Consider the following 144179-nt stretch of genomic DNA (forward strand, 5'->3'; position numbering starts at 1 on the left):
GTTTCGGATTCACAAATCAATGACTTAATCATATATTTTTTTAAATCTTTAGAATTCTCAATATAGTGTCAACTATGTCAGTCTATTTCTTTGTATAGTTGTTAAATTGTATCCTTAAAAATAACACATAACAGTAACATTTGGTGAAAGCATTCTTTTATTGGAAAAATGAAATAAATATGAAATTATGGACTAAGGCTAATACATTTCATTGCTTCATAATGAATTTATTCTCATAGCATTTAGCACAGTTCCAAAATACATTTAACGCTTATAAATATAATATGTTGTTCTCAATCACGTACCTATTTTAAATACCAAATTTCAGAAGTTTCTCTTGTCTTTTTACAAAAGCCTGTTCCAAGTGTTAAAAGTATCACTTCCAGTGTATTAATATTAAAAAAAATCTAGTTGTTCCCATTGATATGAAAGTCTTAAATGCCAAAACTGGAAAGTAAGAAGATGCAGATTTGATATAGTATGGAGAAAAACTGTAAAATTAAAAAAGATATGAATGGGTGCATTAAATACAAAGTGGTGGTTTTTGCTTATTATTAAAGCAAAAAGCATTACTTTGTATTTAATGCACCCATTCATATCTTTTTTTATACTAAGTTCCAATACAGCTTGCAAAAGAATTTTTTTCCATTAAAAGAAAAGAAGATAAGACCGGATTTTAACTATATTTAGGCATGAAACTCTTGAAGCAGTTCTAATTGAAAAGTTAAATATAATGGGAAAAGAAACTTTATTTAAAAAATTCCATAATTTAGAGCTTAATCTTACTAAGCATGCTACCTATAAATATTTATATTCATTATTTGTAAAGAAATTATAAGTAATTTTATTATCATTATATGTACTATTCTTCTGTATCTAAAATTCAATTTTTTTTAACTTTATTTTTCTATAGAAATCAGAATTCAGAAACCTAAATATATACGATTTATGGATTCTAATTTTCTCTATGATTATTTGTGATTTAAAATATTTGCATCAATAATGTTTTAGTAAATTTTGATATTTCTGCTTTAATAAAAAGGAAAATTTCTAATAAAATATGCATATAATTTATAAGATTTTTATTTATTCAATTTTATATAGAGAGATATTTTAAGCTAATCTAATTAAATGGATTACAATTAATGATTTAATTAAAAATTAATAAATGGGTAATAAAAATATGCTTTATATGCACATTTTCAAATTTGTAAAAATGTCATTCACACATTGACTGCTGACAAGTTTTGCTCTAGGTTGGAGTATAAGTAGTGTAAACAGGCCTTATGAGCTTCAAGCAAAGTACCACTTCTAGTTGTCCAATTTTGCCCAAAATCTAATCAACTCTTTATGTACGAATGTAGAAAGCTTAAATATGGAAAATGGGAATTTTTGGAAGTTCCAGCAAGTGTTATTGTGGATGAAAAAATTTTCACACACAAACAGACATCATTCTAAAAACAGCTGAAACATGTTGTTGAGTTCCCTAATTCGCGCTTTTTCGCGGAAAACATCCTTTAGAACAGCGAAAAAAAGGTTGTAAAGCCCTTTAGAAAGGCACGATCCAAATCACTTTTCTGCCCTCCTTTATTACTGTTCCCTAATGAGAAGAGTCATTATAGAGGCTCACCAGCGACCGAGCGGTAACGCCGCTGAACACTGGTAGTTCGGTTCGAGGTTCGAATCCCGCGAACAGGCTGGCTGCATGAGCGTTTTCGTGGTTTGCCCCATGTGTAACGTGTATACGAGCTAGTTTTCCATAAAAAGTACTCCATGAAGGCATCCCTCCCTTAAGGCAGATAACGCTCGAGTGCTTTGCCGTAATCTAATAAACCAAACCATTATAGTGGTTATTTGTGCCCTCCCCATGAAAGTAGTAAAATTTACAGAATGAAAAATATTCTAAAATTTCGTAACATCAGTTTGACAACTGAAGAGATATGTAGCTATCCACTGCTCAGAAAAATGAAATGTAAGTGAAATATAAACGCATAAGCATAGGGCCCGTACGCACTTGGGGCTGAGGAACACATGCGTTAAGACGGCCTTGGCATAACTACACTGAAGTGCAAAATTAAGAAAATTTGCAAATTATGTCTATTTTTACAAAAAGTATTGAACCAAAGATACTAATTATGGCTCTAAAGAATTATGATGAAACATGTCGAATATAAAGCGTACGCATATCTGCGGAGGGGATCTAGGCCGCACGAAGGGTTTTCGGCGATTTGTGTACTTGTACTTCTTCACATTTGCTGTGTTTCTCGCAAGAGTGGGGTAAATTTTATGACGTATCAAGTAAAATTAGTAGCCAAGAATGTATAGATGATGGAATAAGGGGGGGATTGTCAGTAGATTGGAGATAGGACAGTCAAAAGCGCAGATGGCTGCAATGTAAAGTCCAGTGTCATTTGCAATTTCCGGAAGTAGTTTCAGTACAATGGATCTATAGCGTTCCTATTTTATATGCACTTCCGAGAAGTACACAATGGATCTATATCAAGAAGACCTGGACAAGGTCCACAAACATTTAAAACGATGAACGAATCATAATTTAGCACATTCAGGGCGGCGACACAGGACCGCTACAGCTGTTACGTGAGATGTGTGCTGTCAATGTAACTCGAGTTTTACGGTTTACAGTTGCCTCAAAGCTTCGTGAGATAGGGCTGTATGCCAGGAAAATCTCTGGTTGTGTTCTGCTCACTGCAGCACGGAAGAGAGCTTGTTTAGCATAGTATAAATGACACATGCCTTGAGCCAGATTTCAGCGGAACAGCGTGCTTTTTCACAGGTGAGCCGCGATTCATCCTGGGGCACTGATTCTTAGCGTATCTTTATCTGGCAGTGGCGTAGCTAGGGTGGGGCAAGGGGGGACATCTGTCCCCGGGCGCAGCATTCAAGGGGCGCCAAATTGATGTTACGAAATTTTAGAATGAAATGTTTCAGTTCTTGGCACAGAGAAAGGGGCACAAAATCTTCAGTTGCCCCCGGGCGCTGGAAACCTAGCTACGCCTCTGTTATCTGGAGAGAGTATGCAACAAGATACCACCCCCTCTTCATCAGAAAAAAGATCATTATGGTTGTGGAAGTGTAATGGTTTGAACAGGCATTATGTTGAATAGCCACACACCCTGCATGTGTTTGACAAATGCTTCCAGACTATTACAAGGTATAGAGAGATCTTAGAGCTCTCTTTTCGACTTTCCAGGAGCGCAGTTGGTGGTGGGTTCCTGTTAATAAACGATAACGGTCGTCTATAAAGGGCTCAGCTAGTCAACCATTACTTGTAAAGTAAAGTAAGTATATTTGTCAACATGGACTGGCCAGCTAGATGTCCTCACCTTAATCCTATACAACATGTCTTTGATGACGCTTTTGGTAGTCCAGTTTAATCTCGCCATTTTCCCCTCCAAGAACTAAAGCGAAGTTGAAAACTGCCTTGCCTGACACAGTGGGATCGCCTGACACAGGGATTCCTTAACTGCCTCATGTCCAGTATGGCGTCACCTTGCGCGACCTGTCTGGCTGTGAGAGGAACACATAGCTCATATTGCACTTATTTTTAGTTCGATATCACAACGTGGATTTTCGACATCCTTGCATCGTGAACTTTATTGATAATCGCGCATATATGAAATTATTTTTGAATAATACATCTCTTTCTCTGTTATAAATGTATATTCATAGCAAATTTCGTTAAAATCTGCTCATTAGATTTCAGAAGTTCATTGCTAGTTGCCTAAAATATGGATACTTTTGTGGAGGAACCCACCAGCGAAAGAGTGGTAAGATCGCTGAACACTGGTAGGTCAACCGGGGTTAAAATTCAGGCGAACATGAAAGGTTTCATGGCTTTCCTCATATAAAACGTGAATGTGTGCCTGCTTTCCTTAGGAAGTCTTCTACGACGGCATCTCTTCCCACACAAATAGTCCTCGAATTTCTTTAATTAATTAATTTAACTTTTAAGTTCGTCGAAGACTTCGAGAGAAAGCGGCTTATAAATCACGTTAGACACGAGGGAATAGCAACAAGCTGCAATTTCGAGTTTTGACTTCCCAGCAGCTACACTGACTACCAATAAGTATTTGGACACCTGTGATAGAAAAGAAAAAATAATTTTATTCAAAATCAATAATTGGTAGAGCCTCCACGAGAGGTAATTACAGCGTGGACCCTCCAGGGCATACTTTTCACACAGGGGCGTAGCTAGAGGGGGGCAAGGGGGCATCTGTCCCCGGGAGCAGAATCCAACGGGCGCCAAACTGATGTTACGACATTTTAAAATTAAATGTTTTTCATACTTGGCAAGCGGTAGGGGGCGCGAAATCTTCAGTTGTCCCTGGGCGCTGAAAACCCTACCTACGACTCTGTTTTCACAAGTCTTTGTATGACAGCTAGTGGTATATTCTTCCACTCGGCTTGGAGAAGACATAGAAGTTCCTTCGCCAATTTTGCACGGGTATTGCACCCCTGAATTCGGCGATGCAACTCGTCCCAGAGGTTTTCGATAGGGTTCAGGTCTGGACTCTTGGCAGGCCAGTCCATTCGATGAACTCCATTGGCACCATACCAAGCCTTGGTTAACGTCGAAACTTCCTACCGTAGGAAGTAAGATGGAATCGCCCTAAACAAGTTTCTCCCGTACCCTGCTCTGAAGCACCGGCGATCCCTACGTGGTGACCAAAACATTGGGTCATTTACCATTGAGTTCAATGGGATTTGACGCGTTCGGATGTAAATATTTTGTAATTACGTCGTAAATATACATATAAATGTATATATTTTCTTTTTCTACAACACTTCAGAGTCCTAAGTATGTGAAAACAACATATTTTTAAACAACATTTCATTCTGAACGGAATTAAATACTATACTTTTCACAGGACAGTTTTCTCAGAATGGTTTAATTTGAATGAAACATTTTCACAAGTTTTCGTTAATTACATTAGGAAAAAAAATTAAGGTAATTGGATTTTATTCGGTTAAGGTACAAAAATTAAGATCAAAGTTTATTGTATTATTAATATTAAAATTATGCATTATTTCTTTTCTCTTTATAGAGCTTCTTCCTAAAATACTTTCTTAAATATGACATGATTTTTTGGCTTCTGATGCATCTTTTAAATCGAAAAATGTAAGTCAATTTATAATTAATGCTCTATTCGGTTCATTTTAAATTAGAGAATTATTAAGAATTAGCGAAATACTTTAAATAGTACTTGACTTCCTTTGAACATTTCTGAAAGGGAATAAAATAAGTTTTTTTTTTAAAGTATTATTTAAAACTTGTAACTGAGTTATTATAAAATGTAAGGGGAATAATTCTTTTAATTATACTTATCAGATTTTTTTTTTACCTTTCATTTCAACAATACATATTCCAAAACTCTTGATTACGTTCTTAAGTGCGCATCTCATAGCATTTGCTTTACAATACCTTTTATCAGATTGCTTAAAACTAACTCTATTAATCACTGACCATGAAATAAGATAAGTTTTGTGTACAACTGACGCATAGATACTGAGTTATTTACAACATTTTTGCAAAAATAAGAGTATCTTATTTGCAAATATTGTTTAATAATTGCTCTCATTAAATGTAAAATGTGGTTATGCACTGGATCAGTTTCAAGCAAATGTTCATTTAAAGATGTGAATAGGCTTTGTCCTTCTAGTTTACTTAATACTAGTATTTCTACTCTTAAAATGCTGTGTTTGTGCTTAATAATTTTTCCACCATTCAAGTTCAAAAAATACCTAAATCCTTCTTCACAAGGATTTGCAAATTTTAAAAACATCATTTGATGGATAAACTAAGTATCCTTTACTTTTATAACAAATAAGCGATTTGTAGCAGATGGTAGACTGCTGCCCATATAATGCCCTTACACAAGAAGCACATTTAATTTTTGCAGAAATTACAACGTAACCAGCTATAATCAAAATCACTGTTGTTAGTTACCGAAAAATAACCAAGATGTTATTTTTGCGTAAATGTCACTAAACTATACAAATTGCTATTATCCATCACACTATGAATGTTTCTTTCATGCGAAAGTGTCCCTTTTTCGATTTCTATGGAACTGTCGTGTGTCGAAATACTATCAGAATCTTGTCAAGCGAGCTTCTGAATGTAAACAAAGAACACCCCATCTGGTGACCCAAGCTTCAAAGCACTGCTTCACTTCTAGCGCGGGTTGGCCCCTCCTTCCTTTTCTACCTCCATGCAGTAAAGGAGGGGGAAACAGTTTTCTGGATCGCGCCGTCCTAAAGGTTATATTATGAGAATTTAAGGCCGGTTTTAGAAGGTTAAACGATGCGATCTGGTCTTCCTTCCCCTATTTTTCTGCAGGCGGCTGTCAGTTGACACAAAGGTCTTAATAGGGTGCGAAGTCTGTTTGAAAAGAACACTTTACGGATGGGTCCTGAGAATGAAGAATCATTGTCAGACAGCAGGTGTGCATTATCTTTCCAACGACTGCAAGCTTGTGAATGAAGATAAATCGTTTTACAATAGTTTGCCTTGCGGTTAGCTATTCAAGAATTTTCTTTTTTCAATTACATTTTGTTCATTTATTTTTCCAAATCTCGTCCTCACACTCTCGGTCAGTTTACATTCTTCCATAAAATGAGCTGCATTTCCGTACTTCCCACAAGCCAAGCATTGATCATTGCCCTGGAGATTGAATGGTTTTAAATAGGCTGGGAATCTACCATGATCCGTGATAACTTGAATAGTATCTGTATTATTAAATAGATCCATTTTTCTTTTTATGGTCAAAATCCTCAAGTAACCCTTATTTTTATTTGAACCATTCCATTCCCGAGCCCATTTCTCAATTATACTTGCTTTCATTTTTCTCAAGGTAATTCTTCTGGAATCATTAATAGCCTCATAAATATCACCCTCTCCCAGGGCAGCCTCTTTAGCTAGCATATCCGCCCTTTCATTCCCGATAACACCAATATGTGCCTTGACCCAATGAAAATATATAGCATTTTTCTCTCTTATTTTGTTATAAATGTTTTTTATATCCAAAAGAAGTCTATTGCTTGGTTCCGGATTAGCCAAGCCTTGTAGGGCCGAGAGAGCATCAGAATAAATATGTATTGTAAAGTACTGTTTTAAGTTTTTATAACTCCACCGCAGAGCCTCTCTAATTGCAACCACTTCAGCTTGATACACTGATTTATTTCCTTCTAATCGTATTTTTCTAGTATAGATTTCGACTCCGTAATAAAAAATAACAAAAGCGCAACCAGTTCCACCTTCATATCCGGAGCCATCAGTGTATATATCAATCATGCCAGTATTCATATAATCTTTATCGTACGGTATGCCCTTGAAATCTTTTGGATGTATATTAATAAAATCTTTTCTTGTCTAGGCGTTACCATTGAAAACATCACCATTTTCACATGTTAAAATCTTTTTAAAACCATAGCTGAGTAAAAATTTTTCATAATAAAATTTATAAAAAATTGAGAGTGGCGGAATGCCAGCAAGTAAGCAAATAACTTCTGTAGAAACAGTACGGAAAGCTCTTGTGATTGCAAGCAGCCAGCTCCTTTGCAATGAATCCAGTTTAGTTCTCAGTCTAATCAATTCCCCTGCTCGGCAGCCCCACATGCCAATACCATATAAAATTTTTGGCCTAATAACATTTAAATAAATATCTCTAAGGGTAGTGCTTTTTAACTTTAAAGTTTGTGAATCAAAGGCACTTCTATAATATTTTAAAATTTTCTCTATATCTCTGTGAATCGCCTTAAAATGTTCAATGAAAGTTAGCTTTTCATCAATAATCACTCCAAGATATTTAAAGTGACTTTTAAAATTAATCTTTATACCATTAAATTTCAACTTTGGTTTTCTAGTAGCCTTACCACCCCTAGAAAAGAAAATGGCATTTATTTTTTCATTGTTGAACTCTATATTTTCTTCTCTACTCCAGTTCATAAAATTTTCCTCTAAACTCTTAAAAGTTTTTTCAAGTTTCTCTAAAGAGTCATCATAGAGAATAGCCAAAATATCATCTGCAAAGCAGAATAATTCAACACCAGTCATGTTAATAAAAATTTTATTGACAATGAGAACTAAGTGAGTCAGAAAACGTTTTCATCTTTGTCTTTTCATCCTTGTAGTTTATATATCAGGGGTGGGCAACCTGCGGCTTGCGAGCCATATGTGGCTCTTTGAAGGATTATTTGTGGCGCTCGATAAATGTACCAGAGTTCCCTTTTAATTTTTGTGTTATTATATTTTAAAAAATTATTATCGTTCCGTATGTGTTTCAAAATGTCTTTTAAATTACTGACAACAAATATGAAAGACTAAGTACAACGTTGTAACAAATTTCATTTCCGTCCAAGTTAACTCTTTCGCATCGAGAGAGGGCAAAATGTCTTTTCCTCAAACATGGAAATCGCCCGTGTCTACGAATTTCTCCTGGATTGCTTTTCCTTCCCCCCCCCTATGACAAATTGTATATTCTACAGCACTAACAATAACAATAACCTACTAAGTAAAACGAGAACTTCTTTATTGGATGCTTTCACATGAGACATATCTTGAATATAATTTCACCCTGTGTGAAGTTTCCCCTTGGGACGGGATTGCAACTTCGGGCATCAAAAGCTAAACATTGACAGTAAACAAAGAAAAGAGAAGGGGCATTAAAATGACAGAACTACTTTTAGTTGCTTCTAAAGAATGATTGACATGTCATTTAACAACAGCTGAAAGCAATGAGCAATGCAGTAACGTGATGGGGGAAAGCACTAGGTAGGAAATATTCAGGCGATTGGGGGCGTCCAAAGTCCAGTGTCTGAATGCGACTCCAGACCGATTTTAATTTGTAAACTTTCATTGCAACGGACAGTTCATATGGTGCTCTGGAGGAAACAGTTTGTATCACTCTTGCTACGGATATGATTTGTAATCTGGGATTTTTGTTAAGTTAACTATAATTTGCTTCGTAGTATGTAACACATGTTGTTATTGTTTTAATAACACAAAACTTGTATTTTCTAAATTTCTTTATTTATTTCCAGTTCTTTAAAAAATATGTCGGAGAGAACGAAAATAAAAAAAGAAAATAGGAGTTTTAATTATGAGTGGGAGGAGAATTTCTTTTTTATTGACAATAACGGAAAAGTATTATGTGTTATTTGTAATTCTACGGTCAAAAATTATAAAGCTAGCAATTTACGTCTACATTATGAAACCAATCATCCAAACTTTTCTAATCAGTATCCACCAAATTCCAAATTAAGATCAGATAAACTTGCTTCTTTAAAATCAAATTTAAATACACAACAGTCAATTTTGATGACCTTCAGCAATCAAGCTAATAATGTGGCTGAAGCCAGTTTTGTTATTGCTTGGAATATTGTTCGTGCAAAACGCCTGTATGGAGAGGGAGAGTTTATTAAAAAAATCTTGGGAGATGTACTTAAAGTTTTAGATCCAAATAATGAAGCATTGCACAAAGTTGTTTCGCAAATTCCCATTTCGAGACACACAACCGAACGACGCATAACTGCAATTAATTAACTGCAATTCTCTTGAATATAATTTAAAAAATGATTTGAAGAACTGTATTGCACTTAGCTTAGCCCTTGACGAATCTACAGATATCACAGATCTTCCGCAATTGGCAGTTTTCATACGTTTTGTTTCACCCGACTTCGTTGAGTAAACCGCGGTGTCGATATTAAAAAATGCATTAGATTTCATAATGAAAACTTTTGATGTGCCTCTTAATAAACTTGTCAGCATTGCATATGATGGAGCTTCGGCAATGCTGGGTAAACAATCGATCTTATATTGGGCTTTTAAGAGATGATTCTCAGATTCCACAATTCATACCGATTCACTGTTTAATTCATCGAGAACATCTCGTTACAAAATATCTAAAATATCCTTACGATATGAAAACAGTGTTACACATTATAAATTACATTCGCATCAATGTAAAAAAATCATCGACATTTCAAAAATTTCCTTGAAGAATTAAAGGACGAAGAACTTCCAAATGACATTAATTTATTTTGTATTGTTAGATGGTTATCTAGCTACAACGTATTAAATCGATTTTTATATTTGTTTGATCCGATAGCTGCATTTCTAAAAGAAAAGGAAATACAGAATTAGACGATGACGAATGGTTACAAGACTTTTACGACGAATGGTTACAAGACGAATGTTTTTGACTGATGTCATGGAACATTTGCAAACACTGAATTTACAATTGCAGGGAAAAGATAAAAATAATATCTGACCTCTCCCAGTGTATATTTAGTTTTCAAACTAAATTACGACTTGTTCAAAAGGACATTAGAAATAAAACATTTTGTCATTTTCCTCGAACGAAAAAAAAAAATTGTTCCAATATTAAACAAGAAAAACTCAACGAGCATATAAAAAAGCTAGAAGGAATATTGACGGATTTCCAAAATAGATTTCAAGACTTGAAATATTTTAAATCGTCTCTTGATTTTTTCTGAATCCATTTGAAATTAACATAATTCAAGGCGATTTTTCCATTTCCAATATAATTATGACTCAAAAAGCATCTGGAGAATTAGAATTAACAGAGATGCAAGAAGATCAAGCTCTACAATTAAAATATAAGTCGACGCCGATTACTGAATTTTGGAAATTTGTACCAGGATCTTAAAAAAGGCTGCTTGTCGAATTATTTCAATATTCGGAACGACGTACTTACGTGAATCATTTTATTCCAGTTTTAAATTCGTGAAATCCAAACCCGATCAGTATTAACTAACCAGCATTTTTAAAGAATTATCAAGAGAAATAAAATAAATGTGTTTAATTTTTAATATTTAAATTAAATACACATATTTTGTACTTTTATTTATATGCTTTCAATAAATATAATTTTTTGTAAAAAAAAATTTAATACCTTTTAAATACGTATTTAATTTTGGCTCGCGAATAATTTCAAATTTTGAAAAATGGTTCGGACTATCAAGGAGCTTGGCCACCCCTGGTATATATAAACACACAGCATTTAATTAGGAAGTGAGTTTAGGACAAACATCATACAAGTCTTTCGTCCATGTGATTTTCAATTATAAATCATACTTCAGATGCTTTCGATCTATCCGTATATGTGGGAATGTAACTGCTGTATTTCCCTCTATACATTACAAAAGCATGCCGACATGATTATTCATGATAGTATTTCTCATGTACAACAGCAAAGTTAATTTGAGCACTCTGCCAAGGTGGAATTTCAAAATCTTTAATTGCCTGGAATATAAACCAGACATGCTGCATGTTTCTATCAAATGGAATACAGTCATCGATTCCGGTTAATCGGACCACATTGGGAAGCGATCGTTTTGGTCCTAATAACCGGCTGGTCCGATTACACGAACATGTCCTATGTTGTAAGACGTGACCTGTTGTATGTAACAAATAGTAAATGTACATGTAAATCATGTACTAAAATGTAATTATGAACTTTATGGTGCGGTACACACGTATGGCGAACATACATGTACAAACAAGAAATACAGTCGAACTTTATTTCATTGAGAAAATTAATTTAGAAACAAATTCTAAAAAACAATTTCCACGATACTCAACATGCGAAGCACAATAAAAACAATTTCTTACCAAGTTCCAGTCAACATTTGAAGAACTTATCCAATGTGATGTGTCGCGTTCTCTTGACGGATTGCACGTGAACGAAATCGCCACAAACATCTAACGCAGCAATGGACTGCTGCGTTAGCTCTACAATTTCCATTGAAATATTGACGCAAAGCTTCAATGTATTTCCTCTCATCCTGTCTTGTCACTAGCACCAACATATTAGCGGCATGATCATCATCACTTTCTTGCTGTCGTATGTTTTTCTGCAACTCGAGCAACGATTGCAGCGTCGTAATCTTCATTTTCATCGTAACATTGAAGCTCGTTTTCAATGGATAACAGAATTTCACAAAGAGATAAAATTGTTAAATAATATAGATAAAAATTTTTTAATTTTATATTTAAATTAATAAATTCCAATAAATCGCTTAAATGAAGATTGCTAAGTTAAAAATTGTCGATCCCCCAGGATATTGACTAGATCATAAGAAACGCGAAATCGCGTTCTATAGCTTAACAGTCGGTACCTATGTCTTTCACATAAAATATTGCCTAAAATCCCGTTTTATATGAATTCAAATTATTGCTTTAATTAAAAAAACATTATTATTTATATCGAGATAAAAAATGTGAAGCGAATCTATTATATGATAAGTTTTAAATAATGTATTCAGTATTTTTTATGTTGTTATGAATTTATTTGCTCTTTTGTGAAACAAAAACATTATTAAATAGCTTAACTTTTTATTGCTAGATTCAAATATAAGTCTGTTTGTACCTTACTGTGTTTTACATTCTGGTGGCTCACAAATTTTCAGTTTTGCTTAAATTAGCCCATATGATCGAGTTTCCCTCCAAACCAAGACGTTTTATTTTTGAGATAACATTTATTTTTAACTGGAAAATGCAAAGAACTTTGCATATATTGCTCTGGAAAGCACTTATTTCATTATGCGTCATACTTTATAAATAAAATAATTATTTACAATAATTTAAAATATTAAGACTAATAATAATAATAATACAAGCCTTCAAAATTTGGGTTATGTCATATTTTTTAACTTTAATTGATTCCTATGTATTAGAGTTACTAGAGATATCTTTTATAGTAGCCTTACTATGTATTTTTTAGCTCTGAATCCGGAAATGACGTTCATTTTTTTTTTTCATCACGTCAGAGTTTCTCGGAAATTGTAACTTTCGAATTTTATAAAAAATCTAAAAATAACGAAAATCTGAGACTTAAATAAACTTAAAAAGTTTTTTCTTAGTCTTTTTTTTAGCTAAGATAATGCATGTAAAATACACAACTTTATTTCATACGTCGAAGTTTCCATGGACCACTCATGCTCTGCTTCTTGCTTTTCCTTTTATGTTCTTGATAGAGTTCATCTCGGTGTAACATCCAACAATAGTCAGACATGAATGAAGCAGTCCATTTTTCTTGATACCTCCATACCACTTCTTTGATGTCTTAATGAAATTTCTGACTCATCTCTTTGCTAATGGCATCCACGTTTTCAGGAAAATAGTCAATATGTGAATTCAGGAAGTGAAGCTTTAAGCTCATGGAACAGCCTATTATACTTCTGAAGCATGTTCTGAACGATTGATTCGGATCCTTCTTACTGCTTGGTTGCCGGTTTACTAGAAGCTTCGTTACTACGTCCTTAAAGGCTGTTCCCACTGGGATTTATCTGAGCTAAAGGGTCGTTCACACTGGGGTTTATCTGAGCTAACGGAGACAACTGACACATCCGACTCATCTCCAAAACCAGTTTTTTCCCATACGGCAGCAAGTTGAAAAATTTGAAGTACAAGTATAGCGGAACTAGTCGACACATGGAACCGACTCCATTAGCTCATATAAAACCCAGTGGGAACGGTCATTCCCATTGATCTGAGCTAACGGAGACATCTAGTGTAGCCGATGCAGTTCAAAAACTAGTTTTTCCTCATAGCGGAGCGAGATGAAGAATCTGAACTTCTCGTATAGCGGAGCTAATTGACACACGGAACTAATTCCGTTAGCTCTGATAAACCCTCGTGTGAATGACCTTTTAAAGGCTTCTCGGGCTTTTTTTCCGCAACTTCGATTTGTTTCTCAAAATTACTATATTTTTTAGAAGTTTTTTAATGTCAGGATCCGTAAAGACAGCGTTTTTTATTTGGCGGTGATAAGGCTGGAAATTTGTCACAGATATATTTTAAAGATTGAACTTCTTTTGGCAAGGCTCTGAGATTTTGCTTCATCAAGCCTAACTTGATATTCATGAGTAGAAGAAGACCTTTATTCGGATTTATAAGAGCTTTCGGAGCCCATTTTGGGTTCCAGGTTCAAGCCCTTTTTGGCCAACCTTTCTTTATCTAACGATTTTCTCTATCTCTGCTATCCCATTCACACACACACACACACACAAAAAAAAAAAAAGGAAACTTTTGTATAGTATCCTTGCTGTCCTAGGAACATCGATGTTATTTTTAGATCATATCACGTAATCCACTTATCTTAGTATTTAATTTTATCGAAAACAGCCATATCTTTGTAACACTGTTTTTAGACGGACAGAATGTCCGACGGATATAGATACATACGTATTTTCATTGCAAAGAGGGAATAATTTGAGGCTTCTTTTGGACGAAATCTATGAACAGTCTCCAGACGGTACTTTTGTCGATTAAATTGATTAAAAAATCATGTACATCAAAGCAGAAAACACAGTTTCCTTCTCCTGAAAAGTGTGGAAGAAATTCTTTTCTCAGTACCTGAACTGAATAAATGAAATGGCAGCTGCGAGCAGATTCTTCTCTTTAAGCCTCGAACCAAGATATTCTGATTTTTTTTTTTTTTTTTTTTTTGGTTATATGCAAGTCTCGAACCAAATAGTTTAGTTCAGAGAGTGAGAAAACTTTGCATAGGTATCGCCAGATTCGTACTCCTCGACTTTAATTTCATTTGAATCACATACGGAACCGTCTTTTTCGAATAAATTTTCTTGGAGAACTGACACTGTTACGTCTGGACCATAAAGAACTGAGTGTAAGGCGGATGGCACATTTGGAGACATGATTCTTTTTTTTAATCTTTATATTAAAAAACGGTGAATATTAATCGAACATAAACAACATTGCTGTAATTTCGTGCCTCTCGGCACACCATTGGAATTCGAAATCTGAACGCTTCTAGTTCTCCTTTTGACCACTGTTCGTGTCCTTCAATACATGTGTAGCAAACGTGGTAGAGTGTCCAAATTTTGTCTTGGCCAGAGCTTAAATTGCGCCTGAGCCAACCGAAGCCCGGCTCCGGTACTTTTTAGTTTTGGAGATAAATCATAATTCGAGGCGGAGCGTTTCGAAGCCCTAAATAAGAAGTCTGCGCCCCTTTTTTTATCTAACTGAACAATAATTTCAGATAAAATTTTATTTTTAGCAATAAAATTGTATTAAAAATCGATTGTACCTTCTGAATGCAAGCTTCTCTTTCCTTGGGAAACAAGCCCTTGAATGGAGGTCGAAATTCCCCCTTCCCCCCAAAATAACCACCCATATGTCAGAAGCATATTCTCTATAAAGTATAATGATTTTATGACAATGGATAAATTCTTCCTTCCAACACTAGTGTCTTTCAGCGGAAAAGAGTACCTACAGACGTCTTGGAAAGGTGTAATCAAAGACGGAAGATGAAAACTTTCACTTGTTACTTTGTCCGTTCGGTAGCATTTTGTTTTCATACCTCTATATCATCCTTAAATTTATCTATATTCTATTACTCTCTCTAGTGTCATTAGTGACGCTTTAATCATTTTAACGTTGTTCATTGACGTGCTGAAAAAAGAATAGTCTTTATTTCTATCATTCCCCCCAATCAAAGTTTAAATTCAAACGGAGACCGGTTGAGCTATTTTTTAGATTTCGTGCTGAATTTTAATTCTACCTGGAACCCAAAATAAGGCAAGATTCAGTATTTTATTATTTACCTCGTTTACTTATTAAATTTTTATTGATCTCTTTACACGTTATGAAATTTTAATTTTCGTTATTTAATTATTCTAATCATTAATTATTTCATTTTTTCAGTGATTTAAGGTTTTACTATACTAGTCTTTTTATTTATTTGTTTTTTCTTGTTCCTCTTTATTGATAGTCCTCCATAGGCTCCAGCACTTCTAATTTTAGAAATTAAGCTCTGGTCTTTATCTCCTATCTTCGCTCTGAAATATGCGTAGTATACTTGTAGAACGTAACTTCTATTATTTCTTTTCTTTTTTTTTTTTTTTTCCTTTCCACCATTAACTCACTTCAAATGTAACAAAAAGATCCTTTAAATATCCTCTTAAAGCCATTTAGAAAACGGAAAATTTGCTTTTTGGCATGAAAATAAATTTTCCATCAACAAAAACGCGTTAGATCACCGGGGAGAGGGGGAGGAAACTCAATATACGCATGAAAAATAAATGGTTAAAACAGCACTAACGCTGTGAGTCAACACGATGCATGAAGAGTGCGGACACTGTCAATAAACATATAAGAAGTTATTCAGCCTGTCAAATAATCTCAGTTACCTCTACTTTCGGCCAAGCTGCCGACTCCACGCATGCACTCAGCAATGGAGAGCTAACTCTCCCACCGTCTCTTATTATTCGACTCAAAAATTTTAGATTCTCTAAGAAACATTTATAAGGGAGGGGAAGGAGGGGCAGAGTTTCAGGGTTCAATATACCTCTAATAACAAATGAAAAATGCAATAAAATAGAAAATTAGGCTCATTTATAGCAACTTTCATTAGAAAATTGAAAGGGTCAATAGACTCCCTCTTCCATCAGAAATATTTTCCCCTAGTACCACAGCCAAGAAACAAAATTACAATTTAAAAAAATACAATTTAAATATTTGAAAAAAGTCTGCAAAACTTTTGGTAAGGTTGTTATTTTTAGTTTCCTTATATATTAATCTTACATAAGTGTGAATTATTTTCTGTAATCTACATTTCTATGTACTTTTACATTTTCATGTTCCTAATTTCTTTTGTAAGTATATTAATAAATAACTGCAGCTTTATAGATGACTGAAGTTTAATCTACGCCATTTTACAGTAAATTTTAAAACTGTAGTCAGAATTATTTCAAGTTTTGTGTATAAAAACTGTTTTCATTTTTTTCTCTCCTATTTGTATAAGTATGTTTAAAATATTTGTATAAGTATGTATAAGTATGTTTAAAAACAACTTTATATTTGAAAGGCATTTTAATGCTTAATATATGTAATTCTGCAATAAATTAAAATTTTTAGTCAGAACTGTTTAAAATTAGCCAAGTTTTATTCCGATCCCTCATCCCCGTACGTGTAGGTTGCTCGTGATGAGGGAGCCCTCGGCGATGGATAAGTCTAACCATGAGGATGATGGAAACGACGTTGCCATGCAGGAAAGTAGGCCTAATAACTGCTACCCCGCGTGAAAGCTGTGTTGGACTGCCGCTACCAAATATTCATATGGATAATGGGTTAAATACGGACGATGACAATGTGAATTCGGAATTGGAAATAATGCGTGAAAGACTACGGAATTTAGACATCGAAATTGATCAGATGAAAGCTTCAGTAAGGACGTACCAGGCGAGACGTGCCGTTACAGACAACGATGTGGTTACTGCTCCTATGATCAAGATAATTCAGCAGATGAAAGCTAAAGCAGATGAAATCAGGGGTAAGTACGATTTTTCTACCATTTCAGGCATTAACCCCCCCCCCAGTAAATAGTAATAGCCAGGCTGATAATTCTGAATCTAGTTAAACTCTAATGCTAGTAATGTAGATAATGAAGGTTTTAAACTGGCCACAAAAACTGCTAAGCAGCAGAAAATTGAGAAATGTAATGTTAAGATTACTACTTCTAATAAATTTAAGGCTTTGGAAAACAATGTAAATGGTGACCCCCCAGATAATCAGGCTGTGCAGCAGCAGACGACTGTTAGCCAACCGGCTGTCCTCCCGATTATGGTTAACCCCGGCCAGGATACACACAAAGAATTTTTACAAAAATTATCGAAAAGTACAAAAGCTAAATTCCTAGGCAAAATCAGCGGGGAACTGTTGAAAATCTTGCCCCACAGTCCAGAAGGCCACCGAACGTTGAGTGCATTATTCCAAAGTAAAAAAAATAGAACATTATGTAATCAATGCAAAATACGAACGACCTATTAAGGTGGTAATAAGAGGTCTTAGTATTACGACTAACAAACAAAATATTGTTAATGTTTCGACCGAAAAAGGTTTCTCTATTGCCAAAATCTCACAGCTTACGAGACGAAAGACCAGAGCACCTATGCCGCTGTTTATCATTGAAGTGGTTAAAAATGAAAATGCCGATCATATATTCAATGTTAAAGACTTAATGCTTTTCTCTGTGGAGGTAGAAAAATATGTTGTCAAAAACCATGTGCCTCAGTGTTACAATTGTCAACGCTGGCACCATTCGTCAGAAAATTGTTTTTTCACACCTCGATGTGTGAAGTGTTCGGAACCGCACAAAACCATGGATTGCCCCATAAAAGGACGAATTGAGGAGCCAAAGTTCAGTAACTGCAATGAAAATCTTACAGCCTCATATCGAGGTTGCAGTAAATTTCCAAAAAACAAACTTCCTATGAGCAGAAAAGATAATATAGTCAAAAATGGAATTTCTTACGCCCAAATGGCTAAAAGACAGAATGGACACCCGAATTTTAGACCGTTTGAAAGAACCCCTTTGTCGCCCTTATTTTCAGTTTTGTAAACGAAACTGAAAACATGGCTGATATCAGTACGCATAATAATATAATGTCTAATTCTCAGACCAATATTAATAGTACTTCTAATAGAAATGTAAACAGAAAAAGTATTATGCAAAATCCTACTGATAAAAGCCAGGTATCTGAATTTGTTAATTTTATCAATCATGTATCTAATTTGAGTAATATCTTTGGTATGCAAAATATATCTGTTATGAATAGCGTTTTTAAAAAATATATGCCTAAGCTTAATGCTCTCACGGATACCATGGACAAAATGTTCTTATTTTTTTAAATCATGAGTGAAATATCCGATAATGTATCAGAGTAATAATAGCCAAACTTTAACAATTGTTACATGGAACGCAAACGAATTGCTCCCTAAAGCGTACGAGTTCAAGGAGTTCATACACGAATACTGCCCCGACATTTCACTTATACAGGAACACATGCTTAGCCCAACAAATACTTTCAGAGCCTGCAATTATGTTATCCATAGATGGGATCGACCGACGGCAGGGAGGTATGCTCCCCGTGGAAATGCACGTGGAGGTTTGCTTATTTTAATAAAGCGCTCCAATTCTCATCATATCACGCCATTACCACAGCTTTTAGCCATAGAAGCCTTAGCTATTACACTCACTCCAAACGCATCACGACCACTCACTATTATCTCCACCTACTTCCCTGTACACACACCAGCAAATTCTGTAAAGACAGATCTGCAAACTCTATTAAATACTTTCAATCGAGTCATCGTAGGTGGAGATTTCAATGCACACCACCGCGAGTGGAATTGCTGGAATATTAATCAACACGGACGAATTATTCATAAATTTGCCGAGGCGGCTAACGTTAACTTAGCATTCCTAGTTAAACAAACACACTGTGGTATTCGTACATCATCTGTAATTGATATCTTTATCTTAAAAAATATTAATAACCCTGACTATATTGAAAGTTTGTCAGAGTTATCGTCAGATCATAACCCTATTATGATGGAAATCAAAACCAACACCTACAGTACACCACACAGAAGAGCCCTTATTACGAACTGGGCAGGTTATGCCAAAGCTCTAAACAACACTCAGTACACGCTCAAAGCAATACAGACGAGAGATGAGTTAGACGCTTTTACAAATAGTTTCACAGAGGAACTGCACAGTGCATTAATGAAAAATAGTCAGGAGATAAGTGAGGAAAAAATATATTAAAATAGTGCCATCAGAGAGCCTATTAGAAAAAGAAACCATGCAAGGAAACAATGGCAAAGATTCAGATGCCCTGCAGATAAATCTCTGATGAACAAACTGAACCAAGAAGTCAGGACTCTTATCAAAAAACATGCGTAACTCGACTGGGCCAAATACTTAGAATCGCTTTCAACAGATGATAACTCTGTTTGGAACGCGGTTTCTAATTTTAAGAGACGCAACACAAACATTCCGCCCATTAATGGCCATTCTGGGATTGCTTACACTGATTTTGAGAAAGCGGAATATCTTGCAGATAATTATGCTTCTCAATTTCGCACACACAACATCCATCACCATGAAACAGAAAACCTAGTTTCTTCCCTCATTACCCAATTCAATTCAAGAACAAACACTAACAACACACCCTTAATCATGCCCTAAGAAGTTAGTAGCTATATCGAGAAGAGGAAAAACAGAAAATGCCCGGGATTTGATAATGTCAGCAACAAGATGATTAAGGAGATGGGCCCCAAGATGCTCTGCAAATTTACGAAGCTAATCAACGCGATGATGAAAATCCAATATTTTCCGACCAACTGGAAAACTGCTATGATCGCGCCAATATTAAAGCCGGGAAAAGATCCATCCTGTGCCACCTCCTGCAGGCCGATTAGCCAGGCTAAGCAAGATTGCGGAGGCGGTTATTTTAAAACGCATACAAGACTTCATCGGAGATAATAACATCTTAATCCCTCAACAGTATGGTTTTCGACAAAAGCACTTGTAACGGCATAAAATATAAATAATTAGTTTGAAAGTAACTCACAATATTTTAATACTCATAATACTTTAATAATTATAAGTGTTTTGTGAAGTGTGCTCCTTCAAAATTGCTCCACATTTTAAATAAATACATTTAATTACATTATATTACATAGTAAAGTTACATAGCAAATACGCGTTACACAGCTCTTCACACTACATTCTCAAAGCCCACGCCAACTCTCACTCAAATCGAAACTTTTTCTCACACAGTTGAGATGTGCTACAACGCCCTCTATGAGAGATCTCAACATACTCCCTACGGATGACCGTTCAGGACATCAAACTACCTCTTACATGAAATTATTACTTAACATTATTCTTAGTAAACATATAATTTCTAGATTAAATAGTTCTTGCTTATAAATGAGTAACTAAGCCTAAACAACCTATAAATGTAAACAATCAATTACACGAAATTAATAACATAAATATGTACAATAACATTAAAACTTGGAGAATTCAAATGAATATCGATGAATATCAAGTTAAAGTTCAAAATGTTTCACGATACTTAACTGTCTATTGGTAACACACACAGTTTGTGAATGGGTCTCTTGAATTTACCATCAGCAGTTTTTACTTTTACAACACGAACTCTATAATCATTACCTGGGTAAATTTCGGTGATACGTCCCAGTTTCCATTTTAAGGAAGGTGTGTTATCTTCCTTAATGATTACTAAGTCATTTACTTTAATATTTGCTGAAACACGATGCCGTTTTGTACGAATTTGCAGTTGAGTCAAATAGTCCTTAGACCATTTCCTCCAGAAGGACTGCGACATTTGCTGAACTAGTTTCCAACGATTGCGAAGTGTTAGTGTCTCGTCGCACACATTTGGTTCCGGAATAGCCTTTAATGATGTTTCTATTAAAAAATGACCCGGTGTAATCACAGAAAAATCATCTGGATCACTTGAAATCGCTACTAATGGTCTTGAGTTCAGACATGCCTCGACTTCTGCTAGATAAGTAGCAAATTCTTCAAAAGTTAGAACTTGAGAACCAATTGCTCTTCTCATATGATATTTCATAGCCTTTACCTCGGCTTCCCATAGTCCACCAAAGTGCGGAGCAAAAGGCGGATTGAAGTTCCACTTAATTTCTTCTTCTGTTAAGTATCTAGCTACCCTTTGGTTCGAACGATATGATTTCAGTTGTCTGTTGGCACCTGTAAAATTAGTGCCGCAATCACTATACATTTCCTCCGGTCTTCCACGTCTAGCAATGAATCGTTTTAGAGCTGCTATGAAGGAATCTGTCGTTATGTCTCCAACTTGTTCTAAATGCACTGCCTTAAGTACTAAAACATACGAAACAACAAACGTAGATCTTCACTGTCCGAACACTGCGCCCTTTCCTCGGTTTAACTCGGAAAGGACTCGAAACATCCACACCACATTTCGAAAAAGCTCTTGCGGGATTCACTCTGGATGCTGGAAGATCGCCCATTGCTTGATATGACAGCTCACTTCTGTGTCGACAGCATGTTACATATTTACGAATGATCTTTCGAATAGTTGCTCGTGCATTAATAATCCAGTATCTCTGCTGATTTCTGAATGGAGCATTTGTGCTCCTCCGTGAAGATATTTATAGTGATAATGTCGTACTATCAGTTCTGTAATATAGTGTGATTTAGGCAGAATGACTGGATATTTTACATTCTGTGCGATGCTAGCGTTTCTTAGTCGTCCTCCCACTCTTAGAATACCCTCTTTGTCTAAGAATGGCTTCAACATATTGAGTTTACTGCGAAGACTCACCAGTTTTCTCTTTTTCAAATGACCGATTTCTTCACTAAATTCTTGCATTTGCACAGACTTGATTACCCAAGAATGTGCTACGGCTAGCTCTCCAGTCTGGAGTAAACTTGATTTTGTCCTTGTTACTGATGATCGTTTCACATTGGCAATAAATCTGAGACACCAAGCTATAACTCGTAAAAGTTTTGTCCAAGAAGAATATTTATGAAGCAGTTCATCAATCACAAAATCCTTAATCACAGAAGTATGCACAACGCATGCCTTTCTCTCAGTTTCTACTACTTCCAGTGGGATATCCTTCAGTGGATGCTTGGGAAAAAAATTATCTTTTTCTTTTAGCCAATATGGACCACACCACCAACGATCACCTTCCAACAAGCATTTAGCTTGCACACCCCTACTAACTAAATCAGCAGGATTTTCCCTTCCACTGCAATGATTCCAAGACCTGGGATCTGATTTTTCCTGCACTTCAACCACTCTATTACCGACAAACTGTTTCCATTGCTTCGCAGAACCCTTTATCCAAAACAAGACAATTAAGAAATCAGTCCAATACACAAATTTATCAATAAGATCCATAAAAACCTCTTCCAGATACTTTCCTATTCTAGCTCCTATGACTGCTGCCATTAGTTCCAATCGTGGCAACGTCAATTTCTTCAAAGGAGCTACTCTGCTTTTCGACATGACAAACGACACGGAAATGTCACCCTTATCATTTACGTAACGACAATACGCTACAGTACCATAAGCTATAGGAGACGCATCGCAAAATACGTGTATTTCCAATTTTTGAATTTAAGTTATCACAACAGACAAATAAATTTCTCAGAACTGAAATATCCTTCAGATATTTAACCTCAGAACACCAGCTAGTCCACTTGATTTTAAGGTCATCTGGTAATTTCTCATCCCAACCAATACCACGTTCCCAAATTTTCTGTAGCAAACACTTAATCCTAACTACAAATGGAGCTGCAAAACCAATTGGATCAAAAATCATTGCTGCAACATGCAAGACATAACGCTTTGTGCTCTTCAAACTCTTTAAACTATCCATTAGTCTTGCTATATCTAAAGAACATTTATCATTTACTGGGTTTCAGTTCAAGCCTAAAACCTTCAACTGACAATCAGAAGTACAAGTATCATCGCTAAGTTCATTCTGCATCCACAATGACCTCAGTTTCTCAGAATTAGTTTTTAATTTTCGCAAAATCATACTTGCATCCTTTAAAATCGAAACAGCTTCAGAAGACAGCTTAAATGCCTCGTCAACACTATTTCCCCCAAAATATAAACCATCGACATACAGTGAGGAGTTCAACATTTCAACACATTCGGGTTTATTATTCCTGTACTGCTGTAAGTGCTTTTTTATTGTTGCGCTTAAAATAAATGGCGATGACTTACAACCAAACGGCAAACGTGTCATACGCATTATTTTGTAGTGTTCATTTGTATTTTCTGATAACCACAAGAATTTTAAAAATTTACTATCCTCTTCTGAAATTCCAATCATCGAAAATGCTTTCTCTACATCAGCACAAAATGCAATTTTGAATTTCCTAAAATTTAAAATAACATCCAGTACATTGGGATTCAAATTCGGCCCAGTCTCTGAATAATCATTCAAAGAGAGATTTAGTTTCGCTTTCGAACTACAATTGAAAACCACGCGAACTTTAGTAGTATCCTTATCGGTTCTCACAACTCTCTATGTGGCATGAAATATTCCTTCGCATCCCTAGAACATTCTTCAATTATTCCTTTACTCTGTTGATCTTTAATTATGTCCTTGTATTCATTCGCCAACCATTCATTATTTTCGAAATTGCCTTTTAAGTCCTCAAGTCTTTTTTTAGCAAGACAAAAGTTATTTTTAAATCCATTGGCTTTATTCCCCATAACAAACAAGTTTCGTATCTTCCATCTACAAACCTCAAATTATCTTCAAATTGTTTTATCAAATTCTCATCTGCAATTGATAACTTATAAGAATCTATAATTCCTAACGATTCTAAATTCCATAGCATCTGCATATCTGTGCCAACGCAAAAATTTGTTGATACTATGTTTCCCCAAATTTTATCCTCAGAATTATTTTGTATGCCCTGGAGTGTAAGGCCAAAAAAAAGTTTGTATGCAGTTTAGCGTTTTGGTTATTTTTTTTATTTTCGACTCTTTAATGACGTCCCAAAAATAATCTGCTCCTATTAAAATGTGAATACCTTCATCTGAATCCATGCATGCCTCAGCTAAATTTAAACGCTTTTGCTTAAAATTATTTTGAATATTTATATTGGGAAATGCAATGGGTGCGGCAGTAATCATTTCAGTAACTAATGCTTCTATCTCAATATATTTCTTAGGATCGTTCCTATTCCTCAGTGTTAATTTTACTACACTGTAAGTTTTATTTATGGCTTTCGTAGACCCAAATACATAAACTGACAATCTTTCCTTTCGAATGGTTTTAAGGCTAAGGGCATCTGCCGAAGATTTTGTTATCCAAGATCTTTCACTCCCGTTATCCATTAACACCCGACATAGTTTAAAGTTTCCTTTCGAACAAGCCAAGACAGTACAAGTTTGGAGTAAAGCACTGCCATTTGACCCTCGCTGAGAGGAGCTGCACTGAGTCATCGCGTTTGAATTCTCTTTTTTCCCTTCGACTTCAGCTGATTTTTTCGCATAGCAAGGAGTGGTGAGCTAAGCTGTTGCAGTTCTTGCATGGGTCGAGTTTAGTTTTGCAGAATCGCGCTAAATGGAATTTTGAGAAAAAGCGAAAACATCGATTATCTCTTTTTAATCTATTTTTTCTTTCCGCGACACTTTCAAATTCGCAAAATTCATGTTCTTTGCTATTACAAAATATGCAGTTTTTTTTTTAACATTTGTAGTATAACTAGCAGTTGATCTATTCCTATTAGTATTAAGCTTTTTATTGTCAAATTTCCTAGAATTACTTTTGTATTCATTACCCAAATTATAATAATTTTCAGTTTTGCTACTAAATAAATATTTCCTTTCCCTAGACCGTATCTCTTTGTCTAGAAAGGTAAATAAATCTTTAAAATTTCAATCACTATCTGGATACGTTCTATTAAACTCTAAAACGAGTTCTTTTGGAATTCTCTCTAACAAAATGGGAATCAATAAAGTGCTGGAAGATTTTGTTTCAACTCCTAACGACTCTAAACTTCTAATTTGAGTATCGCAGCTTTGTCAAACAACCTTCTCAATCCAGCTAAATCATTTATACTTCTAATAATAGGAATTTTAAATAACTCATTCAGATGTGTCTGTATAAGAGTATTCTTATTACCAAATCTATCTTTTAATATATCCAAAGCAGCATCATAATTTTCTTCTGTTAACGCAAAACCACTTATACTATTAGATGCCTTACCCCCTAAATATGACCTTAAATAATTAAATTTATCTATCTTTGTAAGATTACTGTTATTATGAATAGCGCTTGGTTGTAAAATTCTAACCAAGAAGCAGGATCACCATAATATTTACTGATTATCAATTTAGGAAGTTTAACTGTTTTACTTTGGTTTTCTAGTGTACCTTGAGCAGTTGCGGGAATAGAAAAGGATACGTTACTAATATTCATTTCATCTTTCATTAATCTATCAATTACATTAGTTATCTTTTGTTTCCAGAGGATAATTTTTTCTGAATATCCCTCTGACACAGTAATTTCCTCTTCTATATAATCACAATTATAAAGGCTTTTCACTTCATCGTTTAATCGTGTTAAATTAGTTTCCTTATCTATTATTTGGGCTCGAAATTCCTTTAAAGTATCTACCTTATTCGTAACATCTATCTCGGTAGAATCTTCCTTAATAAGTCTCAACTTTGTTAATTAACTTAGTTAACATAGACCTAACTGCCTCCTTTCTCAACTTGGGTGATTCCGAGATTTTGAAACTATTCAAATTTCAAACAAAACATCAAAACAAAGCCTACCTTCACTTCCTGCAAAATTCCACAAATTCCCAAACAAAGCTTGCAACTAAACCACTAGAATCCACAACTTCCAAGACCGACTCTGTTCTCACTGGTGGCTCAAAAAAAATGTGAAGTGTGCTCCTTCAAAATTGCTCCACATTTTAAATAAATACATTTAATTACATTATATTACATAGTAAAGTTACATAGCAAATACGCGTTACACAGCTCCTCACACTACATTCTCAAAACCCACGCCAACTCTCACTCAAATCGAAACTTTTTCTCACACAGTTGAGATGGGCTACAACGCCCTCTATGAGAGATCTCAACATGTTTACTTTGCATATTATTGTATTATCGTGTTTGGCAACAGTTTTTATCTTTAGAATTCGATTTGTTTATTAAAATATAGAAGCTGAGATTTTTTACTACTGAGCTGGTGAATAAAAAATTATATTTGATGTTGATATGGTAATCTTTTTATTTTATAGTAAGAATTTATTTGCATTGTATTATATTGTACCAACTGAAGATCCATAAAGGCGTACTGTTTATATTTGTTATATTTGGTGACTCAGGAGCGTTCAACTTGTTTATTTAACATTACTACAGAAAAAGTAACAGAAACAACTACGTTAATGGATGCCGAAGCGAATAAAGTATGCATTAAAATTCCACCGTTTTGGCGTGAAAAACCCGACATTTGGTTCTTTCCAAGTGGAAGCCCAATTTGAAATAAATAAAATCACGACTGAAGAGACTAAATTCAACTATTTGATATCCCAGCTTGAACCGAAGTATGTTGAAAATATATGGGACATTATTCAAGACGCTAAGTCTAATAAATATTCTATGGCGAAAGAAAGACTTTTAAATGTTTTCAAAGAAAGTGAAAATAAGAGAGGCACAGCTTCAGTATAGCCCACACGGAATTTAAAAAAAAAAAAAAAAAATATCGCCAAGAGCGGTGATAAATGATATGATCTGGTAATCCTAAGTCTCCTATATACCAGGCTGAATCATCAGGCATTCGCTCTCCCAAGTGGGAGATTTAATGACGGCTGAGTGGTTACGGTGCAACAATTTTTTGTGTTTTTTTTGTGTAAAATGGGCGGATGTACAGCTATTAATTGTTCAAATCATTCACGGAAAGGTCATACATTGGTAAAATTTCCTAAAAATGAAGAAAGAAGAAAAATATGGGTAAATAATTGCCGAAGAGACAATTGGAAACCTGGTCCAGGCGCTGAACTTTGCTTAGTAAGTATAATGTTAATTACGCCTTCATTTAGAGTTTATATCTTCTCTGATGTTTATAATGTGCAAGTAAAGTGAAATTCTTGTGTACAATAACCTGAGTATCTGCTAATTTCTGTAATAATAGCTATAATTAAATTAGTCTAGGGTTAATGTACCCGTCGCCAAACATCGCCAATGTAGATGTTTTGAATATGGAAAAGAAATTTCTCTTCTAATATAAAGCGCGGATTTTGTTTTCCTGTGCTAATTGTGGAATTTATACTAATGTAACATGAAAATCATTAGCATATTGAAATTTATTAAAAAATAAATAATAATTTGGAAAGTCAAGATAAAATCTGAATGTTTGCTAAAGATATATGTAACATTATACTATAGTTGCAATATCGTTGGAATGATATATAATTTTTTCTTTATTTTATAATCACTATTGTTAAAAAGTTAGATGAGTTGTTTATGCACGGTGCCCACTACTGTTTCTTGGTTAAAATAACTTCCAGAATTTTGACATTGACATCTGAAGTCAATAGAATAAATTGAATAGTGTGAGACAAAATATATATAATCTGACTTCAATAATTGCAAGGATTGTGCAAGTTTATTTATAATCACAGTGTTATACAATTTGGCAATGGAGTAAAGATTTAGAAATGAATGCAGAACATTCAAATTAGTATTTTCTTGTTTCTAATATATAGAAATATAGTCTATTTTCCAGTATAAAAGTTTTACTTAAAAGTATGGGAAACCAGATTTGTTTCATGCATGATCTTTATAATACTGGTATGAAGTGAATGAATTTTAATCTGTAAACAATTTTTTTGTTAATATTGAAATGCGTTTCTTTGGGTACATTTTTAGGCACTTGTGGATCATGTCAGACAACATGCAATAGAAAAAAGATGTCTGTGTGCATAAATTTTCCCATTGTGTTACTTCATTTTATATAAATTTCAAGGATAATTCTTTTCATTTTTATATGGCATGTTATCAGTATAAAGGCTAGTGAAAATAAATTGGTATGTGTATCTGTTTTTGAAGTGTAATGCTTAAATAAAAAGATGGTGTGTGTTTCTTCATTTAAACAAAATTTCAAGGATAGTATTTTTCAGTGTTGTACGGTTTGTTATTTCTCAATGTAAAGTGTAACAAGGGGGAAAAAAAAACTGGTATGGTATATCTGTTTTTTAAGCATGATAATTTTATTTATTTCTTTAGTGATGCATATATATAGAGAGAAGGTGTTTGGTCCAACTGAAGTTATAATAAATCTAATTTTACTAGATCTCTCCTTCCCCTCAGGTGTAGAAAATTTTCAAGTGCAGAAAGTTTATTTGCAGAATTAATTCATTTCTGATAAACTTATTATCATTAATTTTTTATATAACATGTTATTAAGTTACACATTTGACTACTGTGTAATAAAATTGTATTTAGGGCAAAAAATTAACTATAATTTTGCATCTGGTGACTAATATCATATGCTTCTAAGAATATTACTTTAACTTTTTCCATAATTTTTGTATTTCAGGAACATGAAACTGTTATTTTGATATACTTAAATAATAAAAGTGTGTATCTGAATCAATTAATGGATACAAATATTTTACAGTTATTTTTAGGAGATATTTGCCATATCGCTTCTAATAATTCATAAAGTATGTTAAAATATAGGTAAATAATTTGGTTCAGAATTCAAATTTGGGGTTTAAAATATAGTCAATCATAAGACTAAATGATTTTTATTGTCATGATTTGCCTGGGCTTAAGAATGTACTTTTCGCCCGGTGGAAATTGTCATCAAACTGTCCTGAACAGGCTTTTTGTTGATAATAACTTCCAGGCTTATCAGTACCTCCTTTTGAGTGGAGGGTATGCAAATATAGTACCCAATTTAAATTACATTGTGATTGTAATAATATTGTGTAATGAAATAAGTGATTATAATTACAATTTAGGTAATTGCATTGTAATTATATTACATTGTATCTGTGAACTCTTAATTTCATTACTTTATGCAATTATGTTGTAAGTGCATAATCTAATTGCAATAATATAATCTATTCGCAATTACAAAATAATTATAAATGCAGTTACATCTTAAATAGAGGCCATTTTAATACTTTTAAATTTTCGCAAGATAACTTCCCATTAAGGTTCATTTGGAGGAAACTATGCAAATATTAAAAAAGAAGTTATGCTAAATTTACATATTTTGTACAGTACTTTCTTGTTATAATGCTGTTCAATATATCTTCAATACTTTTGTAAATTTAACGACATTCTTTGCAATCACTGTGGTGCTTTAAAAAGAAGTTTCTTAGTTATGCTTTCTAATAAGAATGGGTTTAAAATTAAGTATTATGTATAATAACTAGCAGTTAAAAAAACTTGACTGCATGAAAATGCTGTTGCTGTGTAAAATAAAAAATAAGCTTTCTTTTATGCTTTGAAATGAATTACATGTGGTTAAGTCGTCCTTTTACAATTTAAGAATGCGGTTAACACACATTCTTAAATTGGACAGGTTTTATCTAAATTATTAGTATAAAATATATAAACTATGAATTATTTTGTAACATAACTCAAATTACAAAATTCATTCTATATACGTTCAAAGTTATTATCTTTTATGGAATAACTGTTTTTTTTAATTTAGGTAAAAATTGCATTTTTAGAAGTATTACAAATACAATGCAACACAAAGGTGATCTGATTGAAGAGGAAGAACTTTTTATTACGGTTTCTAGTTCGTATTTATATTACATTTGATGAAAAGCATCCAAAACACAGAATGCTGTACTTTCTTCTTCCATATATGTTATGAAATATTTCACACATTTAAAAGAAAGTGTTTCTTCAGAATCTTGCACAATTATTTCCATGTACCTCAGACTTAAATGACAACATATTCTTAAGTTATTTTTTTAGTATGAATTTACAGTGTTTTTATGGAAATTTTTGTTAAAATGTCATTAAGATAAATTTATTTGCACACTCTACGCTTTAACTATTTCCCCATTTGACACTATTGAAAGTTTTTATTCATATCTTATTTATTATAGTCTGCTAACGAAACTGAAACATCTAAAGAATAAGTTATTTTGAATATGTTTACAAAATATACGCGAAATTTTTATTTAAGTGAAAACGTCTATATACTATTCGAGAATTAATAAATTATCCGAAAAGTTTATATGCGCTGAATACCGCGCGTCAGGGGGGGCCCACGAGCGATGCGTAGTGCAGGGAGAAAATTTTGCCACCTGCGCATGACGTCATGTGGGTGACAGTTGTTAGTTCTCGGCGTTTGTTTACATTCGTTGCATTTGATCTGTGATACATTTGATTTGTGTTGCTAATTTGCTTTTATAAGTAGTCGGAAATGGCAAGTTGTGCTATAGCATTGTGTCAGAATTATAGAAGGAAAACTAAAAGTCAAGGCATCACATACCATCGTTTTCCAAGTGATCCAGAACTTCGTAAGTTATGGACTAATCGCTGCAAAAGAGCAGATAATTTCAACATCGAAAATGCCAGAGTATGTGCTCTTCATTTTACACCTGATGACTACGTACGAGATCTAAAGGCAGAATTGCTTGGTTCAACTCCTAAAAGGGTGCTGAAAGCCAATGCTGTTCCCACTTTACATCTTCCGTCATCATCATGTGAAAATAACTCATCAATAAAGTATATATGTTGTGCTTCAAAAACTGAACCTAATCTGGAGAGAACGTTTTCTAACAGGAATGAGTCATCTAAATTTATGCTAAAAAGGGATAGAGCAAGCAGGTGTCAGGCTCGGGGAACAAGGAAACGAGCATTGGAAAATTTAGCTTCCCTTTCCCCCAAAAAGAAAAAACTACAAGCTGATAAGATAGACTGTGCAACTCAGTTTACATCCAGTGACACATCTCATTTAGTTGAGCGTGTGCAAATCTTAGAAAAGGAAAATAAGAGATTAAATGTGTTGTGCAGTCAATTGAAAATGCAAAAGAAAATTATTTTTACTGAACTTACTGCTTCTCGTAGAAAATTGCGTAGCTATCAGAAAATGAGCAGGAAAGTAACAAGCAAACAAGTACATAGTGCAGTTAAAAAAATTTTAGGGACAATTTTTACGGACAATCAAATTCGCTTTCTCATGTCAAATAAAAAATATGTTAAGTGGAATGCAGATGACATTTGCAAATCTGCAACACTTAGGGCAGTATCCAAAAGATGCTATAACTATCTCAGACAAAAAATGGGATTTCCATTTCCTAGCATTTCGACTTTGAAGAGATGGGTATCTTGTTCATTTCGCTGTTCTCCTGGTTTGCTACACGATGTAATTCATGTTATGCGTGCTGGGGCATTACAGATGACAGACAAAGAATGTATGTGTGTTCTTTCATTCGATGAAATGAACGTGGATAGTAGAATCTGTTATGACCAAGCAGAAGATAAGATTGTTGGCCCACATAGAAATGTTCAAGTAGTAATGGTGCGAGGACTTCTTGCAAGCTGGAAGCAGCCAATATATTTCGACTTTGATACGCAAATGACGGCAGAAATATTGAAAGATATAATAATAACATTAGCAGAAATTGGATATTATGTAGTTGCAGCTGTAGCTGACTTGGGTGGTAGAAATCGTGCTGTGTGGACAAAACTTCAGATTACTCATCTGAACAGCAGCTTTTCACATCCCCAGGACTCTAGTAAACGTGTGTGGGTGTTTGCTGATGTGCCACACCTTTTGAAACTTCTTCGTAATCACTTTTTGGATGACGGATTAATGCTTCCGGGAAATAAATTAATTACAAAAGAACCTATCGAAAGATTGATATCGATGGATTGCTAAGAAGTGAAAATTTGCCCAAAGTTGTCCGTAAGTCACATTTCTGTTAAAGGTAATGAACGCCAGCGTGTGCATTTAGCTGCGCAGTTATTTTCAAACCATACTGCACAAGGTATCCGCTATCTTATACCAGAAGAAGAGGAAACTGCAATTTTTTTTGAATTAGTGAATAATTCATTTGATATTCTTAACTCCAGGAAACCTGTCTCTGATACAGTGTTATCTTGTGCGTATGGGATACATGAAGAAATTCAGGAGAGAACCTTAAAGAAATTTTATGCTTTTTGTGAAGACATGAGAGTGGGCAAGGCAAAGCACCTATTACCATTTCAGAAAGGATTTATGATGTCGATTACATCACTGCTGGGGTTATTTTCTGATTTGAAACAATTAGGAGTTAAATACCTTTTAACTTCCAGACTAAATCAAGATTGCCTGGAAAATTTTTTTTCCCGAATCCGCGGTCTTGGCCATTTCTATGATCATCCACTGCCCGTAGACGTGAAGTATCGAATGCGTCTTTTATTGTTAACTAATAATTCCTACCAGATTTCACTTTCTAACACATCTTCTGTTGCTCCTGATGAGGAGGAAGATGCATACATTACTTCCAACTTTTTTGGTAATATTTTACCTGACATGACTGAAGCTCTGAAGATGTTAGACGGTGAAACCGAGATGAGGGATATTGTTTTTGATAATTCTAGATTGACCCTTGCAAGTGAACCTGCAGCTGACTGCTCTGTAGAGGGTTTTCGGTACCTTGCAGGCTACATAAGCCTACCGTGGAAGAAAATATGACCATTCTTTGGGAACACCTACAGAACAATTGCTCCATCTGCCTTCAGATGAACACGTTGGTTGGATAGAAACGCTTTCTCGTGGTGGTTTACTTGTTCCATCTGAGGAATGGTTAAAAAAAATAAGTCAATTTGAAGTAGTGTTTGTAAGTGAACATGGGAAAGATGGTCTTTCAAGAAATAATAACATTATGCAAACTATGTGTAAAAAAATTGCACAAAAGTTTTCTGATGTGCATAATGAAATCATTAAAATATATGTTAAGACACGAACATTTATACGCTTGAGGTATTTGAATACAGAAATGAAAAAGAAGAAAAGAAATAAGGCTGATATGAAAAAGGCACAGAAGTGGATTGCATCATCTTTATAACTCCTCCTCATATTACATCCTACTCATATATGAAGATACTTTTCAATAGCAGCCAGGACAGTGATTGATGATGATGAAGAAGTTCAAAATGTTAATGAAAATGAGTGTAAAAAATCATTGCCAGTTAAGTCAAATGCATATGATTCTTTACTACACAGTGTCGAGTTTGAAGATAGTGTACCAGAAAACATTTCCCATGCATTTACAAAGATGTGAGGCTTCTTATGACATGATCCCAACAATCAAAACAAGCTTTCGTGTTTTAGAGAAAGTATTCTGCCACTGCAAATATCCTCTTCGCAAACATTTCACATTGGCAAATTTAATAATATTTTGTCAAACAATTTTTGGCATTTTAAAAAAAGAAACTTGCTTTAGAAGACTGTGTTGTAAAATTTATAAGTGAATACCATTAACATTAAGTACAAGATGTCTGAAATGGAACTGTAATGCTACCAGATTAGAACCATCATTTACTTCCAGATATGTTACAAAAAGGGAGCTACAGAATGTCAACAAAACATGCATACAACTTTAGGTACTAATGTTGCATCATATGAGACTGTGAATGTTTGATATTGAAAGTTCAAAAACAAGGGCTATGGCTCAAACAAGGATTATTAATATTTTCTCAAACAATTTTTGGCAAAGAAAGAGATTTGCTTTAGAACAGTGTGTTGTGAATTGTATTAAAATATCATTGTGTACAAGGTATCAGAAAGAGAACTATCACACTACCGGATTAGAACCACCACTTACTTCCAGATATGTAGCAAAAAGTAAGCTACAGAATGTCAACAAATCATATGTACAGCTTTAGGTACTAATGTTATATCATATGACACTGTGAAGGTTTGGTACCGAAAATTCAAAAATAAGGACTATTACACTCAAGAAGCATAGTACTAGAAAATAGTGTACCAAAAAACATTTTCTATGCATTACAAAGATGTGAGACTTCTTACGACATGAAATGTCTTTCCCAACAACCAAAACAAGCTTTCATGTTTTAATGAAAGTATCCTACCACTGCAAAAATCTTCTTCGCAAACATGTCACATTGACATATTTAATCATATTTTGTCAAACAATTTTGGTGTTTGAAAGAAACTTGCTTTAAAACACTGTGTTGTGAAATGTGTAAAAGAAATATAATTTATCATTGAGTACAAGGTGTCTGAAATGAAACTATTTCTACTATAGTTGTGTTACAAAAAGTCAGCTACAGTATGTCACCAAATCATGTGTACAACTTTAGGTACTACTGTTATGTCATATGAAACTGTGAGAGTTTTGTATTGTGAAATGTATAAAACAAATATGTTATCGAATACAAGGTGTCTGAAATGAAACTATTTCTACTACAGATTAGAATCATCTACTTAACTACTCCAAAATAGAATCATTTACTTAACTACTACATCTATTTTAACTACTACAGAATAGAATCATCATTTACTTCCATTTGTGTTGCAAAAAGTCAGTTACAGAATGTCACCAAATCGCGTGTAAAACTTTAGGTATTAATGTAATGTCATATGAAACTGTGAAGGTTTAGTACCGAAAATGCAAAAACAAGGATTATGACATTCAAGGAGCAGAGAACCAGAAAATATTTTTCATGCATTAAAAAGATGTGTGTTTTCTTATGACATGAAATGTCTTTCCCAACAATTAAAGTAAGCTTTTGAGTTTTAATGAAAGTATCCTGCCACTTCAAATATCCTCTTCGCGAAATTTCACATTGGCATATTTAATCATATTCCGTATATAGGATTAAAGAAAGATTTGAAATTCGAATCATATTTTGTATATATGATTAAAGATTATGCATTTTAAAGAAAGAAACGTGCTTTAGAACACTGTATTGCAAAATGTATTTGAAAAAGAGAGACTTGCTTTAGAACGGTGTGCTCTTAAATTTATAAAAAAATACCATTAAGTACAAGGTGTGTGAAATGGAACTATCACACTACCAGATTAGAACTATAATTTTCTTCCAGTTCTTTTGCAAAAAGTCAGCTACAAAATTTCGCCAAATCATGTGTACAACTTTATGTGCTAATGTTATATCAAATGACACTGAAGGTTTGGTACCTAAAGTTCAAAAACAAGGCTTATGATACTGAAGAAGCAGATCACTCTGGCCAACCTACTGATGTTGATGAGGCCCACCTACGAGAACTTGTTGAATATCAATATGTAACCACTCAAGGGTTTGCGTATGGTCTCGAGAGAGTGAAAGCTGAAGAGTTAGACATTAGTGCCATGTCCATTAGTTGCGCTGAGTATCTCGTAGATTTGACGCACAAGTTCAATTACTGGGTACTGCATGAGATTACTTAATCACACCTGCAGCCACATCTTGCTGGTGCTATCTTCCATTCTGCGCAGGATGTCCAAAATGTAGTTGATCTGCTTTTGAACTCGTGGCCACCAAGTTTATGTGTCGATGATTTTGAAAAACTACCAAAATGTTGACAGAAAATCATAGATTTGTCTGGTGATTTGTACCCGTGCTATATATACTACCTTCATGTTGTTGTTTTTTTCTAGTTTTATGAAGAACGTTTTTGGTGGAAAACTTTCTTTACAACCAGATAAAATAACTGACTATTTTTTAAATGAATTTATGTAGTTTTCATACATAACTTTTATGTAATTTTACATTTATTTTTCATTTTACTTCTATTTTAATTTTTTATCATAATTTTCCTTTTATGAAGTAGACTTATAGCGAGATATTTAATCTCAATGTCGTGTTTACCAATAGTGACTACCTGAATGATTAGTTGATAAATTTGCTTATCTAAGTTAATTCACATGCTTTGGTTACTTTCTTTACATCCCAAAAGTAATTCTATGTATTGAAGCAATGTCTGGGTTAAGCATTGAGACATAGTAAACTGATACATGCTTCAGAAGAAAGAACAATTTATCGGCCACACTATGATGCAAACATCGATGAGCGAGCGACATATTTCCTTCAATGTTGTTTAACTGATGCATATGCCTGATGTAATTTAATTGATATAACTAAGTGAACTTACACATACCTGACCCTGAAGGAAAACAAATCTGTGTATAATGCTGGAATACAAATAGCGAAAGAGTAAGTAAGATATTCTGTTCAGTGTTATTTAACTGCTGCATATGTTTTAATTTTGATTCCATATAACTAGTTTTTAATTATAAGAGAAAGAAAAATAATTCAATATTGAACACATATTTTGAGTATAACAAAAGTATTTTAAGAAACAACCTGTTAAAAATACATTAGTCATTAAAAATATTTAATTTGTGTACAGGCTGAATTAAAACTAACATGTGGTGGTGTATTTAATTATGGCAAAGCACACTAGGGCTATCTGCGTAATAGGTGTGATGCCTTCGTGGAGGACTTTCCAGGGAAACTGGCTCGTATACACACTAAGGTGTAGGGCAAGTTTATTATTGTGCGTATATGTGTAAGAAAATGTATTTTAATTGTTCCATTTTTATTGTATGGAAGGAAGAATAGGATGCCAATATCGAAGATTATTTACCATAGCAAATAATCACGGTCAGGATAAATGTTATATAGAAATCTTGGGAGTGTAAGGGATTATAAGAGTACTTTTAGATTATACTGAAAATATATGCACTTCTGCTAAAATCTGAAGTGAATCAGTATGAAGTGACTTTAAAAATAATGTGATAAGTATACTATTTAAAAGTATAAATGACGAATATTAAGAAATTTGTAGAATTTTATGGTATTTAAATATGAATTTGTTATGTCAAATCTTTTTATATATATTTTTGCTTGAGATATGTAAATTAAACTGAAAATCCCGATCATATATTTCTCATGGAATGTCAAAGTTCATTTGTATTTAAAAAAAAATGCATGAGCAATGAAATTAAATAGAATAATACTTTTTGATTATGTTTTTACCATGGTCTTAGGAATTATGCCATCATGTGTTCTGTTCAACAAAATTTCTTTAGTGCAAACAATACTACGAAAAATAGCTTGTTTTACAATATTTATTTCCCTCAATTAACTTAAATATCGTTTTTCATTTCCTAATGCTTTCCTTTATGATAAGAATTTAATGTTTACAATTATTTTCAGCATTCGTACGAATTCTGTGCATAAAATAAACATTGCTTTAACAAAATACTTTATCGGAAAGTATATACCCGGTATTTCCGGTGTATATACCACATTTAAAATGATTATTTTGCTTTAGTTTACATTACTTCCATTACGAAAATCATGTAGCAGACGCGTCGGCCGATGCGTCTGTCTCCCGGGTGACGTCACTACCAGCAACCAATGGCACGCTTTTTCCGTTCCTGGCCTAACCTTAGTATATTAAAGAACCTTGACCGCGCGTCTATAAAATAAATCTTTAAAAAAACAGCAGACATTCAGCCAGCGTGTGCGATAAACGCGCCAAAATTGGCAGCGCGTTGACTCCCTGGCCAAGAGAGAAACGTTGGTGATTCAGCCTGGTTTAGAGGAACAAGCGCCTGGCCCCAGCCACCACCCCTGTTCTTATTGGTTGCCTTTTATGACGTCCGGCTGAAAAGATTCCATTGTCTGTTTCGTTTGAGTTATGTCAAGGGGAACTTATAACTACTTTGGATTTGGTTCTCTCCTGTGTTAATGTGAATTTGTGCAATGTAACAGAATATTTGCAGTTAAAACGAACCTAACAGTATAAGAAAATATATCGGCACTTTTTATATAAATTGTTTAATCATGTTAATGGAATAGATAAAACTTTATAATGCGTAAATAGTGTTTGGCTAAGCAATCTGTATTCAATGCAATTCATAGCGCTATACTGATATTTAAGAAATGTATTTTATAATTTCATATAAAAGGAGACCATTAACAAGATTTGCTTCGTCAGCAATGTCAAGAAATAGCACTTAACTCTTACTGTGTAAATAATGTCTGCCGCAGTTTTCATGAATTAGCGGTTTATTTTACAGAAAAGTGTTTTTAAAAGTGATATAAATGTAAAATTTAGTTCTTTCTTTATAAAAATGAACTGTTTGATAATTAAATAATCTTCCTTTCATTTATTGCTTGTTATATAGAGATTGTTTGGTATCAAAATTGTTCGTTAGTCAGATTAATTTTTTACTTTCAAATCCTAGGCATTAATTTCTCCTCATTTATGGTTAAAAATAAGGTAAAGTGATAAGATACTTTTAAATCGAAAAATACTTATAATATCGTTTATTTGACTTTATCAATTGGAGTTATCATTCTTTTTTTTATGTATTATTGTTTTGTTTCTTAACTTTTATATCTTATAAAAAGTGTTTATTGTCAAATGACTTCGATATTCGTCTAATGACCAATCTAATGACCAAAATACTGCTAAACGGTTATCGACTGCACATCGAATTGCACCTTTTTTCTAATATTATGTACATTAACAATATATTTCTGAAGCTGCTTTTTATTTTTGTAATTTTTTCGCAAATATGGCAAATTATTCCATTGCTTCGCCTGTTTCAGCGCTAAAATGATCTCGAGCTCAAGCTTTTGGCGCACAAAAATGCTGCAGAGAATTCTTTTCGTCACTGTATGACATCAGAAGTCGTGTCCAATAAGAGCTTGGGGTGGTGGCTGGGGCCAGGCGCTTGTTTTAGAGGAGCCTTAGGTAATCCATACTATTCGCCAGACAGACAAAGTAGATAGATGTCTTGTTTTGCACTCGCTAAGTCTTTCTGCACCGATGGCCGAAAAATCAAGCATAGGTGCAAAGGAAAGGTATATAGAAAGAGGGGCTATTTCGTATTTGAGGAGAGTAAAAAGGAACTTCGTACATCTTGTACGAGTTCAAACGGCCAGGATAAAAAGATGGGACAAAATAAAATTTAAAATAAATGGTCCAAAAATAATAGAGGGGGGGAAAAAGGGCCTATAGAAAGAAAAGGAAAAGAAGTAGAAAATATCCTAAAATACGATTGTGTCCATGAGTGTAGTTAAAAGGAAAAGAATTTGTCTTCATTTACAATAAATAGTGTCTCACAGGTGTGTGTGTGTGTCGTGAGTGTGTTTGGTAATGGTGAATAGATGTGTTACTGAGGGGGTGGAATTGACGGTGTTAAAATGCTTTGTATCAAGGTATTTAGCATGGTATACAAAGTAATATGTATGCTTGCATTCTGAGATATCAACAAAAGTCATCAAACAAAAGCATATATTAATTTAACTAAAGTAACTTATGCTATTTTCGTTCCCAACATTTTTCAAAAAACAGCAGCAGACAAACAATCTAGAACCATATACAATACACACACACACACAAGGAAAAAATATATATATATATACTGTGTGTGTGTGTAAATTACTGAGTATATGTATTAAAAACACAAATTAAACATAGTATTTATTAATTTAACTATCATAATTTATTACAAGATTAATTATTTTACTATCATAATTTATTACTAGTTAATTAATACTAGTATAGCACAATGAGGCGCACTGTTATTTATATAAGCTCATAGTTCTAAAAATTTATTAAAGGCAGTGAAGAATAAACCATCCCTTACATAGGGACATTTAACGGATAGCAAGGAACAGTATCAGAAAAAATTGGTGAGATATAATATTATTTAAAGGCGAAAATATATTAAAGAGATCTAAAAAAAGGAGAATCCAGAAGATCCGAGAGGGAAATAGCGCGATGCTTTGAGTCCCCAAATTTCCCTCTCACGAGAATCCTCAAACAAGGTGCTTTGTAAGTGGTGACAGACGTGAACTGATAACGTTGGCTTCTGTTTGGAATTGATTCACAAAGGAAGCCACAAGCAATTAGCAATTTCAAGTATTTTTAATGCTGAAAACTGATAAAAAGTTAAAATTTATTGATTTAAAGGCACTTATTTATAGAAATTTGATTTAGTTTAGATGAAAAAAAAGTACTTATCTTAAAATTCCAGGCTTTCGTCCTCACATTGTCCGCTGTTTTATTCTCGTCAACATCAGAGCGGAAATACGTTGGAAACATATAGGTTTTGAAGAAAAAACACTATTTCAAAGTAATTTAACTGATAATCACCAAGAGGAAAGGAATTTTTTTCACTTTTTTTACGGAGCGCTGTGAACGTGCAGCCGCTTGCCTCGGTGATCGCAGCGCCCTCCTACTATTCGCCAAACGCAATGTAAACAAGAAGATGGAATTACGGTTACAGCTAATTTAGTAGTCAGTTACATTTATTCAATTTCAATACAAATTACCGACATATCCGTTTACTCAAAGTTTTAATGCACGTGTCCTGTATTCTTACTTTTCCGGTATAGATTTCTCTTAAAATTTGTCTCACGCTGCGTTGCAGGGGGAAATACAACATTTTAAATTAGAATTCTACTAAAATTAATATCTAAATACACAATTCGTAACATTGTTATTGGCGATTGTTTAACAGTCAGATACCGTGAATACTATTTTGTATATATTTTTTGGTTACTTGAGGTGATATTTTTGCGTTTAGTTTTGCTTGCTCTAAAACTGCTGTTAGTGATGTTGTAATTAAATATCAGGAGATTATAAAGGAAAATTTAAGGTGTTAGTTTTCAGACATGCGTAAAATTTTGGGAACAGATATTTTATGTATGAATTAACAAGAGAGTATGAACTTTTTACAGGATTTTTGATGGATTGTCGATTATTGAAGGATAACGTTTTCTGTGAAAAATGTAAGATACCATGCTGGTTAGTTAGTCAGAAAAAGTCATCGAATGGTAGTATTTGCAAGAAATGTAGGGCTGAGAAATCAATTAGGCTAGGATCTTGGTTCCCTTGTAGTAAACTCAATTTTTCTAGAAACACTTTTTTTTACAACGCGAATCAATGGAGTTGCCAATAAAGCCAATGTAGTGCGGAATGCCGAGGTTGTGCGCGGTGCCTAGTTTGTGCAATTCTAGGATGTTTTTTTAAGTGGAAATAGATCGATGTGTACATGGGCAGAGCACTACAGACCAGGCTTCCGGCCTCAGGTATAACCAATCGGAATAGTGCCTGACTTGTAGAAATTATCTACTACCTACTTTCGCTACTGCCAGGGCGAGCCCCGCAAACCAGCGGCATTTATTGAGTCTAAGTCAGAAGTTACCGATTCACAGTAATGGTTGTTACAATGGCACCTTTGCAGACGTTGTCTGCTACATGAAAAGATGTAAGTGCTGTACTGAGCTGAGTATTATTCATACGTGCGTGTAATTACAATTGCTCTGATTGTGTAATGTTCCATCGGCAGTAATGGGTTAAGAGCACTGCATGAAATTTAGTACATTGAGTTAGTAAGGTGTCCGGACTTCACTACAAATACAAATCATTATTGGTGAACTTGGCTTAATCTATGCTGCGTATCTGTCCGTGTCACATACTAAAGACATACTGTACATACATATATAGCATGATGATATACATAGCATGAAGATTACATACATAGCATGCAGAGCCAATGTAGTGCGCATTGCGGAGGTTGTGCGCGGTGTCTAGTTTGTGCAATTCTAGGATTTTTTTAAAGTGAAAATAGATCGATGTGTACATGGGCAAAGCCAATGTATTGCGCAATGCCGAGGTTGTGCGCGGTGCCTAGTTTGTGCAATTCTAGGATTTTTTAAATGAAAATAGATCGATGTGTACATAGGCAGAGCGAATGTAATGCGCAATGCCAAGGTTGTGCGCGGTGCCTAGTTTTTGCAATTCTAGGATATTTTTAACCTTTTCCCGTGGGCTATAGGGTCCAATTTCGAATGTATTTTGGCCATTTAGTCACTTATTTTAACTGAAAGGAACAGAAAAACAAATCGACAGGGTCTTGCACTTCCTAATCCATATTAAGGAGTAAATTTTAAATCTTCATAGTTTACTGAAATTTCTTGAGACACATTTAAAGTAGTGAACGTGCGGGACATATATGTCCCAGCCCCCGGGAAAAGGTTAAGTGAAAATAGAGCGATGTGTACATGGGCAGAGCCAACGTAGTGCTCAATGCTGAGGTTGTGCGCGGTGCCTAGTTTGTGCAACTCTAGGATGTTTTTTTAAGTGGAAATAGATCGATGTGTACATGGGCAGAGCACTACAGACCAGGCTTCCGGCCTCAGGTATAACCAATCGGAATAGTGCCTGACTTGTAGAAATTATCTACTACCTACTTTCGCTACTGCCAGGGCGAGCCCCGCAAACCAGCGGCATTTATTGAGTCTAAGTCAGAAGTTACCGATTCACAGTAATGGTTGTTACAATGGCACCTTTGCAGACGTTGTCTGCTACATGAAAAGATGTAAGTGCTGTACTGAGCTGAGTATTATTCATACGTGCGTGTAATTACAATTGCTCTGATTGTGTAATGTTCCATCGGCAGTAATGGGTTAAGAGCACTGCATGAAATTTAGTACATTGAGTTAGTAAGGTGTCCGGACTTCACTACAAATACAAATCATTATTGGTGAACTTGGCTTAATCTATGCTGCGTATCTGTCCGTGTCACATACTAAAGACATACTGTACATACATATATAGCATGATGATATACATAGCATGAAGATTACATACATAGCATGCAGAGCCAATGTAGTGCGCATTGCGGAGGTTGTGCGCGGTGTCTAGTTTGTGCAATTCTAGGATTTTTTTAAAGTGAAAATAGATCGATGTGTACATGGGCAAAGCCAATGTATTGCGCAATGCCGAGGTTGTGCGCGGTGCCTAGTTTGTGCAATTCTAGGATTTTTTAAATGAAAATAGATCGATGTGTACATAGGCAGAGCGAATGTAATGCGCAATGCCAAGGTTGTGCGCGGTGCCTAGTTTTTGCAATTCTAGGATATTTTTAACCTTTTCCCGTGGGCTATAGGGTCCAATTTCGAATGTATTTTGGCCATTTAGTCACTTATTTTAACTGAAAGGAACAGAAAAACAAATCGACAGGGTCTTGCACTTCCTAATCCATATTAAGGAGTAAATTTTAAATCTTCATAGTTTACTGAAATTTCTTGAGACACATTTAAAGTAGTGAACGTGCGGGACATATATGTCCCAGCCCCCGGGAAAAGGTTAAGTGAAAATAGAGCGATGTGTACATGGGCAGAGCCAACGTAGTGCTCAATGCTGAGGTTGTGCGCGGTGCCTAGTTTGTGCAACTCTAGGATGTTTTTTTAAGTGAAAATAGATCGATGTGTACATGGGCAGAGCCAATGTAGTGCTCAATGCCGAGGTTGTGCAATTCTCTGATATTTTTAAGGTGGAAATAGATGGATGTGTACATGGACACCAAGCTTTGATGTTTTTCGAGCGAATACCGATCGTTGTGTACAAAGGAAAACGAGATAATGTGTGATGACGAGCTGTAATGTAACGTATTTTATATGCAATGTTTAACATATCGTTTGTGTATTTTAAATTTGTATTGTTGTTTTAATTGTGAATTATATTTAAGACATCATTTTTCATTTAAATTGTATTTTTAATTTTTTGGTTTTGATATGTTTATAATGCTTTACGGTATATATCGATAGCCCGACGATCTACTCAACAGTAGCAAAACTGTAAACTTTGACCCTATAAGTAACTTTTACCTCATTATTATAATACGTAGTGTTTGTAATCGTAATCGCACTTGATAATATGAGTTCTTTGATTATACAGTGTCTCACAAAAGTGATGGGACACTTGTGCTTTACAAAAGGAAACTGGGATAACAGCCTTGGTTGCGCTCACTTCAACTAATGGTGTTTTTCAACTAATGTATATATCAATGTACTTAATTTCATGTTTGGATGAGTAATTTATAAATTTTGAAATTTTATGTTTTAAATTATAATGTATATCCCTCTACTTTTATTTTAATTTGTAGTGTATAAAAATTTAATACATTAACGATATGCAGTATATAATTCAAATTATTCAAATCCTAAATTCAACATTTATATTAAATTGCTTTGGGTTAAAAAAATTGAGTAGTTTTAACTGTACTGATATGAATGTCAGTTTCCAAAATCTCCTCTATATAACAAGTTAAATTCCTGTATAATTTTCGGTTAAATTCTTGTAAATATTATAATGCAAGATTTATAATTAGTTATCAGATTTTTTAATGTGGTCTGCTTTTAGATATTACATCAGTTTTGTATTTTTATTCAGATCTTAAAGTGCTTGGTTTTGGTTTTATGTAATTACGGCAAAGCCTCGAGGGCTATCTGCCTAAAGTGAGGGTTGCCTTCGTGGAGGACTTTCTAAGGGAAACTAGGTCGTATACGCGTAACACATGGGGAAAACCACAAAAACGCCATGCAACCAGCCCGTTCGCGGGATTCCAACCTTGCACCGAACTTCCAATGTTCAGGGACTTTACCGCTCGGCCACTTGTAGAATCGATTTAAAAAGGGTATAAATAAGAATATGTACTGCAATTTCCTTCACTGCATCTGATAATATATTTATCATACAGTTATATATATATACATATATACATTTATTTATTTAAAACAGATTTTGCGTGCCTTAACCTTCTATGCTTATGGAAGTTACCAATGATATGCTGGTAATGAGGCCCATGCAGCCAGTCCGTTCGCTGGATTCGAACCTCGGACCGAACTACCAGTGTTTAGAGATTTTACTGCTTGACCACTGGTGGGATCGATTTAAAAAGGGCATAAATAGGAATGTGTACTGCAATTTCCTTTCACTGCATATTTTAATATATTTATAATACATTTAGTTACTTATTTATTTAAAACAGGTTTTGTATGTCTTAAATTTTAATGCTTTTGGAATTTACGAGAAATATGTTTGTAATGTAGCCCATGCTGCAAGCCCGATCGCAGGATTCGAACTTCCGTCCGAACTATCAGTGTTCAGAGATTTTACCGCTCGGCCGCTATTGGGATCAATTTAAAAAGGGTATAAATAAAAACATGTACTGCAATTTCTTTCACTGCATATGCTGATATATTTATAATACAGTTATATATGTATATAGTTATTTATTAAAAAAGATTTTGTGCGCCTTAAATTTTTATGCTTTTGGAAGTTACCAGAAATATGTTTGTAATGAGAAATATATTAGTAATGACAGATATATTGATATATTGGTTATTAGAGATATGTTGGTAATGCAGCCAACCCGTTCGCGATATTCGGACCTCAGACTGAACTACCAGTGTTCAGCGATTTTACCTCACGGTCGCTGGTGAGATCGATTTAAAAAGGGTATAAATAGGAATATGTACTACAATTTCCTTTCCCTGCATATGTTGATATATTTATAATACAGTTATATATATATATATATATACATATATTATATTATATAGTTATTTATTTATTCAAAACAAGTTTTGTTTGCCTTAAATTGTTTTGCTTTTGGAAGTTACCAGAGATATATTGTTAATGACAGATATATTGGGCTGAGAAGTAAATATCAAGTTGGTGCATTTGAGAGGTTACATATGCTATTTGTCCTGGTATTTTCACCAAATAGATAAATTTACATAGTTTTCAACAAAACAAAATCAAATTACGATTCAATCGAAATTTTGGATTTTCTGGTGTCATCAGTGCTGTAGGATGGTACCCACGTATCTATAATTGCACCTACTGACACGGAAGAATGCCAGAGTTCATTTATATAAACAGAAAAATCTTTCCATTATCTTAATATGCAGCTGTTATGCAATTTTCCCTTCCATTTTATATAATATATATATATATATATATATGTTTATGTGTGTGCATTTATATGCAAGATGATATGTTTTCGGATTTAACCTATAGTTATTTAATTCTTTTTATTTTCCTTCCCATTACTTTTGTTAAAAATTTCTTATATTTTTACTCACTAGTAAATCGTCTTTTAATACATCAATTCAAAGTTTTCTGCTTATTGGTATTTTCGATACATGGTATAATTGTAGCTACGTGATAAGTATAATTCCTGAATAAATAAAATTATTGATATAATCATGGGCTGCTAAAAATTAAAAAAAATTTTGATTCAAATTCAATAGGAATATTAAACACGCGTACGCGATGCTATATTTTAATGATTTGATTTAGGACACTTGTTACATAACCTTTTAAGACAAAAAATATTTTAACCACAAAACTGTTAACAAATAGTTTACAAACATGTAACCTTTTAGAAAATTTCCATTTTGCAAAAGATCATACGTAAAATTATGCTTACGCTTATCACATATCTGCAGTTTTGTGTAAAATATCCATTGACTCTTCCCATTTCTTTTTTCTGTGCTCTTTACTAAATGTTCTATCAAGTTTATCACTTAACAGCTGCAGAGTTTTTCGAAAAATTTCACCATTTACTCCAACTGATTGGTAATTATTATTATTATTTATTTATTTATTTATTTATTTTTTGATACCGCCATCCTCATTGAAAAGCACGTGCGAAGCAGCACTTTTGACAACAAACTACCCCCCTTTCCCTGAGCCTCGAGCAATGTAGAGGTGAGACAGACTGGTTGCTATGCAATAAACGTCACTTCCGCACGGAATCTCCACTTCATTTTCCGCCGACGGAATTTGAAGGGGTCAGACCAACACCTCCTAGAACTAACTCAAGGCCACGGCGCGTTTCCCAGGAGGAGGTGTGACGTCAGTTTCAGTAGGGATTGCATTTCATTTAACTCTCCCCACCCAGGATTGTGGTAGGTGGATTTCCGGAGTTTTGACGGTCACTCGGTCAGAAGTCGTCCATAAGAACAGTGGACATTTTCTTTCTTTTTTCAGATATTTCCATATTATAACTATTCCACTTTATTATTTGTTTTTCAAATTTCTAATATGGTTTACACATGCTGTGTACCTAACTGTAAAGGGAACTATCCAAATAGTCCTAAAGTACAGGTTTTCTCTTTTCCGAAAGAGAAAGAATTCTTAAATAAATGGATAAAGGCGATTCATAGAAGCAATTTCAAGCCAAAAAAATTTTCGAAGGTAAGTTGCGTTTTTTTTTTTTTTTTTTTTTTTTTTTTTTTAAAGAATAAGTTTATACTTATCTGTGCTTTAAACAGTGCTTCTGTGTTAAGTATGTTACAATTATCATAAACCAAAGCGAGTACATACATTTATAGAAAGTCAACATATTTAATCTTATTGTAAGTCTAATAGTGATTATATAAATATGATGATTTAATCATACTATTAATTTAATTTATAGCAGACAGTACTGTTTATCATCATGCTAATCGTTCAATCTATAGCAGATGGCTCAAAATTGTAAATACATTTTGTATGTTGCAAAATGCTTGCCTTTAAATATCTCGATACATTTGTCACAGGAACAGCGTATTTATTAAAATCTGAAGACCTTGAAAAATCTTGATAATATCTTTGTAACTAATACCAATTGTGTTTCTGGTATCAATGCGAAAAAAAACGCTATTTAAATTTTTGTGAGTTCATGCCTGATATTCTTAAAATTCACTTAATATAAAGTAAATAATTAAATATAAAGTTTTACAAAATCTTGTATTTAATTCTAGTTTAGATAATTAAATCCGATTATAACAATCTTTGCATGCAAGTGTTTTGTATTTTTTGTAATTAAATAATTAAATTTTGGCAACTCTTTATTTGACAAAAGATTTTTCTATCTAATTAGACATAATTCTTCAAAACTAGTTACCTGTTTCACTTTATACAATTAATAGATAAGTATGATTTTCTTTCTATTAGTCGTGAAGAAACATTAACTTATATTATTTTAGCGGCCGAGCGGTTAAGTCGCTGAACATTGGCAGTTCGGTCCGAGGTTCGAATCCCGCGAACGGGCTGGCTGCATGGGTGTTTTCGGGGTTTTCCCCCATGTGTAACGTGTATACGAGCCAGTTTCCCTTAGAAAGTCCTCCACGAAGGCATCCCTCCCCTTAGGCAGATAGCCCTCGAGGCTTTGCCGTAATTAAAATAACTTAACCTAACCTATATTATTTTATGCTACAAATTTTAATGAAATTGAATAATGTATGCTCAGTTTAAAGCCGAAAACTTAATGTGTAAAAATACAGACAGTTTTGAATAATTCTGGATTGACTGCAAAGACAATTTCGATGATTTTCTTCTTTGTCTTCTTTTCCTCTATTGGAACAATCCTTCCTCTTTTTAGTTGACTGATTGAAAATAAGCATATACATATTATCTAAAGTATTTCGAATTGTATAAATTATTTCGAATTGTAATGTATAATTTAGTGCATCTTAAGGGCATTATATTTTAGTCATTTTATTCGGCAGTAATAATGCAATGATAATTGTGTTTTTCATTTGTTGTGTTCAATATCCCAGTTTAGGATTTGTTACATTTGCCTTCCACATAATACTGCTAAACCATGTTATAAAATTTTCCTGTAAAGATCAGAGGTTAGCTATTTATATCTATATCAGACCTCTATCAGAGGTTTGATATTTGCCATTTAAAATGCAAAATAATATTTAATTCTCTCTGTGCACCTAATGTCTCAAATAATTATGAAAACTTATTTAAATCGTTGCAAGCTTAGCGTTATTTTTTTCAAACGTGAGTATTTATTATTATTCGGCAACATATGTTAAAAATAAGATATATTACTTATACTTATCAAAGATGTTTATTAGTCAAGGCATAAATTGTTGTAAGTATAATTAATACGATGCTTGACCAATAAACATCTCTGATTAATTATATTTGTTTTCAACTAATGATTTTATGTTTTCTACATGATTCCAGGTAAAATAGCTTCATAATTTAAATCAGTTAGAATTTATCTCAATTTTTTAGGATCTATATCCTGCCTTCATGTCTTAAATTGTCTTTCTGTTTAATTATTGCGTACAAATAAAATTCCGATTCATTAAGTGTGAAGTTTCTTTCGTTAACAAGAGTTACTCAGCGATTAAATTTGGTAAAATCAGTTATAACTTTTAATGGAATTAAAAATTCTAGTTATTCGTATCAAAAACATTCTAAAAATAAAAATCTCGGTTCTTCACATTCTAATGAAACAAGGTATTTTCCAGATTTATAAATGATGAGAATTAAAGATAAAAATTTCAGTTTAATTATAAGCCTGCCAAACGGACATTTAAGAAGGCGCCCTTAAAGTTGGCGAGGACGAAAGTATCCCTACTGCAGTGACGTCATGTACTGCGCGCCGTGGCCTTGAGTTAGTTCTAGGAGGTGTTGGTCAGACTCGCTCTCCCGTTTGCTGTCGAGTGGAAAGAGAATCCCGACTGGTTTTCCGATATCGATCTCGACAGGTGTCCAGACTAGACCCCTTAGTATGGAGCACACCATATCCGAACGAAATAATGAGTTGATCTTGCAAGAAATCTACGATGATAACATGCAGTTAATGAGTTTTCACCATAAATTGAAAACTATGGATGAAACTCGTAAAGCAAAAGTTAAGCTCAGGATTATGCACGCTGTGTATGATCCTGTAGATGATCGATCCCATCTATTATTTTTCATTTTATTATGAAAATTCTTTACAGCTGACAACACAGCAAAATTTATTTAATGATTGAGCATAAAATACATTGTTTGGTGAACGTTTCATAGTATTGTACTAGTTGTGGTTGCTGGTTATGTTGACCAATTGTGGGATACTAGTACTAGTGATAATTAATACTGGTAGTGCAGATAATTGATATTGATACTGTAGTGATCGACAGTGACAATGAATAAGGAGTTTAGTACTCCTTATTTACTGTCGTGTCACAGAAACATGTTCCTTTTGATTGAAAATTAAAAAAAAAAAAAAAATGTATGGTAAGTACTATTTTCCGCTTAACTGTTTTCACACCTGCAAAATGGAAAAATATTATATACAGGCCACTTATCCTCCAGTTTTTTTTTTAATTAGGCATATTTAGAATATTGTACTTCTACTAACAGAAATTACATATAAAAATTGAAGAAGGTTTTATATTTATAAATATGCGTGTGCATGTTTATAGTATAGAGAGTACTACAGTACAATGCAGAAATATTCCATACTGCTTTGCATAGAAATATGTGCCAACCAAGTATTGGTCTTTCCAAAAAAATATATCTAGACCATTTCATTCTTTTTCTTTTTTTACCTTCTTCCATTGCCTCTTGGCTAATAAGAAGGGCAGATAAAAGAGCATTCTGTTGAGCCAGTAAAATTTTGTGGTGAGCTGAAAAAGCCATGAAACAAAATAACGAAAACAAGCAGAGCGAACACGGGAAAACAGCGCACAAAAGATGTAGACACACTCACGCATGCACAAATTTAGCTTCTCTCATTGGCCACAGCTTAGATCCCGTCTCACAGTTGTGACGAAACTCCCACATTTTATGCCCTTATGATTATGCCTTTATGCCTCCGTCTGAACGCAGCCTAAAAGATCAAAAGTCTGAAGGTGTAATTTTCATATACGAGGGTTGGAACTTTAATAGTGGCAACACAGCTGAAAAATTGCTATGCAACAAAACCAAAGAATATCGCGTATACCACATACATACATACCTACCTTACTTCTCAGCAAAAAGACTCGTCTTGCCTACGTCATGCGCATGCGGAGTGACGCGAAGAACTTGTATTAGCTCCCGGTTTAAAGTAAGTGTTGTCAGGATGTTTTCAAAACAAGAACAACGATGTTGGATAAAAATTGAATGTGCCAGAGGTCGTACAGCACGACAGTGTCATCAAGGGCTTCAAGAGGCTTGCGGGGAATCTGCATTGCCTTACAGAACCGTAGCAAGATGGGTGAAAACATTCAATGAAGGATGCCAAAGCGTGGCAGACATGCTGCGGCCAGGTCGTCCGAGTGTCAGCGATGCAGACATGCAAGCTGCTGCCGCACTAATGGACAGTGATCGCCGCCAAACGATTCGTCAGCTGGCTGGACAAACAGGTTTAGCACATACGGCTGTGCTGCACATTCTGAAGGAACGCCTGTCCATGAGAAAAATTGCTTCCCGATGGGTTCCACATCAATTGACGGAAATGCAGAAATGGCTACGATACGATGCTGCCCGAACCCACCTGGAGCGCTATGAGCATGAAGGAGATGCTTTTTTACGCCGTATCATTACATTGGATGAGACTTGGGCCCGATCGTACCAGCCAGAACTGAAAAGCCGATCAAACGAATGTCGTCATCATGGGTCACCACGACGTTCGAAATTTCGTCAGAACCCCAGCAATGTGAAAGTTATGGTGATTCTCGTGTACGACTGTGATGGTGTCATCCTAACGCATACCGTTCCCCCACAGCAAACCATCACTGCGCAGTATTACTGCTCATTTTTGGAGCACAATCTCCGACCAGCTTTGAGAAAAAAACGGCAACACTTTCTGTAGAACACTCCTCTCATTTTGCATGACAATGCTCGGCCGCATGCAGCGCAAGCTGTGACTGATTTGTTCAAGCGATGGGTCTGGGAAGTGCTTTATCATCCACCATACTCGCCAGATCTAAGCCCTTGTGACTATGACTAGAGGCCTCATTCAATTAAAACATTTAGTGATCGTTAGTCGTCATACATCATCAGTTGCAATTGATTTTGCTGTTTTGGTATTCAATTGAAACGCAACGATTACTCTGAGTTCACGATCGCTCGTTCTCATAGCAATCACTTGGAACCCATCATTCCGCGGCGAAAAACGATCGAATCAATATGGCGGCTGTGTTGTTTGTGTTTTCACGAGGACAGAAATCAAGTGTGCTAAAGAAAATGCTTTAGATTGCTGAGTGAGCAGCAACTTATATCAAAGTATAGGGTGTATAAGGATCCTAGCAAGGGCAGCCAACACATCATCTGTGTTGTATCCAAATTAAGTGAACTTGTTGCTAGTGGACATTGATTTAGCGTTGTGTTGTTTACATTTGTGTTGATGGATTGCTACCTAATTCAGAGAAATATACGTGGATGCACTGCATCAAATTATTCATATCGTTCTAGAAATAACTTTAGTATGTTCTATTTCCCGAGAAATGAAGAAATACGAAGAAAATGGGTAATTAATTCTTGTCCATTGAAATAGATTCCGATCGCAAGACCGTGCGCTTTTGAAGCAAGTTCAGCTTCGTATGTTTTCATAATTGTTAAAAAAATAAGTGTTCATGTTTCAGCGAAATGTGTATTATCATTTAAGTATTGCTAATTAATGACAAACTGATTTATATGTACAAAATGAATATCAGAATGTGTATAGTCAATACACAGATACCAACAGCGATAAGTAGATGCTGATGTGATTTTCTTTATCGTTATTATCGCAAAAGCACAAAGTTTAAATAATTATATTATACATTTAATTTCAATTTTGTGCATGATTATAACTATGAAGTGCACTTTTTATTTAAATTTTAATGTGGGATTCATGTTTTAAAATCGTATGTTATTTTTTGACCTTATTATATTGTCACCAAATCTGTAAGTCGGCCTCCAATGTAAAAAAAAAAAAAATGTAAACATTGGATAATATGATTGAAATTATGCATTATATAATGTTTCCCTTAAAGTAACATTAATATATCATATTTATATTCATTTTGAAGAAGGTAAGCATCAATTTAGGTATTTAACGAATAATTTTGACTGTATTTATACATCGTGTAAACTGTATTTCCAGCTCTTTCATTTAACTGTGATTGCTGTCAATTTATTTCCAATGTATCAACATAAAATATGTTTTAAAATGCTGTACAAGCTTAGTCAGTGATTCTTAATTTAATTCAGACAATTTTTTATGTGTAATTAAAATAATTTAATAATATATGTTACTGTAATTTACTATTTTTGATTTTAATGTTTTAGAAATTTGCTAAATCAAGTTTATTTTTGTGTGACCTTGCATCAGAGGCGCCAATAATAAATTTGTTTTGGATTTCACTGCGAAAGTTTTTAATGAAAAAAGTATTACTGATGTAAAAGAATGAAAAAATGATATTTGCTTCCTAATCAGTGCCTTATGATATTGCAATAACTTAAAAGGCTTCGTACTGTTTCTTAAGTTGCATAACGTGTTTTCATAACTTCTTGTCATCTTTATATTTTATTCGTCTATGTTATCAAATAAATATAAAAGGTATGTTTCTAATTAAAAATTCTTCCTTTCATAGCAGTGTTATGTACCATGATGTGATATGTGTTGGCGTTTATTATATAGTTATGAACATTAGAGTCATTATAGAGTTTTATGTATTTATTAAATATATGTAATCTACACCATTGTGTATTGTATAATTTTCCTTTTAGAATATATTACATTGTATTTTTTGAGTTGTTAATAGAACTAGGTACATTTTTCTTTTCTTTTGCTTTAAAAGGTCTTTTGAATCACTTTTTTTTTTTCAGTATGCAAAACTTACTTGACCTATATTTTTCACATGTATATGATTTATGTGAATGGAATGTGTCTTTTAGGTTAGCTGTTTTCATAAAGGAATTAAAATAAAGTAATACCTTTGAAGAATTTTCATAGATAAAACTTTGAAACAATAGCGCTGAAAAGCCAAAGATGCCACATCAAACGTGAACTGCAACCCTAAAGAACGGTTACGAGGAGTCAACCTGCACATCTGGTAGCTCTTTCATTGGTTATTTCAAAGCAAACGCAACTTCCGACCACGTGACAAACAGCATCGCGCATCAAGTAACCTCTGGCAACCCCTACGAGTTCGACTGGTAGGGAAGTGTTTCAAATGAATACGAAAAATCACTCGTTTTCAAAAGTGATCGCTAATGCTGGATACAACGATCGCTGTTTGAGCGATCATCGCTGTTTCAATTGAATGATGCCTTTAATTAAGAAGAAGGAACCACTTCGTGGCACTCGCTTCCAAACTGTTCCTGAGATTCTTGCGGCAGTAGACTGGTCCATTCAAACTATCAACAAAACAGGCGCTGCTACAGGTATTCTACGACTTCCACATCGTTGGAAACGGGTTGTACACAATGCTGGCGACTGTATTGAAGGACTGTAAAACATGGTGACATGAATCACTTTTGTATTCCTTGTAAATAAATAGCTGCCACTATTAAAGTTCCAACCTTCGTACTTGCAAAAACTTATATGCAGATGCACAGTAGGATTCTGGGAAGGAAGTATTTCCACTTGGCTTTGGGTAATTTAAGATTTGTTTCATATTGAGGAGAATTGCAAGATCTTCCAGTAAAAGTTACAGGTGGAAAATAGCATGTAGACTTTTTTTGTTTTGTCTAAAATATGTTTTATGGTTTTGTTGGAAATACCATTCTATTTGTGGTATACAGACAGGTTGAATTACAATGTGCACTTCATTTCAGAGAAAAGATTAGTTAAGTATTGAAACATATCATTATTTAGAAAGAGGACCCCCCCCCCAAAAGTACACAGAATAGTGTAAAAATGCTTTATCTGAAGTGAATTGAAATTATGTTTTCCTGGTATTCTTTATAGCAGAGAGGATGGATGCCAGTAGATTTAAAATTTTGAAAAAAAATTTAAGCATTTTCCAAAGTTTATTTATTTGTGGTTTTGAAGTTCTGGAATCCAATGAATGATTTATTGTTGCCACTATCTGTGATTAGTATTTTTTCTTTTTAATATAACTTTGGTGGTAAGGCATTAGTACGAGGCAACAGTAACTTTGGAGAACTTATTTTTATAATCCAAATTTTATTGGAGGAGAAGTAGTTTTATTTCAAGGATATATATTGGAATTATACGAGTCTCTCTGAGATAGCTTAGCATCAGTTAGTGAGAACAGTTTCACTGAATTGTAATTTCCTTGAGTTCTTTAGTGACAGAGAAAGTAAAGCAGGTTAGGGTTAGGTGTTTATCATATAGAAATTTAAATATTTTCTAAATTTCTGATTTTGGTGTTCTCAGAAAGCAGTAGTAAATGTGCTTCTTTCTGAAGGAAAAAAGGTAGAAGTTCATTAAAAGGAAAAAAGGTTATATATATATATATAAGCATTTAAATACTTAGGTAAATACCGTAAAACTCCAATTATCCGAATCAATTGGGACTAAACCACATTCAGATAATCAAAAATTCAAATATCTGGATATGTTCTAAAGGAAGGGTCTACGTAAACTAATTAATTACTGTATGTTGAAAATGGGAGAAAAAGTATATTTTTAAAGAAAAAGAGGTTTTAATTAAAATGAAAAAGCAGCACTTTTACGTACATGTTATATAGCATACTGTTCAGTACTTACAAGGGCTGGAAGTCATTGCTTGCTGAACATCTCAGTCAGAGTAAGTTGTTGGACTGTCTTCATCCGTTTTAAAGCAGCCAAGTCGCACACCCGCTCAACAATGAGAAGTTGCATGTGGTCACACTCAGACTGACTTCCAACAATTTCAAGGCCGGCAAATGCTTCACTAGCTGATGGTCCGGTGTCTGTTTCAACTTTAAGATTAAGGTAATCTTCTTCCTCAACACTTTTTTCTTTCACACTTTCAATAAGCTCATCATCATTCAGAATTTGAAACCCAGGGTCTGATGAATACACCATGCATGACGAATCATACACCATCACACACTATTTGCTCCTTTTGTCTGAATATTTGATTGTCTATCTCACCAAACTGTTTACCCATAACTCCTTTATTTGATTGCTCTATAATTTTTAGTTTCTCCACTAACGATAACATGTTTTCTTTTAGAAGCCACGGTGAATGATGAAATGCACTCACAAACAAAACAATGCACTGATGCGAAAGAGTACCGTCACAGTACTGTAGCAGGTCAACGACACACTGACTGACTAGTAATCAAAATGAACAGTAACAGGTGGGCTGGGCTGGCCACCTGGTGACGGACGACAGTACTGTAGCCAATAATAGATCTGCATTATGAGATGGTGACTCATCATCTCAATAATGTTCGCGCTGTACCTACACTAGCTTCGCAGAGGGAAAGACAATGGCATGCATAGATAAAATAATTATTTTATTTTGCGAATTGCGGTAAGTTTTCGTCTTATTTTTTTCCTCTTCTGAAAGCGATTCAGATAACCAGTGATTGAGATAATTGGAGCTGTAATGTACCGTTCTTTTAAAAGCGGAACATAAGATGAGATTGTAAGTACTACCACAGAAATGAACATACCAAGAAACTATATTGTAAAGTTTGCATCAAATGATAAAAATTCTTAGGAAACTGATTGCACTTTCATTTTAGAATATTTAAGTTAACCAGTTAAGAAGACAATATAATATTCTTAAGGATTTCTCGTTTGATATTTTCATATGCCAAGCTTCATAGCGAAGAAGATGTGATGAAGGAATTTGAAAAGTGAACAATGACCATACAAGTTTAGAAAGGTGTACTGAAGCTGATTTAATATAAAAAAGATAGGTGGCTCAAGAAGATTTATTGTATATATTAACAATGGTGTACTGATAATATAAGCTGATAAGTCAAATGAGGAGAAGGGTAAAAAATTTTGTAATAAAATCCCAGTTGTCTTTGTTTGAACAACCTAAAGCCTGTCTTTGAAAGGGTAGAAATATGCATTACATTTCCTTTGATCATTGAAAAAAGTAATCAAGATAATTTATTCTGTTAAACTGAGCACACTGTTTTTTTAATTTAAAATATTATGTAAGTCTTTAATTTGAGAAGCTTGAGGATAAACATGGGAATTAAATAACTTTCCAGACATTTGCCAAAATATTTAAAAATCTAAATCGAAACTTAAAAGAACAGAAGCACTTTAGTTTAGTTTAACTTATTACTGGGATTCAATAATTTTGACTTCTTTTGTTATAATAACAAAGTGAGTTTAATGTTTCCTGAAAGCAGCAGTAAGCAAGCATACAGCAACATGTAAAGAGATCAACGGAAAAATGATGACATGTCCAGAAAAGGATCATTTACATAGAAAAGTAGAAATAAAGATTGTATTTTTAGAAATGATTCATAATTTCTTCCATTAATTCCATAGTTATTATTTACATTTTATGTGAAAGTTTATTTGTTTAGCTATGTTATTTTCCTCCAAAAATGCCTTTCGAACTTTATTTCTGTTATGTAAATGCATTTTGTGACTTAGATAAGCTTAAGCAATTCTTACCGATTTAGTAGTTTAATATTTATTGCTTTTCATAACATAAGTTTACACCAGTACACAATAATTATTTCATTATATTGAAATAAATATCTAATTTATTTTTAAAGCTTAAAAAACTGTACATTACATGAAAGCAGCTTCAAATGTAGAAATCTGAATAAAGCCTAAGAATCATAATAAGAAAACTATCAAATAACAAATTACTTGTGAGTGGTGGGGAGAAAAATGGGCACTTACGTTTCGCTACAATAGTTGGAAGAAATTAGCTGTCTTACAAAATTGTCTGTGATCCATTCTTTCTTGACAAGAACGTTTCTGATCCTACAGAATGTTTCTTTTGGTATTATTACTGTACCAGCTTGAAAAGAAGCCACTTCAGTGTAATCCCTTTTAAGCTGATCACTTACATTATGAATATTAAGAGATGCTGCCATCAAATCAGTTTCTTCTTTCATGGCATACACTGTCTTCTTTTTCAGATCAAGAGTTTCATCACTGGTAACAGTGGAAGGGGAAATGATTATATCTGCTGGTAGATACTGATATAAATATTGCACCAATAGAAAAGTTTCGTCTTCATTTCTATAAAATAAATAAAATTATTTTTTAAAATTTCATATATTTACTTAAGGTACTCTAAAATATAAGACCCATCTCATATTTTAGGATAAATTTTAAGAAATACAAGGGAAATATTTGATGAGAGCAACAGTGAATATGATGGAATGAAGGGAAGGTTAGGTTACATTACGTTATTTGAATATGATAAAGCATGCAAAAGATATCTGCCTAAGGGATGGAAGTCATTAAAGACTTTCTAAGAAAAACTGGCCCATATTCATGTTACACATGGGGAAAACCAACCATGCGACCAGTGCCTTCACTTGGGATCTCCAAGGAGTTATCGGTCTAACCAATCGGCCATTAGTGGGGGCTAGAATGAAAGAAAAATTACCTAATTAAATATAGTATTTTAGTATAAAAAAATTGTGAAAAGTTAGTGTTACAACCCTAAACTGAAGTTAGTCAACTAGATGCGGCTATTATAATTCGCAAAACTCATACAGTTTATATGCATGCTAATTAACTGTGTGGTTCATTTGGAATTCAAATACTGTTATTATTCTATATTGTGTGATAATAAACTAACTTATTCCGCAATTTCATTTATCAAAATACCCATTTACAAGATCTATAAAATTTTTGAATGGAAGCTTAGCAATATATATATATTATATTAAAATTTTATATTTAGTTAAAATAAGATTTCAATCTTAAGCAGCTCAAGTGCTTGATTTTATTATATTTCACTATATTTTTTAGTCTTTAATTAATTACTCTTAAAATAATTTAATTTCAGAATTCAAACAACCAAAACCATAAGAAAGAATTCAAATATATCTCAAAATATGATTATTTGTCTAAAAACTAATACACCAGAGTTTTCTCTTGATAATAAAGGAATGAATATAATCTTGAGCTATCAGTCTAAATTATTGATCTGTTAGAAAAATGGCATTAACAATGAATGCTGTGCAAAAATAATAATACTGCTGATTTTCGACTTCATGGAAAGAAAAGCACAGTTATTTTCATAAAGAAATAAATTATTGTACTATTTTCTACATGGGTATACTGTCAATGCATATAATACAACTTCTACAGTTGTATTAATAAGGTGTATTTTGATGTTAAGCATATATTAGAATAGCTTAGGCCTCAATTCCTTTGCAGTATATTTGAATTTGTATGATTGTTTTGAACAGTTCTTTAAACCAGCTTTTGTCATATCCCATCTTATCGGATAGTTCAATTTTTAACTGTTACTGGGAAGGAAGATGCATACTAACTGTTTTTAATTATGTAATTGTGTTTTGTAGTTTTGTCTGGATATTCAGAATTTTATTTTCTAAAATATTTTGCATCCTTTGCATTTTGCTTGAACTTCTTTGGGCCTAAAAATAACCATTAAAGCCCAGTGTACTGGAAGGATGGAACAAAAACAAATTTATTAATACTTTCACATAATAAAATAGTAGTATAAATTAAGTAAATATTTGTCTTGCATATTTGTGTAATGTTTGAGACAAAATTTTACATTTTTATGCACACTGTGGTTTTTCTAAGAGTTACAACAGCTAAAACATAATTAGGACATTTTACCAATTCTGCTACAATTCTTGCTAACTGGACAAAGAAGTATGCGGAGAAGTTCTGAGATTCTGTATTTAAGTTCAGAAATTATTTAAATACATTAGGTTTATTAATTATCAAAAAACAAGCAAGGGATATCTTCTTAAAGAGATGGATGGCTTTCTAGAATACTGAAGAAAATTTTCTTCCATTTATGCTATGTATGGAAGAAAACCCAATCAAAATACCTAATTTTAGTATCAGGAACTTAACTTAAATATATTGCCACTGTTTTGTGGTTTTAGCTACTCAAGTATTGGTATTTCCACGCCCACAAGTACTGGATCTTTCTTTCAAGAATATAATAAATTGCAGCAAAACAGTATTGTAACACATGTATTAATCAGATACCTTTAAGGATACGAGAATTGAGTCTCCTGTGACACAGCTATCTTACAATCTGACCTATAATTTTTCTGCATTTAATGTAGTATTTTAATATATGAATTTCTATTAAGTTCTTTCTAGGAGAGCATTTACATTTTCCAAAAGTTTTTTTTTTTATTTTTGAACCTTAAAAGCTTTAAAATATTTATATTATTATTATTATTATTATTATTTTACTTTTTACAATTCTATTTACTTTGTCATACCAATATTTAATCAAACTTATGGAAGCGTACATTAATGATAACATTTGTGGAATGCATAAAGTATTCTTTCTAAATAATCTTTTATATTGTGATTGTTAGTTTTTTAATAAGAAGAAACATGAAAATTTAACTCTGCTGTCACAGTGATTCATAGTTATGGATCTTCCAATTATCAGCTGAATGTACTAACCACTTACAACATGCATGAGAGAATCTGATAAGCTTTTACATTCTCCTTTATTTAAAGGGCTACTGGGAGAGAGGTAGAAGATCCAAGTTAACAAATTCAAGGTGGCGATGAGTTATTATCCACAACATTTTAGCTTGGGTGCTACATAGTTGTTAGGTCTTTGAGATCAAATAACAGGTAACATCAATTGTGCCATTGCCAAGATTCAAATCATGAACTTCCAAATGCCAGCGGGATGTTTAAACTAGTAACATTACAAGAGTATGCATTGGATGATACGGTAGTTTTTAAATGATCGATCGCAAGATAATCAAGACCAACAATTATTGAGATACGATAAAAAAATACCTAATACTCCAAAAGATATCCCATTCACAATAAAAGAAATTACAGATATTATAAAAAAAACTTTCCCAATACAAAGCACCAGGCCTAGATGGGATCAACAACAAATTACTTTAAATAATTCATAAATCGAACAGAAGTATCTTCACAAACCTATGCAATAAATGCTTAAAGCTAAGAACCTTTCCAGACTGCTTCAAAATAGGGCAAGTAATCCTTTTCAGTAAGCCAGATCAAGATCCAGAAAGCCCAAACTCATATAGGCCAATAAACCTTCTACCAACAATTGGAAGTTCTAGAAAGAGCAATAGCAGGCCATTTACGTCACCACATTACAAAAAACAAGATTATAAGTGAAAACCAGTTTGGATTCTTATTTAACAAGACTACTACAAATGCAATTGACAATGCACTGGCTCAAACACAGAAAAACAGAGCTCAAGATTTACACTCAACATTACTTTGCCTTGACTTGAAAAAGGCATCCGATTCTACGTGGTGGCCCGCAATTCTGCAGGTCCTCAGCGACGCAAAATGCCCAAAAAATATATTCATCATATTACAGAATTTTCTACAAAACAGGAAAAGCATTATTCATAACAGTAGAATAATTGAAAAGTACCAAGAAAGAGGTTGCCGTCAAGGTTCTTGCCTATGTGCGGATTTATGGAACTTAACTTTCAATTCCATTACTAACTACATATGGCCAACCCATTCAAAAGGAATAGCGTTTGCAGATGACGCTGCATTTATCATAGCAGGAAGAACCATAAATCTCTTAGAGAAAAATACTAACGAAATACTATGTATCTTCAACTCCCTCTGTAAAAATCTCAATTAAGAAAAGTCTAAGGCCATTATATTTCCAAAGCCCTCCCAAAAGATTACACACCTGCCTAGATTTGCTATAGAAGATAAGAAAATAAAAATTACTGATAGCATCAAATTCCTTGGCCTAATCATTGACAAGAAATTAAATTGGATTGAGCATTTAAAATTCATTAGAAATAAAACCTCCGAAATTGCAAACATCCGAAAATTGAAAGGATTAAATTGGGGATTAAGTCCATATATTCAAAAAACTCTCTTTAATACAGTTATTGAAAAAATTGTGTTATATGGGGCAGAGATCTGGGCCCAGCCTCTTACCAAAAGAAAGAAAACACAGCTGCAGGCAATACAACGCCCGTTTTTACTTTGCATTACAAGGTGCTACAGAACAACTTCAAATGCAGCACTCTGTGTGTTGGCAGGAATAGCCCCTCTGCATATAACAGCTCCAATGGAACATACCAAAGGCACGATTTTAAGGCTTAAAAGGAACTGTTCCATAAAAGATAGAGACTTTGAATATTCCAATTACGAATCTCCCTGTAACCCATACAGAAAGCACCCAGCAGTAAATCCAAAACTCAACTGTATTGCAAAAGATACACAAACTAGAGACTACTACCCATGCGCATACACAGATGGCTCTAAAATGGAAGAAGGAGTCAGATGTGCATGCATTATTTATATAAATTCTCAAGTTAAAATAATACGAAAAGCTAAACTTCAAAATGAAAACAGTATTTTCCAAGCTGAGTTATCAGCAAGAAAAATGGCCCTAGAATATTGTACCGAAAACGAAATTGAAAAAATTCAAATATACACAGATAGTCTATCCACAATTCTAGCTATGAAAAATACTAAACATAATTCTCCGATCATTTAAGATATCTATGATATCTCCATCTCAAATCCTGATATACATGCTACTATTTCATGGGTAAAATCCCATGTGGGTATTTCTGGAAATGAAGAAGCAGATGAAGCGGTAAAATCTGCTATTACTGACACTGACACAGAATTAAAAAATCCCTCTTGGCCCAAATCTCAGCTAAAACACCAATTTAAATGCTTACGGGAACAAGTATGGGAAGAAGAATGGAAATATAGCGATAAGGGGAGAAGACTCTTCCAACTCATACCTCATATCAATACGGACAGACTCAGTACGAATCATCTAATTAATTGGTTTATGACAGGACATGGCCCCTTCCCCAAGTATTTTTAGGAACGAAATATAGCTCCTTCTGAGCAATGTATATGTGGGGAAAGGGACGACCCCAACCATTACATCTTCAAATGTCCATTAACAAAAAATTATCACTTGATACTTCCTGAGACTAACATATATCAGTGCTTGCAAATAGCTTTAAAAATAAAACAACTAAGAAGAAAAATAGAACTCTCAGTTATATTCTTCACTAGTAGAGGAGAAGAATTGTGCAATACAAGATAAGCAAAAAATAACACACTGGAACATTAAAAAAAATTTAATTAGAATTGACAAAACTACCTACTTGACATAATATTGAAGGACAAAATTGACAAAAGTATAGACTAGAATTAACATAAAGACTAGAGGACCATACAACACCTTTATGCATCCAATAAAATTAAAAAAAAGTCAAAAATATTCTGAAAAAAAAAAAAAATTCATATACAAAATAATTTCTGCCTGACTCAGTATATACTCTCTTAGATATACAGGCAAAAAAGTGCTCTTTGTATTTATGTATATAATAATGCTATGCAGTCAAAAGTCGTTAATTCGGACACCCATAATCCGGACCTCAAAGCTACAAACTTTCTGCGCATATATAAGACATTTACAGCTGCGAATATGCGCGTGTGCATGTGCATAATACGTTTACGCATGCGCGCTTAATGTATAACGGACGATATAAGCTAAGCAAAAAATTATCTAATTCAGTTAATGTTGCAGATTGCGTTGTTCCTTAATCTTTGAATTGGATCCGGATTATTATTTTTTGCAGACTGTTAGAGCAATTTTATAAAAGTAAGCTTGAACTTTCGATTATGTCAAATAGAATTTCCGATATATATTTACTAATATGTAAAGGATCTACAAAGCGAAAGTATGTTTCAAAGTCCATTAAACAAAAAATGCAATTGCTGCAAAAAATGGATAAAGGCATGTCCTTCGTTTCTCTAACCATTCCGAAATATGTTTATCAATTTCACGCTGCTCCGCGGCGGAGGGGGTAGGAATGCCGCGGCGCGCAATGAATTGGAAGTTGATCTGTCAGCACTATCCTTATCTTCAGGGCAGATGTTTTTATTATATTTGGCTTATAATTCCTTATTAAATGTAGTATTTCATCTCGATGTACACCGTCTTTGACATGATTTAAATCAAATTCCTCGTCATTATAATTCGCTTCCAATAGTGAAGAAAGTGACACAGAGGTTATTGAAAACGAAAAAATTTCGATTGACAAATTAGTCGGTATTCTCGACACAGCAATTATAGGACTTGAACAGCGGAACTTTGTAACTGAAGAAGAATTATGTCTGTTTATAGAATTAAAGAGAAAGTATTTTCACATAAAACGAAGCAACTTAAACAACTTACATTGAAAGAAATGTTTAATAAAGCAAAGAAATAAATATTAAGCTTTTTTTTTTGTAAATTTTGATACCCTTTAGATCATAATTGTTCTTTATTTCATAAATTATGGTTTCATATTTTTAATTTTATAATTTCTGCATGCCATCTTACCAGATTTAAACTGATGATCTGTAATCCGGAAAATTCGATAATCCGAAATCGCCAAAGTCCCGACAAGTCCGGATTAACGACTTTCTACTGTATATATATGTTTCTAAATGTATTGTTATATATATGTGATTATGTCTCAATATGTTATATATTTACCTTTATGTTATATATTTGCCTTTATGTTCTGTATTTATCATTATGTTCTATATTTACCATTATGTGTTCGAGTATGAAAGGCACCGTATGTCACAACTATATTGTAATCATATGAAAAAATGTAAATATGTCAAAATTCTTTCAAAAAAAATTATAATATTCAAATAAAAAGATAGTGCAGTTGGACAATACCCACATTACCTATGGTTAAACATTGGGTGTCCGCTGCACTACAACCTGAGAACCTGGTAGTTTTTAAAATCTCACATTCTTAAAATATTTTTCTGGAGAGAGTCAACTGAAAAATTGTATAGATGAGGACAAATAATCATCTGGCACAAATAGCATCTTATACTGATGCTACCATCCTAGTTTGAGTGCTATTATAGAGGATACTGAAAAAAATCAGCGATGGCTACATTGGGACATATCTTCCAACTGTCAGCTGATAATGACTTACGCAATAAATAAGAACATGTACATAGGAAGTAATAATTACTTACAATATATAATAAAAAATGGCAGGAATATGTTAACTGCTTCCTTTACAAATTTTTTTGAAAAAAAATTGCAAAAAATCATCACATTTTTTTATTTTATTATTAAGTACAACAAAACAAAACAAATAAAAAAATGTAGGTTTTAAGTTGAATTTTTAATATTTTGAAGGTGTAAAAGCATTTATTTTTAATATTAGTTTACTATCCCGAGTTATCTCGGGCAAACGGAAAAAAGTTAAATATTAATCTTTGTATAATAGTTTTTGAAACAAGGGACAACACAGAGTGATGCCCGACATTCTACACTGGTATCTGGTCTCTTTTCTTACTGGCTTACCGCTGGAATCTCTTTCACGGGAGCACAGAGTACACTGTCTCGCTGGATTTGATTTTTTTTTTTCCCACTTCTTCATAATTATTATCTGAAAAATCATCGCTTTCGCTATCTTGCATTATAGCCATCATTTTATTTTTTTGCAATGCATGCATCCTTCTTTATACATTACTAATCCACAAGCTAACGTATACAATACAATAGGGAAACACGTGACCAGTTCCTCCAAAAGAGTCGTACAACCAACAAAATTTGGCAAATTGCCAATCAAAGCTGAATATTTCCTTTCATTTCCTCCAGACCGAATAAAACCGTGATAAAAGAAATCGTACTAACAAATTCTACTTCGCCCGAGTTTTCTCGGGATAATAATTAACTGCAATATATATGAACCCGAGATAACTCGGGATAATCAGGCAAGCGGTTAATGTATACCACATATCATTTATTTAACTAAGTTATAATAAATTTAGTTTAATATAATTTACTGTAATAAATGTTAAGATACATTTTCACAACTCTTAAAGAATGCTTACTCGATTATCCCCTCCAAACAATGAAATAATAATAATAATAGTATAATTATTTGTTGATATTCAAAATATAACACAAAAGAAACTCTTAATTTTTAATATTTAACAATATATCTGCTTATTTATTCCATAAATTAATATGACATGTTCCTAGTTCAAATACTGTTAAGACTACTGTAAGATGCAGACATGACAGGGGAAAAAGTCCTTATTTTGCAATAACTTTTCCTCCCCCCATTTACACAATTTCCTTTTTATTATGGAAGGCTGACTGAAAAATTTTAAGACTAATTCTTTTACTTACAATCAGAAGATTCTGTAGACCATATACTTTTTCAAGGAAAAACTTTTTCCACTGAAGTGCATTTTTACAACATTTCATGAATGATTAAAAAACATGAAAGTAGTTATTTTATAATATCTCATTTAGTACTCTGGCCATAATATTTTTTTTTTTTACTTTCTTATCAGAAGAGCACTTCTTTTAGTACAACTATTCAAAGTTCAAAATGCCCAAAAAATAGATAGTGTTGCCCGGATTATACAGATGAAATAGTGCTGATTTATTGATTTCAAACTGCACTAACACAGCAGTAACATACAGTCAAGCATTGTCTTCAATCAGAACTCAGCATTTTTTTAGAAGCGTTTTTCGCTATGCCTAACCAATTATATTGCAGAGTTCCTCACTCTTATTCTACTAAATAAACGTTGAGGAACCTAGTGAGTTGTTAAACGACTTATCAAATAACTGAAGTCATAGACTCAGAAAGGGTTAACTACCCTTTATTTCACTCAAAATAAGTGAACAGTTGGCCCCTTTCTTGGGCTTACAACAAAGCCTCTACTTGGGCTTGAACTCAAAATAAAAAATAAGAACTAAATTAGACTTAACTAAAAGAGATTTATCCAAAGCTAGCACAAATCTAACACAGTTGGCCTTAATTTAAACTAGCCGGTGAATATCAAAAGGCACGCAATATATGGACGAGCATAGCAGCTTCTAGAGAGACTTAGCTCGAAGGCATACACGTGCTATTCAGGATTCCTAGCTAACTCTCATGAAATAAGTTGAAAATACTTTTAACTCATTTGCATTCAATGCGATTCTAAAAACTCATTCTGGTAGGGAGTTGTAAATGGAAACAAGAATTGATAGGAAAGCACTTTGAAATTAAAATATACCTTATAACATATTGCAATCTTTCAAATGAGTCGCCCAGTAAAATATTGAATTACAATTAAGCGTTTCAACATCGTATGTACATTGTAACATTTCAATATTTTTACTAATTCTCTATGTTTAACACAATATCCAATCATACCACAACCATTTTTCACACAGATATATTTCTCATCCATTATAACAAGTATGCCAGGTCTTTTACCTACTGTAACCTAATACTGAAGGGCATGATTGTCCAGCTGCAGGTTTATACGAACTGATCTATGACTTTTCTAAAACATAGTACAGATTTGCCATCTCTGATACTGGGGAGTGAAAATTAGAGGCAGTCTTAAAACTTTACAGATGGCCTATACATATTCTTTTCAATATTACTTTTTAATTATTGATTCTCTATTTGCTAGTATTTATATTCTTTCTACAGATCAAATCATAGGAATTTTTTTTCACAAGTTGAAAAAGTGAAGAATTAGAAAAGTTATATAGTTACAGCAATTTAGATGAAACAGTACTACAGGGTTCATACACATTTCCTTACATGAAAATTAAGGACTTTTAAGGACCATCAAAGAAAAAATTTAGGACCTATCAGCAAACAAAAAAACAAATGGAATAAAGCAATTATCCATACAACCGACTTCATGCTTGTAATTTCACTTTAAGAAACTAACAGAAGTGTGTATTATGCACTATTATTAAACTCACTTTAATACTTACCATAAAACAATTTTGAAAATTAAATTAACTCCCTACAAGTTATGAAGTAGATAACATTAAATTAGGAACATAATTTCTTTAAAAACATGTATAAGTGTATTTTACACTAACAACAGTCACTATTTTAGAGATTTACATGATTATTATTAACTTATTTGATATTTATTTAAACACAGTCAACTACTATTATAATCACAATGTAAGAATATTTTGCAGATTAAAATAACTGATTTGTAAACATACAATTTATTTCCTTGGTTTTTTGAAAGATACTAGAATAATAAACTGTACAATAAAAGATACAAAATATTTGTGCTTTTTTTGAAATCTGAAATCTTTTCAGCTATTTTAACATCTAATTTATTTATGTCTATTTCCTTTTCTTTAACTTTTCTTCTAAGTTCATTTGCTTTGATAAACAAATGAATGTTCATGCTAGTCTCAGCTTCATCTGCTAAAGCATCTACTTCTTCATTAATATCTTTAATGTCCCTTTGAAGAAATTTTTTCTTCTACTTCATATAATCAATTTCTTCCTCAATGATATTTCTTTTCCTCTTTGAATTTTCAGTTTTAGTTAAAGATTTTTGTTCTTCTAAATACTGCATATATTTAGACTTTGCAGAAGCTGCTGCTGATCTCATTTCTTTATTAATTTCGATATTAAGAACAACTCCAGAAAATTTTATGTAATCAAATACTGTGTATTGAAAAATGTATGATGAGTCACTTAAATTTTCAATTTCAATTGCTTTATTTACAGAGAAGCCCCTTTCCACAGAGGCCTGTCCATGTGACAAGATAAGAATCATTTTCACTATTTATCATACTTTTGAATAGTGATAATCATGAAAATAAGAAGTGAGAAATGTGTCAAGAGAAAGATTTTGAGGATCAAAAGTAGAAAATTCATGTAAATTTGTCTTAACTACTTTGTCTAGAAACTCTCCAAACTGCAGCAGAATTTCATCCCAATCATCTTGTAAAACACGTTTATTCTGCATTAATACCGTTAGAACTATTTTAATTTTGTTCTGGGCTTTTTCTGGACTTTTAACCATCAATCGCGGGTCTATACAAGATGCATTTTGAATAAGAGAATAATTTATTGGACATTTAGACTTTAAGTGTTGTACTATTGTTAAGATACATTGTTGACCTTGTTTCAATGCAAAACTTTCAGCTTGTGAAATGTCCTTCTCGCAGCATTTATCATTCATTAACTGCTCAGCAATAAATACCAAATAAAATTTACTTTTATCATTATAACAATTTGGATCATTAAAATTAAATTTATAAAGATTTTCTGCTTTAGTTATTTTTGAATATTCTAGTTTCAAAATTTTAAAGTGCTGAAGGCAATCATTTACAAGTTTTAATATATCTTCAGCAAAAAAGGGAATAAGTGGTTTATCACTTTGATAATATTCAAGGAAAGGCAATAATATTTTCGAGAGAGAGAGAGAAAAAAATTTAATTTTATAAGAAATGTTTTATCTTTAGTTGCCTCCAAAATATTTGAGAAGGATTTTGATGAATTTTTTTTTAAACTTCCCCATTTCAACTTCTTCAATGTACAGTAGCAAGTCATCCCATATTTCAATGGCTCTTTCAACTGCTGGGACATTTTGCAACCATCGGTAAAAGCAGAACTTCACAGGTAGCTTTTTTAAGCCAGATATACTTAAAAAATCTTCACGTCTTGCAGGAGAATCTTTAAAAATCCAATAAAAGGTGGATAAGAATGATGAAATGTCCCAGCCAGTGGATGACATCCTATGCTTGAAAGCATTGTTAAGAATGCGTAAACCACATGTCCCTAATGTCAAGCATTGAATGTTATATTCCTTTGTCAAGTCCTGTTGCAATAAATCATAAAATTTTCAGTTTATTGCAGGACCATCCATCGATATTTGTAAGAGTTTTGACAAGTCTAGTTTTTCAACACATTCATAAAATTTGGATAAAATAATTTCACTTTTTGCATGCCCTATAAATGCAGAAGTAAGGTACTGAGTTTTGACCTTATTTTCGTGATGCCAGTACCTCACATAAATATCTAGTTGCTTCTTTTGATTTGTCAGATTAAGAGTCTCATCAAATAGTAATGTAAAAAACTCAGCATTTTTACAATGCTTTAGTAACAAAGTTTTAAAATAAGGGCCAAGACCAAAATAACAGATATAAGCACATTTCTTTTCACCACATGAAAACTATTTTGCAGTGGAACTATCCGGGAACATTTTAGTGAATAAAGGCCCAATATCATCGCACGATTTAAAAGAATAGTGGCTTTTGATGCACTTAAAAGCCCACAATATTTCTGCATCTGTAACTTCAGATTTGAAAAGAAAAGAATTTATTTTATTATTTTATACACTTATTGATGTTGAATTAGCAGTTAAATCTTTTCCTGAAGTAGATGGTTCTTCTAACTTGACAAAATTCATGATACTGTTAGAAGAAACTCTGCAGTTGAGAAGGGAAAGATGTTTTGCAGCTAAAAGGGGCATTACATGCAAGGCATTAGTAAAATTAAGTGTATACTGAAAATATACATTTTTTTACTATATATATATACAGTACAAATTCCGAGATCCGGACATCCAATATCTGGAATGATCTAAAATCCGGACCTCAAAGACACCACCAATCAATTTTTTAGGGCTTTCTAACTTGACAAAATTCATGATACTGTTAGAAGAAACTCTGCAGTTGAGAAAGAAAAGATGTTTTGCAGCTAAAAGGGGCATTACATGCAAGGCATTAGTAAAATTAAGTATCGCATATATATGTATATAATGTATCTATATCTAGATCTATCTATCTATATATATATAATAAGAAATATATATATATAATAAGAAATGTATACTGAAAATATACATTTTTTACTATATACAGTCAAAAGTCGTTAATCCGGACTCGTCGGGACTTCGGCGATTCCGGATTATAGATCATCAGTTTAAATCACGTAAGATGGCATGCAGAAATTCTAAAATTAAAAATATGAAACCGTAATTTATGAAATAAGGAACAATTATGATCTAAAGGGTATCAAAATTTACAAAAAAAAGCTTAATATTTATTAGTTTACTTTATTAAACATTTCTTTCAATGTAAGTTGTTTCATTTTATGTGATAATACTTTCTCTTTAATTCTATGAACAGACATAACTTTTTGTTCACTTACAAAGTTCCGCTGTTCAAGTCCCGTTAATTGCTGTGCCGAGAATACCGACTAACTTGTCAATCGACATTTTTTCGTTTTCACTAACCTCTCTGTCACATTCTTCATGTCTTTATCCATTTTTTGCAGCAATTCCACTTTTTGTTTGATGGACATCGAAACATACTTTCGTTTTGTACGATCCTTTGGGAGCTCCAGAATCAAAAATTCTATTTGACATAATCGAAAGTTCAAGTTTACTTTTTTAGTATTGCTCTTACAGTCTGCAAAAAATAATAAGCCGGATCCAATTCGAAAATTAAGGAACAACGCAATCATCAACATTAACTGAAATAGATAATTAGATAATTTTAGCTTACACCGTCCGTTATACATAAAACGCGCACGTGAAATCGTATTCTGCGCTTGCGCACACGCAAATGCACAGTCGTAAGAGGTCTTACGCGCATGCGTAAACGCCTATGCGCATGTGTCAACGCGGAGCATGCGCAGAAAGTTTTTAGCTTTGAGGTCCGGATTATAGATCATTCTGAATTATGGGTGTCCGAATTAACGACTTTTGACTGTATATATACAGTACAAATTCCGAGATCCGGACATCCAATATCTGGAATGATCTAAAATCCGGACCTCAAAGACACCACCAACCAATTTTTTAGGGCTTTTTTGGAGGGAAGGGGTATGCTTTACGCATGCGCATTAGATTTTTTTCCTCATCATAAAAAAACATGCCGGAAATCCCGATTCTTAATCTCAGTTTGGCGCTAAATAAAATATCTCATTATTGAAGAAATAATTATTTTAGCATAAATTTATGTGATTAGTAACTTGACTCCATAGCTGCGTATCTGCTTGGCATAATCTCAAACCGAAACATTTGTTAATTTTACATCAACTAATATTTTATATCCTTGATGCCGAAATCGCGAATCATTATTTATTGTATTTTGCTTTCATCACCGCATGTTTATCAACGGATGACAACTTGAGTGATGACTCATGCAGCGACGCCAAATAACAGAGTATTATCCGATTACAGATTTAAGTTTAATGCGCTAAAATGTTGACAAGGGGAGATTTAACAGAAATTTCTTTCCTTATGCTGAAAATAGATTTTGTTAATGATACTCATAGGACAAACGATTATATTTAGTGCTATTTGAATTAAGAATAACTGATTTGTTATTCCCATAAAGCCAGAACCAGCGCCAGAGCTCGCATGGCCGCACCAGGCGGCAGAATTTAGGGAAGTTAAACAGAAGTTTTTCATTGCGATGACAATGCCCCAATCATCAATCAATTAACGGAGGGCGAAATCTGTAGTATGGTTCTAAATCCAGAAAATACAGCTACCGATAGTGAAGAAAGTAACAGAGAGGTTACTGAACGAGAAAAAATTTTGATTGACAAGTTATTCGGAATTCTTGACACAGCAATTACAGGACTTGAACAATGGAACTGAACAAGAAATTATATGTCTATAGTATTAGTCTAAAGCTTTAGCAGAGAAAACAAATCAAACAACTCACATTGAAAGAAATGTTTAATAAAGTAAACATATAAATATTAAGCTCTTTTCTTTTGTAAATTTTGATACCCTTTAAATCATAAATGCTTCATTATTTCATAAATCCTGATTTCATATTTTCAATTTTATAATTTCTACGTGCCATCTTAGTAGATTTAAAATGATCTAATATCCGGAAAAATCTCGAATCTGGGATCGCCGAAATCCCGACCTCGGACTTTGTACTGTATAAATATATATATATGTATACGGAATGTATATTTTCAGTTAAACTTCTACCGAATAACTTTTTAGTAATTCATGAAAGTTAATTTTGCATCTAGTTAATTCAGGAAAATTAATTTCAATTAGTTGTTTTCAGCTTTAAAAATATTAAAAAATTTTTAATTAGTTGTTTTCAACTAATAATTGTATCGCCATTAGCAAAAATAATGCATTACTATCAACAGCACAGGATTAAACCAAATACTTAATTGTCTATTGAAGCTTCAAAACGTATTTCCCAACTTCACTTTTTCTCGGCTAATGTTACCGAATTTGCCCTTGGCAACCTAAAATCGAAATGGAGCCAAGATTTCCCGCGAAGTCGATAACAGACCCTCTGCAGAAATAAACTCATAATCCTGATATCCCATACATATAGTATGTGAAAAAGAGAATAAACTCCGTAGAAGGTGATAAAAAATTAATTTATGGCTTAATTGAAACAAACACAGAAATTAAGCTAAGCAAAACCGTGTAAAAACAAATTGAAATGATAAAACGAAACTTAATTTTCATGTGAATTTTCAGCACTGACTCTTCCATTATAGAAATTTCAATTTGTTTCAAACAAAGACCACATTTAGCTTTACAAGGATTGTCATCCATCAATATCCAGTCTTTGTAGTCAGCTTGATGAAGCCACAGTTTATTGAAAATGCACTTTCCAGGCATCTCGTTCCTATTGGCGTCGGAAGGGTTGTGGCCTTCCAGGTTGGGATTGCTCTAATTTTGGCAAATATTTTCAGAATCCCCCCCCCTTTTTTTCTCGAGTACCTTCATCATCACTTTCGCCTCTTAAAGAACTTTCGGCTTCACGCTTTCGTCACAATCTGCCTAAATTTATGGACAACACCTGTTTCGAAAGATTGGGTGAATAGCCAATCATACACCGATACTTTCGTTCGGGTAGCTAATTGTTTTTTTTTTTTTTTTTTTTTTTTTTGTTTTTTTGTTTTTTAAATCGTTTGTAACGCAAATCTGCCAACAGATTGGTTAAGAGCCATGCAATTTTAATTCCGTATTCATGAGAAATCGCACTTCACACATAGAATGGCAATCATTAGAAATGATAAGAAATGTCAAATGAGCAAAATTAAGGACTGTTTATTCATTTTGGCCAAAATTAAGGACTTTTAAGGACCAAAAATCATTTTTGAAAAAATTAAGGACTTTTAAGGACCGTACGAACCCTGTACTACAAGAAAGGTATTAAAATAATTATTTAGCAGTCAATAAATTCAGCATACTTACCTAGTAAATGCTTCTATTTCCACAAGTTTTGAGTTTATGTGTTTAAAAGTCATATGCACACCAAAAAGCTGCATTTGTTTGGACTTAAAGACCAAACATTTCAAGTTCACTCTTTTGAGAAGAAATATATGAACAATTTCAGAATCTAGGCATAAGTATTTTTCAATATCTGTGAGATTTGAATATAAAGAAGAAACATTTAGCACAATTCTTTGCTGTAAAACTTTCATAAGCAATATATCTTCACAGCTAAAAGCATCTAAAATTTAAGAAAAACAAATAAGAATTAGCAGCTTCATTCAAATTCTATAAAAAGAAACAATTGTATCACAAATGAGGAAATCTGTCAATAATTAATGATTAATAACGCATAAAAATATATTCTCTAAGATACTGCCTATAGTTTCAGGCAATTTTGATCTTTTCTCAAAGTGACTGTTTTACAGAAATCAACAATCTATTATGGTCTTTACCAATTTACAAAATAAATTTACTTTAGTCACAGATTTTACAAGTGTACTAATGAAAAATACCGAAATAGAAGTACACTGATTTATTAATATCCTTAAATCAATAAAATTATGAATTAGAGTACTGAAGACTTTGGCAAAAAATATATTAAAAAAGAATACATTACTTTACATCAATTTTTTAAAATATCCTAAATAAATAATATTTTAAAATATGGAAAAAGATCTGTAGTGTAAAACATTAACACTTCACTTAGCTAAGTTAAATGAAATTTTATATTATATGTTTTGTTCAATAATTTTAAAAACAATCATTACAAATTTATTAAAATATTTACTGACTGGAGTTTGGCAGTCTCTTTTGAGAGAGATCGATCACAAGCAATATTTTCAATAACTTTTCATCACATTTCTAAAATAAAAAATTTCCTAAATTTTTATTTATTTATTTTTTTTACTAATTTTGTTTCTAAATTTGTATTATTAGATTCACAAACATTTAATCCAGGCTAATTAATTTAAATTTATGAAATAAAAAAAAAAAGATATTCTTAGATGCATTAAACAGTTAACTTTGAATGAACATGATTGATTGCAATAACACTGAAAGAAAAAATGAGCTCCTTCTGGTGCCATTTAAGTATTACTTTATTATGGAATACTAACTGGTCTGATAGGAAATATAGAAATGTGATAAATAATTTAAAGAAAGCTATTTCACAATCCAAAAATACATACGAGATAAATTTCACAGTATTAAATGGATAACCCTAAAATGTTTTACTGTATTTAATTCAACAAACAAGTAAACAAATCACATTGAATTAACAATTAGCTACTTTGTTCCATAAAAATAATTTTTCAGCTACAATAAGAATTAGAAATGTAACTCTTTGATGTATGTAGTAGGTAAAGTACTTTTCAGTTGCCAAAATTGCACATAACCTCAAACAGAAATATTAGTGCAAAATATATTAGAGAAGGAATGGCAAGTCTAATGGTATACAAAATTCAAGAAAAAGGAGTGGCTTAAAAAAAAAGTAGACAGAGGAAGAGGACAAATACAGAAATTCACTAATGAGAATGCATGTAAATATTCCAATTAGCAGTTTTATAGTGATTCATTTCTAGTTACAGTTCAACCCCTACCACAGTGAGCTTTTGACACTTGAAGTCAATAATCTGAGTAGCTATGAAACAAAGAATGCACAAACCTTTAAATTAGCATCTATTATGTAAACTTTTTTTTTTTTTTTTTGTTAAATGATCGTTTGTTGCAGTGCCATTTTATAGCTTCAGTACTAGTTAAAATACAATTTCATTTTGAAGTTTTCTAAACAAAATCTTTCAGTATTGATAATGACTTTACCTTGGAAGAATATAATCCTGACTCTTTGTCATTTGGCAATTACCAGATTATGCAATCCACATTGATAACTTTTCTTTCCTTTTTTAAAAAAATCATAAAAGAGAATATTATTGATTGGCCTGATGCATATTATTCATGTACACTTACAATAATGTTACATAGCTACTCATGAGGTGCAATAAGCAGGTTATCACAATTGGTGCTTTGGTTTGCAATTATAACTAATGCCCTGTTAATCAAAAAGCATCATACATTTTAGTTTGTTAGTAAAATTAGATATTTTAGTGTTGGTGTGCTACATATTTGAGGTTGCTAAGGTTGGGTTTGAAGCAATCATTTCAAAGAATTGTACTGTAATTATCAATATAAATGCTTATTTATGTTCTTATAAATGCTGAACATTTTCAGAGGGTTAATCTATAGAAAGGGATTATGATAACATAGTTCACTATATTTAAAAATAGTTGGTATAAGTTACAGTACTGTATATGAGATGTAACTCAAAATTAGATATAGACGATGTGTTACACGCATACGTGTATATATATATTTCAGAAAGCTATATAAAATTATTTAAAAAATGAGTGTTTATACCATAATTAATAGTGCACAGGCAGTTTTCCACAATATTTGTTGAGGAAAATCATAGCTGAGACCATTGTTATATCTCAGCAAACCTATGGTGCATTAAGTCACAGGTCTATGAGTGATTTTCCAGATTAAAAAATGGCAACGTATGAAATGAAGTCTGCTATGCCTTAGGCATCCACTGACAAGCAGAAATGAGGAAAATATTGAGAAAGTGTGACAGGCTACTGATATTGATCATCAAAAGATCATTTATTAAATTCCTAAAGAAACTTTATCCATTTGACTATATTTGGAGAAGAATAAATGGTGCTTGTTTCTGACTCACACTGCTCATCTTCTTACTCAGTATAGCTTTTTATTTCCACAGATATATATATATATATATATATAAAGGCTCTAAAAAAACAGTTTAGTAGATTTAAAATAATAATAATAAAAGCAATTCAGTTATGTAAGTGAAGTGTGAGAGATTACGCTATATGTCTTGAAAAATATTCAGTATTACGAATTTCTAACTGTTTCTATGTCTTCAGCAGTGGATAAAATTTTGGGCGAATTGTACCAATGCTGGTGGAGAATACTTTGAAGAGTCTTAAATATACAAGTGTAAAGTATAATATAACTGTTTAAAAATGGTTTTGCTTACTTTTGAATACACACTTATATGTCAGGTTTAACACATATAAAGCAATTTTAGATGTAATCTAAAAATTTACAGTATCTATAATTTTATTTTCTGGAAGAAATAAACTGCAAGAGCTAAAAAAAAAATTAGATCTCAAACACACTTAATTATTAAACAAAAATTAAAATATTAGAAAAGAAGTTAATATGCATTATTTTCATCTATACACTGCATATAATGTACAGCACAGCATGACAAATAATATACTTATGACAAATAATTGTGATGAATAAATACATATATAGATTCAATACATTATGCAGTATGTAGATATAAATTCTACCATGAACAATGTACTTAATCAAAACCAGATTTTTTAGTATTTAAATTATTAATTGTCAGATATAGTTTATGAATAAGTGAACAAGTATTAACACTGGCAATAAATCAAAAGTCATCAGTTCAGTAATCCTACCAAAATAGAAGGAAAGTTATTACAATAGATTAAATTTATCAAAAATTGGAAACACACATCTTATCATACACATCATTTGTTAATTCAAATTAATAAAACTTTTAGACATGAAAATTCTGGACATAACTCTTTTTGCAGAAGAAACTGTAAATTTCTTGCAAGAAAAGAAAATTCTGCTCTGAATCATAGAAGACAAGAAAAGCCAAACTTTATAAATTATCATATTCTTGTTTGTAAGCATCATGAAATAATTTTGTGATTGACTAATACATAAATACTGATTCTTTCTTCTTTTTTGGCTGTGTCCCAGAGAATGACTTTTTGTTCATTCATTCAGTTTTTCAATTTATTTGTTGTATTAAATCATCAGCTCAGGCAAATAAAATACAAAAATTTCATTATATATAATGATCAAGTACATTCTTGATCATTATTTATAAAGAGTTCACATAATATTTGAAAACTTTTATGAACAATGATATGAGGCAATTCTTACCTTTTTGTTGCACACAATTGAAAATGTCTGTTGATAAATTTATTGCTAATGATAACTGGTTTTGTATTAATTGTTTCTCCTCTTCTGGTAGCAAAATTTCATTATTTAGTTCACTTGATGAGCCCACGTACCATGACAAAACTGCATATGATTTTATGTTTCTTTCAGTAAAATTCGGAATGTTGATTAAATTAACAATAATTGTGAAATTTGTCTTTGAATTAACTTCCTTTTCACTTCTGTCATCAAATGAAACAGTGGAGGAATCATGCACAAATAATTTTTGTACACATTGCACTGACTGAGCTTCTATAAATATTTTCAGAAAAGGATGGCATATTGTCCTTAAAATGAAAACATTTGTAAATAAATACATTACTATGAAACAAGTTTTTAAATAAATAAGCATGTTAATATTAAAGAGATTTTAAAATAAATGTAAGCAAGTCTACAAAAATATGCTCTATTTAAAAGTAAAAGCATTTTAAACAAGTTCCATCTATATCACCATTTTTTTTTTTTTTTTTTTTTTTTTTTTTTTTTTTTTTATTAGTAGCAACTGTTTTAGTCCAATAAGAAAAAGCAAAACATTCTTTCTGAATGTTCTCAGTGCTAAAGCCTCTTAGATCCAGTAGTGATTCTCTGAGTTTATATAGCATTTATTACTTCAGTTTGTATAAAAATTTACTGAGTGCTTTATAACACATAGATCAATGATTCTCAACCAGGGAAATTCCCCCTAAATGAAAATTTAAATCAATGTATTCTTCGAATTTTAGAAATGCGGAATGATCATCTGGCAATGACGAAAAGAGTGCATGTGGTAAAAAAGGATCAGAACCACAGATCTAGATCAAGATTTCAATTTGTAATTCATCAAAGAAAATAGGTCAGCCAAATATTTTAAAGAATGGGGGGGGGGATCTGATGAGCACACACACACATATTATATACACAAAACCAAACATACACAATCAAGCCACTAGCTGACTTAAATAAAGGTCTGATATAACTTATCTCATATTCACTAAAATGCATATATACTCATACATATAATTATAGATATCTGCACTTTATGAAATTTTATGTCCTCTGACACTGCTTTACAAAAGATCGCACCTTCCACAGCCTAATTTTTGATGACTCAGCTTAATGTACATTATTAATGCCATCTCATTAAAAGCATTCCAATATACTAGCTATTTTTCAAACTTTGGAAGGTGAAACTATATTACACATGTTGTTTCTGTTTACGTGGACTGTGTATTTATCATTACCTTATTTTTGTGTTGCTTCAAGTTTTATGCATATTTGGCAATTTTTTAATCTGCTCTCTCTTCTTTTTAAATTTGACAACATGGAAGCTTAAGAATTTTTCATATATATTAATAATAAATATGTCTTCTCAGTGGTTTATAAAATATTTTTCATGTATGCTCTAAAATGAGAGATTATATGTAAATGCATTATTCATAATGAAATACATGCAAGCTTCAGATGACAGAATTTTCAATTAAAAGACAACTGTAACACCTGCATTTTTGGCAGTATGAACATTTAGAATTCAATTCATATTCAGTTTGCAAGTAGTGTATAAAATGAATGCCTACATACAATACTAGCATATAGCAATACAGTTTGGAGTCATGAAAAGAAAGAGCAGTAATAAATTAGCTTGTTTGCTTGCTAATGAATAATGGCTTCATTTATCAGCAGGGGAACATACTGTCAATATATGTACTATGATTTATCATCATTTCATTTTCAGCGTTATTGCAGAAAATTTCATTCACATTATAAATTAAAAATTACCCCCCTTTGCGACATTCATTTATTACAAATGTATCACCAAGCATTATTAATGATAGCTACAATCAATTATGGAATGCTGAAAATCAGAACTTTAAAAGATAAACAACTTCTATTTTTGGATTATTAAGGAAAAACTACCTAATCAAACAAATTAAGGAAATTTTTTTGAATAAAATAATCTTATCTTATACATATAAATCAAATTTTGTGTGTATGTTAGAGAAAGGCTTCATTATTGTTTAGTGTATTGGCATCATATTTGACATGAATATTCTTTGACACCCTAGAAACATCTTTCACAACCATTATTAAAATTAAGGGGCATTTGAAAATTGCACAAATAGCGTTTTTAGGGATGCCTATGAATTTTAAGAATGATAGCAAATATTGCATGTTCTTCATATTGATTGTGGAACAAGACTAACATGAAATGCAAGCACTAAAAATAGTACTGTAACTAAAAATAGCACCATTTTGAGAATAAAATATGAAATAAGCATTTAAAAATATTCTGTGATATAGTGGTACTTTAATCTTGAGAAGTCTGAAAGAAATTAGCCAAAAAGATACAAGCCAAAAAGAATACTTCAAGATTTAATATGCATAGCAATCACAAAAATTATATAAGGAATTCTAAGTATATTTTACTTTTATTTCTGCTCCTTACTTTTGCTGGCATTATCATATTCATGCTTCTGGCTAGTACATCATTTGTTGGCATAGAAAATATAAGCATAATTTAAATATTTGCCTTTTCATTTGCTCAGTTAATTAGAAAGAACTGATGAGTAAATGAGAAATATTTTTTCCAGAAAGTAGACAAAAATACAATATATTTACTGTTTGATACTAACTAGATAATTATATATTACTTAAATGCTACTTTTTTTTGTTTGGTATGTTATAAATTATGAATTGAATGAGCAAATGATATGCTTATATGGCCATTTAAAACTTTTTACATTATATTATATGTACCTGTATAACTTTTTTTTAGTGAAATACAATTTCTTCAAAAACTGCTGTAAAACATTTGAATATGAATGCAGTTTATAATGATTAGAGAAACATGTAATACAAAATACAAAATTAAATTTATTTTATTTAAATCTGAATCTGAACAAAAAGATTAATTTTAAAAGATATACATTTCATTCATATGGAATCTGGAGATTTTAAATCATTCAGTACATCAATTAAATACCCCTTTAGTTATCTTTTTCATGATTTTTCACTACAGAAAAACACATTGGAATAAATCCTTTTGCAGCTATTCTCTAAAATGATGTGGTGTTGTTGAAATAGATCAAATACCAAAAAAAGGGGGGATCTTTCAGAGAACCCCAAAATAGAATAACTTTAGAAGGATTTTTCAATTATATGAAAGCTAATTATGCATATTTATACATGCATCCTATTTGCAGTCACATATATAGAAGGCAAGATACTGTTAATTTCCATGGAATGACACTTTTATTTAAAAACAAGCATTTTTAATACATGAGTACTGAGGCAACAACGATATATTAATTATTAAAAGAAATTAACTGATTAATTTTTTAGAACACTTCGGAATCAAATAAAGCATAGTTAAATTTTGGATTAATTTTCTCTTACACAGTCACTATCTATATTTAAGGAAAATGAAAACTGAAGTGAATGAAAGTTAAAAATAATTTGCCCTAAAATATTTTTCTACACTAAAAATGGACATAATTCTTTTAGGAACGCTATTTAAAATATTGGATACAGTTTATAGAAAATAAAACACATACCTTTCACTTTCATTGCTAAATGTCCAACACATCATCAAGTGATGATTAATCAACTTCATCCAGTGTTTATTTAGCTTCACAAGTGCCTCATTTTGCAGTGGAATTTTGCTTTGTTCATTAGAATTTTCATCCTTGTGCAGAATTATGTCAACCAAAGACTCTTGGAAAGACTAATAAAATATATAAATATTGAAAAGACTAACAAAATATATAAACAATTATACATGAAATTCCATACACAATATTTAAAATTTTCAAGCAACAAAGCATAAGAGGGCATTAGTGTGATGATTTTACATAACTAACACATTCAATTTAAAAATAAATATTTGTATAATTACAGCTTATGGTCTACCCATTTTGCAATTAATTGAAATTAATATCCATTTGGTTAAATTTTCCCAACTAGAAAAATTAGGTGTTGCAAAAGCATCCAATATTTTAATCACAAGCAGTGCTTTTATACTACAAAATAAAGAAAAACTAGAGTTACAATCATATCCTTTTTTATTATTAAGTATTATTTGATATTACAAGCAGGTAACATGGGAAGATCAGGTATTTTATATATAAACAGTGGTGTTCACACTGTTATATATTAAATTTCAAGAACAAGAAAAGAAAACAATGGCATAGTTGTTTTTAAAAAAATGGTTCTGTTTTTCTCCAACAGTAGGCTCAGTTTTGCCTTTAGAATCAACGGTTATTCACTATGGTTAACTTCTGAGGAACTGAGATAATACTGTGGACAACTGAGATATACATCCACTGAGAACTGATGAACTGAGATATACATCCACACTTAACTCAAAATTACGGTTAATCTGAAGGCAGTGAAAAAAGTGCAAGAAACAGGAGTAACTTTATTATAATTAACATAAAGATACTATTAGGGGTTAGCAATTGTATTTTCAAGCAGTTAAAGGTGAAAAATAAGTTTAGTTGGATTAAATAAGCATTCAGAAAGAAAAACACAATAAATAATAGAAGAATAAACACCACTAGAAATAAAGAAATTAAGTTAAAAATGGATATAACTATTTTACATTATTATTTTACAGCCAAGAATTTACTGTACATTTGATTTTTTTTTTACTATTGAGCATCTGCCTTTTAACTGATGATTTAACAATATTCATATATTCCAAATCATGTATAAATAAATTATATGCTACTAATTTGTACTAGAATGATAGATTAACTCTAACTGGCAATGTGACTAAAAATAAAAGGCCAATTTTTATACATGCGACTACTGTAATAAATGAACTCAAACAATCTGAATCACACAAAGTATTAAACATCTATTTCTACTGAATAGCATGTATTTTAAAATGTTCATATAATTTTTCATATTTTTATTAATTTAAAATAAGATTATTTAAAGTTTTAAAAAAACAAAATTTAATAAAAGTATCATAAAATAATACAGAAAACTTTTATTCAATTTATATTTAAAAAAAATTAGAAAAAATCCATGGAATCCACTTTGAATATCATGATTCTAAAAGCCAGCCAGTCAGTAACATAAGGCTCTGAAGTACCGTATGGTTAAGACAGAATATATAAGAGAAATAAATTACTCATCATTATACAATGGACACTTGCTAATTCAAACCTTCGGCTAATTCGAACTAATCCAAAGGCTTCCAGCACCTTGTACTGGAATTAATGTTAAAAAATATTTCATTAATTAAAACTCAAAATTTGGGGGGAGGGGGGGAAAAACCTTTTTCCTCATTTAATAGAGAAAATACATGCTATGTTTATTATTTTGTGTGTCAAACTCCTCTATATTTCTTTTCTGTGTAAAGAGGCACATGCCTGCATCCGCTAAACATTAGTGGATATTATCCTACAGTCCACCTCTTATTAGTGCTTAACTTTAACGCCCAAAGATCCCTGGCCTAACCTGTTTCTTTGGATTCATTCAGAACCCTTTATGACTTGGTCAGGATAACGGGGAGAATCATTTGTTTATTTGTCACCAATTTTCTTAGAATTTCAGGAAACCCAGTGTTTACTACGGATTATAGAGAGCTGCATCAGTTAAGCCTGCAATGTAAAGAAATTAATGTACTCTAGTTTTCCTTCCTCAGTCTGTAATGTGAATGTGTAAAAATTCAGGGTATCTACATGTGGAAAGTACAAAACTATACCTTTGGAGACAAAGGTAGAAATTTTAAAGAAAGTCGAGAATAGAGAATGTAAAACAAAGTTAGCAGCTGACTATGGAATTAAAAAGCATACCTTATTGACTTATTTGAAAAACAAGAAATCAATTTTAGATTCATGGGGAAAATCTAAATTTCCTAGAGGGAGGATTAGGTTAGGTTAGGTTATTTAATTACGGCAAAGCCTCGAGGGCTATCTGCCTAAGAGGAGGGATGCCTTCGTGGAGGACTTTCTAAGGGAAACTGGCTCGTATACACGTTACACATGAGGAAAACCACGAAAACACTCATGCAGCCAGCCCGTTCGCGGGAATCGAACCTCGGACCGAACTACCAGTGTTCAGCGACTTTACCGCTCGGCCGCTGGTAGAAGGAAGGAAGGAAGCACATGAGAAATGCATCTCAAGAAGATCTAGGAAAAGCTCTACTGCTCTGGTTCTACAAGGCTAGATCTCGAAAATTTCCAATAAATGGATTCCTATTGTAGACAATGGCTGATGAATTGGTAAGTCAAATGGGTACTGAAGATTTTAAACGCAGAGATGGATGGCTTTCTCAATTTAAGTCAAGGCACAATTTTTTTTTTGCAAACTGCATGTGGTCAAAGATCTGATGTAAACAAAGATGTAAGCACTAATTTTGGAAGGAAACTGCCAGGGCTTTTCTCAACTTACCTGCCAAAAGATATTTTTAATGTATATGGAACTGCATTTTCTTACAAACTCTTGCCAAACAAAAGGAATAAATAGAAAGTTTTTGAGAGAAAAGCATAAAATGTTCTTATTTCTGAATAATGCAACCTGCCACAATAACTTTCAAAAACTGAGTTCCATGCAGGTTGCATATTTGCTGCCAAACACAACTATGTAGCAACAACCAGTGGATCAAGGAATCTTTCAGAATCTTAAAACAAATTAGCGTTAGAGACGCTTACAACAAATAATTTTTTCTTCAGATTGTAGTGAAAACCAAGACTTCACTCTGCTGACAGCTATAAATGATATATATGCCACATGGGATGCTGTTAAAGAAAGTACAATTAGTAATAGCTTTCATCATGCTAAATTCATGCACTTTGAAGAGAGCAATCATATCGAAGAATGTGAACAGAATGTTAAGCATCTTAATGATCAAGCTATATTGGACTTTATAAAAACTCTGAAAGCATTTACTCAGATTGAACCTTCCTCTGAAAATGAATTGAAATGTTTACTTTAAGGCAAGAAGCTGGCTAAGAAAGTGTAAGCATAATAAACAAAACCAAACATCTGTTTTCCAGTTTTTCCCAAAAGTGTAACTCATATTTGTTTTATTGAAGTTTACTTTCTACTTCATATCTTCTGCTTCATTTTATGATTAAGGTTAAAGCTTTGTTGTTTTTAATATGTTTAATTTTAGATATCATAGTATAATATATTTTTTGGAGTTATACATACTAGTAGATTTTTCTTCTTCTACTTCAGATTCTTCTTCTTCACTTTTAAAGTTTTCTCTTAACATCGGATAATTCAAATTCTTTTCTGAGAACCTTTGAGTTCAAATTAATGAGTGTTCACTGTATCACACTGCAAATCATAAAAAGTTCTAACCATTCTTTTCAGCTAGACAGTTTGCTAAAACCTAAACAGTGGAGGGTTGGGATCAGGAATAATTATTTCCCCAAACACTGGTGGGCTAAGAAATGCAGTCTCAGTTTCTGATCAAAGAATGAAACAGATTCTAAACCAGATGAGAAAATAATGCTCAATTCCCAATAAAAATATGACAAATTTAATTATAAATACAGTACAAATAGATTCAGAATCGTCAGGACTTCAGCAATATCGGATATTAGATCATCAGACAGGAAGATAAGATGTATACAAGGCAACATTGGGACTTCCTTTATTGTTTAGGTCAGATAGAAAAATGCTAATCCCATATAACCAGTCAAAGGCTCAAAGTGTGATTCTGGCTACATCAATGCGAGTCAATGAAGGTATTGTCAATGGCCATGGTGCCACTGCCATAGCCAGCAGGGATGTTTGAGTGTGATATGCAGGAATGTTAGTTAATCAGGAAAAAATTGCATTTATAGCCCACTTGTTTGCTTTTCTTGAAGAAGCAGGAATTTTTATCAATATTTTCCATTCCTAGATTTTTTATATTATTTATTTATTTATAGCTGATGGTTCGGAGGTCCAGATCTCGGATCATTCTGGATACTGAATGTCTAGATTTCGGACACTGTACTGTATATAATTGAATGAGAAAAGAATAGACAGTACTTATAAAATGTAGTTACAGAGAAGTTATAGCTTGTTAACTTCATTATACATAACTATTACAACTAGTCATTCATGTTTCAATGATTAAAAATAACTAAAAAAAATCATTTATTAGTCATTCATGTTTCAATGATTAAAAATAACTAAAAAGAAAATTTGATTCTATTATCAATTTACATAAACTATAAGTAAAAATAACAATAAAAAATGAGGCCATTCTCTCTTCTATAATGAGTCCATGAATAAAAAAGTAGTTTTAAAAATATTGTTCGCACTATATATTACATTTTAATACATTAGAATTTAATGTTCTTACATTTACACAGCGTTGATCTAAATTTTTGTCGATCAGTGTAGAATCATGCAATTTATACAATGCATCAAAAGTTGCAGCTATCTTCTGAGATATTTCAAACTCTCGTTCAGCAATTAACAGATTTCCATCCTGTTAAAAAATAAATAAATAAAGGGAAAGATTATTTCAGCTTAACTTATATCTTTTTTTGAGAATTTATCTTTCTTCCAAGAACAGTTGATAACAAGAATGCATTTGAATATTTCAAATATTTTATTTTCATTTATTTAATTGCAGTTTCATATATAACTTTGGTAGGCTAAATCCTTCTCGCTTCGAAAAATCTGACAGGCTACACAAATCTTTTATGCAATGAATCACTGTGAATTCCCACTGGGTTGAGACTATGTATGTTATGAAGTTTAATTTGTAATATCTTTTATTTTATTTTAAACACTAACTTATTCATTTACTTTGTCTTTACTGGGGATGGACAAAAATAGAGGAAAGAATAAACTTAAGAAGCTGTGTAGACAAATCAATTTAGTTTAGTATTGAAATAATAAATTCAGTTAGTTTACATCTTCAAATGAATAACATTATCTCAATAAATCATTCATAATAATAATAAGTGATTATCACCTTTTTATTACATGCATTACCTTTGTTCATTTCTTAAAAATAAGTAAAAAAAAAAAAAAAAAGAGTGACTGGCCAAACCACAAGATAAGTAAAAAAAAATAACACATACAATATTTATAATTCAGCATATTTATTAATTTCTAGATTATAAATTAAGATAGCTGGCCAGACTACTACTAAAAAATTCCCTTAAAGGATAATAGCACACATAATATAAGTAGATTCATGCACTCGAATTTTGAATAATTATTCCTAATTCATTAGTACAAACATTTCTAAAATCCTTAAACAGTGATTCATAAAAGACAATGATATCTGCCCTATTATTATTAATTCAGTTTACTCTAAAACATCTAATTCCAATTACAGACTTGAGTAAATGATTAATCTGAATTATTATTAATGATACAAATTTAGCAATACTGTTAAGTATTTCCTGTAACACAGAATCTAAATTAGAATTTTTAACATTATGTACCTTCAATTTAACAGAAGAATTCAAACTACTTTCTTAACCCTAAAACTCCCATGTGGAAAATAAAGCAATAAAAATTTTGACCCACAGAATACAAATCCAGATATCAGGCAGCCTTCTGCAGCACATATCCTAGACAACTGTCGATAAGACTAGACAACTGTTATTCTTTCCTCTATTTTTGTCCATCCTCAGTGAAAGACAAAGTAAATGAATATCCTAATATGCTGTTCTTTCCCCATGAAAGTAATTTTTCTCATTCACCAGGTTACACTCTATCTACTATATCAGTCCTCAGGGAAAAGTGCTAAGCTGCACATGTGATGACAACTTGGGGTTCTATCTAATAATTAATAATTAACAGATGACTGTCATCAACAAGAAGCTGAGATGACTGCTAATAATGCCTTAAAAATTATCAGACTAACAGAGAGACAGCATAACATTTATTTTCAAGTTGAACAGCAAGAAGATATTTCAGCTGATTTCATAGTAAAGGCTCATCCAGGCCCAAATACAGGCCCTCAGCCTACTTTTGCAGGCAAGCCCACCAGCAAGGCAAAACTTGCCCCAGATCTATTTTTGTTACCACTTAATAATTTTAGATCAAACTGATTTTTACTTTCACATATGCCTCAAAGAAATCGCAAAAAGAATTTTTTATTAGCTTTTATTTTCTTTTTAAGCTATTTATCTAACTTTTTCTTATGGTGCTGGACAAAAATAAAGGAAAGAATAAAAGTTAAAAAGCTGAAACTCTTATACTGTGTTGAGGAATTGGAAGACTGATCTAAAACCAAGTTAAATCAATAAAACCTTATCCTTAAAATCAATTAACTTATTCAAGTTTCGAATTAAAACTGATTAAATCAATAACCTGAAAATAAAGAGGAATAAATCTTTGCTGGTGCTTGGGCATAATAGGAATGCTATCTATCTTAAAAATACCATTTCTTCAAATCACCACAAACTAAATACACTAATACATTCATTACTTTCTCTAGAGATATCAACAAGTTCATTTCCATTAATACATAACCTCACAAACACAAGGGGGGAAATAAATATATATATACACCTATCAATCAAACAGTTTTCCTTAAAATAATAAATTTGATTAGTTTGGTTAAATTCCTTTACACCCTCAATGATCACATTATCTCATAAACCCTCCATAATAAGAATAAATGTTTAGTACATTTTATTACATGTATTATGTTTTCATTTCTTAAAAACAGTTAAACTAAATGCTAAACTGGGATAGCTGGATTCAGATTTCTATATGAACATTATTTTAGAAGTACTCACAATTTAAAAGCTTACCTCTGAAACTGAAATTCAGGGACATATAAATTTCCCTCTTGAGTAATAAATTAAATTAATTGCATTTTCTGACATTTAGCAATTAATTAAATTAAATTCCTTAATATGATATTCTATAAACCCTAAATCAGTGATGCTTTCTTTTATCATATTAATTTTTCTCTCTCACGTTAATTTAAGATATGACTTATAACAATTAAACATTGAAAAAAATTCATTTTCTCAATTATTAATTAATTTACATGCAACATTTCAGATTTTCATTTAACATTAAAAATGACTGATTTTTCAAAATCCTAATAATTAAATAATTAAAAAAAAAGGAAAAAAAAAAAAAAAAAAAACACGGAAAACAAATCACTCACAGGTTCAGAATGCAAGAGATATCATAAATGAAATTTAAGGTCCTCATCAGAAATTCTCTTCGCTGAAAAGTATACTCTTTTTCAGATCTATTTAAATAGGGTGCATGACATCAAATACACTTTGACTAATTACTCAGTCCTCAAGGGAATACAGCAGGAGAAATGATTGTGTTTTTCACTATTTTGCGGCATCTTAGTTGGTAATGCCCAGATCTAATACTCTTATTGAAAATTGCATGGCGTTGCAGGCCCAACTGCATGCACCATCCACAAGAATAACTGGAAAACACAGAGATTGAAATGATCGTCTTTAAGGTTTTTGCAAACTTATTATAGAGAACCCTGCTTCCTTTGGTTTTTTCCTTACAGCTGGATAACCTATTTTGGGGTTTGAATGCACCTTTCTGAGCACTCAAGTATTTTTTCTCAACACTTTAAACAAATATTAGAAAAGTCATGTTCCTTATTTTTTTAGCCTGCAAGATCCAAACTCTCACCAGAGTGCATAATTTTGTAGTAACCATGACAGTGATGAAGATTTTTGGTCACAGTTATTATCATCTTAGTCAAGAATAACTGGACTCACGACCACCGTCTTAAGAAAATGAACCACCTTGTCGGCATATAACTGGGTACCATGTGACCTGCCAGGAGTAGATGAAGCCTTATTTCGTTCTCTCTCTCCCCCCTTTTTTTTCCTTTTATAATTTTCAATAATGTGAAAAAAAAAAATTGCTCCAGCCTCTTGTGAAACAATTTTTTAAATCTCAGCTTCTCTAAAATAAAGACACCTATAAATTCACCATTGGTTGAAATTATTTATCCATTTAAATCCTTTTTTAAACTCTCTCATACCAACAAGAAAAGGGGTAATAACTTACAACTATTTTTTTTAAGAAAAGTCTAACTCCTCCACAGATGACATACAAAACTTCAAGTAATGTTTTCAACCACTTTCCCTATGAATGAAATATGGGGAAAGTGGTTGAAATGCTGAAAGTTAAGGGGGATCTACAGCTATTTGCTGACCCATGACTCAAAGAGAGTAGTAGCATGGAAAAATAAACAACCACTTTTAGACTAACTTTTAAGGAATGAAATGCACTGAAAAGAAAACTTTGCTTAAATGATAATATCATAAATTCATTAAGAATTAGTGCAAAAATATTAAATTCATTAAGAACTAGTACAATCAAAAGTCTTTAATCCGGACTCGTAGGGACATTGGCGATTCTGGATTATTTATTTTTCCAGATTATAGATCATCAGTTTAAATCTGGTAAGATGGCATGCAGAAATTATAAAATTAAAAATATGAAACCACAATTTATGAAATAAAGAACAATTATGATCTAAAGGATATCAAAATTTACAAAACAAAAGCTTAATATTTATTTGTTTACTTTATTAAACATTTCTTTCAACGCGCGTATGCGTAAAGCATACATTACGCATAGTCGAAATTAGAAAATTACAACCAGAAAACTATTTGATGTGTATTCGTGATATTTATAATGAATTTGATTTAAATCATATCAAAGACAGAGTACATCAAGATGAAATAGTACATTTATTAATGAACTATAAGCCGAATAAAATAAAAACATCTGCCCTGAAGATAAGGATAGTGCTGACAGATCAACTTCCAGTTCATTGCGTGCCATAATGTTCCCCTCCCCCCGCAGAGCAGCGTGAAATTCATAAACATATTTTGGAATGGTTAGAGAAACAAAGGATATGCCTTTATCCATTTTTTGCAGCAATTCCACTTTTTGTTTGATGGACATCGAAACATGCTTTCGCTTTGTAGATCCTTCGGCAGTATCCAGCATCGGAAACTCTATTTGACATAATCGAAAGTTCAAACTTACTTTTATAAATTACCATACACAAATTTGAGTACTAGTGATCATACACTCATATGATTTTTTTTCATAAAATTTCTTGTTTCTTATGAAATGCTTCTCTTTATTATTGATTATTACAGTGCCTACGAGTCATAAAACCAGCTAAGTGAAAAATTTGGCCAATTCACTTCTTGGGAGGAGATGAAGATAATCAGAAAGTATTTGATAACCAACAAATTCCAGTCAAGCAGAATGAACATTTATTCTAAAATTAATGTTGAGTTTTTAGGTCATGGTGCAACTGGCATGCAGTGCACTGGTAACAAATATACCCAGCTAAACCGGAGGCCCTGCGCAAAATCTATTATGAAAGCCCCATTAAAGATGATTTCCTGTAGCATGTTCCAGTGAAACTATTATTTTTCTCATTGTCACATATAAGTTTATGGGAGAAGTCATACATACCCAAAGTGTGTGGGAACCACTACTTTGGCAGCTGAGGAAGAGATGGTTCTGTTGTTAAACCATCAAAACTAGTCCTGCAAAATTTACAAATATAAGGCTGATTCTTGTTGTTTGATTTCTGTAATAATGATTATTTGGAGCATTATTTTAATTTAAACCTATGAATTTGTCACCACATTAATGGAGCACCTCTCTCTGTGTGTATGTATATATATCATTTATGGTATTTTTTAAATGAAGAGTTATACAACTCTTCATTTAAAAGATACCATGAATTATTCAGTTACCTTTTGTAAGTGCAGGTTTAGAGTACATGCCTCATTTTTCCCTGTGGAAATCAAGCATTATATACACTATTTCTGTTTCAAATGCTGATTTTTTATATTAATTAATTTTGGTGCATAGTAACTTCTTAACCCTTTCACGACGGTGCAACTTTGTTTCAGACGCTCGTGTGGGATGGAAGGGAATCGAAGGTAGTTACTGTACAGGACGGAGGTTTTGCATTGCTAAGCCTAATTTTATAAAAAAAATCAGAAAAAAAAAAAAAAAAAAAGTTTTGCTTCTAGAATCGTAATTTTTGGTATCATTTTATATTATTACTTGAGCTCTTATACAGGGTGTGATTCAAAAATTTCAAGACTTACCTCAGAACTAGAAATTTATTAAACATTTAAGTACAGCGGACTAAAATTCTTCAAAATATTATCCTTCAGCATCAACACAGCGCTGCCAGCTCATCTTCCACTGTTCATAGCCCTTCTGGAAGGCCTCGGGCATCATGCTGTCAGGGGTCTTGTCGAAACCTGCTGGATGGCATCGATGGAGTCGAATCTCTTCCTTTTTAGTTCAACGTGACAACACTCCTGCAGCCACCCTACAGCCCCGACTTGGCTCAAAGTGACATTTTCCTCTTCCCCGGAATCAAGACAGGCCTAAAAGGGAAGTGATTTGACTCTATCAACACCATCCAGCAGGCTTCGATGAGAGCCCTTGACAGCATGATGCCCGAGGCCTTCCAGAAGGGCTTACGAACAGTGGAAGACGCACTGGCAGCGCTATGTTAATGCTGAAGGTTCATATTTTGAAGAATTTTAGTCTGCTGTACTTAAATATCCAATAAATTTCTAGTTCTGAGGTAAGTCTTTAAACTTTTGAATCATACCCTGTATATGTTAAAATTAGCACTTAATGATGTTGTTTTTCTTTACTTTACATGAAAATATACTTAAAAAATTGCTTATCTTGTAAAATAATTTTTGGAAGCGCTGTTCAAATTATTCCAAAGTTTTAATTGATAAAATCCATCAATACAGTTTAAAATTAATAAAACGACACAACAAAGACTATTTACAGTAAGAAGTAACAAAATTAAAAATGAAGACTGAGTGTGGTAAATCGCGAAACACGGAGAAGTATCACTTTCTAACTTCTAGAAAAAGTATTTCATTTTAACTCTTTAGAAAGTGAATCATCACTCTCATCTGCGTTAGTAAATGGTTCATTAACCATACGAGGGTATTCTTCCTCTGATAAATAGCGCCTTCCCGCCATAATGGACTGGAGGTGAGGCTTTTCGAAATAAAAAGAGAAGAAACGGAAATATATCTGAAAGCAATACAAAGCGTAACAGAACTCCACATAGTAACCCTAAAAGACCGTACACAGTAAAGGGAAAAAACAGAATAAGAAAAGGATTTGATATAAATCAGACACGCGAATGTTTTCATTAGCACGCAGCGATTTAAAGAACTCACCTCTGTTTACGCTTCCCCCCCCACCCCTGCAACAGTTGATGATTAAAATACCAATGTCAAGCAGAATATATTAAACTCAACATCAGGAACCTAAAACTGTACTCATTTCAAAAGTAATGGACATAGGATATCATCTAGTGGCCTTCAGAAAAACGTTCCAGTTTAAAATGCATCACCCGTCCTCTGAATGCAGTCTCTAGTGATGCGTGGATGAGACGCCCGACTGTAAGAGACAGGGAATGCGTACATGGGACGCCCGTCCTGAAAGGGTTAAGCTTCATGTAAAGGATTTAAGCTGGAGATGATTAAAATGAAATTGCAGTTGACTGCAGACTGAGAATGGCAAAACGATTGGATTTCTTCAGCCAAGTAACCCAGAGCTATTTAACCAATATCACATAATTTCTATTTAACAGCAGGATTTGCATAATCTTACTAACTAGCCACTTATGCAGCCAGCTGCCTAGAATAGTTATTATAAAAAGAAAAAAAATATATATAATAATTTTAAAGAAGCTAGCTAATGTAATTTCATACATCCAGCTATGTAATTAATAATAATTGAAAGGAATCTGAGTTTATTTCTTTTAAATCACTTAGTTTGTTAATTAAAACATTATAAATATCTTGCGCTTTGGTGAATGACAATACACTGCTACATGAAGGATAAAAATATTTTAATTCACACTGTGTCAACAACTTTCTTTTAAATCACTGAGTTAAATTTTGAAAGACAAATATATTGCATTTTGTTGGATAGTAAAACATTTCTTTTACAGTTTTTCTTTCTGAATTTTCCGATAAAATTTGAAACATAAACATCTATCGAAGGCGAGACAATTTTTTTGTTTTGCTGGGTTTTTAATCAAAAGTTCCTTAAATTTGCCTCAAATATGAAATAACAGAAAAAAAAAAAAAAAAAAATTCAAAATTTAAAATTTGGGCTTTGAGGTACACATACTTGAGTGGAAGGATGTATTCAATATTTGGTGGCTCTAGGAGCTGCTGTTTTTTGGCAATGAAGTTAGAAAGACAAATATATTACCTCTTGCCAAGCAGCAACAGACTTCTTTTATATTGCTGAGTTTTCTGATTAAATATGAAGCGTAAATATGTTATACAGTCAAAAGTCGTTAATTCGGACACCCAAAATCCGGACCTCAAAGCTACAAACTTTCTGCTGCGCGTACGACCTTTACAGCTGCGAATAGGCGTGTGAGCGTGCGCAAAATACGTTTACGAATGCGCATTTAATGTATAACGGACAGTATAAGCTAAGCTAAAATTATCTAATTCAGTTAATGTTGCAGATTGCGCTGTTCCTTAATCTTCTAATTGGATCCGGCTTATTATTTTTTGCACACTGTTAGAGCAATTTTATAAAAGTAAGCTTGAACTTTCGATTATGTCAAAAAGAATTTCCGATTCTGGAGTTATCAAAGGATCTACAAAGCGAAAGTATGTTCCGATGTTCATCAAACAAAAAGTGAAATTGCTGCAAAAAATGGATAAAGGCATATCCTTTGTTTATCTAAACTTTAACGTTTGTTTATCTAAACTTTGTTTATCTTTAACGCCGCGGCACGCAATGAATTGGAAGTTGATCTGTCAGCACTATTCTTATCTTCAGGGCAGATGTTTTTATTTTATTTGGCTTATAATTCCTCACTAAATGTATTATTTCATCTCGATGTACTCTGTCTTTGATATGATTTAAATCAAATTCCTCATCATTATAATTCGCTTCCGAAAGCGAAGAAAGTAACAGAGGTTATTGAAAACGAAAAAATTTCGATTGACAAATTAGTCAGTATTCTCGACCCAGCAATTATAGGACTTGAAGAGTGGAACTTTGTAACTGAACAAGAAATTATGTCTGTTTATAGAATTAAAGAGAATGTATTATCACATAAAAAACGAAACAACTTACATTGAAAGAAATGTTTAATAAAGTAAACAAATAAATATTAAGTTTTCTTTTTTTGTAAATTTTGATACCATTTAGATCATAATTGTTCTTTATTTCAAAAATTACGGTTTCATATTTTTAACTTTATAATTTCTGCATGCCATCTTACCAGATTTAAACTGATGATCTATAATCCGGAAAAATCGATAATCCGGAATCGCCGAAGTCCCGATGAGTCCAGAATAACGACTTTTGACTGTACTTTGCAGAGTAGCAACATAAAACTTTTAAATCATCAAGTTTTTACTTAAATGTGGTACTATTCTGTTATCGGGGACCGGATTCAGAAATGTATGGAAATGTATGCATGTGTGTATGTATATGTATACATACATATACATACATTCGTACATACATGTATGAACACACCCATCCATCCATCCATGCATGCACGCATATATACATTTCTGAATCTGGTCCTCCTAACAGAACAGTACCTTAAATGTTCATTAAATTTGCACAAAAATACAAAATAACTAAAATTTTTGAAATTCAAAGTTTGGGATTTGAGGTACATGTGTTCAACTGAATTACTATGTACGTTCAAAATTTGGCTGCTCTAGGTGTTGCTACTTTCTACAATGCAAGGAACATTCATATATATACATATCTTATCTTGTCTACATATCTTGTCTTGATATATAATAGAGTCTTGATTATGTAATAGAAGAGATTGATATAATTGGGTGTGTATGTCACATATATTACCATTTCATTTAATATCTATTGAAATATAGTTTTTTTGCTAACATACAATTTTTATCTAATGAGCTGTATATCATAATAAACTCATCCCCAAGAAATTTATAATACAAGTATCGAAATAAAATGATATTAGGCATTGGCACAAAATTCAGTTAAATTTAATTATATTTTTATAAAGTTTTAAAATCTTGAAACAAGTGCTTTGTAAGTTGATCATAAAATAACTATAAAAACATATTTATAACTTCTTTACTGATTAAGAAACAGAATTCATTATGCAGCTAGGTGCAGAATTTAAAAAAAAAAAAAAAAAAAAAAAAAAAAAATTGTACTAAAAGTTAAAAAAAATCACTGCAATAAAAAAGATGGAAAAAGAGCTATGCAGTGACTTTAGCTTTCAGAGAAAACACAAAAGAATTTATAAAATGCTTTCACGCATTTTCATCATTTTTAATATTAAGTCAAATAACTTTTCATGCTCACATGTACTTTGGTTTGTTTAATTGAACTATACAAAAATACATAATAATATTATTGTTTATATATTAATAGAAAATAAACTAATATTATCAAAATATAATATTTCGTGAATATTGTAGTAGTAAACATATTAAAAATTCATGATAAAATTACTTGAATTTTCTTCTGTAATCCGGATATAGTTGCTTTGAGACATTCATCAGGAATAGAACTTTGATCTCCAATATCCTACAAAGCATTTGAGAAGAATATTGAATAGGATATAAAATACACTCATGTCCATAAATTAAGGATAATGCAAAATCAGGCAAAGGAAGTGTTAGAAGCAAAACAAATTTGACTTATTTGTAAAGCTTATTTATTAAACAAAAGGTAAAGAGCAAAAAAAGACGCTATATGTTTGATATTATTAAAAAAATTAGCGGTTTTTTCTCCCTGGAGCAAATTACAAAAAAAAAAAAAAAAAACCTATTTACAAAACACCAATATTACATGGTTGGTATGATTGTTAATACATTGTATGTCTCCCAGACGATGCAATACAGTCCGTACAATGCCTAGGCATGCTGAGTATCAAATTATCGATCTGATCTTGGGGGATATTACACCACTCAAAAAGCAATTCTCTCTGAAGTTCCGGTAGACATGTAGGAGGAGGTTGACGGGCTGCAACTCGTCAGCCAAGCATGTCCCACATGTGTTCTACTGGATTCAAGTCCGGTGAGAATGCTGGCTAGTCCATACGGGTGATATCCTCCAATTGAAGGCATTCGCTTACGATGTTTGCATGGTAAGGACGGGCGTTGTCATCGATAAACACAAATTGTGCGCCCGTGGCACCCTGAAACAAACGTACATGCTGTTCCAGAATGACATCCTGATAGATTTGGCTTGTCATGGTTCCAATTTGAACATGCAGGTCAGTTCAGGAACCCAGAATAATTCCACCCCAAACGAGCACTCCTGCACCACCGTAATGGTGTTGTTCAATGATGTTTTCTTGGTGATAACGGGTACCTGGAGCTCTTCATATGAAAGTCCAGCGAGAATCAGATGGCAAGCTAAACCTGGACTCGTTGGAAAACATTACGCAAGCCCACTGTTGCGGTGTCCACAATGCATGCTCTCTACTCCAGGCTAACTGCAGGCGACAGTGAGTTTCAGTAAGTGGAATGCATCTGAGAGGTCTATGAGCATATATACCAATCTGCCCTAAGCGTCTGTACACGGTCTGCCTTGAAATTGTCATACCAGTGGCTGAAGAGAGCTGATGAGACAGGTCTGAGACTGTGCTCCGCCTGTTTCTTTTGGCAGTAACTGCCAAATACCGGTCCTCATTCGGCGTTGTAACTGGGGCGACCTGCGCTGTAACCTCTACTCACATTACTATCATCTTGGAATCGTTGCCAAAGCCTGGAGATGACACTCTAGGCAATTCCAAGTTCGTCTGATACTTCCAGTTGGGTACGCCCACATTCCAGATGGTCGATAATTCTACCACGTAAAAAATCACCCAAATGCGTCCTTTGTGTCATAACTATTCGGTTATTGGACTGAAATGCTTATAAAGCGCCTGCAAACAATTTTACTTCTTTGCCTATATTCCTTATATATCACTCTCTTACACTCTTGTCATTGTGACGTACCATCGGTGTCATTTGGTTACTTCCTGAAATTTGCATATGATTCTTGAAGATATGTGTAGTGATTTTACAGGTGATATATTTATTTTAGAGTTCGATTTCCGCGTGACTCCGAATTATCCTTAATTTATGGACATCAGTGTATTTAATAACATCCACATGGATAATAATACAATAAAAATAATAATAATTAGTTCATTCCAAGTGCTAATCATTCTCTTTTCATTTTTTAAGAATTATTTTAAACATGTTTTTTTTGCTAACTTTTTCTAAATTTGCTGCTCTGTTATATGCACATAAAATAAAAATACAAAAAGATTATACTTTGGTGAATGCTTTGACGACCAACAACTGAATGTAAAATGTGTAAATGAGAAAATTGAAGGAAAATAAAATTTATCTCATGCAAAATTTCTCTGCATAATTTTTTTTCCCTTCAAATTTACTTAAAATAAAAGAATATACACACATATATACGTACTATTTTTTTAAAGTCAATATATATATATATATATATATATAATTGAATAATAAGTATATATATAATTCTTATATATATATATATATATATATAAGAATTATATATATATATATATATATAATTGAAATTGGAAAGCTAATAAGTATTGTGCTGTAAGACCTATTTGGTCTTAAAAATTTTTTGCGCAATATGCTCCAAAAATTATGAAATAATAGGAAGAAAGATTGTAGTGAGCTCGCCAAAAAGTTACCAGGAGCTGTGGCTCCAAGGAATAGTTCAACACAGTATTTTTAAAAATATCATTGAAGGGTGAAAAATTAGCCTACACGTGAAATAAAATGCAGAATATAAAAAACTGTTAAAATCAATTGTTGGAAACATGTGAATGGCAAAAAATACAGTAAAAACCTATCGATGTGATAAGTGAAAAGTTAACACATATAAAAAACTGATTGACGGAACAAGTTAAAACAAAACTAAAACATATGAAAAACATAAAATTACAAAAAATTATAAAAATTACAAAGTGGAAAATGGTAAATTAGCGTAATTAGACTTCCAAGCTGGCTTTTCAAGGGAAATTTCAGTTGGATGTCGAACCAAGCCAACACCATTACGCATTTCGCCGAAACAGACAATTGAAGCTCTTGTGTGACGAAGAAATTTCTTAAATAATATTAATTGTCCCAAAAAATCATTTGGAGCTTCAATTCTCTGTCCCAATTTCCCGACGCGTCCACAAAAAATGACACATTAAGGTGTAAAAAAATGTAAATGCAACTCCGAGTAAAACTAAAATTAAAATAAATAGCGGTCTGCTATTAGTCAAATATACAATAACGTACGGGCTGGACCTGCAAGCTTAAAGAATAAAACCTTTATGACTATTATACTTCTGAAATGAAATTCAAATGAAAACAAACGCCATGGGTCTTGCTAAGACCAAAAAAAAATATTTAAAAAAACATAACATTTTTACATTAGATTCTCTGAATCATCCATCCACTTTATACCGTCCCATTGGGCTTTATAAAATTTCATTATCTAACTCAAATTATCTAAAAATTGGTAAGGCTAATGCCAGCTTTTTTTAAGGTATTTTTAATTATTTTATGAGGAATAAGGTTATTTTTCAAAATTGTCACGAAGTAAAGTATTTCTTCTTGAAGGTGTTCTGTTGCATTGCATATTCTTTTTATTCTAAGTAGCTGTGAATAAATTGTGTTTAGGATGATTCTTTTGGAAATATTAGAATTCCAGTTGGTTAACTTTAGTGTAGAAAAAGTGAATTCTCTTCTCTTGTCATAAACTTTTATAAAATTATAATCAATAATATTTAAGTCAAGGTAGACTACATTATTTTGCACCGTATTTGTATTATTTAGTTTTAAGCAAATGGGGTAGATATTAGCAACTTCTATTTTGTTGTGGTTGTTGAAGGCTATGATATCATCAATATAACGATATATGTGTTGGAAAAATTTATGTTCTTCTTTACTGAGTGAACGAACAAAGGTAAATTCTTTTGTAAAAAGGAATAATTCACATACAGAACTGGAAAAAATTACCTCCCATTGGAATTCCTTGAATTTGTTTAAAGATGCTATTGTTAAATTGGATAAAATTATTGAAAAGCACGCTTGAGAGAAAAAATTGCCATTTTTCGGTACTTATTATTGTAGAAATTTGCAAAATTATATCCGGTAGAGCAAGTAAGCTTGTATATATTTCTTTAAGTGGTAAGGTAGTATAGAGGTTTTCGAAGTCATAGCATTGTATATGGTCTATTTTAAGTGAATTTATAGTTTTTAGAGCTAGCTCGTTACTTGAAATCATCCAGTTGCAATGTAGATCCTTAAAATCATAGTTATTAATTAAGTCACATATTAAGCAAAGTGTTTTTGCAAAAAGATAATCTATTTCTTTAAGATAACTTTTGGTACTATTGGCAATAAACCTGAATTTAATAGGAGACTTATGAAATTTTGGTAGTGCATAGAAATTGGCAAATCTGTTATTATATTTTCCGGGGATGTATTTTTAGTCTTTTATGTAGTGCGTTAAATTTATTGAGAAGAATTTTAGTGCTGGTAGTAATTTTTTGGTAAGTGCAATTGTTATTTAATTCATTATGCAGAAGGTTGAGGTAAAAACTTTTTTAAATAACACTAAAATTGTTCCTGGCTTTGTCAATTTTTGTAATGATAAAATTATCTTGCTGTTTTTTAATAAGATTATTTAGCTGCTTTTTATTGCGTAAAGAGTTGAAATAAGGCGTCTTGAAAAGTAAATGTTGAAATTCTTTAATTAGTGCAGCTTTCCATTCAAGAAAAGTAGTAGTAGGTAAATTGAATTTATTACTAACTAAGATGATAAATTTATCTAGATCTTGATTGAATTGTATGAGGCAAAAGTGTTTATTGATACTGAAAGTAGGACGAAATTTGGTGCCAAGTTGCTAAAGGGCTCGCAATTCTAAGTCTTCAATGATATTGAGATCTCCAGTGATAACATGTTGGTGGAAAGGATCGACATATTTATGGTAAATAGGTTGTTGGCAATTACATATGCTATTTTCTTGTACATCGTGGTGGTTGATAACGAGTTGACCTAAGGTCTTTTCCAATTTAAAACAGGGCTTAATTTGTAGTTGTTGGTCAGGAAGCAAGTGTTGATATTTTTTTTTAAATGCTTGGTATTTTTAGTTTATATTTATATATATATGTGTGTGTGTGTATATATATATATATATATATATTTATACACATTATATATATATATATACCACACAAACACACATTATGCATGAGATATACATACACACATTATATATGTGTATGCATGAGTAATATAATAAAAAAATGTAAATCAAAATCTTAACTTTAATATTCATTAATTCCTTAACTCTCTATTTTACTCTAGACATTCCACTTTCCATCCTAAAAATAGTATCTGGTGATATTAAACCTCTCTAGACTCCATCATTTCAAAATCAGTAGCCATTATATGACTCTTACACAAGGCTCATAATGCAGATGATTGATTTAACCTTCCCAAGACCAAAACGCCCGAGATGGCCCTACATTCAAACGACTACAACCGCCTGAAATTGACATGTTGTTTTCTTTCATCCCCTCCTAAGGCATGCAGCAGGTGCAGTTTTCCCAAATGCATTGTATCAGTTTATTGCAGACAGCTTGTCCTAAAAGGATTTATTTGTGGTTTCTTATCTTTACTTGTTAGGAAGTAGAAAGAATGTCATATGAAATCTTCACACCTCTTTGTGCATTAATAGATGGGGAGGGGAGGAAATCACTGTGAATCTCGAAAGGCATTTTGGGCACTTCTGTATTTCAAGCATACAGGTTAGCAAAGGTTTTGGGTTTCAAAGGGTTAAGGCTTCAGCCAGTAAGAAATTTTGAAGCTTAAATATTATCCAATCCAGATATAGCAAACTGAAATGAATACTGTAAACCAAGAGCCAAATTACTTTAAAACCAATCTTCATCTTAGAATATAACATTGCTTCTGCTTTTTAGTCTAGCTAAAATGCTGCTTCTCTTCTAACTCTAACATCACAAATCTAAAAAGTTCTAAACTAGGCAGGCTTACTGTGCCACTTTATTTGAGTTGGTTTACAGAAATACTTGTTGACTGGAAACAAAGAGTATTTTCTAACTAGAAATACAGAATAGTGTCCACACTTCTTTCTATATGCATCATATTTGTATTCTATATCAAAATAATATACTATATACAGCCAATTTCTTACTGAATTTTAATTAGCAATTCGAATAACTTACACTCATCTTACTAAAAAACTCTTTTGTCATGATTCTTGAGAAAAAGACTAAACACTTTTGCATTTATTAATTATTGTTAATTGATCAGATGAAAGTTTGTTCCCCTTGAAAAGTTAACTAATTTCTAGTCAATGACAAAAATTACTTCGTTTGTTGGTTGTATTTTCACTTTTATTAGATCTTTTTAATACTTCCATTTTAAATATGTTCAAGATTCCATTTCTAATACGCTAATGAGTAAAGTAATTGTAAATAGGAAAAGGAGCAGAAACCACTTGTGTGGCAGTGTACAAAATGACTAAATATAACTTAAGCTTAAACACGAGTGAAAAGGTGATTACCATATTCTGTGAAAATCTTAAAACTGTAGAAAAAGAAGGGTGGTAAAGACCTAACTGGTGTTCATTACAAAAGTTGTTTGGTGACTTTTTTCTTAAGAGTATGCAGAACTTTTACAGAACTTTTGGCTGAAAACAGTAGCCCAGTTGCAACTGTAATTTTTAACAGAATTCTTCGAAGAAATGAACATGCTGTTAAAACTAGTTAAAGATGATTGAAGTAAAACAATTTAGAGGACAAAATGGCAAAGGTGTTAGATGAAATGAAATTCTACTTTAATCGCTTAACGACCACTCCCGAGATATCTTGGAAATAGATGTTGTCTCAATTTTCCTATGAACGAGTTAACTTAGGGGTTGAAAATTTTACAGATATTTAATGCCATCGCTTCATTCTTACTTTAGCTCTTATTACCTAGACTAGAGTTCTGTATTACTCTTGCCTAGATTGGTTTTTTTTTTTTTTTTTTTTCCCACGGAAGCCCGGGTTAACTTGGGTAATGTCATGAACCATAATAAATATCTTTTTAGTCCAAAGGGGCTTTGTCCCTGAAGGACTATTGTTTTTGTTTTGCAATCTTGCGTTGAATCACTATAAATGCCCATTTCACTTTTCAAACTGTTGCCACCAAATGTTAGAGTCCTGCAATATATTTGAAGAAATTAAATAATGAAGAATCTGCATAAATGTATGTATATTTCTTGCACTGTGATAAAACAATGGTACATAGAGCCATCGAATTTTGAATGACGTAATCCTCCTACGAATCGGCATGTAGAAGACCAAATTTGGAATTTGTTTTATTATCGATTTCCTATTTTGTAAAACTTTAACGAATTTTTGATTAACAAACTCAACGATTTAAAAGTGAGCAATGGCAACACTCTACAGCAGGGAAAAAGAACCTTTTTACCTTCAGTGGGCGTGGAACTGTGTATCGGAAATTCTAAAGATATGCTCATTTTAAAATTATTTTGTGACATTGCTACTGAACTGAATTTTATGGTTTAAGTGCAAAGAACATGATATTTAATAAATAAAAGTAACACACAAAACGTTAAAAAAACGCTCCTTTGGATGTAATTTAAAACCCGAAACCTTTCAGATTTTTTTTGGAGGGGCTTGTATTATACTTATTTATTTTTTGTGCCTTACAAAGCTACATCTAGTGATCTACATCTGTAGATAAAAAAGATTTCATAAAATGAATCAGGGATTTTCGGCATAATTCTAAATATAAATTCAGTCATTCGGTTAAAACCAAATCTGGCAAAAGCAGTTGAAACAGGAAGATTCAAAGTCTTCACGTCCGAGTTTTAATACATCTTAAAAATAGTTGGCTCTTGGAGAGATTACTTATTATATTTATCGAAAACACCATTTATTAGGTTGTTCGTAAAATAATGCAGGTTTTTAACCTATATCTTTAAAGTATCATAACTCAAAAACAATTTTATTAATCAAAATAAGCAGCAGCCAAATTAATGCATTTTTGCCAATGAGATATAAGTTTATGTATGCCGGTAAAATAATATTCTGGAGTTCTGGACGCGATAAAATTGTCAAAGGCGTTTTTGACCTCGTCTTGGTTTCTGAAGCATTTCTTCAGCAGAATGTTATCCAAATGTTTGAAAAAGTGGTAAACGATCAGTAAGAGGTCAGGCGAATATGGGGGAAGAGAGAGAGTCACATATCCCAATTTGTCCAATTTCTGTAGGTCAGTTGCACAACGTGTGGCAGAGCATCTTCATGGAGAAGAACTGGCTGCTTTCTGTTGACCAATGCTGAGCACATGTGTAGCAATTTTTGGTGCATTTCATGGATTTGCTGACAGTACTTATCTGCTGCAATCGTTTTGCCCATATTTAGGAAGCTATAGGGGACGAGACTGACCTCAGACCACCAAACAGTCACCATAATTTTCTTTTGGTCCAAATTTGGCTTTTGAAAGTGTTGTGGTGTCTGACCACGGTCCAACCATGGAGCTGAATGTCGCCAGTCGTTGAAGAGAATCCACTTTTCATCGCATGTAACAATTTGTTCAAGAAAAAGGTTGTTTTTGTTGTGGAGAAGAGCAGACGACACTTCAAAACGGTGATTTTACTTATTTTCACTCGATTCGTGAGGCACCCACTTATCGAGCTTTTTTGACTTTCTTATATGATTTAAGTGATCAGAAATTGTTGTTTTGCTTATGCCAAGCTCTCGAACAGTTATGCACGGGTTTGTTTCAACTAAAGTCTTGAAATCATCGTAATCAACAACTGAAGAGTGTCCACGATGCTCTTGATCTTCCAGGTCAAATTCTCCACAACGAAACTTTTGGTATCACCGTTTAACTGTAGATTCATTAACACTTTTCTCACCCCATACTTCATTGACGTTTTGAGCCGTTTATGCTGCGCTGTGGCCTAACTTCTACTCATAAAAGTAAATTTGCAGAAAATCCCGTTTTAACATCTAAACAAACACACCTAGTAAATATTTTTGAAAATAATTTTGGAACAAAATGATTATTATAGAAATATAGAGTGAAAATAGAGCTTCAAAATGATACATGAACTAATGTAATTCAAAATATTTTTGTTGCTAAAAATGTACAAGAAAGATAATCAACTTTTTGCTGCAAATGGGACTACAATACAGTAGAAGTCCAGAAATCCGCAACGCTTGGGACCAGTGATTGTGCAGATTTCAGGACAGAAAAGATAATATTCAGACTAAAAGTGTAGAATATATAAGGCGTATTAGATACATTTAATTAAATTATTATATACATTAATACAATAATTAATTATATGCATTAACTCTCTAGTGGCAAGGCCGTATATATATGGCCTAGAATATTTGTTGTGGTATCCGTAAGAATGTATATATATGTGCATATTAAAATATGTCAAAGAAATGAAGGCAATATATCAAAAGTACACAAATCTAGGTATGAAATACCAAAAGAGTTTTTACATTAAAATGGAAAAAATAATTTGTTCTCATAGTAGTTTTGAGAAATTTATGCTTTCTTAGAGAAAACCCTAGCCGCTCAGAGGGTTAAGTTATTATTGCATATATAAACTGATTATATGATATTGTTCATTTACATTAGGCTCCTCTATTTTAAAATCAGCATGAATCTGCTTCCCCTTTTCTCTCAGGAGTAGTCCTGAAATAGGTACCCAATCACTCTGCCGCTGCCGGAATCACTCGTACATCAAGGTTTGCTGATTTCGTCTCATGTAAAGATTTCCGGTTTCGCATTCCGGTGTTAGAATCACTGTTGCTGTAAAATTTCAATAGCTTTTCTTTATTGTTCCGTATAATAATGGCAATTCCATACGATTCTGCTATAAACTGAGCAGTAGCACCTGCTTCCATTTTTAACCGAATTTCCACTTTTTTCATTACCGTCGATGCAACTTGTTTACGTTTTTCAACGTTGCAAGTAGTAAAATCATGAGTGACTTTCTAATCCGATTGTATTAAAAAGTGCTAAAATTAAAAATACAGTCAAAAGTCGTTAATTCGGACACCCATAATCTGGACCTCAAAGCTAAAAACTTTGTGCGCATGCACCGCGTTGACACATGCGCATAGGCGTTTACGCGTGCGTGTAAGACCTAAGACTGTGCATTTGCGTATGCGCAAGCGCAGAATACGTTTTCGCTTGCTCGTTTAATGAATAATGGACGGTATAAGCTAAAGTTATCTAATTATCTATTTCAGTTAATGTTGATGATTGCGTTGTTCCTTAATCTTCGAACTGCATGCGGCTTATTATTTTTTGCAGACTGTAAGAGCAATTTTATAAAAGTAAACTTGAACTTTCGATTATGTCAAATAGAATTTCCGATGCTGGAGCTCCCAAAGGATCTACAAAACGAAAGTATGTTTCGATGTCCATCAAACAAAAAGTGGAATTGCTGTAAAAAATGGACAAAGACATGAAGAAGGAGACAGAAGGGTTAGTGAAAACGAAAAAATTTCGATTGACAAGTTAGTCGGTATTCTTGGCACAGCAATTATGTGACTTGAACAGCAGAACTTTGTAACTGAACAAGAAATGATGTCTGTTTATAGAATTAAAGAGAAAGTATTATCACATAAAACGAAGCAACTTAAACAACTTACATTGAAAGAAATGTTTAATAAAGTAAACAAATAAATATTAAGCTTTTTTTTTTTTTTTTTTTTTTTTTTTTTGTAAATTTTGATACCATTTAGATCATAATTGTTCTTTATTTCATAAATTACGGTTTCATATTTTTAATTTTAGAATTTCTGCATGCCATCTTATGAGATTTAAATTGATGATCTATAATCCGGAAAAATCGATAATCCAGAATCGCCGGAGTCCTGACGAGTCCGGATTAACGACTTTTGACTGTATTCTTAATTTATCCACAAAATATGTGAATAAAAAAAAACGACATCACTAAACAATCTCGTGAAATAACAAAGCTCAGAAAGTACAACATGAAGCATGAACTTGAAAGAAGAGTTAATTGTCTGCTTTTTTACCTAGATGCAGATTGGGGGGGAAAAAAACTTTTATCACAATGTCAATAATTTGGTATTTCCGTTATGACTCATTATTATTCGGCAATTATGACGTCATTATCCAGTAAGTACTTTTTCTTCGATATTTTGTACTCCATGTTGTGGTTTCCAGAACCTATAAACTCAATGTTTATATTTTGAGAAGGAATGTGGATTTCAGGAGTTGGCGGATTTTTGGTATTTGACTGTACTTACTTTTGGCCCAAAACTCATTAAAATGGACGTGTCATTACGCACGGAATTTCACTAGCCATTTGTCATCACTGCAGTCTCTGAACCTATTATTGAGGCTGACTTCCTACGTCACTTTAGATTACTGGTCGACATCTGTCAAGGATGTTTGGTGGACCCGCTTACCCGACGATGTTCCAAAGGAATCGTGACTACAAAAGATATAACAGCAAGGCAGTAAGCAGGAATAATAAACTTCACCAATTGCTTGCCAAATTTTCTGTGCTTACAGAAGTTTGCTCAATGTTACGGAAAATTAAGCAAGAATTACTCATTGTATTGAAACTAGAGGCCCATCTATGCTTTCATGGCCACACGGGCTTTCAGCCAAAAGCTTAAAGCAGCCAAACAACAATTCCAGTAACTGATTGAAACTAAAATCTGCAGACCCTCTAAAAGCTGCTGGGAATCCACTTTGCAAATGGTGACCAAAAGCAATGGTGATTGCCAACCATGTGAGGATTACAGGAAATTAAACAATGTCACCATCCCTGATTGGTAACCTTTTTCTCACATACAGGACCCTTGGTTTTAAGAAAGCTTACTATCAAATTCCTGTGGGAGAAGAAGACGTGCCAAAAACAGCCATTTCACACCATTTGGCCTCTTTGAATATTTGTCCATGCCATTCAAGTTATCGAATGCTGCGGTTACATTCCAGAGGTTTATTCATCAAGTTTTCAGCAGAATTAATTTTTTTTGTACCATTCTTTGATGATGTATCGGTAGCATCTGAAAATGACATGCAGCACGTGCAATATCTTAAGATGGTGTTCCAGCGATTCATGGATTATGGTATAGTAATGTAGCTAAATGTGTCTTGGGTAAATCAACTGTGAAATTTCTAGGACATTTGATAACTCCTGATGGTATCACTCCTTTGTCAGAGAAAGTATCAGCAATTGTGAAATTCCCCAAACCAGAAACTGTGAAAGAACTTTGGCGTTTCCTCGCTATGTGCATTTTTTAGCGACATTTTATTCTGCACGCTACAATATATATATCTGTTATATATATATATATATATATGCTGCTAGCCATCCAAAATGCAAAATGAAGAACAAGAGATATTAAAGCCAAATTTGTTTCCAAGATTACACACAGTATCAATATTAATTGATTTGAAATACAGCCTTCTTTGAGGTAAGGAAAGCGAGAAAATCAGTAATGAATGTTGTCTCTACATGTGTCAATAACCTCTGCTACACAATGCAGCATTGAGTGAAAGAGGTTTGGAATGTTTTGCTAGGGAATGGCAGTCGATACTGCCTTCACAGATAAGTAAAGTTCATCTTGTGCACCTGCAGGTGCGGCATCCTCCATTCATTGACCAGACATGTTTGATGGGTGATAGATTAGAAGAATGGGCAGGCCAGGGTAACAATGCAATATGGTGGACTAAAAAGAAAGCTTAAATATAATGTGTAACATGGTGTCGTGCATTGTCTTGTTAAAACTGGCTGGCAAGCCCTAAAAGTAAAGAAGTAGAACAGACTGGAGAGATAAAGCATTTGCTAGTAAGTGCACCAGTAATGCATACTAGGGGTGCAGGAGTGGAATCCAATTTCCCCCATACCATAACACTGGGTACAGGACCAATATGATTATGCATAACACAACAGTCCAAAGCCTCTCTCCACAGGGTCTCAAACTCTAATCTGACCATACTACACGCAGAAGTGTGATTTGCTCAAAAGCAATGAATTCCTAGCAGACAGTCCATTGTACTGTAAATGACATTGATCTGTTTGTTCAGACCTCGATTGTTGTGTTACAGACTACATATGTTGTGATAAGGTTGCAGATGTGGCAGTGTGTTCCAATTTCATGGTCAGCAGCAGCTTTTATATAAATAGAGGAAAAGCTATGACAAAATCATTTTCTAACAAAACAATTATATACATGCACTATATAGCTAAAAATCACTGGGCATTTCAGATTTTAGAATTTTTTCCAAATTTCTAGAGTAATGCTTCATGAATTCATTCAAACATGTGATTGATTCTCAAGCACTTTTCCTAACTCTGACAAAGCATCAGACTCATGTTTTTGTTTATTTAGATAAAGGTGGCATAATTCACTTTTGATAAATTAAGATAATGACAGTTAATTGGAAAAGTTCTAAACCTCCAACTAATTCTCGAAAGTAACTGCAGTACATCTTCACTGTTTTGTGAATATCTTTTTGAATTTGCTCAATACTCAGGTGGCATTTTTATATAAATACCCTATATACGGTATTTACTCATGTAATAGTCGCACCTCCATTTTGAAGCAGAAAAAATCATCAATATTGTGTAGTAAATTTCCCCGCATAATAGTCACACCCAGACTTTCACAATGAAAAAATGTGCGACTATTGCACAAGTAAACACAGTATTTGCCAACCAAATTATAACATAAAAGATTTATATATTTCATGCATGCATAGTTAAAATTATTTTTTAACTGTCATATCTCATCGAACATTCAGAGTTTTCATTTCAAATTTTAGTTTAATGTTTCTATTAAATGCTGTTATGTTTTCTGTAATTTTTGTGAAATTTGGTTGAATACTGCATGCTATAAGCATAAAACATAATTAAAAAAGAATTTGGAATTTTTAACGAAAATCTTTGTTAAAATAACATGCAAAAAATTTTGTGAAAATTACAGTTCATTTTTTAGTTTTTATAATAAACAGTGATAAAAAAATTTTTTTTTTCTTAATTCTTCTGTTGTTGGGTCCCTAAATGCACTAGTGACTGAATTTTCACTGGTAAGTGTAAATTCAAGTATATTGTTTACCTGACCACAGTTACAGAACAATTCATCTAGTACAGAAACTTTTTTAAAATGTCTAAAATTCCTACTCACTATTACTTTTAAGTGCCTATTGACCTTTGGCTTTATAATTTATATTATGCTTACTAAAATAATAATAATATAATGCAAAATAAAATATAACTCTCACTTTCTATATTTCTAATATATAAAAAACAAGCATATATGAAATTGATGAGGTAAAACACAGAAAATTATCAGGACTACAATCATTAGGAATTACATGCTAAAACACACAGTCAAAACACTTCTTTACCATTGGGATAAAGGATGAAATATCTGTTAAGATGCAGCCATCTTGCCAATCACTAAATGAAGAATTTTTTAAAAGTAATACCTGCACTACACCCTTCTTTAAAATATCACCAATCAGAGCAATTTTTATGCCAGTCCATACTTTGCTAATCTGAAATACAATACGAAATTTTTTAATATAAAAATTTTCTTTTCATCATATTTTTATGAAATTAAAATAAATACAAAGTTAGTACAAATACTACTATATATAAATATTTGGTGGAGATCCCACCAGTTATTCCTGCAGAATTCTGGAGGAACTAATACCTCCAAAACAGCCATTACTCAACTTGCTTCACAGGTAGATAGTCCTAACGTGATTTGCCATAATCAAATAAACCAAACCAAACTAAAACTGACCTCTTTAATGTTTGCACTCTGTAAATATGCTTTCATTGATTTTCACCACTGTGTTGGGCTCTCCAGTTTTATTGAAGCTCTGCTTAGAATGCTATGAGTACAAACTTCCTGCAGGTAACTGCTTCAATGTATTACTATCTTTTTCAGTCATATTCAGCTGACCATATAGTGCCATTTATACACAGTTTTTTATATATATACGATATAATCCTACATCCCAAATTTTAATAACTTATTTTTCCAACTTGTGAAGGAAAAATGCAGCAATAACAGTTAATTTATAGCTTAATTTTATGAATATGTTCACTAAAACAATAGGTGGCTTATAGAGAATCAATCACGGTTACCTCACACAAAAGTAAAAAATGTGTTATGTAAAGTTTATCCATAATCAACACTAAATCATGCTGCTTGGTAAGAGTTTCGCATTTGATGGTATAACATGCAAGTACCATTCCATTACAGGTTGTAAGATTTAATTCGGAAAATTCCTTGTTTACTAGCTAAGAAGGAAAAATTGCATCAATAACAAAAAGGCAGCTATTTTTCCATTATGCACCTGGTGCCCTTTTTGGTGCCTGTGAAAGAGAAGCCAAACATATGACAAGACCCACCAATAGTACTACCTGGGGACTATGTGTGTGAAACAAGAATAATTTAACACGTGCACAAACACACACACACATTATTATAATAGTACTACCAAAATATGAGGAAGCTGTATAATAGAAAAGTACCAGAAGCATATTGTTCAAATATTGTCGGATCTTGAATGTGCATACTTTGTGATTAAGTGCTCTTTAGATTTATTGTGATACTGCTTTATTTGTGAAAGTATGATTTTGTTCCCAACGATTTTCACAAGGACTCCTTGACAATGGCCACTAAGAATGTATATTATTCAGCTTTGAAAAGTGACAATGAACCAAATGACTGATTTAATAACTTAGAATTAGACCCCACTGACAAATATCCAATATTAGAATTGCTTAATAAGGAGAAATTTGATCAGGAGTTCAACAATACTGAGGGCTTTTTTGAAAACATGGAACAAAAAGTTTTATTAATATGGAGTGCTAGTGAGGCTTTTTTAACCAAAACTCTCATGTGGATTAGGATTCCTACAGACAGTTAGCTGTGCATCCAATTTTTGAAATAAAAGCAAGAATCTCTTATATCTTAAAACTTGAATGTAACTTGAAAGTTAAAGAATTTTAAGGCACATTATAGACCTATCCTAAATTCACGTAATAATGTTGGTAAATCTACTGATATCTGAAATTTAGAATTTTCATGTAGTTAAGAAAGGTGTTGAAAAGTCAAACAGCATCCTCACTGATGTTGTGGATAATCCTAAAAGCAAAAAGGAAAAAGTTAGTAAAGTGGGGTTTATTTTCCCAAATTACTAAAAAATAGCATCTACTCTGTAGAGACATTAAGTTTTTCTTTTAAAGCAGGAGAGATGAAAAATGAGCAATGTCCTCATCAGACTCAAACCACGGACCTCTCGAATACGCTCTGAGTGAGCTGACAATTACACCACGAAGGCATATTAAGGAGGCAGGAGAAATACCTTATATACTCCCTCTTTTAAAGGGCGACTTTGGATTAGGAGATCCAATCGCCACATTCTGGTGGTGCAGAATCATCATCCACCACCTTTTTTAGTTTGCGTACCACTGTAGAGACATTAGTTTTTCTTTTTTTAAAGCAGAAGAGATGAAAAATGAGCAATGACCTTGTTGGGACTCGAACCATGGACCTCTCGAATACGTTCCAAGCATGCTCAGATGGGAGAAATACCTTATAACTTAAATACTGCTAATAAATTTGATATTTTGAATAATGTTAAAAATGTGCTGATATAATGTCAATAATAATGTAAATATTGGTGGTAATAATGCAACTGCTAGTGGTAATGATGTTAAATGTGGTTGATACTGATAATATGCAAATGCACATGATAAACCACAGGCAAGATTTAAACGCATAATGGTTATTCTGCCTACTAAATTCAATGAATTTGTTAAGAAACTGTAGGAAGATTTAAATTACATTTTCTCTGCAAGAACTGCTTATGAATTGCTGAGAATTTTTCCTGCTTCAATTGAAGACCATCACGCCATAAAAACGTGCTTTGAAGACAATGTAATTCAGCAATACATTGTGCACAGAGAATATATTAAACATATAAAAATTATTATTAAGGGTATACCATTGGATTATTCAGCAGATGAAATCAAAGTACTCATTGCTGAATGTTTCAAAGTTATGAAAGTATGTACTATGTATGGCTTTCTTTCAACATCTATCTTACAATGTTCCAATGTCTCTCTTACAAGTTCTCTTAGTTAACAAATCTGGAACAGAAGATATTTATCACATTACTGAATTACTGTACTGTAGTATTTGTATGGAAAGTTAAACACTGAAAGGCAGTGTGGTCCAATGCCACGACTGCCAGCATTTTTATCATTCATTTAACAATCAATGATAAAAATGAATAATAAGTTAACAATGATATATAACAATGAATATATTGATATACATAACAATGAAAGATGGGCTGATCTTTGGAATATGGTAACTGGTAGTTTGGCGACATTTTGGAGGCGATAAAGGTTACTACCTAGGACTTTGGTAATAATGTGAGAAGTACTCAGTTCCGATTACGCATTATTTTGTGTGAGGGAAATGAGAGATCATGAGATATGTCATGTGACATTAATGGACGAATTACAGTTCTTTAATCGGAAAAGGGGGGGGGAATTTGGAAAACTGTAGTACTATATTATTTTGTATTAAGCTTTTGTGTGTTGTGTGAAATAGTGGAAGTGTGCGTGCCACGTAATGAAGATTCTGAAGATTAGGTAAATTAGTATTTTTAATCATTTGAGGATATTATTTTTATGCATTGTTCTAAATATAAGGAGTAAATAAATTAATATGGTATTATCGGAAAATTGTTATTAGCAATGATTTAGTTTAAAGTAATTAGGATTGTAATCTAATTTTTATTAATTTAATGTATGTGCTTATTTATATTTTAAGTAGTGTTTTTTAATTTAATTATATTTTAATTTAATGATCGTGATTTTGTGAGTTATATGTTTGTAGTATTTTGGAATGCGTTTGAGTAGAATATGTTGAGTATTTTCATGCATTTTCGTGGAATTTTTCTAATTTATGATATAAAAGCAGTGTACATGGTTATAGTGAAGAGTGTGCGCAATGCCATTTTTGTGCAATTCTGGGATGTTTTTTTAAGTAAAAATAAGTCGACGTGTACATGGTTTAGTGATATTTTAATTAAATGATAGTTATTTTGTGAATTTTATGTTTGTAGGAATTTGGTATACGTTTCAGTTGAAGTAAACATGCATGGAAGTAATTTAAATATTTGACACTAAGTATTTGTATAGCCATTTGTAATGTTTGCGGTATGAATTCGTTGGTGACGTTTATAATATAATAGATAATTTAGAGGTAAAAGTTTTTGCATATTTTATTTATTTTATGCGTGGAAGTGTTCATTTTTGGAAAGGGTATATACTTTTTCACGATCAGGTAATTTCATATATGTTCTTTTTACCGGATTTAAAGATTCACAAAATTTTCATGCATTTTCGCGAAATTTTTGTAATTTATGAGAAAATAGCAGTGTAGATGGATAGATAGCAGATAGATGGAAGTTAAGAGTGTGTGCAATGCCATTTTTGTGCAATTCTGGGATTTTTTTTAAGTAAAAATAAGTCGACGTGTAAATGGTTTATGTGTATGTGCTATTCTGGAAAACGTGCCAGGAGTTTGCGATTGTGCACTTTTTCCCAATTTTGCAGTTAATATTTGTCATGATTAAGCAGTTTTGTTACATAAAATTTCTAGCAAAAGTGTAATTCGGCTAGTAGATTGTTGGAAAAAGTGTTCAGTAAATAAAAAGAAAAGAAACATGTCTTTACTTCGTGAAGACAAAATGGCGGCGGAAAAAAAGAAGAGGGTTGCTGTAGCAGAGTTGGTCGCCAAATTTTCGCCAAGTTACCATAATCCAAAGATCAACCGAAAGATTTAAAGAATTGTTTCAGAGTAACTTCAGTATTTTAAAAAGAGTCAATTTAAAATTTTTTTCTATTTTAACTTCATCTTGAAGTTGGTAAGTAATTATTTTTACTTATTAGTGTATATATTGAAAAATATTGTTGCTTTAAAAAAAGAATAACGTAATTTTCTTTTATGAAGGAGACATACCGGAAATGTCAAATTTCACTTATTATTCCTCAAAAACTTTTTTACCAGTAAAAAGCATTTAAGTCAAAGACTCAACGGTAATTGAAAACAGAACATTTTTTTTTAAACTTTCATATTATTTGTTTCATTTCTAGGGATCCTTAAAAATTTAACTCAAAAAGTATGAGTGATGAGAACTGAATTAAAGGGAATCCCTGATCTGCTTAGGATTAGTTAAGGCAGTGGTCTCAAACTGGTAACCCCAAAAGCAACTTCACTTAGCCCATAAATACAATTCCCATGAACTAATTAGTATTGTTATGACAAGAATCTGAAGAAAAGTTTATGAATTTAAAGATTTGGCATCTAGTATGACAATGTATTGCTGAATTACAGTCAAAAGTCGTTAATCCGGACCTCAAAGCTATAAACTTTCTGTGCATGCATCAAAGCATACACTTAGGCATTTAAACATGCGCATAATACGTATACGCATGCGCGTTTAATGTATAACGGACGGTATAAGTTAAGCTAAAATTAACTTATTATCTATTTCACTTAATGTTGCAGATTGCATTGTTCCTTAATCTTCGAATTGGATCCAGCTTATTATTTTTTGCAGACTGTTAAGAGCAATTTTATAAAAGTAAGCTTGAACTTTCGATTATGTCAAATAGAGTTTCCGCTATACATATATTTACTAATATGTAAAGGATCTACAAAGTGAAAGTATGTTTTGATGTCCATCAAACAAAAAGTGGAATTGCTGCAAAATATGGATAAAGGCATTTCCTTTGTTTCTCTAACCATTCCGAAATCTGTTTATCAATTTCACGCTGCTCTGCAGGGAGGGGAATGTCGCGGTGCACAATGAACTGGAAGTTGATCTGTCAGCACTATCCTTATCTTCAAGGCAGATGTTTTTATTTTATTCAGCTTATAATTCCTTACTAAATGTACTATTTCATCTCGATGTATTCTGTCTTGGATATGATTTAAATCAAATTCCTTGTCATTATAAATATCACGAGTACACATCAAATAGTTTTCTGGTTGCAATTTTCTAATTTCGTCTATGGGTAATGTATGCTTTACGCATGCGCGCGTTGAAAGAAATGTTCAATAAAGTAAACAAATAAATTTTTTTTTTTTTTTTTTTTAAATTTTGATACCCATTAGATCATAATTGCTCTTTATTTCATAAATTACAGTTTCATATTTTTAATTTTATAATTTCTGCATGCCATCTTACCAGATTTAAACTGATAATGTATAATCCGGAATCGCCGAAGTCCCGACGAGTCCGAATTAAAGACTTTTGACTGTACTTTGCATAAACGTCAGTAACACCTCAGAAGATCTACAAATGCAGCTAATTAATTTACACTGTTATACAAAGCTTGTTCAAATATTTGAAGATACAAACTTGATTGACTTTTTTCGTATTTGTCAAGAGACGGAATTTTTGCAATAAAAATAATGAGTTTAGGAATAGGTTTGTATGTAAATGGTTTTGTTTTCACAGTTAAAAATTAATAAACCTAAAAAAAGAAACAGACTGACCAATTAGCATTTACAGTTCATGATGAAGAAAGTTTCTAGTAATTTCTCCTACAAACTTTAACAAAATCGTAACATCATGAAGTGTTGTAAGAAATAAGAAAATTTGTAATTATTTACATAAAAATTTATGCATTTCTTCTGTATGTAGCTAGGAAAACTTATATTAATTAAAGAAAGAGTAACAGCATGTCATTATTTATTCTCAAATTTTATTCCACTTAGAAAGTTTTTGTAATTTGTTTATTTTTAGTTTAAGTCATTTAAAGGTTAATTCAACATATTATATGTTTGAATTGCAAAGTGTAAGCATCAAAATTTCTTGCAGATATAAACCTTTAAATTTCCAACAGAAAAAAGCATAGTCTAATCTTTGGAATATGGTAACAGGTAGTTTGGCGACATTTTGGTAAGACGATAAAAGTTATTAGCTAGGACTTTAGCAATAATCTGAGAAGTATATTCCATCTTGTATCTTGTGTGAAACAGTGTTGCTAAATATGTGGATCCCCTGACCCTCTCTAAAGTAAATTCCAAATTTTTATTGCATCTATGTGATCATCCAAAAGAGTTGCTTGAAGAGTATGAGTGTAGGATTAATTGCAGATAAGTATGAATGTCCAACATGTGGGAATGAAATGAGATTGTGTGAAAGGAAGGATATTACAGATAAGTTTGGATGGCGGTGCAAGAAATCTGGTGAAAATGGACTTTCCGAAAAATTCCGATCGTGATTTTAGCTAATAAGCACTTAGAAACAATTTCGCACCTAATCTTCATCATGATTAAGCACTTTTGTTCCATAAAAGTTCTAGCATAAACGTAATTCGGCTAGCAGATTGTTGGAAAAAATGTTGAGTAAAAAAAAAATGCCTTTACTTCGTAAAAACAAAATGGCATCCAAAAAATTTTTAAAAAACTCGCAGGTTGCTGTAACAGGGTTGGTCGCCAAATTTTCGTCAAAAAATTGCCAAGTTACCATAATTCGAAGATTCACCAAAGCATAAATTGGAATATTTTCCTTTGCATCATTATTACTGTTTATGCAAGTTTTCATAAATATCCAGTGAACAAAATTTAAAATTTAGTTTTCTTAAAAAAGCTGTTCTATTAAAAAAAAACTTTTCATTTTGCTAAAAAAATAGTGTGATCTATCAGTTGCTTTCAGATCGTGCATTTGGTCCCATCCAATTTGAGATTGAGACCACCAAGTTTAAGGCATTACATGACAATATTAAAGTTATTTGTTATATATAAAAAGCTATAATGTATTGAAGTATTTTGATAAAATTTGCAAAACAATAGGATAAAAATAAATAACTATGCATATACAATAATGAATACATAAATCTATCTACCTGAAGGTTATTTTTCTTCTTATCTGTTAAGAAATAAACACTTTGTTTTCCAGAACTAAGTATCAAGTTAACATTCTCAGTTGCTAACGATCGTAACTCAGCTTTAAGATAGAGGATTTCAGGAAATGGCAGAGAAATATTGCAACAATATTTTAATATTCCTTTGGTGAATATGAGGCATTCAGATTCGGTGCAAACAACAGCATGATTTTTAGTCCAGTTGATTTCACTGAAATTTGTCACAGATGATCTTTCTGGTATTTGAATATTAAAAACTTTGACAGTTCTTAATGCACTTTCGTAACATTTAGGAAAGAAGAATGATGTCGCTAATTTTCTACATGTGACAGATGAATCTTTTTTCTGTGAATTTAAGCCAAGTGATATAATTTGAATTAATTGATAGCCTCCTACATTATAACTTAAAATAATAAGTAAGACATCAAGAGGCAATTTACGTCCCACCTTTCCTAAACCTACAATTTGAAGTAATTTTAAATTTTTAAAGTTTGCAGAAAATATAGATTTTAAATTAAAACAGTACTTCAGCTTGTGTGATAATAAGAATAACTCTAACAGATTCTCATGCAGCATTAAACACGTCGGTCCATGAGTGAAAAAAAAGTTAATATTTGGGAGAAGAATAGTCTTGGAGGGCCAGTCTAAACACTGAACTCGAAATAAATTAGAAGTTGGAAAGTCAAAATAAACAAATAAGGACCACTTGTTGGTGAAATCTATTACTGCAATTATCATACATTTCAATCCCACGTCATAACTGTCTGTAACATCTAAATACACATCTTTTTTTAAAACAGGATCTCTTAATGGGAGTTTTATTTTGGCTGTTTCATAAAATTTGGCAGCAGGCCGACTTTCGGTATTTTCAACATAGGTATGAGCTATTATGAAAATATCATGGCCCACAAAATTCGGGATAAAAATCTTATTATTGAAAACACATACTTTACTGAGCATTGCAAACTGCAATAAAATTACAACTAATATTTAGTATTATATGTGTATACGAAACTGGCCAATACGAATCAAATTCGCGCGGTAACCTGTAGCAATCTTGCTTTTGAGCAAGAAGAAAGGTGAGGACTTTGGCGAGCGCCGTTTCCTCCAGTCCGTGAGGCGCGGTAAGTTAGGAACATGTTGAACTGCGGTGCTTAACCACCAGGGTGTCTGGGCGCCATAGCCCTACCCCTCATCGAATAACATGATAAAAGTTTCGAATTATGAGAAATGTAACTGAATGTGCTAAATAATTAAATGAGCAAGAGTTTAAATTCATAATTGCTAATAGTTAAATGCATATTTTTTCCTTAAGTACCTAATTACTAATCCATACATAATTAACTATTTTTTAACAACTATTTCACAGAAGAATACATGTACACACAAGAGAAACGGTGTTGACGAGTAAACAACGCAACTTCGGAGTTCTTAGAATGGAATTTTTAACTACTCATTCAGTCTGCTCAAAATCATCTCGTACATAGATAGCTATTTGCGCAAAAGGATTTCTTGAAAGTTTTAACTTGAATTTAAGGTAGTACGTGAGGAGACTTTGAGTGAGGATTTTTTTAATTTTACTTTTCATTTTTCTTGAGTCGGGCCAATTTAACTTCTGGTGTTTGGAATTTAAAACATTTTTTTTAAAATAACAATTTTACTTCGTATTCTGGCGATCGCCGTAAAAACCAGTCCGTCAGGCACGGAAAGTTGGAAGAAGTTGGCGAGTAAACGACCCAACTTCGGAATTCTTAGATTAAAATTGTTAATTAATTCTGCAGGAAGGATGTTTCTTTATCGCAGTATTTGGCGATATAGTTCCTTAGATGAATGTATTTTTTACACTCATTCAGTCTGTGCTCAAAATCATCTCGTACTTTGCAATTTAAGGCCTCATTCAATTGAAACATTTAGTGATCGTTAGTCGTCATACGTCATCAGTTGCGATTGATTTTGCTGTTTTGGTATTCAATTGAAACGCAACGATGACTCTGAGCTCGCGATCGCTCGTTCTCATAGCGATCACTTGGAACCCATCATTCCTCGGCGAAAAACGATCGAATCAATATGGCGGCTGTGTTGTTTGTGCTTTCACGAGAACAGAAATCAAGTGTGCTAAAGAAAATGCTTTAGATCTGCTGAGTGAGCATCAACTTATATCAAAGTATAGGGTGTATAAGGATCCTAGCAAGGGCAGCCGACACATCATCTGTGTTGTATCCAAATTAAGTGCACTTGTTGCTAGTGGACATTGATTTAGCGTTGTGTTGTTTATATTTGTGTTGATGGATTGCTACCTAATTCAGAGAAATATGCGTGGATGCACTGCATCAAATTATTCATATCGTTCCAGAAATAACTTTAGTATGTTCTATTCCCCGAGAAATGAAGAAATACGAAGAAAATGGGTAATTAATTCTTGTCCATTGGAATAGATTCCGATCGCAAGACCGCGCGCTTTTGAAGTAAGTTCAGCTTCGTATATTTTCATAATTGTTAAAAAAATAAGTGTTCATGTTTCAGCGAAATGTGTATTATCATTTAAGTATTGCTAATTAATGACAAACTGATTTTATATGTACAAAATGAATATCAGAATGTGTATAGTCAATACACAGATACCAACGGCGATAAGTAGATGCTGATGTGATTTTCTTTATTGTTATTATCGCGAAAGGACAAAGTTTAAATAATTATATTATACATTTGATTTCAATTTTGTGCGTGATTATAACTACGAAGTGCACTTTTTATTTAAATTTTAATGCGGGATTCATGGTTTAAAATCGTATGTTATTTTTTGACCTTATTATATTGTCACCAAATCTGTAAGTCGGCCTCCAATGTAAAAAAAAAAAATGTAAACATTGGATAATATGATTGAAATTATGCATTATATAATGTTTCCCTTAAAGTAACATTAATATATCATATTTATATTCATTTTGAAGAAGGTAAGCATCAATTTAGGTATTTAACGAATAATTTTGACTGTATTTATACATCGTGTAAACTGTATTTCCAGCTCTTTCATTTAACTGCGATTGCTGTCAATTTATTTCCAATGTATCAACATAAAATATGTTTTAAAATGCTGTACAAGCTTAGCCAGTGATTCTTAATTTAATTCAGACAATTTTTTATGTGTAATTAAAATAATTTAATAATATATGTTACTGTAATTTACTATTTTTGATTTTAATGTTTTAGAAATTTGCTAAATCAAGTTTATTTTTGTGTGACCTTGCATCAGAGGCGCCAATAATAAATTTGTTTTGGATTTCACTGCTAAAGTTTTTAATGAAAAAAGTATTACTGATGTAAAAGAATGAAAAAATGATATTTGCTTCCTAATCAGTGCCTTATGATATTGCAATAACTTAAAAGGCTTCTTACTGTTTCTTAAGTTGCATAACGTGTTTTCATAACTTCTTGTCATCTTTGTATTTTATTCGTCTATGTTATCAAATAAATATAAAAGGTATGTTTCTAATTAAAAATTCTTCCTTTCATAGCAGTGTTATGTACCATGATGTGATATGTGTTGGCGTTTATTATATAGTTATGAACATTAGAGTCATTATAGAGTTTTATGTATTTATTAAATATATGTAATCTACACCATTGTGTATTGTATAATTTTCCTTTTAGAATATATTACATTGTATTTTTTGAGTTGTTAATAGAACTAGGTACATTTTTCTTTTCTTTTGCTTTAAAAGGTCTTTTGAATCACTTTTTTTTTTCAGTATGCAAAAATTACTTGACCTATATTTTTCACCTGTATATGATTTATGTGAATGGAATGTGTCTTTTAGGTTAGCTGTTTTCATAAAAGAATTAAAATAAAATAATACCTTTGAAGAATTTTCATAGATAAAACTTTAAAACAGCGCTGAAAAGCCAGAGATCGCACACCAAACGTGAACTGCAACCCTAAAGAATGGTTACGAGGAGTCAACCTGCACATCTGGTAGCTCTTTCATTGGTTATTTCGAAACAAACGCAACTTCCGACCACGTGACAAACAGCATCGCGCATCAAGTAACCTCTGGCAACCCCTACGAGTTCGATTGTTAGGGAAGTGTTTCAAATGAATACCAAAAAATCACTCGTTTTCAAAAGTGATCGCTAATGCTGGATACAACGATCGCTGTTTGAGCGATCATCGCTGTTTCAATTGAATGAGGCCTTTATGCATAAAGGAGTACTTGAAAGTTTTAACTTGAATTTAAGGTAGTTCGTGAGGATACTTCGAGTGAGGATTTTGTTGATTTTACTTTCCATTTTCCTTGAGTCGGGCCAATTAATATTCAAGTGTTTGGTATTTAAAACATTTTTAAAATAACAATAATACTTCGTGTTCTGCCAGGTGGTCTCAATTTCTCTCTCTCTGTCTTCCCTAATTTCTTTTTTGATATCCTGCCATGTATATATTGGGAGGATTGGAGTATTGCGTGAATTTACCGCCTGTTTAGCCAAAAAATCTGCCCTTTCGTTGATCTCAATGCCTTTGTGACCGGGTATCCAACAAATTATTATCTTACTATTTGGCATGTTTTTGTAAATTTCATATCGAATATTCTCAATTATGTTGTTATTTGAATCTTCGAAGGAGGCAATAGCTTCCACTGCCGCAAGACTGTCAGTGAAAATTATCGTCGCTTCGGAAAGGTTAGCTAGATATTTCAAAATGTACCAAATTGCTGAAACTTCCGCAGTGTATATAGAAGCATTTCTTAAAATCTTGATGGCTCTGTTAACGGTATTTTTTTGATTGGTTATTCCAAAACCAGTTCCGTCCAAATTTTTGGAACCGTCTGAGCTCCATACGTTTTCTGCTTTAACATCTGCAGTCAAATTTTTAATAAAAGGAGCGTAATCAGTGACAAAATCGTGGAGATTCTTTAAATCGGTGTTACACAGTTTCCTAAAGTTTATCCAAGGCGGAATCCGTTTCTTTTGACAGACAACGTTCTTATCTAAAATCCATCTAGATTCATAGCTGTCAAGATCAGCTCTTAAATCCTTTCTTTCTTTCTTAAACCTTCCGCCTCTAGTGGCGGGGAAAAAATAATCGGCTCCTTGAAATTTTTTATTTATGATAGATAATATTCTTTGCCATTTTTTTATCTTATTGTAATGCGGAATTGCTGCAATTCTCCTAATTACATCGTTGGGAGCCAAATGACTTACCCCTAAGGCTTTTCTAATTGCTTTATTTATGTAAATATCGTACTTATTTTGGGAGGAGATATATTCTCCCCATCTGATTTCACATCCGTATATGAGTTGGGGAATCATGATTTGCTGGATGATCTTTAGTAAGTTTTTTGTTCTCATTCCTTGAGTTGGGTGGGAGAGGATTTTGATCAAGTTTAAAGTGTTATTTAATCTTTTAACTAGATAAGCTTCGTGTGCATGCCAACTGAGGTTGTGTTCGAAAATAACGCCAAGTATTTTATGCTCTTTTTTCCATCCAATGAGATTACCTAGATGGGGGAAGAGTATTTCTTTCTTCCTCTTGAAAAGTCAATTAGTGTTGATTTCTCAAAGGAGAAAGCAACCTTATTTTCAGCAGACCAGCTAATGATCTTTTTGAGAGTGTCTTGTAAGCAGGAATACCGGTTGTCCTTCCTAACGGTAACATGCACGTAGATATCATCAGCGTAAATGAAAAGCTTGGTGCTCCTATCATTCAGTTTACAAAGATCAAACATAAAACAATTGTAGAGGAAAGGCGATAAAATGGCTCCTTGTGGAAGGCCCTTAGACATGAGCTTATCTGTTGATAGGATAGATCTCCACTTTACAGAAATAGTACGATTAGTAATAAAATTGTAGATCCAACGCACCAGGGTAGTGTTCATGCCCATCTTTTCAAGCCTTTCAATCAAAATCTCATGTTGCACGTTATCGTAAGCTCCTTTGATATCTAAGCAAATTAAGTAATTTTCCAAATTTTTGTTTCTGGCTGACCAGACAGAATCATAAATATCTCTAAGACAGTCAGTTACGCAAATGCCTTTTCTAAAGCCATAAATATTTGAGGGAAAAATTTTTTCTGTGTCAGCCCACCACTCTAAGCGGCGCAGGATTATTTTTTCAAGGGTTTTCCCAATGACAGACGTTAAAGAAATTGGCCTGTAATTTGCAATCTGTTTACCGTTTTTATTCGGTTTTAAAATCGAAACAACCCAGGAAGTTTTCCAGATTGTAGGAATATTACTTGATTGCAAACTTTCATTATACATCTCAAGAAGGGCTTTCTGCGTATATTTGGCGGTGACCCTCAGACTTTTGTAAGTAATTCCATCGGGACCCGGGGAGGAGTTTTTCTTACTCCTAAGTGCGTTCATTAATTCTTTGGCGGAAATTGGCTCAATATTAGCCAAAGGAAGGTCGATAGGAACCGGCTGGTTAGTATTGTCATTGGCGCTGTAATATTCTACGAAAAAATCCGCCTGGGCAGCCTTGTCTAATACATCTGCGTTTGAGTGAGTGATCACGAAATTAGCTTCCAAGGGAGAGAGCAATAGATAGTTTTTAAGGTTTCTTACATTTCTAAAGACTTGCTTGCAAGAATAAGCTTCATAGGAAATCTTTGCCCAGTACTTTCGTTTTGCTTTTATTAGCTCTCTTTTGTATTTAGCGTTTGCACCCTTATACTCCACCCAGTCGCTAGGATTAAGTGATCTTAGTGCCCTTCTTTTCAACTTATCTTTGAGATTTGAATTTGGCGCACTCCAAACTGAACCATGGGTTTTTGGCTCGACCTTGTAGGTGATTTCTCTGGAGTGTGTCTTGATGGTACTGTTAATTACAGTGGTATAAGCGTTAACTTTATCCTCCATATTACCAGCGTGGCTCACAGGCAAACGTGACAGAGATATACTGACATCTCGCCAATTTGTATAGCTTTTAGTTTTTCCAGATCTCTTCTTAAAACTTTGATTAAACTTAAGATACACAGGGAAATGATCACTTTGACCCGTATCATCAAGTCTCTGGAACGACAGCTTGGACGCGATATTGACATTTGCCATACAAAGGTCGAGGATTCCTCCTTCTTGGCCACAACAAATATGAGTAGGTTTCTTATTATTTAGAATGATCATATTAGAGTCAATTAGCCAATTCATGAACTTTTGACTGCTGGGCGATCTAGTACTATCTCCAAAATTTCTATGGCGAGCGTTGAAATCGCCAACCAAAATCGTAAAAGGATCCTTAAAGGAATCCAAGACCATTGAGTCTTCTGGTTTAAAACTTCCGGAAGGCCTATAGCAATTTACTATAGTAAATGATTTACCGTAAGCTTGCACTTTGATACTTAGAACTTCCATGTCAGATTTAATTCCAGTATCTGGAAGTTTGGAAACAGGTAGATTTTTTAACACAAAAATGGCAAGGCCACCGCCTTTACTAGGGAAAATTCTTTCTTTTAAAAAACTGTTATATCCAGAGAGGAAAGGAACCCTAGGGTTCCGACTCCAGGTCTCCTGGAGACACACAACTGAAGGTTTTAACCAAGAAACAAAAGAAGACAAGGAACTCAAGTTCGCCTCGAAGCTTCGACAATTCCAACTTAAGATAAAACACATGAAATTAGAAAGTATCATCATTAATTTGAGGAATTTCCTCTTCTTGAAGCGTGTCTGGCCCATTATTCCAAGATATCAGAGGAGTAACCTCCTGAATAGTATTCAAATTTAGATGTTCTGTTTGAAGATTTTCATATGCAAGGCAGGTCTTTTCAAGATCCTCCTTGTATTTTTGGATTTGTTTTAGGGAGTTTTCATACAGGCTTCTAAGTTTTGTATTTTCTGTTTTAAGTTTGTTATTAACTTCCTTAAGATTTAAATTATCTACATAAAGAGAATCAATTTTCCTTTCGAGATTTTCTAATCTTGCGACTATCTTACTTAAAACATTTTCCCCTGGTTTCTCCGATACCACGCCTTTAGTATATTTATTTGTATTGGTGTTAGTAAAGTTTTGTTCTTCCTCTTTCTGGATAACTTCTGCCCAGGAACAATAACTGGAATTCTGGATAAGGTTTTTGACGAAGATTCACGCTTCTGTCCGTTCGCTTCGATATTTATTTTTGGGCAAGATTTGTCTAGAGCATTATGCTCACCTCCACGTCTAAAGCAACTGGTGTTATTTTTACATGGGTCGTTGCAGTCATTTTTACCACAGTTCGCACATCTTGCTTTGCTTTTGCAGAGTTTCGACTTGTGGCCTATATTACAGCACTTGTAGCATATTATGGTATTATCAATATATTTGCTTACCGTAAAATTTATTCGACCTATTTTGATATCAGACCGATAACAGGAACCAAGTTCCTTAATCAGAATTATTGGCACCTTTTCGTCCGACCTTGGCTTAGTAAATCTTATAATACATGAAAATTTAATCTCACTTTCTTCCAGGCCAGCTGCTATCTTCTAAACTAAGTTGTGTATCAACATTTTTAACTATATGTTTAGTTGTATACGTATCTTCAATTATAGTGGCCTTTACTCCTACACCTTCCAAGGATTTTACTTTACAGACGTTTTCTATTGTTTTGATTCTTTTCTCGTGGAAATAATGATTTTTTTCTCTCTCGTGATGTATATATTATCTTCTTTATTAATAATTTCGTTTAAAATAGAACCTTTTTTGAGCAACTTACCTATCGGGATACCAGATTCAATTGCCTTCAGAACAATTTTGACCTCTTTTGTGCCATTTTTAAGAGCTAATTTGACCTTGTCAATAGGGTTTGTGTCTGCACTATAAAAGTTTCCATTTGTTTTCCTCTCTTTATTGCTGCCACTGTCCATGTCACTATGTGTTTTTCGCTTGAGTTCGTTAGACATAATCCCTAACGATTCTTCTGGAAACAGAATACATTCGAAATACTGGAAAACCCGTATAAAATATAAACAAATATACTTATCGCCGAAAGAAAAACTTTTCCATGTCAAAAGCACTCAAGTCTACTCAAATTTCCACTCCGAAAAAAAAAACGCAATGAATCTACTCAATCACAAAAGTAAATAAAATCCGCGCGGTAACGTTGCGAACTTTTACCTTATGTTGCCATTAAGACTGCAAAACGTAGCACAGAATGAGTCATTTTGTAGGAATTTAATCAAAATAACATAAGAATGGGAGAAGTCATTTTATTCCAAGCTCTCCATAAAATTTCTTTGATTAAACTTCTGTTATTCTTCATAAGATCTGCAAGCTTAATGATGTAAATTTAATATTAATATAAAATTACGTGAGTTTTTAACCGCGATTTAATTCACTTATAGGTTTCGCTTTCACACATCAGTATGCGGAGGACGCTGCGATCACCGAGTCAAGCGGTTGCACGTTTGCAGCACTCCGTAAAAAAGTGAAAAAAAATTTCCTTTCCCCTTGGTGATTGTCAATTAAATTACTTACGAAATGTTTGAAATAGTGTTTTTTCTACAATACCTATATCATTCTTGAGAGTTTCGGCTCCGATATTGACGAGAATAAAACAGCGGACAGTGTAAGGATATACACCAAAAGCCTGGAATTTTAAGATAAGTACTTTTCTTTCATCTAAACTTAATCAAATTTCTATAATTAAGTGCCTTTAAATCAATAAATTTTAATTTTTCATTAGTTTAAAGCATTAAAAAATGCTTGAAATTGTTCATTGCTTGTGGCTTCCTTTGTGTATCAACTCCAAACGGACGCCAACGTTATCAGTTCACGTCTGTCACCACTTACAAGCCCTTAAGGAATCTCGTGAGAGGGAAAATTTGGGGATGAGAGGGAAAATTTGGGCATCGCGCTATTTCCCTCTCGGATCTTCTGGATTCTCTTTTCTTTTTAGATCGCTTTATATAGTTTCGCCTTTAAATAATATTATACCTCACCGATTTTTTCTCATACTGTTCCTTGCTATCTGTTAAATGTCCATATGTAAGGGATGGTTTAATCTTCACCGCCTTAAATGAATTCTTAGAACTATGAGCTTATATAAATAACAGTGTGCCTCATTGTGTTATACTAACATTAATTAACTAGTAATAAATTAAGATAGTAAAATAATTTATTAAAGTATGTTAATAAAAATAATAATAATATAATATATAGTTTAGATAAATTCTGGCAACAGTGAGTGTTGTCGTCATCAGGAGATCGTGCTTCGCGATACTGTCGTTCAAAAAAAATAGCTATAGTTTGTAATTCCAACAAAAAGCATCGTATTTTTGCTCTGCTATTCATTTTTCTCTCTATTTTTAGAAATATACCTTTTTAGGTTATGTATTTTTTAAGAAATACTTTTTTAGGTTATGGGTCAAGCAAGCTCCCATATTGCGTCAAATGTTTTGAATTGATGTTTTCTCGAAGAAACGGAACTCGTTAAGCCTAATCAAGTAAGTGTTTTGTTTTCGTTATAGCAATCGAAAGTTGTTTAGAAATCAAAGTATGGAATTATCTAAGGTCCAAGTAAAGCCTTTATCAGGTGAAAGCGATTGGCTTATATGGAAATACAGGATAAAATTTGTTTTAAATTATCATCCTGGTGCTTTAGAAATTGTAGAAGGAACTATAGTGAAACCAGAAATTCTTCCTGTAGATGCTCCGATTGCTCAACAAGAGAAATATAATGAAGCTGTTAAGAAGTTTCAAAATGCAAACACTAGTGCTATGATGGTATTAACGTATTCCATGACGAAAGAAACTCTGCAAAATGTTATGAGATTTCAGACTGCTAGAGAAGTGTCGTTGAAATTACATAAGTTATTTGAAGCATCATCAGAAAATCAATTGTATAATATATGTACGCAATTTTTTCAATTCAAGTGGAATGAAAATGATAATATGGCAGCTCATCTTTCCAAATTAAAACACTTATGGAATGAGTTGAATTCAGGACTTGAAAGAAAAATGAATATAAGTTACCTGACATGCTACTCAATTGCAAGATTTTAGATGTCTTACCAGGACAATACCATTTGTTTAAGTCAAGATGGTTACTCTTGGTAAAGGTACAGTATGTGTCAAAACAACTATTGGTATTAAAATCCAAAGAATTTGCCTTAAAGATGTTTGGTATGCCCCTGGGATAAACAGAAATTTATTTTCTTTACTTGCTGCTCAAGATAGAAATCCGAATAGTAAATTTATTTCAACAGTTACAGAATGCTGGTTAAAGGTTAATGGTCAAGTAGTGCTTTTTGGAACTGGTAAAGTATATGGTACTTTATACAAGGCAGCTATCGAACCTATTATGCCTGATAAAATTATAGAAGTTCATGCTGCTGAAGCAGACAATTCCTTGTTAGAGTTATATCATCAGAGATGGAGACATAAAGATAAACGTCACATTAAGAACATGCTTGAGAAAGAATTAGGAATTAAAATCCCATTTGAAAGAAAATTGTGTGAATCATGCATTTTTGGCAAAGCACACCTTTTTACCATTTGGCATAAGAAAGCCAGCCAGCAAGCCTGGTGAATTAATTTCAGCTGATGTCTGTGGACCTTTTGATGAATCTTTCCAGAAGAAAAGATACTTAGTTGTGTTTAAAGATAGCTACACAAAGTTTCGTTATGGGTATTTTATCAAGGAAAAATCTGCTGTTGTAAATATGTTACAACACATGCTTGCACACGCTAAAATTTTAGGACATTCAGTCAAAGAATTTCTCAGCGATAATGGAGGCGAGTTTGACAATGACAAAGTGCGTGCTATTTTGCATTCTGAAGGTATAACTCAAAGACTAACAGCCCCTTATTCTCCTGAACATAATGGCTCTAGTGAAAGAGACATACGTACAATAATCGAAATGGCAAGAACATTTAAGTACTCAAATTCTGAAGCTCATTTTCCTGCAGCAATGTGGGCTGAATTAGTCAACACTGCCATATATGTACTAAACAGAACTGGCAAATCATCAGTAGAAGGCATGAGTCCTTATGAGCTAAGGTTTAAAATTAAGCATCTTCGTATAGTAGGATCTGTGTGTTATGCCCATATTCCTAAACAAAGAAGGAAAATGGATAATAAGGTTACAAAAGCTTATTTAATTGGTTATGATGGAGACGAAAGATACCGACTATGGATCAAAGAAACCAATAGTGTGATCTGTTCACGTGATATTATATTTAACGAAAAGCTCACAAATTGTGAAGAAAGTGTGCAGTTACCTATTCAAGATCAAGATAGCCTAATTTCTGGCTCTGAACATCAACAAAATTCAGAAAAAGATAAGTCAGAAAAGTTTCTTTGTGAAGAAGATAATTCAGAAAAAGAATACAACAAAGAAATATCTGGAAATATATCAGAAGAACATTTTGAAAGACAAGAATGTGAAGCTATTAATTTGCAAAATAATGCACAGTCAAGATACCTAAGAGATAGAGCTGACTTGAGAAAGCCAAAGCGTTTTGAAGATTATATAATGATAAGTGAAGCTTTTATTGTTTTTCTGAAGAGCCCGAGTCTAATGAACAAGCGATCAACTGTAAGAAAAGTATTAATTGGAAAGAAGCTATGGATTCAGAGATAAAATCATTGATAGAGAATGATGAAACATGGAGTTTAGAAAAATTACCAAAAGATGCTAAAGCTATACCATGCAAGTGGGTTTATAAAATCAAAAGGAATCCTGATGGATCTATTGATAAATTCAAGGCTAGACTTGTTGCCAAAGGATGTACTCAACATTTTGTAGTTGATTATGATCAAGCGTTTAGTCCTGTAACAAAGTTAGGAACTATTCGTTCAGTTTTGAGCATCGCAGCCAATGAGAAAATGCATCTTTCTCAGTTTGATGTCGGTTCAGCATTCTTATATGGAAGACTTGAAGAATCTATATACATGCAGCAACCAGAAGGATATAGTAACGGTTCGAAGAAAGTCTGTAAGTTGAAACGCAGTTTGTATGGACTTAAACAATCATCACGCTGCTGGAATAAATATTTTGAAGATTTTGTGTCACAGCTGGGCTTCAGGACAAGTGAAGCTGATCCATGCTTATATATAAGAAACAATAACGGCAAGAAGCTAATCGTATGTTTATATGTAGATGATGGTTTAGTAGCATCAACAGATCTACAAGAATCTGAAAAATTTCTCAGAGAATTGAAGTCGAGATTCAGAATCACAACTAAACCAGCAGTATACTTTCTTGGACTTGAAATTAAACATCTTGAAGATGGAAGTATTAAAATTAGTCAGCAAGTTTATGCAAGAAAAATTCTTCAAAAATTTGGGATGGAAGATTGCAAGCCAGTGTCAAATCCTATCCTGAAGGAAGGTCTAACTGAAAAGAAAAAGGAAGATAAATTAAACAGAGAAATTTTTCCTTATAGAGAAGCTGTAGGAGCTTTAATGTATCTTATGTTAGGCACAAGACCAGATTTAGCTTACTGTGTTGGCATTCTATCACGTTACCTATAAAATCCTTCGAAAGATGATTGGACAAAAGTGAAACGTGTATTCAGATACATAGCATGTTCTCTAACTAAAGGTGTTACATACAAGAATAAATACAAACCAGGAATTCTAGAATACTATAGTGATGCAGATTTTGGAGGCTGTCAAGAAACAGGAAAATCAACGACTGGAGTATTGATATTATATAGTGGTGGAGCTATATCATGGATTAGCCAAAGGCAAACAGTTGTTGCAACTACGGCGACTGAAGCAGAAGTAATTGCAGCTAGTGAATGTTCTAGAGAAGTAATTTAGTTAAAGCGACTATTTAGTGATGTAACCAAGTTACGTGAAACTCCAGTAATTCAAGTAGACAACGCCGCTGCAGTGAGACTGTCACAAAACCCGGAGTTTCATCGACGCACAGAACACATTGATATCAAGCACTTTTTCATACGAGAGAAAGTTCTAGAAAAGGAAATCATTGTGCAGCAGGTACCTACAGAGGCGCAAGTTGCTGACATAATGACTAAACCTTTATTTAAACCGAGACTGTTAATTCTTTGTGATAAGATGGGACTTAAGATGTGACTTTTTTCTTTAATTTACTATTATTTTTTTTTACAAGGAGAAGTATTAAAGTATGTTAATAAAAATAATAATAATATAATATATAGTTTAGATAAGTTCTGGCAACAGTGAGTGTTGTCGTCATCAGGAGATCGTGCTTCGCGATACTGTCGTTCAAAAAAAAGCTATAGTTTGTAATTCCAATAAAAGCATCGTATTTTTGCTCTGCTATTCGTTTTTCTCTTTATTTTTAGAAATACCTTTTTAGTTTATGTATTTTTAAGAAATACTTTTTTATAATTAATCTTGTAATAAATTATGATAGTTAAATTAATAAATATTGTTTAATTTGTGTTTTTAATACATAAACTCAGTAATTTACACACACACACATATATATAATATATATATATATATATATATATATATTTTATGTTTTTTATTATTATTATTATTATTTGATTGGTGTGTGCGGTTGTGGTCTTGTATTGTATATGGTTCTATGTTGTCAGTCTGCTGCTGTTTTTTGAAATATGTATGAAAATGTTGGGAATGAAAATAGCATAAGTTACTTTGGTTAAATTAATATATACTTTTGTTTGATGACTTTTGTTGATATCTCAGAATGCAAGCATACGTATTACTTTATATTTCATGCTAAATACCTTGATATGTAGCATTTTAACACCGTCAATATTTGTTTTTTCCCCAGTAACACATCTATTCACCATTACCAAACACACTCACTACACACACACCTGTGAGACACTATTTATTGTAAATGAAGACAGATTCTTCTCCTTTTAACTACACTCATGGACACAATCGTATTTTAGGATATTTTCTACTTCTTTTCCTTTTCTTTCTATAGGCCCTTTTTTTTCCCTCTATTATTTTTGGACCATTTATTTTAAATTTTATTTTGTCCCATCTTTTCTTCCTGGCCTTTTGAACTCGTACAAGATGTACGAAGTTCCTTTTTACTCTCCTCAAACACGAAATTGCCCCTCTTTCTATATACCTTTCCTTCGCACCTATGCTTGATTTTTCGGCCATCGGTGCAGAAAGACTTAGCGGGTGCAAAACAAGACATCTATCTACTTTGTCTGTCTGTCTGTTTGACATTAGTATGTCGGGATCAAGGAGGTTAGAATAACCTCCTTGGTCGGGATCAAGGAGGTTAGAATAGAAGGAGGGAAGGTTCAACTCAAAAGGCGGCCATGTTATTGTTATCGCTGTGACTTGTGCAAGGAAGTCCGTAATTACAATATTTTTTCTTCTTTTCTTTTTGAAGCATGTCAGCTTGTGTTGTGTATGAATGCACAAACAGATTTTCGAAAAAGATTCCTGAGATTACTTTTCCGCGTAAGTATTGATTTTCTTTTTTTTTTAATGTAATTTGATAAGTTAGGTAAAAAATATCTCAATGTCATGTTGTTTTCTTTCCAGATGTGAAAAAAGGACTTAATAATAATCAAAATATGTTAAATACATTTTAATGTTTCTGTTTATAGCTGGCATCTTTGTTCCTTAACATACAATGATGTATGCTAGAATTTAAACTGTGTAATTTGAACGTTTTAGGTAATTCGTTTGATAATTTTCATGAAAAGTAAGACACCAATTGTTACTATCTTTATGAATTGTAAAGGTGTTAAACAAAGTAATGCTTTTCTTTATTAATTATTATTAATTTTTAAGTTTTGTGAACTGTTAGGAATATAATTTGTGCATTTTATCAAGATAAACTAACTTTTCTGTTGTTAAAAAAATGGTTTTTGCATAAATTTACAAATTTGTGGGAAGTATAGCGATAAAAGTAAGTAAAATATTTACACAACTGAACATGTGGGAAAGATGTATCCAAAAATATAGGTATAGGTATATTTCTGTAATTCAGCTTAATTAAAGGCAATTTCTTTGAGATTCATAAATATGAAACGCGCATAAACTGAAATCACTGAATTCACATAAATCTGTTTCATTTTATTAATATTTATTTTCTTGTTGGGTACTATTCGGTTTCGAGGGCCGTAAAAAATCGCCAAACTATTGTTGATGCCAATGCTGCCAAAAATAATTGCGGCAACCCTAATAATTGCGGCAAGAAAGGAAGTATAATAGTAAATAACTATTTAAGATTGATGTTTTAATTTAGATGAAAGGTTAATTTCATATAAAGGTTAATTTTATATGAAAAAGGCTAAACATGACTGAATGGAAGTATAATAGTAAATAACTATTTCAGATCATTATTATAATTTACATAAAAATTGCTAAACATAACTGAATGGATGCCTTCATCGCTATTTCGCTACCGACTCATCGCTAAAGCATAATTTCATCTCGTTGGTTGTTCTAACGTAATTTTCTATACTGAATGATGCCTTTTCTTTGAAAATATTCTCGGTAAAGTGCAGAATCGCTCACTTATTTGTATGCCGCTTTTTAGAAGGGTAAAAACAATTGGATTTTTGTTAATTTTCTTTTACTTTTTAAGTGAAAATAGGTCGATGTGTACATGAATACCGAGTATGTGCAATTCTTAAAAACGCGTCAAGCAGTGGGTGATTCTGCACTTTACCCAAAATTTTATTGCCGACTTTTCGTCAGGGCAATTCCCAAATTGTTAAATCCATAGAATATCAAAAAAGGATTTAAAATAAAAAAAAGGGATTTAAAAATTAAACTAGTATTTCAATGGCGTCTTAAGAAATATAGAACTATATAAACTTACGCAATCTGAAATCAGCGCGTACGGTAGATTTGGCGCTTTTGCGCATACATTTTCGCTGCAATTTTTTTACGGCCCTCGAAACCGAACAGTACCTCTTGTTGTTATAAGGTTGTTGGTTGTGAAAAGAAGCTATTTAAACTTTCATTTAAAAAAATGCAACTTGTGACTATTTTTTTAGAAAATTATCTGCTATTAATTTCAGGTTAAAATTATTTTAAACGATTCTTTAATAAATTACAATATTGTGAATAAATCAGAAATATCACTTCTTAAAGGAAAAATTGGAAAGTACACCCAACAGGTTGCTAATAAAACCTAAACAAATTCTTGAAATATGCAGAAACATTATTTTTAAAGGCTTTAATGTTATGCACATGCATTTAGATTTCGAAGTATTTCTTAATGATGTTCTGTACGTAGTAAATTACGGATATCATCTTTATAACTTTAAAACAAAAAACTAACAATAGCGAAGCATTTCATTATAAATTTTACATATTTTTAGTGGAAAATACATGCACGGAACAGCTTAAAAACACGTACGTTTCACTGCCGTAATGCAATATTTTGAAGTTACAAATATGGACGCCGCTTGTTCGGTGAAGTTTCATTCCCTGATAGTGGAGGAAACTGCGAACCCTCCCTCCTTCTATTCTAACCTCCTTGGTCGGGATGCGTAATGGCAGACCGCACATTGAGTTGAACAGTGTTAAACGAATGTCGCATACTGCGCATGCACAGAAACAAATTTGGGGTAATTATTATGTTGGCGCGATTTGAAAAGAGGATAAATACGGTATGTGGTAGATCTACCGCTATCTGATTGTAAACAAATCCGGCATTTAAGTCTTCGTAGAGTATATGTGCAATGTAAAGTAATTACTCTGTAAAATTAGATTTTTTTCCTGTACTGCTCCAACAACTGGAAAATTGAACAATACGATCAAGTTTAAGTTCGATTGAAGAGTGCAAAAAATGGGTAAAGGAAATTAGCGTAAATGCAGATGCTCCAGTGGATAGCGCGAGCTTCAAACCAAATGCTATTGCAAGATTGCTTTCAGGTATGTATATATTTTCCCATTTCAGTAAATTTGATATGTTATATGTGCAATATGTGATATATTGTATTTTAACACATATACAGTTCATTAACATTTCCTAAATTTCTATATAATGTAGCATTAAGAAAGATGTTTTAAGAAATAATTTGTTTCCTTACTGTTTTAATTTTTTCGAAAAGAAACATCATTTTCGAGAAACTTCAAGAAGAAAGTTATTAGTATGTACAGCGTAATTTTATTACAGCTAAAACTGATGCAAGGTACTTGAGTCTTTTATTTCCAAATGTGTTGAAATGTTTTGGTTGAAGTTAATATAATATAAAATAATGTAATGAGCTCGTAATGTAATGAATTGTGGTATAACTGTAAAGAATTGGTAAAAATAAAATATAATTAGTTCACATTTACTTAACTCCTTATATTATCAAATATCTATTGAATAGAAAAACCTGTTGAAATATTAAATGTAACATGTTCTATTTTTAAAAGGCAGATGATTGTACAGCATGTAGGAATTGATGATGATTTTTAATAATCCTAAAGTAATAGTAAAGTCAACAATAAAGTATATTTTGATGTATGTAATTTTCATCAATGATTACATAACATTGCACTTTAATGTAAAGTATGCTTGGCTTGTTTTCATGTGTGCTATATACAGTCAAAATTCGTTAATCCGGACTCGTCGTGACTTCGGCGATTCCAGATTATCGATTTTTCCGGATTATAGATCATCAGTTTAAATCTCGTAAGATGGCATGCAGAAATTCTAAAATTAAAAATATGAAACCGTAATTTATGAAATAAAGAACAATTATGATCTAAAGGGTATCAAAATTTGCAAAAAGAAAAAGCTTAATATTTATTTGTTTACTTTATTAAACATTTCTTTCAATGTAAGTTGTTTAAGTTTTGCTTCGTTTCATGTGATAATACTTTCTCTTTAATTCTATTAAACAGACATAATTTCTTGTTCAGTTACAAAGTTACGCTGTTCAAGTCCTATAATTGCTGTGTCTAGTCAATCGAAATGTTTTCGTTTTCACTAACCTCTGTCACTTTCTTCGCTGTCGAAAGCGAATTATAATGACGAGGAACTTGTTTTAAATCATATTAAAGACGGAGCACATTGAGATGAAATACTAATTTGGTAAGGAATTATAAGCCAAATAAAATAAAAACATCTGCCCTGAAGATAAGGATAGTGCTGACCGATCAACTTCCAATTCATTACGCGCCCGCTGCGGCGGAACGCCGAGCAGCGTGAAATTGATAAACAGATTTCGGATTTCAAAACATACTTTCGCTTTAGATCCTTTACATATTAACAAATATATATCGGAAATTCTATTTGATATAATCGAAAGTTTAAGCTTACTTTTATAAAATTGCTCTTACAGTCTGCAAAAAATAATAAGCCGGATCCAATTCGAAAATTAAGGAACAACGCAATCATCAACATTAACTGAAATAGATAATTAGATAATTTTAGCTTATACGTCCATTATACATAAAACGCACACGCGAAAACGTATTCTGCACTTGCGCACACTCATATGCGCAGTCGTAAAAGGTCTTACGCGCATGTGTCAACGCAGCGCATGCGCAGAAAGTTTTTAGTTTTGAGGTCCGGATTATAGATTATTCCGAATTATGGGTGTCCGAATTAACGACTTTTGACTGTATTATTGCAAATTAGTTCTTCATAAAATTGTATATTTCTGCAGTGAAAAAGTATGTATGCGATCATGCAAGTTGTAGGAAAACATGTACGTGTACTGCACATTTACCAGGAAGACAAGATAACAATTATGACTGTCAATCATCATTTGCTGACTGTATCTGTCAAGCTGGCTACACAGACTATAATAGCCAAAGATAAGTTGTAGAAAGTGTGTTTCAGAGTTGAATATATGAATTAAGGTTACTAGGATAATTATTCTTAACTTAATAGTAAAATTTAAATAAAACCCCTTATTTCATTTTTTTATAAATTCTCTTATTATTATGATGTGATTTCACAACCATTGAACCTCTCCTATTGTTAAATAATTCATTCAGCACTGAACAACATATTATTTTATTGGTATAAAAAATAATATATTTTGTGTATATGACCAAGTTATGATCTAAGATTTTTCAATACCTGAATCATCCTTTTAAAGATTTTTATAAAATGATTTTTTTTTAATTTCAGGCATTGGCACAATGAATGGCAGCTGAAAAATTTTGACCCTTGTTTCTGGAAGTGAAATGTTAGATGTAAGTAATGATGTCTGAGACCCTTATCACACGGCATTTGTTTCACATGAACAACTTGTTTTGGACAATTTTTCTGCCTGGTTTACTATTGAAAGAAAGACATGCAACTTTTTCCTTCCTTTCTAAAAAAATTGCAAATTGTTCGTTTCCAATCAATCAGCTATCAGCTTGTTTGTAATGGGGAACCAGTTTCCCATGTTAACCCCAAAGTGATCTATGATAATTGGCTGTTGTGACAAAGCAGAAAAATTGTTCCAAACAGTTGTTCTTCCAAAACAAACCGACGTGTGATAGCATCCTTACTGTTAATAATACTTACTGTTAATAATAATAAGCACTTAATTCTATGCTTTGCTAATGAATATCTACTAGGCAATTGTGGTTATTATGAAAGAGGTGAAATTTCAAATGCAGTTGTTTCAGTTACAATTATTACAGATATTATTTAATTTTGTAATAATGCTAATTAAAAATATGAATTAAGAAAATGCAAAAATTAGTGTATAAGCATACTAAGTAGTTCAGAGTAAGACTTGTACTTAATTTATAGTAAGCACTCATTCACACATATGATGACTCATACACTGATATAAATTTGGTATGCTTTTATACTGTTTACATGTCTTTTATATTCAGATTTGAATCATCATCTGCCAACAAATTCAGTTAATCAGGCATTGTTGACCTTATTAGTTTCTTGCAGATGTGTGAACTTTGGAAACATTTTTAGAATTAGTGTAGTTTTTTTTGCTTTTCAGGTTTTCACATAATATCAACTAGAAACATTACCTCTTTATTTTAAAGGTCAAAGAGATAAAATTAAAAAAAAATTAATTTGTTAATGTCATACCTAAAATGTTCTTTTATTACACAACTATTATTTAAGCTATCCAAATGGGCGCAATATTTTTATAATACTTTTATTTAATTTTCCAGTATATGTTACTGAAGCCATTCAAATCCCACTTGGACATTTTCAAGCATATTAGTTGTTGAATATTATGTCTGACTGTAAACACACAGGCAAAGTACAGTCAAAAGTCGATAATCCGGACTCGTCGGGACTTCGGCGATTCCGGATTATCGATTTTTCCGGATTATAGATCATCAGTTTAAATCTGGTAAGATGGCATGCAAAAATTACAAATTTAAAAATATGAAACCGTAATTTATGAAATAAAGAACAATTATGATCTAAAGGGTATCAAAATTTACAAAAAGAAAAAACTTAATATTTATTTGTTGACTTTATTAAACATTTCCTTCAATGTAAGTTGCTTCGTTTCATGTGATAATACTTTCTCTTTAATTCTATTAAACAGACATAATTTCTTGTTTAGTTACAAAGTTCCGCTGTTCAAGTCCTATAATTGCTGTGTTGAGAATACCGACTAATTAGTCAATCGAAATGTTTTCGTTTTCAATAACCTCTGGGTCACTTTCTTCATTATCGGAAGCGAATTATAATGACGAGGAACTTGATTTAAATCATATCAAAGACGGAGTACATCGAGATGAAATACTAAACTTAGTACGGAATTATAATCCAAATAAAATAAAAACATCTGCTCTGAAGATAAGGATAGTGTTGACAGATCAACTTCCAATCCGCGGCGTGAAATTGATAAACAGATTTCGGATTTCAAAACATACTTTCGCTTTGTAGATACAAATTACATATTAGTAAATATAATATTGGAAATTCTATTTGACGTAATCTTTCTAATCTATCATAATCTAATAATGACGTTTCTGCCCCCCCTCTGCCGCAGAGCAGCGTGAAATTGATAAACAGATTTCGGATTTCAAAACATACTTTCGCTTTGTAGTAAATATATATCGGAAATTCTATTTGACATAATCGAAAGTTCAAGCTTACTTTTATAAAATTGCTCTAACAGTCTGCAAAAAATAATAAGCCGGATCCAATTCGAAGATTAAGGAACAACGCAATCTGCAACATTAACTGAATTAGATAACTTTAGCTTAGCGTATAACTCCGTTACACATTAAACGCGCATGCGCACAAACATATTCGAAGCCGTAAGGGTCTTACGCGCTCTCGTAAACGCCTGTGCGCATGCGTGAACGCGACGCATGCGCAGAAAGTTTGTAGCTTTGAGGTCCAGATTATAGATCATTCCGGATTATGGGTGCCCGAATTAACGACTTTTGACTGTATGTATAATTATTATGTAATTTAACCTATCTTTCCTTCAAACATTTCTTTAAAATTACAGGAGACAGGCATACATTTGAGCTTTGATTAACAGACTTAGTGTAGTCGCCATGACGGATAAGAAAACAGTTGAATAATAGACCACCCATAATCACCAACATATAATGCAAGGATTTGAGAATAAAGATTGCTTATTAGCATAATAGTGCACTGAATATTAGATATAAAAATTATAGAACTGAAAGATTTGTCACCTATCATCTTCGCTTATTATTATATATATTGAAAATAAACAGTCTGCTTCTGCAACAGAATAAATATCGAGTGTCTTGAAATGTTTTGTATACCTGGAGCTTTAGAGTTCAGTACATTATACAAAGAGCAGTATATATCAGTGCTTCGCAACCGGTGTGCCATGAGTAGTTTATAGGTGTGTTGCAATCAAATACAAGATTTTTTGTGTGTCGCAGGTGAGAAAAGTTTGCGGAGCACTTATACAAAGAGCAGTATATATCAGTGCTTCGCAACCGGTGTGAAATGAGTAGGTTATAGGTGTGTTGCAATCAAATACAAGATTTTTTGTGTGTCGCAGGTGAGAAAAGGTTGCGGAGCACTGCTATATATAATGATTATCAGGTCTGCACAGAAATTTTTAATGGAAAATTCTTGTGTATAGATTTAGTTGATATTTCGTATCTTGTGTACAGATTTAGTTAATATTCTGCAAGACACGGCAATATTTCAGACTTTTATTCTAATTACTGTGACAAATCAATCGTAGTATATTACATTATGTAGCTTATATTAGTACAGTCAAAAGTCTTTAATTTTGACTCGTCGGGACTTCGGCGATTCCGGATTATCGGTTTTTCTGGATTATAGATCATCAATTTAAATCTGGTAAGATGGCATGCAGAAATTATGAAATTAAAAATATGAAACAGTAATTTATGAAATAAAGAGCAATTATGATCTAAAAGGTATCAAAACTTACAGAAAAAACCTTAATATTTATTTGTTTACTTTATTAAACATTTCTTTCAATGCGCGCATGCATAAAACATACATTACGCATAGTCGAAATTAGAAAATTGCAACCAGAAAACTATTTGATGTGTATTCGTGATATTTATAACGACGATGAATTTGATTTAAATCATATCAAAGACGGAGTACATCAAGATGAAATATTACATTTAGTAAGGAATTATAAGCCGAATAAAATAAAAACATCTGCCCTGAAGCTAAGGATGGTGCTGACAGGTCAACTTCCAGTTCATTGCCGCCGTGATGTTCCCTTCTCCCGCAGAGCAGCGTGAAATTGATAAAAAGATTTCGGAACGTTTAGAGACACAAAGGATATGCCTTTATCCATTTTTTGCAGCAATTCCACTTTTTGTTTGATGGACATCGAAACATGCTTTCGCTTTGTAGATCCTTTGGCGGCTCCAGAATCGGAAATTCTTTTTGACATAATTAAAAGTTCGAGCTTACTTTTATAAAATTGCTCTAACAGTCTTCAAAAAATAATAAGCCGGATCCAATTAGAAGATTAAAAAACAACGCAATCCGCAACATTAACTGAAATAGATACTTAGATAATTTTAGCTTAGCTTATACCGTCCGTTATACATTAAACGCGCATGCGTAAACATATTATGCGCGCGAGTAAACGCATATGCGCATGCGTAAACGTATTATGCGCGTGAGTAAACGCATATGCGCATTCGTAAAGGTATGCGTTTACGCATGCGCAGGAAGTTTGTAGCTTTGAGGTCCGGATTATGGACGTCCGAGTTAAAGACTTTTGACTGTAATTTTCATGCGTGTATATGTAATATTTTGGCAGGCACAGGAATGACCAAAGCTCGACAATATAACTACATCATAGGCCGGGCATTGTTATGGCTGAATAGAAGGTTGCAAAATGACGACAAAGAAGGATTTAGCTTTTTAGATCCCACATCTTTATTCAATTCTCCCAGCAGATCATTTTGCCTTTAGATGAAATTCTAAAAATTATATATTCAATATTGATTTAATCTAAGTAAGATTAAATTTAGACTTTATGTCATATCTGCTTTAACAAAAGAAAGAACAAGATGGGAGGAGCAGCTGCAAGGTCTTGTAGCAGCGGTAGAGGAAAGCAGTCTGACAAAAAATGGCACGTATTCAGTATGTGTACTAGCGGTTATATAACATGCCAGAATGTTCTCGAAAGTACTGGTCTAGGATAAGATCCTGAAACTGCAATAAGTTAATTATAGGTTGCATGCTCGCACAGAGCAAAGCCACTGTATTTTCTATATTTTACATGTATGTAATACATATGCTTTGTGTCTTGGTGAATACATTCTACCTCGCTGGCAGGTAACAGAAATTGACGAAAAGATTGATGAATATTTAATAATTTTAATGAGATTATCTAGGAAAGTAAAATAGTTTGAAACATATTAAATGTGTTTTTCCAGAATGTTTCCTAGCATAGTTTTTAATCTCATACTAAATGATACACATTATCTGGAAGTTCATATTCTTGTGTCATAAAGTACGCTTTATTGTAATTAGTCTTAGATTGTAAAGTTAAATTTATGAAAATATGATGAGTTAAAAATGTATTGCAGATATTAAACTAGATTTTAATTATATACAATTTTGAAATTTTAGAGATCTTGCTTCGTGTAATTATTTTTAATGTTTTTATTAAATTCTTAATTAATGCTATTATGCATGCATTAGAAAGTGAAGTGAAATAATACTTAGGGATATCATTTGGCTGCATTCTGTTGTTTCTCAGTTAAACTATTCTGCATTCAAAAAATTACTCAAGGATTCTCACGAATACCAGCTCAAACAGTTCCGAAGTATATCTGCAAAATATACGTAATTACTTAAGAATTGTATCTTTTTGATAAAATTTTTTTAGCCTTTACAAGTTACTGCCAAAATTATTTTGTAAATCAGAAATTTTTGAGGGGATTAGTGTGTCTCGCATAGTTACCCTGGTGCCACACTATAACACTGAAATTGATAGATGTATAATTGAATGTTTAATCAAAAATGTCTAATTCCTCTTTTATGATATTTCAAGAATTGATACTACTGAAACAAGAAATATTGGTACATTAACATTTTCTTAATATTTATTATGTATTTGTTATGATGCATGTATTAATGTCATTACAAGTTAGCATTTGGTAATGTTTGTTTCAACAATTTAGGGTTTGATGAAATGCCACAGAGATTATCCCTTAAAGAATGCGTGCAGGCCAACCACCAACACAAGATATTAAAAGAGCAATGAAAATGAAGATTTAACTCTAAGGAAAAATCTGACTAATATTATTACTTAATTGTTTCCTATTATTGTAAATTTATGTGAGTTTTCTTGTATTCTGTTTATTTTGCAGCTTATGTTATTGTAAATTCATGTATGTTTTCATTCTTGCTCTGTCATGCATTTCATACAATAATCGTTTGTTGTGCATATTAATTATATGTGCATATATTACATCATTGAATCACTGTATTTGAATTTTAATAAACCTTTTTACCATTCAGTAGTACTTTTCCATAAAACCCTGAACATTCTAAACATCCCATAACACTAATCCTCGATTCTAAATAATACTTGAGTTTACTTAATTCATGTATTAATAACGAATTTGAAAAATAATACAATAGTGACATATTTTGAGGTAAAACACATACTGCTCAATTGGACATTTTAAAATGTTTTTCCTTTCGATAGAGGAACATTTTTAAGGATTTAATTATTAGTATTTGAATATTGTATTAATACATGATTAATTAGTATATGAATATATTGTGTGTAATGAATAAGTA

At 32.6% G+C, this 144179-nt stretch overlaps 1 protein-coding gene and 1 long non-coding RNA gene across 4 annotated transcripts; one reads left to right on the top strand and one right to left on the bottom strand.

Annotated features, from left to right (window-relative positions):
• The first annotated feature begins 26578 nt into the window (after positions 1-26578).
• Positions 26579-29194, top strand: LOC146999262 (uncharacterized). The gene is made up of 2 exons (XR_015039584.1): positions 26579-27417; positions 28279-29194. It is a non-coding gene; the product is annotated as an uncharacterized LOC146999262 (long non-coding RNA).
• A 28300-nt stretch (positions 29195-57494) lies between these two features.
• Positions 57495-119528, bottom strand: LOC118191295 (uncharacterized). 3 transcript variants are annotated; one of them, XM_085821140.1, is made up of 8 exons: positions 118087-119528; positions 110625-110693; positions 96567-96641; positions 86407-86535; positions 81650-81819; positions 78063-78406; positions 74037-74295; positions 57495-58070 (listed from the first exon to the last, which is right to left on the bottom strand). In XM_085821140.1, exons 1-8 carry the CDS (start codon positions 119062-119064, stop codon positions 57722-57724), a joined length of 2373 nt encoding a protein of 790 aa, XP_085677266.1. In that variant the 5' UTR covers positions 119065-119528; the 3' UTR covers positions 57495-57721. The 3 variants fall into 3 exon arrangements, with proteins under 3 accessions (XP_085677266.1, XP_085677255.1, XP_085677259.1); XM_085821129.1 differs by having other exon boundaries at positions 110544-110693; positions 118087-119525; XM_085821133.1 differs by lacking the exon at positions 96567-96641 and having other exon boundaries at positions 110544-110693.
• Positions 119529-144179: the final 24651 nt, after the last annotated feature.

The sequence above is a fragment of the Stegodyphus dumicola genome, chromosome 1 (genome assembly GCF_044657685.1).
Source record: "Stegodyphus dumicola isolate Sdum_Otavi_A_Nest chromosome 1, ASM4465768v1".
Classification (NCBI taxonomy): Eukaryota; Metazoa; Arthropoda; class Arachnida; order Araneae; family Eresidae; genus Stegodyphus; species Stegodyphus dumicola.

Bases quoted from the DNA above. Each gene is read 5' to 3' on its own strand.
- LOC118191295 (XM_085821129.1), bottom strand. From the start codon at position 119,064: ATGCTCAGTAAAGTATGTGTTTTCAATAATAAGATTTTTATCCCGAAT. The intron at 81,820-86,406 runs GTAAGAACATTA...ATATTTTATTAG, and splicing joins TAGATCAACGCTGTGTAAAT to TCTTTCCAAGAGTCTTTGGT. The intron at 58,071-74,036 runs GTAAGTATGCTG...TTTATTTTATAG, and splicing joins GAAATAGAAGCATTTACTAG to AAATGAAGACGAAACTTTTC.